Consider the following 121,896-nt stretch of genomic DNA (forward strand, 5'->3'; position numbering starts at 1 on the left):
GGTCATCGACCTGAAACGTTGGGCTGGATTTTAAGGAGACCGCGACATCGAGATCTGAGGCAGGGGGGCCTGAAGATGGCCCCGGATGAGGCCCGCCATGGACCTTGATGCTGGCAGGGCCTGGCCCAATCCTCCCAGTGGCGGCAGGGCACTGTGGCGCCCCCACCCCACCCCACGCCTTTTGGCAATAGGAGCGCAATCACCATATGCAAATAAAGTAACAATGGATTTTCACGTACCTACCATTCATCTTGATGTCCCGCTGCGACCTTAGGCCGGGCGGTCGGCACTCCTGCGCCTTAGGATCTCCGTCCGAGGAAACTGGTGCAACACTGGTGGGGATGGGGGAGGAGGTAAGTTTCTCAGTGAGGGGGGGGAGGGGATAGGGTTAGATTAACTTCATGGGTGTAGGGGATGGTAGGAAGGATTGAAGTTTAAAGTTTGTGCACTTTGTGGGGGGGTGGGGGGAAGGTCAGATGGTAAAGGTGAGTATTTTGGGGGAAGGGCAAATAATTAACTTAATTGCTATTGAGATGTGGGAGAGGGGCAAAAGAGATCTATTTATTTAATGACATTAAATTTTTCTTTAACTATTTAAATATGCCGGTAGAGCTAACAGCTCTTTAAAAATGGCGTCAGTGCCTGTTCCCAGGCAGCTGATGCCATTGCTGGGGAAGAACAGCCCGCCCCCTCCACGTGATGGGGGTGGGGGCAGCTGGCCCCAGCTATTTAAATGAGCTGCCGTGCTTGGAATTGCAGTGGCTCTTTGGCGGTTTTCTTTCACTTTCGCACGCCGCCAAAATCAGCGGCGGGCTTATAACATTCTCTTCATAGAAGCTGTCTGACCTGATGAGTATTTACAGTATTATCCCTTTTTAAATCAAACCAGTTCTGAAAGGGGAAAAATATGTGAGTCAAAGCAAGATAACTATTTTCATATCAATGATTCATCCTGTAACCTGTATCGGGGGGGCGCGATGGGGGCCGGAGGGGGTCATTACTAATAAAATCATCAGAACCTCTGCTTGGACAGTAAAGCTAAAGAACTGAAATTGATAAAAGGTCAGAAATTTCTGCCACTTTAACTCCAGTGCTGACTGAGAGATGGTAGCAAGATCCATGATTTCATGAATTCTGGGTCGAGTGCCGATCTGTTGTAGCACCCGACACATGCGCATTAAGGACAGTAGCAGGCGGGTGGACGGAGTGAAGGAGGTGAGTTTAGTTTAGTTTAGTTTAGAGATACAGCACTGAAACAGGCCCTTCGGCCCACCGAGTCTGTGCCGACCATCAACCACCCATTTATACTAATCCTACACTAATTCCATATTCCTACCACATCCCCACCTGTCCCTATATTTCCCTACCACCTACCTATACTAGGGGCAATTGCTACTGGCCAATTTACCTATCAACCTGCAAGTCTTTGGCATGTGGGAGGAAACCGGAGCACCCGGAGGAAACCCATGCAGACACAGGGAGAACTTGCAAACTCCACACAGGCAGTACCCAGAATTGAACCCAGGTCGCTGGAGCTGTGAGGCTGCGGTGCTAACCACTGCGCTGCCCTCACATGTCTGGACATGTGACCATGTTCAGGAAGGTTGCTTTCACTTTGGACCCTTTAAAAAGCCAGCGAGTTGGACAAAGAGCAGATATTTGAAATTTTGGTTTTGACCTGCCTGGAGCAGAGAGGGCGACCCAGAAAAAAAAAATGTTACCTCTCTCTGTAAAGGAACCCTGCATCACTTGAGAAGAAAACCCTGTATTTGGAAGGTGGCAGATTCCTATTATGGACGGGTCAGTCACAGTTACGAGCTGATCAGTCACAGCCTTTGGCTCAGCTAACTGAGGGAGAGGAGAATTTGGCAATAGTCACCGACTAACTGTGTGAGAGTCACAAGTTTCTCTTCTGTTCTGCAGCTTTGAGCAGGTAATCCTTGTATAGACAAGGATTTGCTTCTCTTCCTGATCTATCCTTGGGCCCTCTCCTATTTCTCATCTACATCCTTCCCTTTGCGAACATCATCCGAAAGCACAGTGTTAGTTTTCAGATGTATGCCAGTGACACTCAGCTCAACCTCACCACCAGCTCTCTGTCGATTCCTCCACTGTTGCTAGACTGCTTCTCCAACATCCAGTATTGGATGAGCAGAATTTTTCTCTAGTTAAACATTGGGAAGACTGCAGTTATTGTTCTCTGCCCAGCTCCAAACTCTGTTCCTTAGATAAAAGCAAAATACTGCAGATGCTGGAACAGCATCTCATTTACCGATTAGGCATGCTATAGCCCGCCGGACCGAACATTGAGTTCAATAATTTCAGAGCATCATGGGGCCCCCCTTTTTAGTTTGTTATTTTTTATTTTTCTTTGTTAATTTTATTTTAGTTTGTTTCATCATTTTTTCACCACTTTTTTCATGTTTGTGCTTTGCGCCAGGGCTGTTCATTTTTCTGTCAATCAACACCCTCTCTGTACGAATGCTTTATCTTTCAGCACACTATTAACATACTGTTTGCCTTTGCTCCATGACCTTCTGGTCAGTTATTCTCTGCGACCTTGTCCTATCAACACCTTCCCTTTTGTTATCTTTTGCCCAACCCCCACTTTATTTTCTTAAAATCTATTGCATTTCTAACCTTTGCCAGTTCTGATGAAAGGTCACTAACCTGAAATATTAATTCTGCTTCTCTCTCCACAGATGCTGAGTTTCAGAGTTTCAAAATGATGAAACAAACTAAAATAAAATAAACAAATAAAAAATAACTGAAACTAAAAAGGGGGGCCCCATGATGCTCTGAAATTATTGAACTCATTGTTCAGTCCAGCAGGCTATAGCGTGCCTAATCGGTAAATGAGATGCTGTTCCTCGAGCTTGAGTTGATGTTCACTGGAACACTGCAGCAATCCCAGGACAGAGATGTGAGCATGAGAGCAGGGGTGTGTGTTGAAATGGCAAGCAACCAGAAGCTCGGGGTCATGCTTTCGGACTGAGCAGAGGTGTTCTGTAAAGCGGTCACCCAATCTGCGTTTGGTCCCCCCAATATAGAGGAGACCACATTGTGATCAGCGAATACAGTATACTAGTATACAGTATACTAAATTGAAAGAAGTACAAGTAAATCGCTGCTTCACCCTCACCCTCAAATCCGGACAAATGTGAGGTAATGCATTTTGGAAGATCTAATACAGGTGGGAAGTATACAGTAAATGGCAGAACCCTTAGGAGTATTGACAGGCAGAGAGATCTGGGCGTACAGGTCCACAGGTCACTGAAAGTGGCAACGCAGGTGGATAAGGTAGTCAAGAAGGCACATGGCATGCTTGCCTTCATTGGTCAGGGCATAGAGTATAAAAATTAGCAAGTCATGCTGCAGCTGGACAGAACTTTAGTTAGGCCACACTTAGAATATTGCGTGTGAGTCTGATCGCCACACTACCAGAAGGACGTGGAGGCTTTGGAGAGGGTACAGAAGAGGTTTACCAGGATGTTGCCTGGTCTGGAGGGCATTAGCTATGAGGAGAGGTTGGATAAACTCGGACTGTTTTCACTGGAACGACAGAGGTGGAGGGGCGACATGATAGAGGTTTACAAAGTTATGAGTGGCATGGACAGAGTGGATAGTCAGAAGCTTTTTCCCAGGGTGGAAGAGTCAGTTACTAGGGGACATAGGTTTAAGGTGCGAGGGGCAAAGTTTAGAGGGGATGTACGAGGCATGTTCTTTACACAGAGGGTGGTGAGTGCCTGGAACTTGCTGCCGGGGGAGGTGGTGGAAGCAGGTACGATAGCGACGTTTCAGAGGCATCTTGACAAATACATGAATAGGATGGGAATAGAGGGATACGGTCCCCGGAAGTGCAGAAGGCTTTAGTTTAGACAGGCATCAAGATCGGCGCAGGCTTGGAGGGCCGAATGGCCTATTCCTATGCTGTACTGTTCTTTGTTCTTTGTTTGTTGTTCTTTGAGGGATATACTTGCATTGGAAGCAGTTCAGAGAAGGTTCACTTGGCTGATTCCTGGGATGAAGGAGTTGGCTTATGAAGAAAAGTTGAGCAGGTTGGGCCTATAAACATTGGAGTTTAGAATAATGAAAGGTGATCTTATTGAAACATAAAAGATTCTGAGGGGGCTTGACAGGGTAGATGTTGAGAGAATGTTCTCCCTCGAAGGGGAGTCTAGAACTATGGGGCTCAGTTTCAGAATAAGAGGTCTCTCATTTAACATGGAGATGAGGAGGAATTTCTTCACTCAGAGGGTCATTAATCTTTGGAATGCTCTGCCACAGAGAGCAGTGGAGGCTGGGTCATTGAATATATTCGAAGCTGAGTTAGACAGATTTTTGATCTACAAGGGAGTCAAGGGTTATCGGGGGCCAGCAGCAAAGTGGAGTTGTGGCCATGATCAGATCAGCCATGATCTTATTTATGGTGGAGCAGGCTCAAAGGGCTGAATGGCCTACTCCTGCTCTTATTTCTTATGTTCTTATCATGGACAGTGAGGATGGAAGACCTGCCAGTACTTCGCAGATTCGCTGCTGCCCCTCAATGATTATCCTTTTCATCGATGGCCCCCAGAGTACAGCATCTGTATTCATCTGAGCAGAACTTGGAGATGACTGCACTCTCCGACGTGAACACTCCACTGCTGTCCCTGCCACCACTGTCTGCTCTTGCTCACCAGGTGAAAACACAACTATCTGTCGAAGGGGTCCCATGAAAGTGCGAGTATCTGCACTGGTGTATAGTAATCAGAAGTCCTGCAACAGTCGATCCTCAGAAGGAATCATCTCCTCTGTGGATTCAATGGCCAGGAGCTCTACCAACTTTACACCTGATGACTCGAGGAGAGAGAAAAGGTATGAAATAATACTGGTAAGAAATAATAATACTAGATAAGAATGTTGCAACTTAACATTTTGAAAATGATGAAGATATTTCACTCATTGCTGAAATCAAGTCAACATGACTGACTGTTATATAACATGCAGTTTGCTGATATTTAATTCTGTTACCAGGCAGCTGCAAAGTCCCAGACTCTTTATCTCCAGGGATGTAGATATGCCACTGATCCTCATGGCCTCTTCCTCTGATGATGTCAGCTGCACTATCTGTGGGTGCCCAGCTCTGATTTCTGTGCTCGTTTCTCCTGCAACAGGGGAGTGACAGATTCATGAGTCTCTTTAGGGCACATGTTCACCCAATGGATGCAGTGCAGATGCATCACATTGCATAAAGGATTGGACTGAGTGGCAGAGTTGGATGGATAAGTGAAGAGGTGAGGAAATGCTATTCAAAAGCTGTTTTTCAAACTTAAATGGGTTTCAGGATTGAAGTAATGGAATACCCCTAACACAACTGACAAGGGTTATGGTGGTATAGTGATAATGTCACTGAATTAGCAATTCAATGTTAATAACCTGGGGACATAGGGTCAAATCCTGCTATAGCAGCTGGTAGAATTCAAATTCTATTCATTAATAAAAATCTGGAATTAAAAGTAATGGTGCCATGAAGCTATTGGCAATTGTTGTAAAAACCCATTTGGTTCACTAATGTCCCTTCGGGAAGGAAATCGGTTGTCTGGCCTGTGTGTGACTCCAGACCCAAAGCAATGTGGCTGACTCTTAACTTCTCTCAGAAATGGCCTTGCAAACCACTCAGATGTAATGGGCAACAAAGGCTGGCCTTGTTAGTGATGCCCACATCCCATAAAAGAATTTTTAATAAGCTTGTTAAAGTGTTTGCAGCCCTGAATCTATCTTGTACAATTGCTGTTTCTGTACAAAACCTCCCAACTCCTCCAAATTCCATCTTTGAATTGGTCCTTTAAATAGTTGAGTTCCAATCATGTCTTGCAGATGCATATCACATCATTGGAGATATGTAAACTGAAAGTAAAATGATAATTAGGTATTCATGTTAAAATTGCATATTCTGTTGCACCAAAACTCCTTTTACGTTTCATGCGGCTTTCACCGCTCTCCTCCCAACCCCAGCTCAAAACCCGCTTCTGGGTTATTATAGAAGCTGATGGATCTGCTGCATGATAGTTAAAATCTATCCTTTTGTGTCATCCTTTGTTCATTCATTTGGTGCTAAAAATATACTTGCTATGTTTTAATTTGTCATGGATGGAAATCTATTAGCATATTTAAGTATTTCCAACCAAGCTACTAAGCAATCCACACATGTCGAGTTCCAGGTTGCCTGATATGAAGCTAAAGATTTCCGGGCCTCGGGACCACTTTCGGGTCCTGATCCCATTTGTGGCAGCAGTGGGACTTCATGCGCAATCACATGGGAGCTGGCCAAGGTCAGTTCGGGTAGCAGGTCTTTACCTCGGGTTATGATTGACCAGGAGCTTAACTGAACCAGCCATATAAATACTGTGGCGACGTGAGCAGGTCAGAGGCTGGGAATTCTGTGGCGAGTAACTCAACTCCTGTCTCCCCAAATCATGTCCACCATCTACAAGGCACAAGTCAGGAGTGTGATGGACTACGCTCCTCTTGCCTGGATGACTTTACCTCCAACAACATTCAAGAAGCTCAACACCATCCAGGACAAAGTAGCCCATTTAATCAGCACCCCATCCATCACCTTAAACATTCACTTCCTTCACCACTGATGCACAGTGACAGCAGTGTGCACCCCCATCTACGAGATCCATTGCAGCAACTTGCTAAGCCTCCTTCGACAGCAGCTTCCAAACCCAGGACCTCTACCACCAAGAAGAACAAAGGCAGCAGACGCACAGGAACATCAATCCCTCCAAGTTCTCCTCCAAGCTACGCATTATCCTAACTTGGAACTATATCACCATCCCTTCACTGTCACTGGGTCAAAAATCTGGAACTCCCTTCCTAACAGCACCAGTCACTTTGGAATGTTGAAAGGGGAGAAGAGGGGAAGATGAGTTTAGTGGTGGCATCACACTGGAGGTGGCGGAATATAATCCATTGAATTTGGAGGCTGGTGGTGTAGAATGTGTACAAGGGGATCTTTATCATAGTTCTGGGAGGGAGGGGAAGGGATGAGAACAGAAGTGCATGAAATAGACCGGACACGGTTGAGGGCACTCTCAACCAATCTTTGCTTCCCCTCCCCTTACAAAATTCCAAAGAGAATGTTCCCTGTGCAATACCCTGGTCCACTCTTCAGTCACCTCCAACAATTCCCCTTTCCCACGGCACCTTTGCATGCAAGCGCAGGAGATGCATCACCTGCCCTTTTACCTCCTCCCTTCCCACCATCTGGGGCCACAAACATTCCTTCCAAGTGAAACAGCAATTTACTTGTACTTCTTTCAATTTAGTATACTGTATTCGCTGTGTTCGCAATGTGGTCTCCTCTACATTGGGGAGACTAAACTCAGACTTTGCAGAACATCTCCGTTTAGTCTGTAAGCATGACCTAGAGCTCCCTGTCACTTGTCATTTTAATTCTCCACCTTGCTCCCATTCTGACCTTTCTATCCTTGGCCTGCTATAGTGTTCTAGTAAAGCTCAACACAAGCTTGAGGAACAGCACCTCATCTTTTGACTGTGTACTTTACGGCCTTCCGGACTCAACATTGATTTTGTCATGGTCCTGTAGTTTTATTCAGAATAGGCAGTTTGCCTTTAAAGCTTGCAAGGGATCAGTATTGCTTTAGGAACCAGCAAATCTCAGGAGTGAGAGGAAGGTGCATTTTCGTTGCCTTAGAAACAGCCATTTGGAGATTGCGATTTAAAGAGCGCATTCTCGTTCCCATAGATACAACCACTGGGAGTGAGTCTCATTTGTTCCAATTCAATTTTAAACTGGCTATTAGTGGCAGACAGTTTGTTCGAACACAGAGACACGGGACACAGCTGTGATGACAGCAGCTGGAAAAAGAGCTCTCAACCATTTAAACTGAAGGAAGATGTTTATTATTATCTCTCAAAATTCTAAAAAAGGTCAAGCCAAAACAGAGATCTCTGGTCATTTAAATTGAAGAAAGGGAAGTTAGATTGAGACAATCTTTTATCCCTCAAAAACTCGAAAGTCAGATTGATTCAGTTGAAAGTGTTTGCAAGTCGTTAACTGTTGAAATTTGCTGGAGAAGGAAAGCAACATCCTGTGAGGACTTCGAGTGACATCCTATGAGGACTTCAAGCAACATTGGACTGTAAATTTGCAAGGACTCTAATTTTTTCTATTTTAAATGTCGTTTATATCTTCATAGTGTTTAAGAATTTAGTTCTTCTAGTTAAAGAGTTAATTTATTGATTTAAAGACACCTGCTTTGGTTAGCCTCATTCAGGGGATTAATAGCTGGTACAATGTGCTGGGTCTTTCTTTAATTTTGAAAGTTTTAAATGATATGTTAGCTGATCTGTGGAATTATGGGATTGAATTAACAGTGCATTGGCCCCACCACAATCAGAATCGTATATTTTGATTGGGGGGCTTTGACAGGAGCAGTCAGTCGTAACAATTTCAATAATTTTAGATCATAACCTCTGCCCCCTTTTTTTCCTTTTCTCATTTTTCTTGATGGTTTGTTTCCCCTCCCACCCCTCCTCTTGTTTCTTTCTTAATCCCTTTACTTTGTATCTGGATTGCTGCGCTACTGCCATCTATACCTAATCCACACACATCTTTTGTTTTTTTTAACGTGGCTTTGTACTATTAAACCTTTTGTCATTTAATATCTCCTGGCCTCCGCCCTATCTCAGACCTTCCCTTTTGTTCTTCTTCCGAACTTCCCCCTTTCACTTGGTCAAAATATATTACATTTCTAACCTTTGCCAGTTCTGATGAAAGGTCATTGACCTGAAACATTAACTCTGCTTTTCTCTCCACAGATGCTGCTTGACTTGCTGAATATTTCCAGCATTTTGTTTTTGATACAGTTAGTGCCATTCCTTGGTTTTTTTCCACACATTACTGCAATTACTTTTCCTTCAAGTTTTTATCCAATTCCCTTTGAAAAGCTGCTATTAAATCAATTTCCACCATCCGATCAGACATTATGAAATACCTGTCACCTATGACCAGTTGGAACACCATAAGCTGCAGATCCCCACACCTGTGCTTACAGCAGCACATATTCAAATAATTTCACAGCTCCAGGACACAATTAGCATTCTAAATTAAACTGCAGGAGAAGAACTGGAAACACAGGTTCAAACCTGAGATGGGTACTTTCAGATCACATATTAGAAAATTCACCTTCAAAAAAGGGTGGTTAACATTTGGATAAAACTTCCAGATAGTGTAATATGGGAAAAAGTCTTGAATTCATATCAGAAACAATTGGCTACTTCAATGGAGTGAGCATTAGGATCTCTCTGGATGGGTGAAATAAGATGTGTTGAATCTTTCTTTCTTTTTTCTTTTGGGCCTCCTTATCTCGAGAGACAATGGATACGCGCCTGGAGGTGGTCAGTGGTTTGTGAAGCAGCGCCTGGAGTGGCTATAAAGGCCAATTCTGGAGTGACAGGCTCTTCCACAGGTGCTGCAGAGAAATTTGTTTGTCGGGGCTGTTGCACAGTTGGCTCTCCCCTTGCGCCTCTGTCTTTTTTCCTGCCAACTACTAAGTCTCTTCGACTCGCCACAATTTAGCCCTGTCTTTATGGCTGCCCGCCAGCTCTGGCGAATGCTGGCAACTGACTCCCACGACTTGTGATCAATGTCACACGATTTCATGTCGCGTTTGCAGACGTCTTTATAGCGGAGACATGGACGGCCGGTGGGTCTGATACCAGTGGCGAGCTCGCTGTACAATGTGTCTTTGGGGATCCTGCCATCTTCCATGCGGCTCACATGGCCAAGCCATCTCAAGCGCCGCTGACTCAGTAGTGTGTATAAGCTGGGGGTGTTAGCCGCTTCAAGGACTTCTGTGTTGGAGATATAGTCCTGCCACCTGATGCCAAGTATTCTCCGAAGGCAGCGAAGATGGAATGAATTGAGACGTCGCTCTTGGCTGGCATACGTTGTCCAGGCCTCGCTGCCGTAGAGCAAGGTACTGAGGACACAGGCCTGATACACTCGGACTTTTGTGTTCCGTGTCAGTGCGCCATTTTCCCACACTCTCTTGGCCAGTCTGGACATAGCAGTGGAAGCCTTACCCATGCGCTTGTTGATTTCTGCATCTAGAGACAGGTTACTGGTGATAGTTGAGCCTAGGTAGGTGAACTCTTGAACCACTTCCAGAGCGTGGTCGCCAATATTGATGGATGGAGCATTTCTGACGTCCTGCCCCATGATGTTCGTTTTCTTGAGGCTGATGGTTAGGCCAAATTCATTGCAGGCAGACGCAAACCTGTCGATGAGACTCTGCAGACACTCTTCAGTGTGAGATGTTAAAGCAGCATCGTCAGCAAAGAGGAGTTCTCTGATGAGGACTTTCCGTACTTTGGACTTCGCTCTTAGACGGGCAAGGTTGAACAACCTGCCCCCTGATCTTGTGTGGAGGAAAATTCCTTCTTCAGAGGATTTGAACGCATGTGAAAGCAGCAGGGAGAAGAAAATCCCAAAAAGTGTGGGTGCGAGAACACAGCCCTGTTTCACACCACTCAGGATAGGAAAGGGCTCTGATGAGGAGCCACCATGTTGAATTGTGCCTTTCATATTGTCATGGAATGAGGTGATGATACTTAGTAGCTTTGGTGGACATCCGATCTTTTCTAGTAGTCTGAAGAGACCACGTCTGCTGACGAGGTCAAAGGCTTTGGTGAGATCAATGAAAGCAATGTCGAGGGGCATCTGTTGTTCACGGCATTTCTCCTGCATCTGACGAAGGGAGAACAGCATGTCAATGGTCGATCTCTCTGCACGAAAGCCACACTGTGCCTCAGGGTAGACGCGCTCGGCCAGCTTCTGGAGCCTGTTCAGAGCGACTCGAGCAAAGACTTTCCCCACTATGCTGAGCAGGGAGATTCCACGGTAGTTGTTGCAGTCACCGCGGTCACCTTTGTTTTTATAGAGGGTGATGATGTTGGCATCGCGCATGTCCTGGGGGTACTGCTCCCTCGTCCCAGCACAGGCATAGCAGTTCATGTAGTGCTGAGAGTATAGCAGACTTGGCACTCTTGATTAGTTCAGGAGTAATGCTGTCCTTCCCAGTGGCTTTTCCGCTGGCTAGGGAATCAATGGCATCACTGTGTTCCGATTTGGTTGGCTGTATGTCCAGCTCATCCATGACTGGTAGAGGCTGGGCTGCATTGAGGGCAGTCTCAGTGACAGCATTCTCCCTGGAGTACAGTTCTAGGTAGTGCTCAACCCAGCAGTCCATCTGTTTGCGTTGGTCAGTGATTATGTCCCCCGATTTAGATTTGAGGGGGGCGATCTTCTTGATGGTTGGCCCAAGAGCTCTCTTCATGCCATCATACATTCCTCTGATGTTTCCGGTATCTGAGGCCAGCTGAATATGACTGCATAGGTGTTGCCAGTAGTCGTTTGCGCAACGCCTGGCTGTTCTTTGTGCAGTACTTCTGGCTGCTTTAAGTGCTGCGGATGTTAAATCGCTGGGGGCTTTCTTGTAGTTCAACAGTGCAATGCGCTTAGCGGCTATGACAGGTTCCAGCTCTTCATTATGAGATTGAAACCAGTCTGCATTTCTCTTTGCACTTTTGCCGTCGGTGGTCAAAGCTGACTCACAGATGGCGTCTCTGATGTGGGCCCACTTGGTCTCAGCATCCCCTGTGGGAGTGTTTTGAAGGGCTGTTACAAGTGAATTTAGAAATTTTTGTAACAGCTGTGGGTGAGAAATTCTGCTCGTGTTGATGCGCGGGTGGCCCTTCTGCTTGGAATGATGCAACTTCTTTGGTCTGAGTCTAACCTTGCTGCACACCAGGGAGTGGTCGGTGTCGCAGTCCGCACTGTGGAAGCTGCGTGTGATTTGAACACTGTTTAAGGCGGCTCGCCTTGTGACAATGAGGTCTAGCTGGTGCCAACGACGTGATCTTGGGTGCCTCCATGAAACCTGGTGACAGGGTTTAGTGTGAAAGAACGAGTTGGTGATGCAGAGGTTATGATAGGTACACAACTCAAGCAGTCTCTGCCCGTTCTCATTCATCCTTCCAACGCCATAGCGCCCAAGGCAGGAGGGCCATGAGTCATGGTCGGCCCCAACCCTGAATAGTATTAGATAATTAGCATGCCGTGAAGGGCATTTGTTTTGTGTTTGAATTGGATTTTTTATCCACAGTATAAGTAGTATACAGATTAGAACCCTGCTACCCAACCCAAACCCGACGGGACCCAACGACATGTGTCGGGTTCGGGTCAGGTCAGGTTGGGTTGCACTTCTAGTCCGGCATTCGGGCTCGGGTCGGGTGGGGTCGGACATGCTCTATCACGGGTAAGTGGCTCCACTATTAATTTCATTTTTGCACGAGAAAGGTGGTTTTGTTACAGTTTTTTTAAGTTTGTGCAGATTAGCAACAAAGTGAAAAATGGGTCGGATCGGGCACAAGAAAAAATGGAAGGATTTGGGCTGGGTTGGGCTCAGGTCGCATGTGGTTCTGTCGGGCTCGGGTTGGGTTTTCTTTTTGCAAACCCGTGCAGATCTTTAATACAGATCATAACATACTTACACAGGTATTAAAATGCTATTCCAAAATGCTTGAAAACATATCGAGTAAATCAAAAATTTCTGCCATGTTGGAGAAGATCCCATATCCTGCAGAAAATGTCCTGCATGATATACAATATACCCACTTCTAAAATTGCCTCGACACCAACAACTTATATTTACATTGCACCTTTAACACAGATGTCCCGAAACACTTTACAAAAGGGAAAAGGTAGCTTATACAAAGAACAAAGAACAAAGAAAATTACAGCACAGGAACAGGACCTTCGGCCCTCCAAGCCTGCGCCGATTCGGATCCTCTATCTAAACCTGTCGCCTATTTTCTAAGGGTCTGTATCTCTTTGCTTCCTGCCCATTCATGTATCTGTCTAGATACATCTTAAAAGACGCTATCGTGCCCACGTCTACCACCTCCACTGGCAACTCGTTCCAGGCACCCACCACCCTCTGCGTAAAGAACTTTCCACGCATATCCCCCCTAAACTTTTCCCCTCTCACTTTGAACTCGTGACCCCTAGTAATTGAATCCCCCACTCTGGGAAAAAGCTTCTTGCTATCCACCCTGTCTATACCTCTCATGAGTTTGTACACCTCAATCAGGTCCCCCCTCAACCTCCGTCTTTCTAATGAAAATAATCCTAATCTACTCAACCTCTCTTCATAGCTAGCGCCCTCCATACCAGGCAACATCCTGGTGAACCTCCTCTGCACCCTCTCCAAAGCATCTACATCCTTTTGGTAATGTGGCGACCAGAACTGCACGCAGTATTCCAAATGTGGCCGAACCAAAGTCTTGTACAACTGTAACATGACCTGCCAACTCTTGTACTCAATACCCCGTCTGATGAAGGAAAGCATGCCGTATGCCTTCTTGACCACTCTATTGACCTGCGTTGCCACCTTCGGGGAACAATGGACCTGAACACCCAAATCTCTCTGTACGTCAATTTTCCCCAGGACATTTCCATTTATTATATCGTTCACTCTTGAATTGGATCTTCCAAAATGCATCACCTCGCATTTGCCTGGATTGAACTCCATCTGCCATTTCTCTGCCCAACTCTCCAATCTATCTATATTCTGCTGTATTCTCTGACAGTCCCCTTCACTATCTGCTACTCCACCAATCTTAGTGTCGTCTGCAAACTTGCTAATCAGACCACCTATACTTTCCTCCAAATCATTTATGTATATCACAAACAACAGTGGTCCCAGCACGTATCCCTGTGGAACACCACTGGTCACACATCTCCATTTTGAGAAACTCCCTTCCACTGCTACTCTCTGTCTCCTGTTGCCCAGCCAGTTCTTTATCCATCTAGCTCGTACACCCTGGACTTCACTTTCTCCATCAACCTACCATGGGGAACCTTATCAAACGTCTTACTGAAGTCCATGTATATGACATCTACAGCCCTTCCCTCATCAATCAACTTTGTCACTTCCTCAAAGAATTCTATTCAGTTGGTAAGACATGACCTTCCCTGCACAAAACCATGTTGCCTATCACTGATAAGCCCATTTTCTTCCAAATGGGAATAGATGCTATCCCTCAGTATCTTCTCCAGCAGCTTCCCTACCACTGACGTCAGGCTCACCGGTCTATAATTACCTGGATTATCCCTGCTACCCTTCTTAAACAAGGGGACAACATTAGCAATTCTCCAGTCCTCCGGGACCTCACCCATGTTTAAGGATGCTGCAAAGATATCTGTTAAGGCCCCAGCTATTTCCTCTCTTGCTTCCCTCAGTAACCTGGGATAGATCCCATCCGGACCTGGGGACGTGTCCACCTTAATGCCTTTTAAAATACCCAACACTTCCTCCCTCCTTATGCCGACTTGACCTCGAGTAATCAAACATCTATCCCTAACCTCAACATCCGTCATGTCCCTCTCCTCGGTGAATACCGATGCAAAGTACTCGTTTAGAATCTCACCCATTTTCTCTGACTCCACGCATAATTTTCCTCCTTTGTCCTTGAGTGGGCCAATCCTTTCTCTAGTTACCCTCTTGCTCCTTATATATGAATAAAAGGCTTTGGGGTTTTCCTTAACCCTGTTTGCTAAAGATATTTCATGACCCCTTTTAGCCCTCTTAATTCCTTGTTTCATATTGGTCCTACATTCCCGATATTCTTCCAAAGCTTCGTCTTTCTTCAGCCGCCTAGACCTTATGTATGCTTCCTTTTTCCTCTTAGCTAGTTTCACAATTTCACCTGTCATCCATGGTTCCCTAATCTTCCCATTTCTACCCCTCAGTTTCACAGGAACATGTCTCTCCTGCACGCTAATCAACCTCTCTTTAAAAGCCTCCCACATATCAAATGTGGATTTATCTTCAAACAGCTGCTCCCAATCTACATTCCCCAGCTCCTGCCGAATTTTGGTATAGTTGGCCTTCCCCCAATTTAGCACTCTTCCTTTAGGACCACTCTCGTCTTTGTCCATGAGTATTCTAAAACTTACGGAATTGTGATCACTATTCCCAAAGTAGTCCCCTACTGAAACTTCAACCACCTGGCCGGGCTCATTCCCCAACACCAGGTCCAGTATGGCCCCTTCCCGAGTTGGACTATTTACATACTGCTCTAGAAAACCCTCCTGGATGCTGCTTACAAATTCTGCTCCATCTAGACCTCTAACACTAAGTGAATCCCAGTCAATGTTGGGAAAATTAAAATCTACTCTGACTAGCACGTGGCACTGGTAGCAATCCTGAGATTACTACCTCTGAGGTCCTACTTTTTAACTTGGCTCCTAACTCCCTAAATTCTGCTTGTAGGACCTCATCCCGTTTTTTACCTATATCATTGATGCCTATGTGCACAACGACAACTGGCTGTTCACCCTCCCCCTTCAGAATGTTCTGCAGCCGATCTGAGACATCCCTGACCCGTGCACCTGGGAGGCAACATACCATTCGGGGGTCTCGTTTTCGACCACAGAACCGCCTATCTACTCCCCTTACAATCGAATCCCCTATGACTATAGCCCTTCCACTCTTTTTCCCGCCCTTCTGAACAACAGAGCGAGCCACGGTGCCATGAACCTGGCTACTGCTGCCTTCCCCTGGTGAGCCATCTCCCCCAACAGTATCCAAAACGGTATACCTGTTTTGGAGGGAGATGACCGCAGGGGACACCTGCGCTGCCTTCCTGCTCTTTCTCTGCCTTTTGGTCACCCATTTCCTTTCTCCCTCAGCAATTCTAATCTGCGGTGTGACCAATTCGCTAAACGTGCTATCCACGACCTCCTCAGCATCGCGGATGCTCCAAAGTGAGTCCATCCGCAGCTCCAGAGCCGTCATGCGGTCTAACAAGAGCTGCAGCTGGACACACTTCCAGCACGTGAAGGAGTCAGGGACATCAGCCGTGTCCCTGAGCTCCCACATTGAGCAAGAGGAGCATCACACGGGTCTGAGATCTCCTGCTCAAATATCAGCAACCCACATATTATACAACAATCAGTCATGTTGACTTGATTTCAGCAGTGAGTGAAATATCTTCATCATTTTCATAATGTTAAGTTGCAGCACTCTCATCTTGCCAGTATTATTTCATATCCTTTCTCTCCACTAGAGCAGTTGGTGGAGGTCGTGGACAATGAATCCTCAGAGGAACTGATTCCTTCTGAAGGTTGACTGCTGTGGGACTCATGCTTGCTATACACCAGTGCAGATACTCGCACTTCGGTGGGTCCACTTAGACAGATAGTTGGATTTTCACCTGGTGACTCACAGTTCACAAGTGAGCAAGAGCAGACAGTGGTGGCAGGGACAGCAAAGGAGTGTTCACGTCGCAGAGTGCAGTCATCTCCAAGCTCTGCTCAGCTGAACACAAATGCTGTACTCTGGGGGCCATCGATGAAAAGGATAATCATTGAGGGGCAGCAGCGAATCTGCGAAGTACTGGCAGGCCTTCCACCCTCACTGTCCATGATAAGAACATAAGAAATAAGAGCAGGAGTAGGCCATTCGTCTCCTTGAGCCTGCTCCACCAGTAAATAAGATCATGGCTGAGCTGATTGTAGTCTTAACTCCATATCCCTTGATTCTCTTGTCGATCAAAAATCTGTCTAAATCAGCCTTGAATAGATTCAGTGACCCAACCTCCACTGCTCTCTGGGGTAGAGAATTCCAAAGATTAAAGACCCTCTGAGAGAAGAAACTCCTGCTCATTTCTTTCTTAAATTGGAGGCCCCTTATTTTAAACTTTGCCCTCTAGTTCCAGATACCCCCACGAGGGAACATCCTCTCAGCAGCTACCCTGTCAAGCCCCCCTCAGATTCCTTTATGTTCCAATAAGATCACCTTTCATTCTTCTAAACTCCAATAAGTTCTTGGCCCAATCTGCTCAACCTTTCCTCATAAGACAACAGCTTCATCGCAGGAATCAGCCCAGTGAACCTTCCCTGAACTGCCTCCAATGCAAGTATATTTCTCCTTAAATAAGGAGACCAAAACTGTTCACAGTACAGAGGCTGTGAGGCAGAGGAGGGAGCTGCTCTTCCTGGAGGGTGGCAGGAGGAGGCCACCTTGTAGGGCAGCAGGGGCACCTCTTTGTTCAATGTTATCCCTCCGCCGCCTCTTACCTTCTCCTCCTCTCTTCCCCTCCTGCTGTCTCTTTCCGGGGCATCACTGTCCTCAAGGTCCACACCTGTCTGGAGGGCCATGTTACAGCAGACCACCACAATGACAAAGACCCTTGCAGGAGGTTACTGGAAGGTGCCACTTGACCAATCCAGGCACCGAAATCGCACTTTCAGAAGCCCGATGGCCTGCTGAGCTGATGGTATTGGTTGTTTCACCTCTGTACCTTTGTCTGGGCTCCCATCAATGACCATCTCTTCAAAGGTTTTCCTTGTTGTCTTGAATCCATGATGGAGTGAAGGACCGAGGCAGCCTGGACTTGGGGAGGATGAAGGAATCATGGTAGCTGCCAGGAAAGCAAGAGCACACATGGAAGAAGCTCTTGTTGTGGTCATGTTGGACGTTGAGGGAGTGGAAGCCCTTCCTGTTGATGGATCTCACTGGTTGGTCACTGGGTGCCTTGATGGCCACATGGGCACGTGATGATGCCCTGCAGCTGGGGGAATCCAGCGATGGAGGCTGAACCCAATGCCCTCTGTGCCTGTGCAGGGCCAGCTGTGTCAAAGTGGATGTAGTCCCCTGCCCTCCTGAAAGTTACATCCAGGACCTGCCTGATGGCCTGAGGGAGCTGCTGACTCTGAGATGCCACCTAGGTCCACAGCTAATCCCTCGAACAACCCAGTTGCATTGATGTTTAGGGTGACAGAGGCCTTGATGGCTGCAGGTAGGGGGCTGCCATGGGGACTACAAGGCCTCAGGTCATTGTGGATTAGAGCACACAGGACAGAGACAATCTGCCTGGATAGGCAATAGTTCTCTGTCATTTGCAGTAAGCTGACTCTTGCACTGTGCATCCGATGTCTTGGGTAGTGCCTTTCTCCCCTTGCAGCAGCCCTCCCTCCCACCTCCTCCCCGTGCTCCTTTGACCTCCCTGCTGTCCAGGAGGTTGCATCTGCTGAAAGGTCAGTGTAGCCAGTTCCCATCTGAACTCCCTCAGCTGGGTTTAATGCGTTCACCTGCCCCTGCCAACCCCAGCTGCCCAAGTGATGCCAGCAGCCTCATGTCCCTCTCCAGACTCCTGCCACTCACCACTGAGAAAAGCAAGTCTTTCAGCTGCAGCAATGGCTACTCTGTGGCTGAGCTTTTTTGGGCCTCTGCAGTATTGTAATAAGCCTTTCCCATAGCCCTCATGGCCCCCTTCTTTGTTCATAACTTGAACAGCCTGCTGTGTTCCCCACATGGCGTCCTCCATGATCCCAGACTTTGAAAACTAAAACCTGCTGCTGACTAGTCTGTTAATGAGCTGTTCAATGAGCTCAACTTGCAATTAATTGGAGGCATGCACCAAATCTATTCCCTCCCTCCTGGCATCCCTTTCAAAATGGCGTCGTACTTCAGAGGCGACAAGTCCCATTGCTGACCTCTGAGTACGCAATCTTCAAATTGTGCTTGCCTCCGTACCCACAATCAGCGAGCTTTAAAAATCTAGCCGCCTGTGTCCTCCTCACAACTTGCTTTCCCACCAAGCTTTGTGGCATCAGCACATTACTGAATGTCTTTTGGAAATCCAAGTATACCACATCTAAGCAAGAGGTGACATGAAAATGGGAACTCCACTCAAAGTAATCACACTTCTCACCCATTTCTCCCCGACCCCCTACTCAGTCAGTACCTAACGGGCTATCTCCTCTCCCAATGCAAGAATCTGCCCCTGCACAGGTGCAAGAGGAGTAGTCTTTGGTAGGACCATCATGGGCTCTAACACGCAGAGCTCATCGTTCAAGAGTTTCCCAGCAGTTACATCATGGATCTGAGCAGCCTGCCTCAGTTTTTTTTGAAGCTACAGGGGTGGCACCATGTTAGAGTTGTAGGAAAAGGAAGGGTGAAGCTTTGTAGTTCACGAGGGGTATGCACATGGGTGTTCAACAAAATGTTATGTTGTTAAGTTACCATTGTTTCACACTGCTGTGTTAGTTCTACTCTGCCGTTGGTGGGAAGAAATTACAAAGCATTTGAAAGTTAGGACAATTGCATTCAGGACATGTTTGCAATACTGGAATAAATTTAATGAGCTAAACAGAGTTGTTAAGGTCAGAATCCTCCTCTCATTCTCTGCTCACAGCTGCACCTCCATCTTCAGCTGCTTTATCAATGACCTTCCCTCCATCATAAGGTCAAAAATGGTGATGTTCGCTGATAATTGCACAATATTAGGTTCCATTTGCAACTCCTCAGACAACGAAGTAGTCCATATCTGCATGCAGCAAGACCTGGACAGCATTCAGCCTTGGGCTTAGAAGTGGCAAGTAATATTCATGCCACACAACTGCCAGGCAGTGACCATCTCCAACAAGATAGAGTCTAACCACCTTCCATGCAATGTTGGGCCCAGTAGAGAAAGAGATTTATGGCAGGTTAATTTCGATCAAGAGCCAATACAGCAACAGCACTTATGAATTTCCTAGATGAAGACAGATTACAACAAGGGTGAGAAACCATTGAAAGCCTGGATTTCACTGAATACCGCAGGAGAACCTCAAACGTGCTTTGTTGACTTGGCACCGCCTTTATAACCCAACATGAGGTGCTAAAGACCAGACCAGATGCCACTGCGGCCTGCCTCATAACCAACTCTAAGGTAAAGACTATCACTGAAAACAAATGCAGAGTCAAACAGTTACTTAATCTGCTGCTGCTGCAAAAAGCCACTTCACACAGCACCATTTTGGCAGCTTTCACGACTGCAGAGGTGGACACAGTGCTGACAACCATCAAATCTGGGAAAGAGATCAGGATTGATGGCATCTAACCAAAATTCCTCAAGAACCAGGGACCAAGTGGACAAATGTGGCTTGCCAACATCCATGACACGGATAGTCCCAGATATCTGATGCGATTCCAAAGTCATTGCCATCCTAAAGCCAGGAAATCCAGTCCACCAGCCCAAAAGTTACCATCCCATTGCACATCTATCTACTGTCTACAAGGTGGTCAAACTGCTTGTTCTTAACTTCACACTTGTCTGTGTTAAATTCCATTTGCCAATCCCTTGCCCACTTTCCCAGTTGATCTATATCCTGTTGTAACCTTAGACAACCTTCTTCACTGTCCACTATCCCAGCAATTTGGGTGTCATCTGCAAACTCATTAATCATGCCCCCTACATTCTCATCCAAGTCATTAATATATATGACAAACAACAGAGGGCCCAGCACTGATCCCTGCGGCACACCATTGGTCACCGGCCTCCAATCTGAAAAACAACCCTCCACTACCACCCTCTGCCTCCAATCACCAAGCCAATTTTGTATCCAATTTGCTAGCTGACACTGGATCCCATGTGTTCGAACTTTCTGGGCCAGCCTACCATGTGGGACCTTGTCAAAGGCCTTGCTAAAGTCCATGTAGACAACATCCATCGCCCTGCCCTCGTCAATCCTCTTGTTCACAGGCAAGGACACTGACATTTCCAAGAGAAAGCTATCAAGCACAATTCTTAACCACACTTCCCGAACTCTTCCAATTCCTATTTGGGAGTCTGATTTTTCTGTCTCGATCACTTACCTTCAATCACTTACTCTCATCCAGTTTTACACATCCCATTAATTACCATTCTATCTCATTCATGATCCCTGGAGGAACTTTACAGTCTAATGCAATATTCTCATAATATCGTTCGAACAAAAATTTTGCCTTCCCCAGTGGTGCCAGTTATTAACACATTTGTTTGCTTTTTCTTTATTTTAGATGAACTTCTTTGCTTTAAAAAGTTTGAAATCCTCCCAAACTCAAGTTGCAATGTTGTTGGACAGACAGGTATTGTCAATGTTCAATTTGTTTTTCCCAAAAGAAACCTTCTGGTTTTGTTTGATACGCAGGAATCATCCAGACTGCTTTTGCATCGGTGAAAAATTGATTAACCCCTTAAATTTCAGATAAATTTTCGCTTTGAGTGCTTGAAATAACCACTCGTATCAATTTATTTTATCTTATTCAAATCTCAGAAATAATTATGCCCAGGCTTGGTGTACTGCATTGCGAGGTGACTTCAATACGATTGCGAGGTGCCCTTTTCAAGCACTCTGTTTTGGAAGATAACAAATAACCTGAATGGGTTAAGGCCAAGTCTTTGAAAGGTAAAACCTTCAGTCCAAATTTGATGTCTGCAGATACATTCTTACATTCTTTAAAAAAGAACTGCTAGATCTCTTGTTGTGGCATCAGCACTCACATGGTCCTGGAAACCATGGTTACCTGTTTGAAAAAACACCAAGAATCCATTGTTGCTCTCTCCCAGAGTCCAATGGGTTAATTTGTCCAAACACACCTATCATTTTAGAAACTTAAAATTGAATCATGTCCAATATATAAATTTTCAGTTCCTGATATTTGCTACTTAATCTCATTTGGGAAAACAGTCAATAAGACATGTCCTTAATTTAAACTGCAAAAAATAAGCAAGTTTCTTTAAACACCAGTCCAACTAAAGTAAAGTGTTTGAGAAACTTCAAATTGGATTTCTGCCAGACATCTTCAAACCTTCAAGGCTGAAGCTTGTCTCGTACAAAACAACTTGAGTGCTTTCTCACAGCTGCAAAACTACATTTAAAAATAAAAATTAAATACTGCACCATTAATTGAAAATGTAATTCAGATTTTATATTTTTCCAATTCTGGATGCCCAATCTTAAATGGAAATAAACTGACTCACATTAGCACTTGCACACTTCCACGCAACTAAGAAATACTGTTTCAAAACTGAAACACATCTCAAGTTTCTCACAAAAGGGTTAAACCACTTTTAGTTCCGTGCAGAGAACAGTGAAGCTGTTCTTTTCTCTCACAGCAGATTTAACTTTTTTTGTGGGCCCTTTTGTTCACTTCTGAACATCCACAGAGAGCCTACCGAGAATGCACTCGTAATCCCCATCGCATTGTTCCACAATACCCAATATATTTCTTGGTCACTTCCGACACCAATTTGCAAGATAAAAACAAGAAATGCTGGAACCACACAGCAGATCTGTCAGCATCAGTGGAAAGAGAAGCAGAGTGAACGTTTCGGGTCAGTGACCCTTCTTCGGAACCGATTTGTAAGATTTAGGTTCGGGAGTACTAGATACCCAAAGAAGAGGGTCAAGCTCATCATGTGATTTTAAATTTTTTTTTAAGAAGCAACAGTTTAAATATAATTTATACTAAGAAGTAATAGTTTAAATATGATTTTGCATAAATAGGCACAAAAGACATATGGTCCGTAACAGATTGAACGGATTTCCGATCACAGATCATACAACAAGGCAGAATGGTGTTGGCAGTCTTTATGACCCCCTCGGGAATGTTATACTCCTCTCCCCCATCTTGTTTGCACCAGTGATGGTCTTGACTGCTAAGAACTGCTTTCTGTCCCTTTTTGGAGAGTGAAAAACAGCTTTCTGTGCGTCTGTTTCAAACTATGTCTATTGTTTCTGTAAGAATTCTATATTCCTCTGAGAAGTATCATTTATCAAAATGTCCCATTTCTTACAGTTCTCAAGGTGCAGCTGACTACAACACTATAATATCTGATCATTACTTACTCAGATTTATATTCTACTGTTTTGGTTATGTAGTTCAACATCCTATTGTCTTTGTTGATTGCTGCTCTGCATTGGTTGGACATATTTAACGTTGTGTCTACTATGAGTCCTTCCCAATGGGAATTCACTTGTTTGCAATGTTAATGGAGGAGGAGGAGAAGTGCAGATGGAGGAAAAGCGATTGAGGCTGGATACGAGCAAGATGTGCGTGACAAATTTTACTCCCCAAGAAAGTTTTCCATGTCAGACAAATTTCATGAAGACCTCAGTGAGACATACTGCAAATTCTAGCTTTCACCTAATTCACTCAACCTTGGTTTTGGCCCACCATGTATTGGAAGAAGACAGAGTTAGTGAGCTAAGAAGCCATAGTGCATTCCGGTTGTTTGTGAACGCATTTTAGAGGTTTTGCGTATTGATTGTCATGGTACCCAAGGAAGGAAAGGTAGAACTGTTGATGTGTTACCTTGCCTGCTGTTGTCAGATTACTCAACTTTTTCCAGCAATGATCTACAATTTAGAGTGAGGCGGCAAAAAGTGCCCCTGCCACCTTTCTCCAAATGGGCACCCAGTACTTTTTATCTGTAGGCGAACCTTATTAAAATTTTGTTCTTTTCTGCCTCCATCCACTACCCTTCTCCCCTCTGTGGCTGCCTCTGCCTATTTCTCCATTGGAAGATATGATCTAAAAGTGCCACAAAATCTCATGATTTGTAGATTACAACAACCTATCTGTTCAGTCCTTCAACCTCTTCAATCCTTGGTCAACCTGCTTGTGGCCAAACTGCTTGTTCTTAACTGGGTAAGACTGGTTTTAGAGGCCGCACACCTAAGTGAACAGGTGGGCTTCAGAGAAGGAAGGAGCTGCTCTGACCAGGTCCTTGCACTCACGACAAGACTCTCGCTTATTGGCTTCATGATGTCGTGGCAATAACAGAAATGTGGCTTATAAATGGTGAGGACTGAGTGCTTAATATACAAGGATATAAAATGTTCAGAAAAGATAGAGAAGGAGAAAAACGAGGTGGGGTGGCAATACTGATTAATGAAGGGATTGCAGCACTGGAAAGGGAGGATGTCCTTGAAGGGGCAAGGAAAGAATCCATTTGCTTAGAGTTGAGGAGCAAAAAGGGTATGATCATGTTACTAGGGGTATTCTATAGGCCCTCAAATAGTGAGAGAGAGAAAGAGGAGCAAATCTGCAGGGAAATCACAGATATGTACAAGAACTATAAAGTGGTGATATTGGGCAACTTTAGTTACCCAAATATCAATTGGGATAATTTTAGAGTAAAGGGTAAGGAGGGAGAGGAATTTATGAGATCTGTTCAAGGGAACTTCCTTGATTAGTATCTTCTCAGCCCAACTAGAAAAGAGGCATTGCTGGATATGGTGCTGGGAAATGAGGTGGGCAAGTGGATCAAATGTCTGTAGGGGACCACTTGCATAAGAATGATCATCATATCGTAGGTTTTAGAATGGTAATGCAGAAAAGCAAGGAACAAAATTAGGTAGAATGTCTATCTTGGCAGAGGACTAATTTCAACATGATGAGAAGAGATCTGGACAGGGTCGAAGAACAGGAAGTGCTGTATCAAAACAATGGGTTCTCTTTAAAGAAGAGATGCTTCAGGTACAGGCTAGGAACATTCCAAAAAGGGCAAAAGATAGGGGAACCCCGAACAGGGCTCCTTGGATGACGAGGGTGATAGAGATTATGATGAAACAATAAAGAGGGTGTATGATGCATTTCAGGTGAACTCATCAAGTGAAAACCAGGCCATATACAATAATTTGGGAGGGGATGTGAAGAGGAAAATAAGACTGTCAAAGAGTGAATGAGAATTAACAGGCAGTCAACATAAAAGGGAACCCAAAGTCTTCTACTGGCATGCAAATAGCAAGGGAGTATTAAGAGGTTGAGAGGTGGCCTATTAGGGACAAAGAGGGCAATATATGCTTAGAGGAGCAGGGCAAGGCTAATATACTTAATGAGTACTTTGTATCAGTGTTCACTAAGGAAATGGAAGCTGACAAAATGACAAATGGAAGCAGAGAGAGTAGAGGCAATAAATATGTTAAAAATTGAGATGGAGGAGGGACTGCAAAGGTTGGCTATGCTTAGGATAAATAGTTCACCTGGTCTAGGTGGCTTGCATCCCAGGTTACTAAAGGAAGTGGGGATGGCGATAACAGAAGGGCTTACCATAATCTCTCCATCTTTCCTGGATACAGGGAAGGTGCCAGATGATTGGAGAGTGGCAAATATGGCACCCTTATTCAAGAAAACAGAAACTTGACCTGATGGTATAAGCTACATTTTCCCTTTTGTAAAGTATTCTGGGACATCTGTGTTAAAGTTGCAATGTCAATGTAAGTTGCTGTGTCGATGCAATTTTAGATGTGGGTATATTGTACATCATGCAGAAGATTTATTTTCTGCAGGCATGGGATCTTCTCCAACATGGCAGAAAGTTTTGATTTTATTCTACGCGTTTTGAAGCATTTTGGACTAGCCTTTTAATATATGTATAAATATGTTACGACCAAGACAGGAGGAGTGCACTGTTTATTTTAGTTCCACTTCCCCACGGGTCACAGCATATATTTAGATTTTTTTCCGGCTTACCGAAAAGGTCAATCATAGACTTTATTTTTATCCCAGAATAAAACACACCAACCAGGTTTCTTTAATAAACAACAAAATTATCAGTTTATTATAAAACAAGTCTTAATCAGTAATGAAGTAAAGCATAAACATACAGATTGAAATATTAAAGTTTCCTTTTTATCTTAGCCCCTCATACTCACACATACACATACACTGGTTAACCAGAAAAAATAAAGGGATTTTTGTTTTAGAGCTCTATTACAGACAAAAAACTTGGGTTGAATGCTTGCTCATTCTTGAAGAAACAGCAGATGAGATACGTTGTGTTCCAAAACTGACATACAGTTTGGCCTCTGAGTACATGTAGACGGATCACCAACATCTTTTAGAACAGTTCTTTTCAGGCGGCATTAAGAATTAATTTAGCAGGCTTTTCTTCAAAGACAGGAGACGAAATGAGTTGACACAATGGACTTCTCAGCGTCTGTTAGAGAGGTGCTGGAAAGCTGAGCTGGGTTCTGGTCTTCTTTCCTTCCTTGAGAATTCTCTTATCTCTTTGGAAGTTCTCTTCCTTTTTATACATTTGAACCCTAACTCAAAATAATTCAAAAGTGAAACTGACAAAAGGTCAACCTTTTGACCACCATCAATCTTAACCTGTCACTCCTTTGTAAAAAAGTTCTCCAGGTGTCCAAAGTTCTCTGTAGTTTGTTGAGCTGGAAGTCAGTTGCTTTCTCGGAAAGGCTTGTTTTCCTCAGAAGACCTCTCAGTCCCCCTTTTTAAAAAACATTTCCAGGGATGTTTTTCAAAGTCAAGTGGCATTTACATGATCCCTTTGAACTCCAAAGTTTAATATTTCTTCAATCTTTCAAAAACGAATCCTCAAAAAGTATATTTAACAAAACACAGAGGCATTTTAAAAACACCTCCACTCTTGGAGGAATGAAACACCCTTTTTTAATGCATTTAATTGCAAAGTATGGAAAAAATAGATACATTTTTTAAAAACACACTTTCACACTCATTCATTCTTTTCTTGCAGCTAATACATTTCTGTTTTATGCCATCTTTGCACTTAACTCAAAGCAAAGTTAGCTTCTAGATAAAGCATCTGTAATCACATTATTTTGTTCCACAATGTGGATAATCTTTAAGTGATAGGGCTGTAATAGTAAACTCCATTGGAATAGTCTGGCATTCTGGTTTTTGAATTTTTCCACAAAGGCTAGGGGGTTATGATCAGAATATACCAGTGTCTCTCTGTACTCATGGTGGACATAGACTTCAATATGCTTAAGAGCTTGTATTAAGCCCAGGGTTTCCTTTTCCACAGTTGAATACCATTTTTAGTATCCCACTGGCCTTTTTATAACTGATTCTTCATCTTGTAACAGGACTGCACCGACCCCCAGGTCACTGGCATCAATCACTACCTTGAAGGGTTTAGTGAAATTTGGAGCAGACAACTCTGGTTCATTAGGAGAGGTGGTGGCATAGTGACATTGTCACTGGACTAGTAACCCAGAGACCCAGGGTATTTCTCTGGGGATATGGGTCCGAATCCCACCACAGCAGAAGGTTGGATTCAACCTGACACAAAGGAAGATGGTGTCGGAGGTCAGTTTTAGGGTGGCACAGTGGTGCAGTGGTTAGCACTGCAGCCTCACAGCTCCAGCAACCTGGGTTTGTTTCTGGGTACTGCCTGTGTTTGCAAGTTCTCCTTGTGACCCTGTGGGTTTCGGCCGGGTGCTCTGGTTTCCTCCCACAGCCAAAGACTTGAAGGTTGATAGGTAAATTCGCCATTGTAAATTGTCCCTAGTGTAGGTAGGTGGTAGGAGAATGGTGGGGATGTGGTAGGGAATATGGGATTAATGTAGGATTAGTATAAATGTGTGGTTGTTGGTCGGTATAGACTCGGTGGGCCGAAGGGCCTGTTTCAGTGCTCTATGACTCTCGTCAAAATGGTTTTCAGCTTCTCAAAATAGTCTTGATGCTCCCCTGACCACACTCTCTTGGTTTTCTTTTTCTGCAGTAAATCTGTCAGTGGCGCAGCTATGGTATTGAAATTCAGTCCAAACTTTCAGAAGGAACCTCATGATTTCTCATTAAGTCTTAGGGGTAGGGGTTCTTTGTGTATTGATTGCCATGGTACCCAAGGAAGGGAAGACAGAATTGCTGATGTGTTACCTTGCCTGCTGTTGTCAGATTATTCAACTTTTTCCAGCAATGATCAACAATTTAGAATGAGGTGGCAAACAGTGCCCCTGCCATTTCTCTCCAAATGGGCACCCAGTACTTTTTATCTGTAGGTTAGCCTTATTAAGATTTTGTGTTTTTCTTTTCTGCCTCCATCCACTGCCCTTCTCCCTTCTGTGGCTGCCTCTGCCCATTTCTCCATTTGAAGATATGATCTAAAAATGCCACAAAATCTCATGAATTGTATATTACAACTACCTATCTGCTCAGTCCTTCAACCTCTTCAATCCTTACCTGCTGCCACTGCAAATCTTCAGCCATTCCAGGCCTTTTAAAGGCTACAATAGACAATTTCCAACATCCCCCAGTGCAGTATTCTCATTTTACAGGGAAACCGTGCTAAGCCAACACCAATGCATATTGCAAAGCTGACTTTGCATTGCACAACAGGGTCAGCACCAATGGCTGGTGTCAGACATTATAGGGGTCATTTTGACTTTGTGCGATAGTAAATAACAGGTGATAGCAAAACGGTAGCCCATTTACATCTCTCTCAATTTTTATTTCCAAATGACTGAACCACAGTTGCTTCCAAGTGAAACATGTTAATTGAAGCATGCATCTGTTGTTTTGTGAAGTCCAATTCTTTTAAAGACACTTGATGTTTTGGCAATAAATCATAATTGTGTTCCACTGCTGAAAATATGAGGAGTGGCTGACAAATCTGGGCTAGTTCTTGAACTAATTATATTAATATAACACTCAACGCCTTGCATAAGATAGATACTATCAGGTTATTTCATTTAGTTTAATTCTAGCATGCACACATAAATTTAACTCAATATTAACTACTTCTTTTGGTGCACTGCCAAGAAGTGCTGGCTTGGGACCCGCAGATGGTCCTAACATTGGGTTCCGGACGCCCACAGGAAAATTCAGGTCGATGACTTTCCATTGAAACTGGTGAAAGTTGTCTGGAAAGTTGACCAAAAAAAATGGGCGCAGCGGTTATGTCCCTCCTTTTGTACTTGATTAAAACCCGCTACTCATCAACCTGCTTCCAGTTCTGAAGGAAGGTCATCGACTTGAAACATTGAGTGAAATCTTATCATCTTAGTCCCTATCAGAATGGGTCTGGAACCCGATTCTCTGATTGACATGCCCGCCATTGCTCTTTACCAGAAGAGAAGCCTTCTGGTGTCATCAGCCTCATCTCCCTTTCATTGTCTTGCTCCCTCTTGTGTCCCACACTCTTCAGTAGCACTCTCACTGCTGTCATAGTGAAGGCTTCTGGCCGCCGTCACATTGCGGATGCTGATTGGCCTTTTCTCCTCTTCCGCTCACCCACTGTCCATAATTGGACGGTGATCCTGCAAGCGGATTCTTAATTGGCCAGCTCCCATGAAATCACACCTGATGTCCCGCTGCTGCCACAAACGTGGTCTGGCCCCGAAAAGGGTCCTGATGCCCAAAAGCTTTCAGCCCCCTACCAGACTGCCTGGAATTCTACATGTATTGGTTGCTCAGTAGTTTGGTTAGGAAATACTTAACGTGATAATGGATTCCACATGGCAAATACATAGCAAGTATCTTTATCACCAAATAAAAGTTAAAATTGTGTCATCCTTTAGTCTATCAGGCAGCAGATCCATCAGCCGGTATAATAATTGAGAGGCGGGTTCTTAGCTGAGGTGGGGAGGAGAGTGGTAATAGGAGTTTTGGTGCACCAGAATGTCTAACTTCAATATGAATAACTAATTATCATTTTACTTTCAGGTTATGCATCTCCCATGCGAGTCAACAGGTGTGATATGCATCCACATGAAGTGATCTCAACACAACTATTTAAAGGGACAAAGATAGAATGGTCACTGATTGCACAGTATTCAGTTCCATTTGCAACTCCACAGATATTAAAGCCGTCCTTACCTGCATGCAGCAAGACCTGGACAAGATTCAGCCTTGAGCTGAAAAGTGGGAAGTAACATTCATGCCACACAATTGCTGGGCAATGACCATCTTAACAAGACACAGTCTAGCCACTTTCCATACCATACTAGTCCTAGGAGAGTGAGAGATTTCTGTCAGAATTTAATCTCACTCAAGAACCAATACAGCAACAGCACTCATGAATTTCCTAGCTGAGGGCAGATTATTGCAATGGCGAGAAACCACAGAAAACCTGGATTTCTCTTACTGCAGCAAGTGACCCTCAAATTTGCTTTGTTGGCTTGGCATCACCTTTATAGCCTGACATGAGGTGTCAAAGGCCAGACCAGATGCCACTGCGGCCTGCCTCATAACCAACTCCAAGGCAACGACTGCCACTGAAAATAAATGCAGAGTGAAACAATTACTCAACCTGCCTTTGCAAAAAACCACTTCACACAGCACCTTTTCAGCAGCTTTCACTACTGCAGCAGTGGACACAGTGCTGATAACCATCAAGTCAAGGAAAGCTGCCAGGATCTGTGGCTTCTACCCAAAATTCCTCAAGAACCAGGGATCAAGTGGACAGATGTCTAGCTACTGTCTACAGTTTGGTCGAATTGCTCGTCCTTAACTGGAAAAGACTGATGTTGGAGGCACTCTCCTAAGCAAGCAGGTGGGCGCCATGAAGACCCCCACCTGCCAAGAATTAGGCATATTAATTTCATCATATGAACATTAATTTTAAACTGTTGCTGGAGTGAAGAAATGACTTGTTTAAAAAGTGATCAGCAGACACTTGGCTTGAGGACATTTGCTTACTAAGAGACAGTGCTTGGAGAGATAAAAGAATTGCTCACTGATTCAGTTAACAGAGATTGGGCTGGGCAATGGTGATCCACATCTTGTCGGAGTAAGAATCAGCACTACAACCCCCCCCCCCCCCCCGCACCCCCACTGAGAGCTTTGGAATCCACAAAAGACGCAGGAGGATTTGTTGAAAAAAACGTAGTCGCATGACTAACCTGCTGGCCAACTTAGAGGTTTGAATTGTGCTCACAGGACAGTTTGAATTCAGACTGGAGATTGTAAATGAACTTGGAACAAGTCCGCCTCTCTCCTGGCTGGCTCTGTCTTGCTTTCTCACAAGCCTCCGGACCCACTGAAGACACGTAAACCTTAGGAGAGAAAAGACTCCTACATTGAAACAAGTTAAAGTGTGCACTGGGCCCCAAAGAAAAGCAAGACTTACCAGCAACCAAAGACTCAACGTCAAACTCAAAAGACTGTAACTACAAACTACTTTTCCCCTTTATTCTTTTTACTTTTTCTGTCTCTATCTGCGTGTGTATTTATCACGTACGCATGCTAGTGTGGTCGCGTCACATATTCGTAGTTGTTAACTGAATTAGAGTTCAAGATGAATAAACTTCCACCTTTCTTGTTTAAATCTAAGAAAACCTGTCTGATTTGATTTCTTTGCCTTGCAATTGGAAAGCAGTGAACAAGGATTCACTGAAGGAGAGCTGAAAACATGGTGTTTTTAAAAATTAAACCCTGTTAGTATTAAACCAGGCAAAGGCTGAGAGGGAACCTCTAGACCCCTTCTCACCAGGTCATAATATGGGCTTCAGAGATGGAAGAAACTGTACTGACCAGGTCCTTGCAGTCAGTACAAGACTGTCACCCCTTCGCCTCATTTCAGCAATATCGGCCAAAAAGTGAAAACCAACATGAACCTGGTCTGGAAACTTGATGGAATGTCATTGAGGAGTACAGGCGGAACATTTTGCGTTGCAATATTGGCCCTAGTCTACTCTGCTGCAGAATTCTAGTCTGCCTCATGGTCCTGCAGCCACCACACATAGATCGTGCACCTGCCAATCACATCAAAATCATTGTGCTCCATGAGATGGAAACAAATCATGTGTAACAGCAATCTTGTCATTCACAAAGACTTGCAATACCCACCAAAAAAAACTGTCTACACAATTCAAAACTCCCCAAGTTGGCCAGCAGGTTAGTCATGTGACCAACTGGTGTAATTACCTCTGTGCTTGTGAATTCTCTTGTCCTAGCAGACCCTGGAATGTCTCTTCTTGCACACGATACCTGGTGATCAAAGTCCACTTTAGGATCAGTGGATAAGGGAAGTACCCTCTCTTGTCCCTGTTGGCATGCAAGTGTCCTCCAGCCAAGTGTCTGACAGCCCTTGTAACAGGCCTTCTCTTCTTTCCAACAACAATTAGAAATTTAATGTCCATATGCAACATTTATATGCCTCATTCTTGGCAGTTGGGGGCCCAGCATGACACTGGGCATTCTGTGCCGAGCGAATCACCTCCTGACTCCCCAAAGCCTGCCCACCATCGACAAGGAATAAGTTAGGAGCATGATGGTTTGTTCCCCACTTGCCTAGATCAGTGCAGCTCCAACAACACTCAAGAGGCTCAACACCATCAGGACAAAGCAGCCACTTGACTGCCATCCCATCTACCACCTTCTCAAGGGCAATTAGGGACGATCATGTCAGCCCATGAATGAATGAAAATTTAGAAAAACCAGCCCAGGCAGTTTTGCGACAAGGAGATGGAACAATGAAGACAGGATATAAGCAACTTGGCATCTGTTGTTTTGTAAGAAATAGTTCATCACAATTACACTGGTCGTGATGTAATCAAACAGCAATGGGGGCAATATTTCATGCGAAGCAGTACTTCACTACGCGGGGAAAGAAAGCACGGTAGTATTGTTTATTTCTCTCTCTGTCTACTGTTTGAAGATTTTGCGTAGACATGGACTATATTGGGGTCTTCAATTACCCAAATATCAATTGGGATAATATTAGAGTAAAGGGTAAGGAGGGGGAGGAATTTCTGAAATACATTCGCGATAACTTCCTTGACCAGTGTGCTGTTGGTCGAACTTAGAAGGAGGCATTGCTGGATCTGGCGCTGGGGAGTGAGGTGAGCCACATGCAACATATGTCTGTGGGGAAGCACCTGGGTAAGAGTGATCATTGTATCATAAGGTTTAGATTTGTAATGAAGAAAAGCAAGGAACAGTCTAAAGGAGAACTTCTAAATTGGAAAAGGGCTAACTTCAATGGGATGAGAGGGGATCTAGCCAGGGTAAAATGGAACCAAGGATTGACATGAAAAACTGTAACTGAACAATGAGCAATCATTAAGAAGAAGATGTTTCAGGTACAAGTTAGGTACATTCCAACAAGAGCAGTAAGGACTGCTTGGAATGACGAGGGAGATCGAGAATATGATGAAAGAAATAAAAGAGAGTGTATGATTCATGTCAGATGAATTCTTCAAACGAGAGCCAAGCCAAATACAATAATTTGAGAGAAGTGAAGAGGAAAATAAGACTGGCAAGGAAAAAATATGAGAATAGAATGGCAGTTAAAATAAAAGGGAACCTAAAGATCTTCTACCGTCATGTAAATCGTAAGTACGTTTTAAGAGGCGGGTGGGGCCTATTAGGGACAGAGAGGGTGATATATGCTTAGAGGCACAGGGCAAGGCTCGAATACTTAATGAGTACTTTGTATCGGTGCTTACTAAGGAAGAGAATGCTGACAAAATATCGACAGAAGCGGAGATGACAGAGGGAATGGATGGGGTGAATATTGACAGGCATGATGTGCTGGAAAGTTTGGCTATACTTAGAGTGGATAAGGTCCTGGTCCAGATGGCTTGCATCCCAAGTTGCTTAAGGAAGTGGTAGTGGAGATAGCGGAAGGGTACACCATAATCTTCCAATCTTCTCTAGATATAGCAGAGGCGCCAGAGGATTGGACAGTACAAATGTGACACTCTTATTCAAGAACGTGTGTAAGGACATCCCTATTAACTACAGGCTAGTCAATCAGTGGTGGGTAAGGTTTTGAAAACAATAATCAGGGGGAAAAGTCAACAGGCACTTGGAGAGGTTTGAGTTAATTAAGGAGAAGTCAGCATGGATTTGTAAAAGGCAGATCACGTTTGATGAATTTAGTTGAATTTTTGGATGAAGTAACAGCGATGGTTGATGAAGGAAAGACAATGGATGTTGTCTACAGGGATTTTAAGAACGCATGTGACAATGAACCACATTAAAGCTAGTTAATAAAGTTTAGGCTTTTTTTTATTATTTCATGGGATGTGGGTGTTGATGGCAGACCAGCATTTGTTGCCCATCCCTCATTGCCCTTGAACTGAGTGGCTTGCTAGGCCATTTCAGAGGACAGCTAAGAGTTAACCACATTGCTGTGGGTCTGGAGTCACGTGTAGGCCAGACCAGACCAGGTAAGGACAGCAGATTTCCTTCCCTGCAGGGCATTAGTGAACCAGATGGGTTTTTCCAACAATCGATAATAGTTTCGTGACACCATTACTGAGACTCGCTTTCAATTCCAGATTTTTGTGATTCAATGGAATTTGAATTCCACCAGACGCCATTATCATTATGCCACCTTAAAAAAATGGTTGAAGGACAGAAAAAAGCAAGACAAGATAAATGGTTGTTTTTCAGACTGGAGGATGGTAGACAGTGGTTTTCCCCAAGGGTCAGTGCTAGGACCACTGCTTTTTTTTCTGACTACTTGGATATTGAAATATTGAGTAACATTTCAAAATTTGCAGATGATACCAAACTTGGAGGTGTGGCAGACAGTGAGGATGATACCAATCATCTGCAATAGGACATAGATAGGCTAGCAGAATGGGCATACAATTGGCAGATGGAATTTAATACAGAGAACTGTGAGGTGATACATTTTGGCAGAAAGGACAGGGAGAGTCAGTATAGACTAAATGGCACAGTTCTGAAGAGTGTGCAGGGACCTTGGGGTTCATGTGCATAGATCTTTGAAGGTGGCAGGATTTATTGAAAGAGTGGTTAGCAAAGCATATGCAATCTTCTGCTTCATAAGTAGAGGCAAAGAAGTTATTCTTTATGAAGCTCAGGTTCGGCCACAACTATAGTATTGCTTCCAGTTCTGGTCACCACGTTTTAGGGAGGATATGAGGATCTTTGAGTGATGCAGAGGAGATTTACTCGAATGGTTCCAGGGATGAGGGATTTTAGTTACAAGGTCAGGTTGGAGAAGCTGGGGTTGATCTCCTTGGAGCAAAGGATATTAAGGGGAGATTTGTTAGAGGTGTACAAGATTATGAAAGGTTTAGATAAGGTAGACAAAGAAAAGCTGTTCCCATTAGCTGGTGGTACAATGGCTAGGAGACACAGATTTGAGGCTTTGCACAAGAGATGCAAGGGGGAAGTGAGCAAGACTATTTTTATGCACCGACTGCTAATCACTTGGAACTCACTGCCCATGAGGGTGGTGAAGCAGAGACGATAAATGATTTCAAAAGGAAATTGGATGAGCACTTGAGGGAAATAGACTTGCAGGACTATGGAGATAGGGTGTGGGAATGAGACTGATTGGATTGCTCTTCAGAGAGCCAACATGGACTCGATGGGCCAAATACCCTCCTACTATGCTGTAATGACTTGGTGACTCAATGACTTGATCAAATACAATAAAAGGGTTTTTGTTGCCACCAAATTGCAGCCAGGAATTGAACATGTTACATTGGTCTCTTTAGTCTTTGTTACAGCCCACCTAAGAGAATGCACTTTGAAGATAAAAACCATGAAGAAGGCAGTGGGAAACCACCTCAGTATTCTTTCTAGTAGCGTACTGAAGAATATTATGTGTGAAACTTGGGTTAGGACCTACCCTAGGAGTAGGACCTGCTGGCCATACATGCTAATTATTTTTATGAAATTAATATAAAGATTAGACAACAGGTAGCAATTGAAGAATGACAGGTTGCTTTGAAGCCAGTTGATTACAAACCAAAACATTAAGTGCAGAGTCACCATTTGTTATTTTAGGCAATAATAATTGTGCCAAATTTTGTGACAGAATTAACGGTGAGGCTAACAGCACTGTGGAGATCGCCAGGAACTTCCAGCAACTAGACAATGTCATGGCTCAGTTGGTAGCCTCTGCCTCTGAGCCAGAAGATTGGGGGATCAAGTTCCCCTCCAGAGACTTGAGCACAAAACAAATCAAGGCTGACACTATAATGCAGCACTGAGAGAGTGCTCTCTTTCAGAACAGACATTAAACTGAGGTCCTGTCTCCCTTCTTCAGTGGGTGTGAAAGATCCTATGGCAGTTTTAAAGAAGAGCAGAGGTGTTAGTGCTTGTGGCCTGACCAATATTTATTACTCAATCAACATCACTGAAAAACACATTATCTGGCCATTATCATATTGTTGTTTGTGGGAGTTTGCTGTGTGCCAATTGGCTTACATGTTTCCTAGATTAGAACAGTGATTGCACTTCAGAAGTACTTCATTGACTGTAAAGTGCTTTGGCACATGCTGAAGTTGTCTTTATAGTATATTGTAACATAGTGGACATTGGGTTGTTACTGAGCAGTTTGTGTAAATAGACTGTGTGCATTATCACAGGAAGTGAAGCAATGTAATCTGTACAGAATCTCATGGAGAGTTGTAGATGAAATCTTTGTTGTTGGACATTTAGAATAAACTCCCATTATTTTAACCATCAGACTCTTAGATATTCTGTACTCAGCCTTGATAGTTAATCAGAATATTAAATGGTGGCAGCAGTAACCTAAAGAGAAGATGGTGAAATCTTTGCCTCTATCGGAGGATTTCAAAAAAGTCGCTTCACTGAACTAAGTTGAGGCATGGCTGAGATGGTTCTGGAGGTTTGCAAGGTATCGTGCTGCATTGGGTCCCATGCTGAAGCCAGTCAAAGAGCAGGTCAGTACGCTATTGTATGCAATCAGGGAGTTTGCAGATGACATCCAAATTACTCAAGGCATAGATGAAGAGAAGGCTACACACGACAAAGTTATTAAGGCATTCGAAACTTAATTTAATGCAAGAAAAAATGTCATCGTGGAGCACGCCAAATTTAATAAGCGTACCCAGCAGAAAAGGGAAAGCATTGATTCATTTATCAATGATTTATGTAAACTCGCAGAGAATTGTGAATGCGGCAGCTTATGGGGCGAGCTGATTAAAGACAATAGAGACGATAGTCAGAATATTAGACGAGACCCTCTCAGATCAGTTACAGCCGAGGAATGATCTCACATTAACGAAAGTGATTCACTTGAGCAGACAACCAGAAGTTAGAAAGGAACAGGGAGAATCCAATCTCAAGAGTAGCAGACTGCATTGAATTTTTTAAGAAAACGAAAGGTAAAAATGGTGGTAAAAGACAAGAAAGGCAGGAAGAGCATTTAGAGGTAGCAGCGACCAATTACAGTAGACGTGACCGAGAGAGGCACAAATGGAAAAACTGCCCAGCCGGAGAGGAGGAGTGTTTTTAATGCAGAAAGTTAGGACACTTTCAGTCAGTGTGTCACAGTAAAAAAAAAGCGCTAAATACAATTAAAGAGAAATCCCGAGAAAGCAAAAAAGTAAATGATGTCCATGAAATCCAAAGTGTGGAAATACTTTTTTTAACGTGAAATCCGGGAAACAAATGAGAGTTGCTGGATGGCAGATATTCTTGTGGAAGGAAACAAGACTAATTTTAAACTGGACACAGGAGCAGCAGTTTTGGTCCTTTCAGAGACAGAACCATGGATGAAAAAGAAAACTCTCAAACCAACAGGTAAAAAATTATATAGGCCTGGAGGCATCGAGTTGAAAGTAATGGAACAGTTAAAGACAACATTGAGTTACGGGGAAAATAAATTTCTGCACCTTATACGTAATTAAAAATCAAAGTTGTTCCCTCTTAAGTAGGAAGGCTTGCATAGACTCACAACTTATATATAGAGTGGAAGAGCTTGAATGTAAGGGAGACCAACCCAGAAATTTTAGAACCGAATTTCCAAAATTATTTAGAGGATTGGGGAAGTTAAAAACTTCCATACCATGTTACTCTAAGGAAGGAGGTAAAGCCAGTGTGTTTGTTTACACCTAGGAAAGCTCCTCATCCATTTCTAGAAAAAGTAAAAAAAAGAAATTGAGTTAATGACAAAACAAGGAGTCATTTCACCTGTAATAAAACCTACAGGATGGTTCTCAGGTATCGTTCCAGTGAAGAAACCTAACAATTCAATTAGAATGTGTGTTGACTTCACACAACTGAATAAGGTAATGGAAAGAAATACATCCAATGTCATCAGTAGATGAGAGTTTGGCAAAACTAGGGAGGAGCTCAATCTTTACCAAACTGGATGTAAAAAGTGGATTTTGGCAATTACCCTTAGATGAGGAATCTAAGATTCTAAAAACATTTATAAGACTGTTTGGAAGATTTTGTTTTAACAGATTACCATTTGGAATAACATCAGTGTCTGAGATCGTTCAAAGGACGATGTTAAGGATTCTGGAAGGATTGGATGGAATTATTTGCTATATGGATGATGTCCTAATCCATGAAGCCAATCAAACAGCACACAAAAAGATTGGGAGAAGCAGATCTCACGCTGAATGAAAAATGTATTTTTTCACAGCCAATGGTAAAGTTTCTTGGACATATAATACGTGGGTCCGGTATTAGAGCAGATCCACAAAAGACAAAATTGATGAGGGAATTCCCAGAGCCTAAAATTGTGACAGAGCATCAGACATTTGTGGGAATGGTGAATCAAGTCGGAAAATTTCTACCCAATTTAGCCATGATCAGAGAGCCATTACCACAGTTGTTGAAAAATGATAATATTTGGTGGTGGAAAGAAGCCCAGCAAGAATCATTCGAGAAAATCAAAAGAATGTTAATATCATCGGAGGAGTTAGCCCATGACAACCCAGAGCTATTGACCATCATAGCTGCGGATGCATCATCTACGGGATTGGGAGCAATCCTATTTCAAGTGCAGAGAGATGGGAGACACAAACCTGTATATTTTGCTTCTTGTTTGTTAACAGAAACCGAGCAGAGATACGCAGTCATAGAAAAGGAAGCTGTTGGATCTCAATTTTCCTGTTCTCATTGGTTACACCAAAAAGAGACGAAGTCCGACTGTAGCTTTAAGAAACTTTATTGCAGTACTTAATTGTTACATCTTCAGAAAACTTAACAATGAACTGAACTAAAACTAAAAGCAACACATACACTGAACTAACCTAAAACTAAAAGCACCACACACACTAAACTAACCCTGAACTAACCCCCTCCCCCCTGAACTGAACTGAACCTTCGCGCCAAATCAAGCCTTATTATAGTTATTCATACAAATTAGTAACACCTACTCTTTGTTCCCAATTGGTCTACAAACGTTTGCAGTTTCTTGGTGTTGGGGTCTGATTGGGGTACTGCCTTGTCATCCTCTCCTCAAGCATTTTCTTATTCCCCCATCTCTTCGGACCGTTAGGCTGAGCCACCCTCAGACAAGGGGCGTGGGTTTGCCTGGTCAGTATGTTTCTCACACTAACTGTTCCTCAGGAATGTGTCATGTCTGGGTGTTGCGATAAGAAGAGTGTTGTTGAAGTATAATGTCTCTTTCTGCTATTGCGCTGTACCAGCTGCAAGGCCAATGGTGAGATTCCTGTTAGTTTCTGCTTGTTAGTCTGTTTCTGCTGATAAGTTGCCTCTGCAGCCCTGAAGTTATGAAGTCATTTCTGATAAGCTGTCCCTCCCTGCAGCACTGAATAGGCTACTATTAATTTCTGATAAACTGTCTGCTGAAGCTCTAAAGTTATGAAGTCATTACTGATAAGCTGTCTCTGCAGCTCCGAAGCTAGCTTGTTAGCAATACATGATTGATTAACTATTTCATCTTAAATGTCCCCATAAAATTCTGTTCTTAAAAATTCTGTTCTCACAGAGGCTTTGGCAGCAACTTGGGCTTGTGAAAAATGTTCATATTACGTCCTAGGACTTCAATTCAAAATCGAATCAGATCATAAACCACTGGTGAGTCTATTAAACTCAAAGGAGCTTGCGAAATTACCTCCAAGATTAAAGAGATTTAGGTTAAAATTCATGAGATTTGATTGAAAACTGAATATGTTCCAGGAAAACAGCTGATGCTTTCTCAGATATTTCAACAGCAAGACCAGAGAAAGGAGATATTTTGCTTCTCGAAGAAGTAGAATATTTTGCTTTGATGACAACAGCAACTTTACCTACTACAGCTCAGAAACTGACTGAGATCAGCAATGCAGACGAAGTATGTACGAAAATCAGGGAATATTGCTTGAATGGATGGCCAGAGTACATGCCCTGTTCTAAAACAGTATTACAAATAGAGGGGTCATCTAAGCACAGTTGATGATTTCCTGATCTACGATGAACGATTAGTTATACCGAGAGTCTTGTGATTAAACATCTTGGAGAAATTGCACCATCTGGGTATTGCATAGTGTAGAGCCAGGGAAGGATGGTGGCCTTATATATTGAAAGAAATTGAAGAGATGATGTCGAGATACATCACATGTGCTATCAATCATCAGTAAACAAAAGAATCACTCGTATCATCTTCTTTTCCACCTAGACCATGGGAACATTGAGGAATGGATCTTCTTGAGCATAGAAATAGAATGTTCCTAATAGTAGTCCATTATTATTCAAGGTGGATTGAAGGTAAACAACTACAAGGTCAAACTTCAGCAGCTGTAATCACATCCTTGAGAAATTTTTGCTGCGCATGGATTTCCAGATATTGTAATATCTGACAATGGGCCGTAACTTGCAAATGAATGTTTCAGAGCATTTACAGAAGTACACAGCTTTGTCAATATCACTAGTTTGCTGAGGCACCCTCAGGCTAGTGGTGAAGCAGAGTGAGGTGTAAGGACTGTGAAAGCATTGCTGAAAAAGAATGAAGATCTTCAGCTAGCACTTCTAAGTTATCGATTGACACTACTTCAGAATGGTTTAGCCCCATACGAATTGTTAGTGAGAAGAAGATTGAAGACTCAACTCCCTACACTCATAAGTATACTCAAGCCACAAGTACGAGCAGAAGACTTGGAAAAAGTGAGGGAGAGGGAGGATAGAGAACGGTAGAATCAATCAGAAAATTATGACAGACGTCATAGAAGAAGAAACTTATCAGACATCCAATCGGGGGAATCAGTTTGGGTTCGAGACCAAAATCGATATGGAGTAGTGGTCGAGCAATTACCATATACATGATCATACATTGTACAAAATGACCAAGGGATGATAAGAAACAGAAGGTCATAGTGGTGATACCAAAGAAGCTGCAAATACAGGAGAATCAATCATCGCAAAGGTTTGATGAACCAGTGATGCCGCAATCAGCTATCAACCCAGAGGACAACCCGAATGAAGAACTTGAGTCATCCTACAGTTCAGCTCAAGAACTGCAGAGTCAGAAGGAAGAACTAGAAGACGCAAAACCTCAAACCTCTTTGAAAGAAAGAAGAACTCGTGATGGCAGACTTGTGAAAACGCCACGGCAATTATCAATCTGAAAAATGAAGTCAGAGACTAGGAGGGAAATGTATTTTAATGTAATATAGTGAACATTGGGCTGTTACTGGGAAGATTATGTAAATAGACTGTGTGCATCATCACAGAAAGTGGTGTAATGTAGTCTGTACAGAATCTCATGGAGAGTTGTAGATGAAACCTTAGATGCAAGACGTGTAGAATAAACTCCCATTATTTTAACCGTCAGACTCTCGTATTTTCTGTACTAAGCCTTGATAGTTTTTAGACTATTATAGTGATATGTGCGATATAAATGCAAGTCTTTCTTTTGCAATCAATCAGGAAGTTGCTGTCTGGGATGTGCCACTCCTTCAAACGTGCACTATAATGGCATCTCACCATCTGGCACCCCGTTGAAACTCATTGAATACACAAACATATGAATTAGGAACAGAAGTAGGCCATTCGGCCCCTCTAGCCTGCTCCGCCATTCAATAAGATTATGACTGATCTGTTTGTGTCTCGAATTCCACACTCCCATCTACCCCTGATAATCTCTGATTCCCTTGCCTAACAAGAATCTATCCAGCACCGCCTCCATCACCTTCTAAGGCAGAGAGTTCCAAAGTCGCACAACCCTCTGAGAGAAAAAAATTCTCTTCATCTCTGTCCTAAAAGGACGACCTCTAATTTTAAACAGTGCCCCCTAGTTCTGGACTCCCCCACAAAATGAAACATCCTTTCCACATCCACCTTGTCAAGAATGTTCAGGATCTTATATACTTCAATCAAGTCTCCCCTTACTCTTCTAAACTCCAGTGAAAACAAGCCCAATCTGCCCAACCTTTCCTCATAAGACAACCCGTTCATTCCAGGTATCAATCTAGTAAACCTCCTCTGAACCGTCTCCAACGCATTTACATCCTTCCTTAAATAAGGAGACCAAAACTGCCTGTCTCACCAATGCCCTGTATAACTGAAGCATAACACCCTTACTTTTATTATCAATTCCTCTCATAGTAAAGGATAGCATTCCATTCACCTTCTTTATTACTTGCTGTACCTGCATACTAAATTTTTGTGATTCATACACCAGAACACCTAGATCCCTCTGCACCTTGGAGTTCTGCAGTCATTCTCCATCTAAGTAATACTCTGCTTTTTTATTCCTCCTACCAAAGTGAACAACTTCATACTTTTCCACATTATACTCCACCTGCCAGATTTTTTCCTACTCACTCAACCTAAATATATCGGTCTGCAAGCTCTCTATGTCCTCTTCACAACATAGTTTCCTACCTATCTTTGTGTCATCTGCAAATTTAGCTACCATGCCATCACTCCCCTCATCTAAGTCATTGACATAAATTGTAAAAAGTTGAGGACCCAGCACAGACCCCTGCAGGACTCCACTCATCACATCCTTCCAATCAACATAGGACCCATTTATGCATATTCTCTGTTTCTGGTCCGCCAGCCAATCTTGTATCCATGCCAGTAGGTTACCCACTACACCATGAGCCCTTACTTTACACAATAACCTTTTATGTAGCACCTTGTCAAATGTCTTCTGGAAATCCAAGTACAGTATGTCAATGGGCTCCTCTTTATAGATGGCACATGTTACTTCTTCAAGGAACTCCAATAAGTTGGTTAAACACGATCTCCCTTTCACAAAGCCATGCTGACTATTCCCGATTACCTTGAGTTTTTCTAAGTGCACAGCTATAGCTCCTTAATGATCAATTCTAGCACCTTCCCCACAACAGACACCAAGCTAACTGGCCTATAGTTACCTGTTTTCTGCCTCCCCCCCCCCCCCCCCCTTCTTGAATAGAGGAGTTATATTTGCTATTTTCCAGTCTGATGGAACCTTTCCAGAATCTAGGGAATTTTAAAAAATTAACACCAACACATCTACTACCTCATTAGCCACCTCTTTTAAACCCTAGAATGAAGCCCATCAGGACCCGGGAACTTGTCGGCCTGCAGCTTCATCAGTTTGGTCAGTACTGCTTCTCTGGTGATTGTAATTTCTTTCACCGAGTTCCTTTCTTACTTCCACCTCCTGATTTACAGATATTACTGGAATGTTTTTGTATCCCCTATCGTAAAGACAGAAGCAAAATATATGTTTATTTCATCCGCCATTTCCTTATTATCTCCTATTAACTCCCCATTCTTACTCTCTTGAGAACCAACACTCACTTTACTTACTCTATTCCTTTTTAAATATCTATAGAAACTCTTGCTATCCATTTATACATTTCTAGCTAGCTTCCTCTCACACTCCAATTTCTTTCTCTTGATTAACCTTTCAGTCATTCTCTGCTGTTCTTTATATTCTGACCAATCCTCTGACCTGCCACTCATCTTTGCACAATTATATGCTTTTTTCTTAAGTTTGATGCTTTCCTTAACTTCTTTAGTTAACCACAGATGGTGGGTCCTCCCCTTAGAATTTTCCTTTATAGTAGGAATATACTTATCCTGAGTATTCTGTAATATCCCCTTGAATGTCTGCCACTGCTTTTCTATTGATATATCTCCTAGCCTAGTAACCCAGTTCACTTCAGCTAGCTCAGCTTTCATGCCCACACAGTTGCCCTTCTTTAAATTTAAAATACTAGTCTTCTCTCTTTGAAACTTGATGTAAAATTCAAGCATATTGTGGTCGCTGTTATCTAGAGGTGCCTTTACTGTGAGGTCATTTATTAATCCTGTCACATTACATATTACCAAGTCTAATATAACCTGCTCTCTGGTTGGTTCCAGAATGTGCTGCTCTAAGAAACTATCTCACAAGCAGTCTATGAACTCCTGATCCAGGCTACTATTGCCAGTCTAATTTTTCCAGTTTATATGTAGATACATGATTATTGATATTCCTTTATCACAAGCACCCAATATTTCTTCTTGTATACTTCATCCTACATTATGGTTATTGTTAGGAGGCCTGTAGACCACTCCCGCTCGTGACTTCTTTCCCCTACTATTCCTCATCTCCACCCAAACTGATTCTACATTCTGATCTCCTGAACCAAGGTCTTCTCTATCTATTGCACCAATGCCATCCTTGGTTAAGAGTGCTACCCCTCCACCTTTACCTAGCTTCCTATTCTTCTTGAATGTCATATACCCCTCCATATTTAGGACCCAATCCTTGTCATCCTGCAGCCATGTCTCCATAATGGTTATCAGATCTTACTTATTTACTTCAATGTGTGCTATCAGTGCGTCTATTTTGTTATGAATGTTACGTGCATTCAGATACAGAGCCTTTAGTTTTGCTTTTTTGTTTTCTTTGTACCACCTAGTCTTGACTGTTGGTGTGGCATTAGGTTTTTTCTCTTTGTCCCTTCTTGCCATTCTCTGACCTTCATTTCTCATATTACTATTCTGCTCTCCTGTCTTGACACTGCCCCTTGGTTTGCTACATCTACCCAGGCTTGATACCTCACCCCCCTCTTGTTTAGTTTAAAACCCTCTCTACTTCCCTAGTTATATGGTTTGCTAGAAAACTGGTCCCAGCATGGTTCAGGTGCAGACTGTCCCAAGAGTACAACCCCCCCCACTTTCCCCAGTACTGGTGCCAGTGCCCCACAAACCGAAACCCGCTTCTCCTACACCAGTCTTTGAGCCATGTATTCATTTCATTAATCTTCTGTGCCCTCTGCCAATTGGCACATGGCTCAGGTAATAATCCAGAGATTATTACCCTTGAGGTTCTGCTCTTCAGTTTGGTGCCTAGCTCCTCATTTGTCTAACTTTTTCCTCGTCCTACCTACGTCATTGGTACCTACATGGACCATGCCAACTGGATCTTCCCCCTCCTACTCCAAGTTCCTGTCCAGCCCTGAGCATATATCCTGAACCCTGGCACCGGGTAGGCAACACAGCCTTCAGGACTCATGCTATTGGCTGCACAGAACAGTGTCAATCCGCCTCACTCTAGTATCCTCTACTACCACTACATTCCTTTTTGCTCCCCCCACTTGAATGGCTTCCTGTACCACATTGCCTTGGCCAGTCTGCGCATCCACCTTGCAGACCTCACTTTCATCCACACAGGTTTGAGAGCACCTCAAACCTGTTCGACAGTTGCAAAGTCTAAGGCTCCTCCACTACTGTCCGCTCAGTCCTTTTACCTGCCTCACTCACGGTCACTTCCTCCTGTCCCTCACTGCTGACCAAAACAAATGACAACTATTCTAAGAGGTGTGACCGTCTTCTGGAACAAAATGTCCAGGTATTTTTCTCCCTCCCTTATGTTGCACAGTGTTTGCAGTTGGGCTTCCAGATCAATAATGCTGATCTGGAATTCCTCCAGCTGCTTACACTTTCTGCAGATGTGTTTGTCCTGGATCACCTTGGTATCCATAAGCTCCCACATACCACAGCTGCAACATAACACCTGTTCTGCCATTGTTACTTCTGCTATTAGTTAACTTACTTTAATTACTTACTTAATCACTTTCTTAATTAACTCTCACTGTTTCCCAATCTATTAAGCTTAACTAGTGTTACTAAATTAAACCTTACAATTCCTAAAATTACCTGAGTTTTAAAAGATAAATAATAAAACACTCACCAGCCAATCACCTACCTTAGAGTCAAAAAAGAAGACTTGCCAGCTGCTGGAAGCTAAAAAAGATAGGAAAAGGAGCCCCTCTTTCCCCCTCTGCACCGAATTCCCACATGCACCAAATTCCAGCTTCACTCTGGCAATGTCTCACTCAGGCAGATGTCTCTTCTGACTGCATCCCCTCAGAACAGCATAACGTTCCCGTACTCAGCTCATAGATATCAATTAAATTTACCAGAAGGAATTAGGGCTTCTCCACTCCAGTAAAAATACCCTTTTAATGGTATGATGAGTCTAAATGATTTAAGAATGGGGAACCCCTTGTGACAGTGGAAGAAGAGGAGGAGAGCCTTCAGGAAGGTGCACCATCAATCGATCTGACTCTCGCAAACGGATACTGGCACCATGAGGACTTTAGGGACTAGGTTAGAGGATGTATCTACAAGTAGTGACTCATGGGCAGAAGTACAAAGGAGCTGTGGCAAAGGAATAGGACCTCACAGTTCCAGATCATCAGAGGGCAAGGTTGCATACTAGTTCTGTTCCTGGGGCCTTAGGTGCTGACATTCAGCCTCCAGGCTACTGATGAAGGTTGACTGACATCTACCAAGTGCACTGGGCAGCCTGCCGTGAGCTTGCACAATGTGTCACAAAGCATGGTGGGGTCAGGTTCCAACTTCTCATAAGGCTTTGTTCTGTGGAAGTAAGTTAGAGTTAAGGTAGGATCAAATTATTTTGTGTGTGTGTGTGTGTGTTATATGCAAACTGTAACATTATAAAGGATATCAATATCTTGTGCATATTTGGTTACAAGCCAATTTTGAATATTATGGTCTAGAAACTCATCTGCCCTTATTTCTGGGCACGGCGCCCATGATTTGCAGTGTGCCCCATTCAGATCAAAGTGGTGTAGACACAAAATAGGTCTGCCCACCTCATCTGAATGATTTCATCACAGGAATCTGTTCCTCCAGTGCTGCTCTCCTCCTCGCAATGCCACCAGCAAGCTCTGCACACAGTAGGTCGCACCGGCAGCATTTTTTCCCATCGTGTGGTACCAGCAACCTACTTTTTCTTAAAGGCAGGCTGCCTTTTAAGGGCAAGTTGGAAAAAAATTGCCAAAATGGAAAATGAAAAATGAACACCAGGGCACACAGAAGGATGCAGTCAGACGGATGCGGCGCTGGTGGTATAACTGGTGAAGGTGGGCTGGTGAAGAGATGCCATGGGCCCTCAAGGGGGTCAGTTGACCCTCAAGGGCCAGTCTGGGAAGGGAGTGGGAGCACGTGGCCAGGAAGGTCAACTCCCAGAGACTGAGCACGAGGACCTGGCAGCGGTGCCATAAAAGGACTAATGACCTCATGCAGATAGAAGGTCAAGGTCAGTGAATGCATCTTCACTGACATCTGCTACACACCATCCCAACCTCTCACGTTGCTCAATGAACTACACTCCCAGCTCTCACCCAGCACCACTCCCTGGCACTCAGAACGCATGCCCAACTTCCTGATATTCCACCTTACCCTCACACACAAACTCTCTTGCAAGTAGGTTTGCCCCCTTTTATTTCCCATATAATGCAGTATAACTATTAATTTCTGGTTAAAATCCACCTTCTTTGATTTATAAGAAAATCTAGGCCAACAGCGAGGCAGGAGCCTTTTATAATGGTCAATTCCCTTAGTCACCTAACTGTGCTTCAAGATTATAATTCAATTTCTTGGGTTTCGTCAGTTTTGTCAAAATTTCAGTTGACTGTGGTTCAGTGTTGTCCGCATAAGATTGTCTTATCAATCAATATGCTGTGGTAGCTTATGTGATCGGTTGCAAAATAAGTTACCAATGTTTTACCAATTTTATCAATGTGTGATGAGGTTCATGACTTTTTAGGAGTGAATCCTTCTTAAAGAAGCTGTCTCTATTCTCTAAGACGAGGCAAGCCCTTCACCACAGAAGCATGTCGAGATATGAACTTCGATGAAGTTCATATAACTTCTATATAGCCTATGAACTTCTTTTAGAAAGATGAACCCTGCTTTTCATTTTTTAATCCCTAATTCATAGGTAAATAACTCTTTAACCTTATAATCCCATATTATGGCTGGAATTCTTCACAACCTCTCCTGATAATTATTGGTAAAAGATAACCTGTTGGTCATCTCTATGAGCAATATCTCTGCAATACTGAAACACAACAGGCCTAAACACTCAGGATTTTAATGGTTTGAACAGTGCTGGTTGACCACAGTTCCCAAGCAAGTCTAGAGGGCGTCATTCAGTTCTACTGATGCACACAAAGTTTCCCAACATATCATATGTCTATTGACCCAAGAACTAGTGGTCTTGAATGAGAACCCCGCTGGATATGAACCCAGTATTTAGAGATCACATTTTAGTGACCATATGCTGAGGAAGTCTGGGGTGGAATTATCTGAGTATCAGAGCATGAGGAGGCCCTGCTTTTCCAGACAGGCTGTCACAGATCAGCACAACCTTTTGCAGTGAGACCTACAGCCCACTACAGGCAGTGACAATAAAGGTCACCATCATCCTGGACTCCTTTGGCTCAGTTTCAGTCTTTGCGAGATGTGTCTAGAAAATGTCTCAAAATCCTTCATTAGTAAATTGTTTTACACATTTATGGACAGTAGAGTGACTGATGTGAGAAATGTCACTTGTTACAGCGTGGAGCAGAAGAACCTGAGGGAATATGTGCACAAATCATAGAAGGTAGAACGGCAGGGTTGAGAATGCAGTCAATAAGGCATACGGGATCCTGGACTTTACAAATAGAGGCATAGACTACAAAAGCAAGGAAATTATGAAGAACCTTTATAAAACACTGGTTTGGCCTCAACTGGAGTATTGTGTCCAATTCTGGGCACCACACTTTAGGAAGGATGTGAAGGCATTAAAGGGGGTGCAGAAATGATGTACGAGATGAGGAACTTCAGGTACGTGGATAGAGAGGCTGGGTCTTCTCCTCAGAGAAGAGATGATTAAGAGGAGATTTGAGAGGTGTTCAAAATCATGATGGGTCTGGACAGAGTAGATAGAGAGAAACCGTTCCCATTGACAGAAGGGACGAGAACCAGAGGACGCTGATTTAAGCATGAGTGGCATGAAGAAAACGTTTTTTTACGGTACAAGTGGTTAGAATCTGGAATGCACTGCCTGAGAGTATGGGGGAGGCAGATTCAATCGAGGTCTTCAAAAGAGAATTATAGATTTATCCAGAGAGAAAAGAGAGGGCTACAGGGAAAATGTAGGGAATGGGACTAGGTGAGTTGCCCTTGCAGAGAGCCGATATTGGCATGATGGGCCAATAGGCCTCCTTCTGTGCTGTAACCACTCTATGATTCTATAATTCTGTACTTCATTGGCTGAAAATTGCTTTGGGACATCCCGAAGTTTTGTTCACTGCTATATAGTAGGCGCAGGCAGGTAGTGCAGAAACCCCTGTGGCCATCCCCCTTTCAAATAGATATACCGCTTTGGATACTGTTGGGGGGGATGACCGCCCAGGGGAAAGCAGCAACAGCCAGGTTCATGGCACCAGAGAGAGCACTGCTGCACAGCAGGGGAAGAAAAGGGGTGAAAGAGCTATAGTGATAGGTGATTCTATTGTAAGGGGTGCAGATAGATGTTTCTGGGGCCACAAACAAGACTCCAGGATGTTATGTTGCTTCCCTGGTGCTAGGGTCAAGGATGTCTCGGAGCAGCTGCAGGACATTCTGAAAGGGGAGGGTGAGCAGCCAGAGGTCGGGGTCCATATTGGTACCAATGACATAGGCGGGAAGAGAGATGAAGTCCTGCAAAGTGAATATAGGGAGTTAGGCAGAAGGTTAAAAAGCAGGACTTCTAGGGTTGTAATCTCAGGATTACTCCCTGTACCATGTGCTAGTGAGGGTAGGAATAGAAGGATTAGGCAAACGTATGCGTGGATGAAGAGCTGATGTAGGCGGGAGGGCTTCAGCTACTTGGATCATTGGGATCTCTTCTGGTGCAGAGGTGACCTGTGCAAGAAGGATGGGTTGCACCTAAACTGGAGGGGGACCAATATCCTTGCCGAGTGCTTTGCTTGTACTACTCGGGAGGGTTTAAACTAATCTTGCGCGGGGTGGGACCCAAAGTAATAGTCTCTCAGATGAGATAGTTGAGGCAAATGTAGAGGGTAAAGCAAGCAAGTCCAGTAGGCAGGCCGGGCAGGACAGGGAGCGTGGAAGGTCTGGTAGGCTAAACTGCATTTACTTTAATGCAAGAAGACTTACAGGTAAGGCAGATGAACTCAGAGCATGGATCGATACATGGGATTGTGATATTATAGCTATTACGGAAACGTGGTTGAGGGATGGGCAGGACTGGCAGCTCAATGTTCCGGGGTACTGATCCTTCTGGCGTGACAGAGGTGAAGGTAACAGAGAGGAGGGGGAGTTGCACTATTGATTAGGAAGGACATCAAGGCAGTACTTAGAGAGGATATCCTGGGGGGAATGTCCAGCGAGGCCATATGGGTAGAACTTAGAAATAAGAAAGGGGTGATCACTTTGATGGGATTATACTATAGGCTCCCCAATAGTCAGAGGGAAGTGGAGGAACATATATGTAGGGAAATCACAGGTAGGTGTAGGAATTATAGGGTTGTAATAATAGGTGATTTTAACTTCCCTAATATTGACTGGGACTGCCTTAGTGCTAAGGGATCAGATGGGGAAGAATTTGTTAAGTGTATTCAGGATAGTTTTCTGAATCAGTATGTGGATGGCCTACTAGAGAAGGGGCTACACTCGACCTCCTCTTAGGAAACGAGGCTGGGCAGGTGGTTGATGTGTCAGTGGGGGAGCACTTTGGGACCGGTGACCATAACTTCAAGATAGTTATGGAAAAGGATAGGACTGATCCTCAAGTTGAAGTCCTAAATTGGGGGAAGGCTAATTTCGATGGCATCAGACAGGAACTCTCAAAAGTTGAATGGAAGAGGCTGTTTACAGGTAAAGGGACATCTGGCAAGTGGGAGGCTTTTAAAAGTGAGATAGGAAGAGTTCTGGGCTGGCATGTTCCTGTTAGATGGAAGGGCAAGGCTGGCAAGTTTAGGGAACTTTGGTTGATGCGGGATATTGAGGGTCCGGTCAGGACAAAGAAGGAGGCATATGTCAGGTATAGGCAGCTGGGATCAAGTGAGTCCCTTGGGGAGTATAGGGGATGTAGGACTACACTTAAGAAGGAAATTAGGAGGGTGAAAAGGGGCCATGAGATTTCTCTGGCTGGTAAGATAAAGGAGAATCCTAAAAGATTCTATAAGTATATTAAGAGTAAAAGGGTAGCTAGGGAGAGAGTAGGTCCCCTTAAGGATCAGTGGCAATCTATGTGTGGAGCCACGGGAAATGGGCGAGGTCTTAAATGAATATTTCTCGTCCGTATTTACCGTGGAGAAGGTCATGGAAGCTAGCGAGTTCAAGGGAGGGAACAGCGATATCCTGGAGCATATCAACATTACAAAAGAGGAGGTGTTGGAGGTTTTGAAGCCCATTAAGGTGGATAAATCCCCAGGGCCTAACTAGGTGTATCCTAGGATGCCATGGGAAGCAAGGGGGGAGATTGCTGGGGCCCTGGCAGAGATTTTTTTATCATTGTTAGCCACGGGTGAGGTACCGGAAGACTGGAGGATAGCTAATGTTGTGCCTTTATTTAAGAAGGGCAGCTGGGATAAGCCAGGGAACTACAGGCCAGTGAGCCTTACATCAGTGGTGGGAAAGTTATTGGAAAGGATTCTGAGAGACAGGATTTATATGCATCTGGAAAGGCATGGTCTGATTAGGGATTGTCAGCATGGCTTTGTGCGTGGGAAATCATATTTTATGAATTTGATTGAGTTTTTTGAGGAGCTAACCAAGAGGATTGACAAGGGCAGGGCAATGGACATTATCTACATGGTCTTTAGCAAGGCCTTTGACAAGGTCCCGCATGGTAGGCTGTTCCAGAAAGTTCGAACACATGGGATCCAGTGTCAGCTAGCAAATTGGATACAAAATTGGCTTGGAGATATGAGGCAGAGGGTGGTAGTGGAGGGTTGTTTTACAGATTGGAGGCCGGTGACCAGTGGTGTGCCGCAGGGATCGGTGCTGGGCCCTCTGTTGTCTGTCATATATATTAATGACTTGGATGTGAATGTAAGGGGCATGATTAGTAAGTTTGCAGATGACACCAAAATTGGTGATATAGTGGACAGTGAAGAAGGTTGTCTAAGGTTACAACAGGATATAGATCAACTGGGAAAGTGGGCAAGGGAGTGCCAAATGGAATTTAACACAGACAAGTGTGAAGTGATGCATTTTGGGAAGTTAAACCAGGGCAGGACATATAAAGTGAATGGCAGGGCCCTGTGGAGTGTTGTTGAGCAGAGAGACCTTGGGGTGCAAGTACATAGTTCCCTGAAAGTGGCAACACAGGTAGACAGGATGGTGAAGAAGGCATATGGCATGCTTGCCTTCATCAGCTGAGGCACTGAGTACAAGAGTTGGGACGTCATGTTACAGTTGTACATAACGTTGGTTAGGCCGCATTTGGAGTGCTGTGTGCATTTCTGGTCACCGCACTACAGGAAAGATCTGATTAAGCTAGAGAGGGTCCAGAAAAGATTCACAAGGATGTTGCATGGTTTGGAGGGCTTGAGTTATAAAGAGAGATTGGATAGGCTGGGTCTGTTTTCCCTGGAGCGAAGGAGGCTGAGAGGGGACATGATAGAGGTATATAAAATTATGTGAGGCATAGATAGGGTAGATAGCCAGAGTCTGTTTCCCATGGTAGGGGTGACTAAAACTCGAGGGCATAGATTTAAGGTGAGAGGGGGGAGGTTTAAAGGGGATCAAAGGGGTTAAATTTTCACACAAAGAATAGTGGGTATCTGGAATGAGCTGCCTGAGGAAGTGGTGGAGGCAAAAACAGTGGTGAATTTTAAGTGGTATCTGGACAGGTACTTGAATGAGCAAGGCATAGTGGGATATGGAATTCATGCAGGCAGGTGGGATTTGTATAGATAGGCATAATGGTCAGCATGGACACGGTGGGCCGAAGGGCCCGTTTCTATGCTGTACGACTCTATGACTCTATATAAATACAAGTTTTTCTTTTGCAGTTAATTTGGAAGTTGCTGTCTGGGATGTGCCACTTCTTCAAAACCTGCACTATAATGGCATCTCATCATCTTGCTCCCCATTGAATATCATTGAACAGCATGAAGCTCCTGTACTTAGCTCATACATATCAACTAAATTCACCAGAAGGAATTAGAGCTTCTCCACTCCAGTGTAAACACTCTTCTAATGGTGTGATAAGTCTGAATTATTTAAGAATGTGGAAGCTATAGGAAGATGCACCGCCAATCAATCTGACTCTCACAAGCACGGATACTGGCACCGCATGGACTTTAGGGGCTAGGTTAGGGGAGGTGTCTGCAAGTGGTGTGTCACTGGGCACAATTGCAAAGGAGCTGTGTCAAAGGAATAGGACCTCATGGGTGCCAGCTAACCAGAGATCGAGGCTGCAAATTCGTTCTGCTCCCTGGGCCTCAGGTGCTGACATTCAGCCTCCAGGCAATTGAAGGAGTTTGACTGACATCTACCAGAAAATGGTAGGTGCACCAGGCAGCCTGCCAGTGACCTTGCACAATGTGTAATACAGCATGGAGGAATCAGGCTCCAACTTGTCGTACAGCTTGGTTCTGAGAAAGTAAGGTAGAGGTAAGGTAGGATCAAATTATTGGGTGTGTGTTATATGCAAATTGTAATGTTAAAAAATTGGTCACAAGCCAATTTTAAATATTGTGAGCTAGAAACTCACCTGCCCTAATTTCTGGGCACGGTAGCCATGATTTGCAGCGTGCCCATTCAGATCAAGGTGAGTTAGACACAAATTGGTCTACGCACTTCATCTGAATGATTTCATCACAGGAATCTGTGTCCTCAGCGCTGCTCTCCTCCTCACAACACTGCCAGCTAGTTCTGCACATGGTAGGTTGTGCCAGCGACATTGTTTCCCAATCATGTGTTCCCAGCAGCCTGCTCTTTCTTGGAAAAAATTGCCTAAATGAAAAATCTGTAAAAAAACCCACCAGGGCACATAGACAGGTGTAGTCTGACAGATGCGGCACTGGTGGTTTAATGGTGCAGGCGGGCAGGTGATCAGACGCCACAGTCCTTCAAGGGACTGGCTGACCCTCAAGGACCACCCTTAGAAGGGAGTGGGAGCAGGCGGCCAGGAAGGACAACTCCTAGAGACTGGACCTGAGGACTAGGCAGCAGTGCCACAAAAGGTCTAATGACATTACAAGCACGGATACTGGCACCGCATGGACTTTAGGGGCTAGGTTAGGGGAGGTGTCTGCAAGTGGTGTGTCACTGGGCACAATTGCAAAGGAGCTGTGTCAAAGGAATAGGACCTCATGGGTGCCAGCTAACCAGAGATCGAGGCTGCAAATTCGTTCTGCTCCCTGGGCCTCAGGTGCTGACATTCAGCCTCCAGGCAATTGAAGGAGTTTGACTGACATCTACCAGAAAATGGTAGGTGCACCAGGCAGCCTGCCAGTGACCTTGCACAATGTGTAATACAGCATGGAGGAATCAGGCTCCAACTTGTCGTACGGCTTTGTTCTGAGAAAGTAAGGTAGAGGTAAGGTAGGATCAAATTATTGGGTGTGTGTTATATGCAAATTGTAATGTTAAAAAATTGGTCACAAGCCAATTTTAAATATTGTGAGCTAGAAACTCACCTGCCCTAACTTCTGGGCACGGTAGCCATGATTTGCAGCGTGCCCATTCAGATCAAGGTGAGTTAGACACAAATTGGTCTACGCACTTCATCTGAATGATTTCATCACAGGAATCTGTGTCCTCAGCGCTGCTCTCCTCCTCACAACACTGCCAGCTAGTTCTGCACATGGTAGGTTGTGCCAGCGACATTGTTTCCCAATCATGTGTTCCCAGCAGCCTGCTCTTTCTTGGAAAAAATTGCCTAAATGAAAAATCTGTAAAAAAAAACCCACCAGGGCACATAGACAGGTGTAGTCTGACAGATGCGGCACTGGTGGTTTAATGGTGCAGGCGGGCAGGTGAACAGACGCCACAGTCCTTCAAGGGACTGGCTGACCCTCAAGGACCACCCTTAGAAGGGAGTGGGAGCAGGCGGCCAGGAAGGACAACTCCCAGAGACTGGACCTGAGGACTAGGTAGCAGTGCCACAAAAGGTCTAATGACATTACGTAGATGGTCAAGGACAGTGAATGCATCCTCACATGGCATCTCCTTCCCACCATCCCAACCTTTCACATTGCTCAATGAACTACTCCCCCACCTCTCATGCAGCACCACTCAATGGCACTCAGAACTCATGCCCAACATCCAGATATCTCACCTTTACCCTCATGCACCTACCTATGCTGCCAGCCTCACACCCACCTTTTACTGCTTACACATACCTCCAGCTATTCAGCTATCACAGGCACATCACCCAAACATACTGCTACACAATCACTGCCATTTTGCCTTCTCTCTTGCAGGACAAGGTCACACACAACAGAAAGGAGCACAACAGAACTGACGGGGGACAATGATGCCTGCATTTCCTGAGCCATAAAGAGGTGATGACCCTCAGCACCATGGTGCCGGCTGTAAAGGGATGTCTAGCATCCAACACCACTGAGACCATTGTGGATGGCAGCATTTTGCTGCCTTATGTCCCTTTGCAACTCCCAACACCCTCATCCTGCTATGTGGCATGATGAGCAAGCTGTTGATGGTGTGACCATGGACGTCTTGATTTCCACCCCACCTCCATTCCCTCATCCTAATCTTCCCCTTCAGCGTTCCTGCTTACAGACACCCAAGAAGTGCTGCCTGCCCAGCACAGTTGCCCAAGGAGGAAGACAGAGAGTAACAGCACAGCAATGATGACGAGACCCCATCACGTGATCTAACACTTGCAGCCACCATCTCAGATACTGGCACTCCACGTACCTTGGAGATGAGCACAAAGTTGGGATCAGTATATGTTGAGCCATCTGGGCACAAGTGGCATGCAACTAGGCCAGGGTAAAGGACGCTTCGTTTGCCAGCTCACCGTATTGTGGTGCTACAGAGAACTCAGATGATGACCTTAATGGGACGGCACATAGGCAAGCGCTGAATGGGCATGCAAACCGATATGCTGGGTGCATTGGCTGGCCTGCCAGACAGCTTCCTGTCACTGTTGAGGAGCATGGAGCAGTCCATCTCCAAATTGGCAGAAGGCATGGCATGGAGCTTGCCTTCTCCCCGGCCTCTGCTCCATTTACTTGTTGTGCTGCAAACACAGAGGCCCTGTCGCTGCTGCCCCCATACTTTTAGCCACCTTTGTGAATACAGGTCATCTGTTCCTCTGTAATCTCTGTGAGGATGTGACAACATTCTCCAGAAAATAAACCAGTACACCTCCAAAAACCACTCCCAAATCCTTTCGGAGACTGTCCTGTGGAAGTAGTTCATTAAATTTTACTTACCTGCAATCAAGGTGTCTGGCCCTTTAAATAAGACTACTACTGGGCCCATCTTGCTTCCTCACTCTTCTTTTTTTTCAAAGAGTGAACAACGCAGCTGTTGCCAGGACCTGCGTTGTCCAATTTTAATAGCCTGGACTCATATTGGCTGTTTGGGCTGTGTGTCATCAGGATAGCGCTGTTTCTGTGTATCAATGATGGACGCCATGCAGGATGTACAGGTAATGGCCCACAGTGCATCCTGCCCCAGAAGAATGGAGATAAGTCTGTATAGTTCTGCTAGAAGTGGAGCTAAGTGATTCAATTTCACACCCCGTGTCTCATTCAAAGGTGACTGATACATTTCAAAGATTTTGACAGCAAGAAACAATTCTCCCCTGGTTTAAGTTTGAGGTCAGGGTGCATTTGACCTCACCCATAACTTGTCCCTTAACTTTTAACAGATTAGATACATACAACCTTTGTATAGGCTGCACTGCACTCAGAAAACTGTGGTGATCAATCGCTTTGTTCACAATAGTTCTTCCTGACATTTATCTTCTTTGTTGGTACGTTTCCTCACAATTGGCTAACATCACAGTGGGTAATTCTGTCTTATTTTATCTTTGCTTAGTAGTATGGACAGCACGTGATCACAGGCATGATTGTCCTCTTCAACCATTTCTTGGTTTGTCATTTGGGTGGTCACCTCTCCTGCTAATTATTGGGAGAAGATAACCTGCTACTCATCTCTATGAGCAATATTTCTGCTAATACTGACACACCACATTCCCAAACATTCAGGATTTTAATGCTTTGAACAGTGCAGGTTGACCACAGTTTGCAAACAAGTCCAAAGTGCATCATACAGTTCTGCTGACCCACAGAAGTTTATCAACATATGTCTATTGACCCAAGAACTCGTGGTCTTGACATGAGAACCCTGCTGGATATGAACTCAGTATTTAGAGACAAAATTCTAGTGTCCACTTGCTGAGGCAATCTGGGGTGGAATTGTTTGAGTATCACAGCATGAGGAGGCCCTGCTTTTTCAGACAGGCTGTCACAGATCTGCACAACCTTTTGCAGTGAGACCTACAGCCCATCAGGACTCCTTTGGCTCAGTTCCAGTCCTTTCAAGATGTGTCTAGAAAATGTCTCAAAATCCTTCATTAGTAAACTGTTTTACACATTTATGGACATCAGAGTGGCTGTTGTGAGAAATGTCATTTGTTACAGCCTGGAAGTATTGTGAACTGTGAGGAGGTTAGTGATAAACCTCAAGAGGACATAGACAGACTGGTGGAATGGGCAGACACATGGCAGATGAAATTTAGTGTGTGAAGTGATCTGTTTGGTAGGAAGAATGAGGAGAAACAATATAAAATAAAGGTGGTGCCGGAGCAGAAGATCCTGAGGGTATATGTGCACAAATTATTGAAGGTGGTAGGGCAGGTTGAGAATGCAGTCAATAAGGCATACGGTGATCCTACACTTTACAAATAGAGGAATAGAGTACAAAAGCAAGGAAGTTATGATGAACCTTTATAAAACACTGGTTTGGCCTCAACTGGAGTATTTATTATTTTTTATTTTTTTTTATTTAGAGATACAGCACTGAAACAGGCCCTTCGGCCCACCGAGTCTGTGCCGACCAACAACCACCCATTTATACTAATCCGACATTAATCCCATATTCTCTACCACATCCCCACGATTCTCCTACCACTTACCTACACTAGGGGCAATTTACAATGGCCAATTTACCTATCAAACTGCAAGTCTTTTGGAGGTGGGAGGAAACCGGAGCACCCGGAGGAAATCCACACAGAAACAGGGAGAACTTGCAAACTCCGCACAGGCTGTTGTGCAGTGTCCAATTCTGGGCACCACACTTTAGAAAGGATGTGACGGGGTGCAGAAAAGATTTATGAGAATGTTTCCAGGGTGAGGAACTTCAGTTGTATGGATAGAGAAGCTAGGGCTGTTCTCCTGAGAGAATAGAAGATTAAGAGGAGATTTTAAAGAGGTGTTCACAATCATGAATGGGTCTGGACACAGTAGATAGGGAGAAACTATTCTCACTGATGGAAGGGTCAAGAACCAGAGGGCGCTGATTTAAGGTGATTGACAAAAGAAGCAATGGCGACATGAGGAAAACGTTTTTTATGTAGCGAGTGGTTAGGATCTGGAATGCACTGCCTGAGAGTGTGGTGGAGGCAGGTTCAATTGAGGCCTTCAAAAGGGAATTGTAGAATTAACAGAAGGGACAAAAACTTGCAGGGACACAGGGAAAAGGCAGGGAGTGGGACTCATTGAGTTGCTCTTGCAGAGAGCCAGCATGGGCACAACTGGCTGAATGGCCTCCTTCGGTGCTGTAGCCACTCTATGAATCTGTACTTCATTGGCTGAAAAGTGCTTTGGTTGCGAGATTGTGAAAATGTTATATAACTGCAAGTCTTTTCTCTTCTTTCAAACTGTAGGCTTTCTTTGATTACATTTGTCAAATCTGTCATCGGATATTCATAAAGAAACGCAAAGTAATTTCAACCTTTCAACTGTCAATGCTAATCAAAATGAAGAATTCCAATATTCAAAGGGAGGGTGATTTCCCCATTGGGCACGCCCTCTCTTTCCTTCAATCATTAGCATAACATCGACTTTAAATTCTACCAGAACAAAGCAAGATTGTACTGATCAGCACAAACCTGATCCGCTGCAAAAGAACCGTCAAAGTAAGTAAACTGTCCTATTTAGAAGCAAGCTGGTAAGAAATTTTGTTGAATATTTTTGAAATGTAATTTTATTGTCATTGACAAAATCATTTTTGTTGCTTTTCCATTTCTGACTTTCTTTTCCATAGTTTGAGTAGCTGTACAATGCATGTATGTATACTGAAGCAAGGGGAAATGAATCCTTTTTGAATGCTTTCTTTTAACTCCTCTAGCATTGAATCAATAAAGTTTTCCACCTTTCGGTGTCTGTAAAGTTTTCGGGCAGATTTACTTTCTGCGACAGCCAGGTACAGTCTGCTCTAAAACATTGCTCCAAAGCTACCTGCTGGTCTCAGAGCATATGTTTCTGCTGCACATGGGCTGTATCTGAAACTGGATTACAGATTCTATACAAAGCTTTAAACTTTTCAATCAACCTTTTAACCAATCAACAATTTAACATAGACAGTAAAGACAGAACCTGGCTGTTCATCCAACCAGTCCATGTTGGTATTCATTCTCCACAGACGTAGCACTTCCAAAATATCCGCATGCAGGAATGAGATTGAACAGTTTAAACAGTTGGGTTCCGAAGAAGGGTCACTGACCCGAAACGTTAACTCTGCTTCTCTTTCCACAGATGCTGCCAGACCTGCTGAGTGGTTCCAGCATTTCTTGTTTTTATTTCAGATTTCCAGCATCTGCAGTATTTTGCTTTTATATTAGAACAGTTTAAATTGTTCACTTTTAGGGCCAGAGAAGTTGATTGGCATTGCATTAACAATTATCATGTTGTTAAAGGGGGACATAATCTCTTAATTACCAAATTTAATTTTCTGCATCCACAATATTTTACTTTTTATTTTTCTGTGTTGAATTTAGCAGGCAATTAATGTGTAAAGCCAACTAGGGATGCTAAGGGTGAGATGTTGTTTGCACAAACGAAATGGTGGAGCAGCGGACAATCAAATTCTGGAGATGCACAACTCATGGCGTATTTCTTAATCCCTTGAATTTGCTGGATAATTTGTGCATTGATAATGGCATGCATCGTTAACACGCTTTTTTTCACACTGTTATTTGTCCAGCAAAATCCAGCCCATGCATATGTTACTTGCTTTTCAGTCAAAAATATATTTTTTTTTCTGGAGGCTTTCTGAATGTTTTTTTGAAATCCTTTTTATGGGATGTGGGCATCACTGGCCAGGCCAGCATTTATTGAACATCCCTAATTGCCCAAGACAAGGTGGTGGTGAGCTGCCTTCTTGAACCACTGCAGTCCATGTGGGGTAGATAAACGCACAGTGTGGTTAGGAAGGGAGTTCCAGGATTTTGACCCAGCAGCAGCGAAGGAATAGCGATATAATTCCAAGTCAGGATGGTGTGTGGCTTGGAGGGGAACTTGCAGGTGGTGGTGTTCCCGTGCATCTGCTGCCCTTGTTCTTCGAGGGGGTAGAAGTCGTGGGTTGGGAAGGTGCTGCCTGAGTAGCCTTGGTGCATTGCTGCAGTGCATCTTGCAGATGGTACACACTGCTGCCACTGTGTGCCATTGGTGGAGGGAGTGAATGTTTGTGAATGGGGTGCCAATCAAGTGGGCTGCTTTGTCCTGGATGGTGTTGAGCTTCTTGAGTGTTGTTGGAGCTGCATCCATCCAGGCAAGTGAAGAATATTCCATCACACTTCTGACTTATGCTTTGTGGATGGTGGACAGGCTAGTGGGTTGATTGATACAAAACAACAGGGCGAATTTGAATCTTCGCTCCCCCCCGCCCCCCACAAACCACCCCCCCCCCCCCAACCGTATTGCGCATGAACAGTGTATGGGAGTCAGCCTACTATCCTGAGCTTAATCTGTTCCTGCCCAGACTTTGAATTTTGCCAGCTTTCAAGTTGCTTGAGGCTTCTGTTACTGACAGCCAAGGACCTGCTTGTAAGGTAAAGGTCATTGCCAGATATGTAACTGGTAGTGCAATATCATTTTTAATGGACCTTGATGGGGGTGGGGGTTTGTGCGGTGCAGAGGCAGGTGTTGGTTCATCTAGTGGCAAGTCCACCAGAGAAACTGATACTTAGATAACTAAGTGGCTGAAAAGGCGTCACAGTGGCACAGTGGTTAGCACCGCAGCCACACAGCTCCAGCAACCCGGGTTTGATTCTGGGTACTGCCTGTGCGGAGTTTGCAAGTTCTCCCTGTGACCGCGTGGGTTTCCGTCGGGTGCTCCGGTTTCCTCCCACAGCCAAAGACTTGCAGGGTGATAGATAAATTGGCCATTATAAATTGCCCCTAGTGTAGGCAGGTGGTAGGGGAATTGAGGGGATGTGGTAGGAATATGGGATTAATGTAGGATTAGTATAAATGGGTGGTTGATGGTCAGCACAGACTCGGTGGGACGAAGGGCCTGTTTCAGTGCTGTATCTCTAAATAAATAAAGATCAATTATTTTATTATTGGAAGCATTTCTTGGAGCCTAGGAGAAGCAGGAGCGCCTCCCAAGTGCTTGTCTCATACTTGGAACATAAGCAAGTTGTTATGATCTGGAATGCACTGTGGCCTCTGTTGGCTATTTGGTTACCTCACTCTGGCTTTCTCTGGTGAGTTTGCAGCTCATAAAAATAAATCTCTTCATCTCGCCTCTGATTCTTTTGCCAATTATCTTAAATCTGTATCCTCTGGTTACTGTCCCTCCTGCCAGTGGAAACAATTTCTCCCTCTGTACTCTATCAAAACCCTTCATAATTTTAACACTTCTATTAAATTTCCCCTTAATCTTCTCTGCTCTGAGGCTAACAATCATAGCTTCTCTCGTCTCTCCACATAACAGAAGTCCCTCATCACCACTGCCATTCTAACAAACCCAGGGATAGGCATCAACATGTTTCACCACGGATATTTAATAAAATTATTGACAGCCATAGACATGAGGGCAATTAATCTGTATATTAAGTGTATAGCCAAGCTAATGCCATCAAAACACAATCTGATTTAAAATGCATTTCTCCCTATTTAATGAGATACCCGGCATTGTTTTTGCTTGCACAAGTCGTCAATGTCTGTCCACACTCTTGATGTAGTGATGTGGAGAATCCAGATTGATGTTCATCTGTCCAGTTCACTCGCGCTCTCCCTCCCTCCCTCTCTCTGCCAATCCCTAACCCCTCTCTGCATCCATCTCTTACTCCTCTCTCTTTCTCTCCCCTTTGTGTCCACCTCTCTCCCCTCTCTCCTCCTCCTCTCTGTCCCCCTCTCTCTCCTCTCTCACCACACTCTCTCTCACCACTCTCTCACTCACCACTCTCTCTCCCCTCTCTCCTCCTCTCTCTCTTCCCCTCTCTCTCGTCCCTCGCTCTCTTCCCCTCCTTCCCGCATGCTCTCTCCCCCTCTCGCTCCTCCGCCCTCTCTCCCTCCCCTCTCTCTCCCTCTCTTTCCCTCCATCTCTCCCCCGTCTCCCTCTCTCTCCTCCTCTCTCTCCCTTTTCCCTCTCCTTCCATTTCTCTCCCTCCCACCCACCCCTCCCTCCTTCCCGGCCCCCTCTATCTCTGTCTGTGACCGTTACTGAGAGTGGAAACAGCAGTTTCTGAACTTCGGGTTTTCCGGCGGGCTTGAAAAAAAAATCAGAACCCACCCAGAAAACTATTTAGTTTAGTTTCCTCATTCACGCTACAAAATGTTTCACTTCATGCTTCTGTGTAATAAATCAAGAAGTGCAGTGGTCCTAGCACCAATCCCTGGGAGACACCACTACATACTTCCTGAAAAATAACCTTTCCCCACACTCTGCTTTCCATCCTTTAACCAATTTCGTGTTCATACTGCCCATTTAATCAAACTTTTAAATAAAGAACAAAGAACAGTACAGCACAGGAACAGGCCATTCGGCTCTCCAAGCCTGCGCCGATCTTGATGCCTGCCTAAACTAAAGCCTTCTGCACTTCCGGGGACCGTATCCCTCTATTCCTATCCTATTCATGTATTTGTCAAAATGCCTCTTAAACGTCGCTATTGTACCTGCTTCCACCACCTCCCCCGGCAGCAAGTTCCAGGCACTCACCACCCTCTGTGTAAAGAACTTGCCTCGCACATCCCCTCTAAACTTTGCCCCTCTCACCTTAAACCTATGTCCCCTAGTAACTGACTCTTCCACCCTGGGAAAAAGCTTCTGACTATCCACTCTGTCCATGCCGCTCATAACTTTGTAAACCTCTATCATGTCGCCCCTCCACCTCCGTCATTCCAGTGAAAACAATCCGAGTTTATCCAACCTCTCCTCATAGCTAATACCCTCCAGACCAGGCAACATCCTGGTAAACCTCTTCTGTACCCTCTCCAAAGCCTCCATGTCCTTCTGGTAGTGTGGCAACCAGAATTGCACGCAATATTCTAAGTGTGGCCTAACTAAAGTTCTGTACAGCTGCAGCATGACTTGCCAATTGTTATACTCTAAGCCCCGACCGATGAAGGCAAGCATGCCGTATGCCTTCTTGACTACCTTATCCACCTGCGTTGCCACTTTCAGTGACCTGTGGACCTGTATGCCCAGATCTCTCTGCCTGTCAATACTCCTAAGGGTTCTGCCATTTACTGTATACTTCCCACCTGCATTAGACCTTCCAAAATGCATTACCTCACATTTGTCCGGATTAAACTCCATCTGCCATTTCTCCATCCAAGTCTCCAACTGATCTATATCCTGCTGTATCCTCTGACAATCCTCAACACTATCTGCAACTCCAGCAACCTTTGTGTCGTCCGCAAACTTACTAATCAGACCAGCTACATTTTCCTCCAAATCATTTATATATACTCCAGCAGCAAAGGTCCCAGCACTGATCCCTGCAGAACACCACTAGTCACATCCCTCCATTCAGAAAAGCACCCTTCCACTGCTACCCTCTGTCTTCTATGGCTGAGCCAGTTCTGTATCCATCTTGCCAGCTCACCTCTGATCCCGTGTGACTTCACCTTTTGTACCAGTCTGCCATGAGGGACCTTGTCAAAGGCTTTACTGAAGTCCATATAGATAACATCCACTGCCCTTCCCTCATCAATCATCTTTGTCACTTCCTCAAAAAACTCAATCAAATTAGTGAGACATGACCTCCCCTTCACAAAACCATGCTGCCTCTCGCTAATAAGGTCGTTTGTTTCCAAATGGGAGTAAATCGTGTCCCGAAGAATCCTCTCTAATAATTTCCCTACCACTGACGTAAGGCTCACCGGCCTATAATTTCTTGGATTATCCTTGCTACCCTTCTTAAACAAAGGAACAACATTGGCTAGTCTCCAGTCCTCTGGGACCTCACCTGTAGCCAATGAGGATGCAAAGATTTCTGTCAAGGCCCCAGCAATTTCTTCCCTTGCCTCCCTCAGTATTCTGGGGTAGATCCCATCAGGCCCTGGGGATTTATCTACCTTACTGCTTTGCAAGACACCCAACACCTCCTCCTTTTTGATAATGAGATGACTGAGACTATCTACACTCCCTTCCCTAGGCTCACCATCCATCAAGTCCTTCTCTTTGGGAAATACTGATGCAAAGTACTCATTTAGCACCTCGCCCATTTCCTCTGGCTCCACACGTAGATTCCCTTCTCTGTCCTTGAGTGGGCCAACCCTTTCCCTAGTTACCCTCTTGCTCTTTATATATGTATTAAAAGCCTTGGGATTTTCCTTAATCCTGTTTGCCAATGACTTTTCATGCCCTCCTGACTCCTTGCTTAAATTCCTTCCTACTGTCTTTATATTCCTCAAGGGATTCATCTGTTCCTAGCCTTCCAGCCCTTACGAATGCTTCCTTTTTCTTTTTGACTAGGCTCACAATATCCCGCGTTATCCAAGGTTCCTGAAACTTGCTAAACTTATCCTTCTTCCTCACAGGAACATGCTAATCCTGGATTCTAATCAACTGACGTTTGAAAGACTCCCACATGTCAGATGTTGATTTACCCTCAAACAGCCGCCCCCAATCTACATTTTTCAGTTCCTGCCTAATATTGTTAAAATTAGCCTTCCCCCAATTTAGCACCTTCACCTGAGGACTACTCATCCTTATCCACAAGTACCTTAAAACTTACGGAAATATGGTCACTGTTCCCAAAATGCTCCCTTACTGAAACTTCGACCACCTGGCTGGGCTCATTTCCCAATAGCAGGTCCAGTACAGCCCCATCCCTAGTTGGACTATCTACATATTGTTTCAAGAAGCCCTCCTGGATGCTCCTTACAAATTCTGCCCCATCCAAGCCCCTAGCACTAAGTGAGTCCCAGTCAATATAGGGGAAGTTAAAATCATCCACCACTACAACCCTGTTACCTTTACATCTTTCCAAAATCTGTCTACATATCTGCTCCTCTGACTCCCGCTGGCTGTTGGGAGGCCTGTAGTAAACCTCCAACATCGTGACTGCACCCTTCCTATTCCTGAGCTCCACCCATATTGCCTCGCTGCACGACCCTTCCGAGGTGTCCTCCCGCAGTACAGCTGTGATATTCTCCTTAACAAGTAATGCAACTCCCCCACCCCTTTTACATCCCCCTCTATCCCGCCTGAAGCTTCTAAATCCTGGAACATTTAGCTGCCAATCCTGTCCTTCCCTCAACTTAGTCTCTGTAATAGCAACAACATCATAGTTCCAACAAATAGTTCCTCTTTATTGGTATCCTATCCATTTTCTCTCATTCTTCCTCCTTTATTGTGATAATATAACAGATTTGATTCCAAAAGTTATTAATTCCTCAACTATTCACTCTATCTGCGCCACTCCTTTTACTGTTCATTGTATCTTTGAGTAAATAATGCTCGCTTTGGAAAGTTCAGTCCAGCCTTTCCCACTTTAATCTGGCCAGTTTGTTTTATAGACTTCCGCAAGCAGCAAAAATCTGAGCTTCACTTCAGCTGGACTTCTGCCAATTCCCACCAGTCGCCTCACTTCGGCTACAGCAGAAATCAGGCAACAGGAACGCCAGCAGGCTGTAAAATCAGACATGCCACTGTCTCAGCTGAAAGGGATCGCTAACTTCAGACAACTGCACTCTGCAGAGGGTCCGCTCCAAATCTACCGCTCATCCTTCCCGGATGACGCTACGAAGGAAGATGTGAAATATTTGAAGGATGTACTGGGAATCCAATTGATCATCGACTTTCGCCATTCTTCTGAAAGTAGCTCTTTAGCAGGGAAGCCGCTCGATGCTGCTTACAAAAGCGTCACAGTCACGGAGGAAGAAATTGAAGACATGAAAAGCAAAGGAACCATCGGGCAGTTCCTGAGCAAGGATAGGCCATATGTGAGCTGTCACTTGGGGTTTACGTCCAGCAAGTATAATAATATAGTTCAGAACTTGTCGACAAGCGCTCAAAAGGCTGAATTAAGTCAGCTCAGTCCGCAAGAGCAACAGAAGTATGTGACAGTGAACATATTGAATCCCAGGGGCTTGACACAACAGTACATCGATTTATGTGAGACCTCACAGACCTACATCTGGACAAGTAAGCGATTAATCTTTTGTCAGGTTGAAGAAGTAAACATTTTTCTAAAAGCTATAGTGGTTAAACGAAGGATTCACCGCTTCTAAGTACATGCGCTTAGTGCTCCTTGCCCGTAATTTTACATCAATTAGCCGCACTTTCACAAGTCATTTCCAGTGCATCGCAGGTGCTGGAATATCCTTTAGCTCTTTGAAGCCTGCGGAAGGCAGCGCAACGTATTCACACCGAGTTTCCGCTCCCTAAATTGTGCTGCTGTTTCCCATTGGGTCTGGTTTGCTGCCTGGATTCCATGATGATAAAGAAAATGGAAAGAGCTTAAACGCACGATTTAATGCCTCAAGGATAACTCTTTTGTGCTTCCTTCTATTGCTCTGTTCCCTTCTTTAGCTCCCTCTGTCCGTTTTCCCAGTGCTTAACATTCTTCAGAAGTACTACAAAATCCCTGGTGGTATCTTCGCCCTTAACCGACTTATTACCTGTAGCACCTTTAACCCACCACCACCACCCCTCCCCCCCCCCCCCCCACCCCCGGCCACTCCGTACTCCCCTGTTTGATGGAAATTATACTCAGTCAACGTCAGTGCCGGAGTGAATCAATGAGTTTTCAGGAAGCATAAAAGGACAAATTACAACACAGAAACAAAACCTTTCAATCTCGTGCACTTATCTAGCTTGTCTTTTGGTAGAGAGCAGTTGTATTTTATGGCACAATAACTGAAAACAAAATGAAATTAGTAAAAGCCCTTGTGATTGAGGAATTATGTTTGATATTATTGTTCACAGTCTTCAAGTTGTTGAGTGATCCAAAAAACGTCCCTGCTTTGATACACTGCACGGCTGGGAAAGACCGGACTGGGATCGTGTCGGCTTTGATACAGACCTGTGTCGGTTTGCCAAGGGATAAGATTTTTGCGGACTACGAGGCCACCACAGTAAGCTGCATGTCATATTGACAAGCATAAGTTTCATATCTTACATACAGTTATGACTCTCACCTCCTTTGCCTGATGCTCCCAAATGCAACAACATCTGCTGATGCCCCTCTATTACTATTCAGCAGCAGATGTTCAAAACCTGAGAAAGATCTACCTTCACTTTTCTTCTGAATCAGCAACAAGAATTTGCATTTATATAGCCTCTATAACAGTAAAATATTAACAGTAAAATATTAAGGCCCTTCAAAAGAGAGTTATCACACAAAATTTGTCATCAAGCCACTTAAAGAGATATTAGGACAGCTGATCAAAAGCTCGGACACAGAAGTGGTTTTTAATATGCATTTTAAAGGAGAAGAGAGGGGCTGAGAGGCAGCAGGGCTTAGGGAGGGAATTTCAGAGTTTAGTGCCTAGGCTGCTGAAGTCAGGGCTGCCAAAGATGGAGCAATTAAATTCAGGGATGCACAAGGGTCTAGAGCTGGAGAAGTGCAGAGGTCTCAAGGGTTGCAGAGCTAGAGGAGTTTCCAGAATTAGAAAGAGGGGAGGTCATGGAGGAATTTGAAAACAAGGATGAGAAATTTAAAATTGAAGCATTGCTGGATGGGAAGCCAACGTAGATTAGTGAGCACAGGCATGATGTGTGAATGGCACAGTGTGATTCAGAGTATGGGCAGCAGTGCTGGCTCTGAGAAAGTACCTTTCATTTGCATGACATCTTCTTAGCAGATGCCACGTGTTTTTCTACAGCTACCCAGAGAACACTGAGAACTAAATGTTTACTAAACCTTTACCTAGGGAGATGATAATTGGAGGGTGAAGTTTCATATTTTAATGCAACTCAACAATATCCAACAAGGTACATGCTAACACTAAGAGGTAGAAATTCATTTTAGGTTGCAGCACAAGACGGGCAGTATTATATCATCCTTGCCCGATTTTAACAGGTAGTCAATGCGCATCTGCCCAAGATGAATTTCTATTCCTGTCTACACTTGTACTTGAGGAATTGGCAGTTAGGGAAAAAAGGTTAAAAGTGCCTTTTTGCCCATGTGCTCCAAATATATACTTGAATAAAATACGCTCCTATTCCTTTTGGCCACACAAACAGTTTAATGAAGAATTAAACTTAATTTGATGGTAGCGAGCATTAATCAGAAAACCTAAGCTGATCAGGCCAGACAATGGCTCTGTTCAGGACAGCCCAATTTTCCAGAGAGGTCCTAAACAGACATTGGGCTGCTTATTAGCATATGCAAAGGGATTAACTCCTGTTTCAAACGGCCTTCCCAGATACCTGAAAAAAGGCCAGTCTCAATTTTGATCAGATGTATTTCAGATGTCCTTGGTTGCAGGAACATTATTCTTCAAAATTGGGCCTTGTTGCACCTTAAAAATGGGCGCAAGGTCCAATTTCTCTTCCGATTTTTTTTAATCTGTCCATTTAAATAGCTCAATATTTTCTCACAATAAGTTCTGGTTATTTTTAAATTGCTACAAATACCTTTTACGGTCTATTTCATGATCTCATACTTACAGTGGGGAACTGTCCATATCAGCAGCACATTGTGGATCATAGAGTCATAGAGAGATACAGCACTGAAACAGGCCCTTCGGCCCACCAAGTCTGTGCCAACCAACAACCACCCATTTATACTGATCCTACATTAATCCCATATTCCCTACCACATCCCCACCATTCTCCTACCACCTACCTACACTGGAGGCAATTTACAATGGCCAATTTACCTATCAACCTGCAAGTCTTTGGCTGTGGGACAAAACCGGTGGAAACTCACGCGGTCACAGGGAGAACTTGCAAACTCTGCACAGGCAGTACCCAGAACTGAACCCAGGTCACTGGAGCTGTGAGGCTGTGGTGCTAACCACTGCGCCCCAAGTTCTTAGTGAGAATGGCTCCCACTAAGAATGTAGGATTGTGGAATTGGCTTTTTTATTAACCCTTTTGACCTGTGATGCAAAAGTTTGCAGCCTTTAAACGGTGAATTTGGAGAGGCAACAGTTTTGGCTGCATGAATTCAACATTTGAATCTAATGGTGCACCAGTTGATTGCACACCTGACCCATTTCATTTTATGTTTTGTCATCAGGAAGGCTTGAAGAAAATTTATGATGACATTTATGAAGATTATGTCAATAAAAAAGGAATGACTGAAGAGTTTCTATCAAGCACAAAAGAAACTATGGACAAATTATTGACACACATCGACAAAAAGTAAGTGCAAACTACAAGGAACTGCCGCATAGTTGGAAAATATTGGGGACATTGCTATCCACAGCCCTTCCAATGCATTGTTACCATAACCCTGATTGGGAGTGATTGGGAGTATAAAATTCAAGATGTAATGGTAAGCCTCAGTAAAACAACAGTTGGAGTATTATGCACAGTTTAGGAAGGATGTTGAGGCAATAGAGTACCAATCCACTAGAAAACAGGAATACAAAATAGGTTGAAAAATTGGGGCTGTTTTGTTTAGAACAGAGGAGATTCTGAGGTGAGATGATGGTTGTGTTTAAAATGATGAAGATCAGGGATGGAGTCGCTAAAAATTGGCTGAATTCTTATGCAGTGAGTTGTGCTGCTTTTATGCCAATAGAAATAGATCTAAGCCCAAAATGGACCAGATTTTCCAATTTGCTGCAATAGCAGCTGATCTTTCATGGACTGGGACTTCCAAACATCTATGGTCACGCTCCTGACTTCATTGATTTCCTAGGTTCAGCTTTGGGTGCATTCTGGGATTGTTTTATGCTATTGTCACATTGCATGCCTTAAGTGGTAGGGAGGGAAATTACTAATGCCTGAATCAGCATAATGATTGGGCAAAGTAGTCCATTAATCATTTAGCTCTCTAATAATGAGCCATACCATTCCTGGACATCAGGAATACATTGTATTGCTTGTGTCCAGCATTGCTAAGAGCAAATGCTGTGAAATATGCCATGTGACATATTCTCACCATTTCTGTCCAATTGCAATACATTCGTTCCTATCTAGCTGGACATATATGTCCAAAATGCCCAGCTGAGAATGCTGGGTGATGGGGAGTTGGAGGAATAGCTCCCAGCCTGATGCTCCAACCCTGCCTGTCCAATTTAAGCTGGGTTACTGATGTGGAAATTCAGCCCTATAGGACATTGAAGTTTGAGGTAATTGATAAAAGGCTCAGCCTTTAATGACTTTGTATCGGTTAAGAATAACAGAGAGTTACCATGTGACAGTAGCACCTAAAACACAAGTAAAACTGTCTGTTCCCAGTTTGGACACTTATTTATGATATGCAAATTGATTTTACTCATGTTTTACTTATTAGCTATGGATCTGTGCAAGGATACCTGACAGCAAATGGATTCAATCCTAACGACCAAGAGAAGATGAAGAAAAACATAACAATCAAATAACATCAACAGCAGTGCACCTAGTTGCAGTTAGCATGAGGAACATCAGTGATTGCTTCTCAATCCACAACCAGCATTCCACTGAATATTATGTTGGGACAGGAAATTATAGTTGGTATATTATGGTTGATTCAGATTATCATTTAACCAAAATATTCTCTTGGGTTCAAACACTACTGGAAGCTTTTTTTGCATCTTGCTTTAGTTGACTGGGGGGGGCGGGGGTACTTTATTAGGCAGATTAGGGGAATGTTTTCTACTGCACAGGTTATACCTGACCTAGGATATGTGACAGTGACAGAATCGAAAAAGTGTTGCATTCTGCAACATTGATGCTTAAATAGAGTCTGCAATCCAAAAATCCTAAGTGTGCACTCTAAAAATTCTGGTCTACACATTACTTAATGTCATTGCATATTGTGCAATAATACATAAAGTTTCTCCTATAAATCATTGAGGAAAATAATTAACAATGTGTCCAGAAGAGATCCATGTGAAACATCACTTATCAGTGCCTCACATCCAGGATGTTTCCTGTTCCCCTCACTTTCTATTTCTGTTGAGCTAGTTTTCAACCCAATTCATTAATCTGCTATTGATTTTGTTTTCTCTAAAAGCCTCATTTGTAGGACTTTGTCAAATATATTCATTCTGAAATAAAATTTTGCTTTTGCTTTTACTTGTGTTTTGAAGTTTGCTTTCACTCACTAATCATCTTTTATTCATTCACAGGATGTGGGCATCACTATTTATTGCCCATCCCTAATGGACCTTGAGACAGCTGTACGATTGAAGCATAACATCCTTACTTTTATTTTTAATTCCTCTCGTAATAAAGGATAGCATTCCATTGGCTTTCTTTATTACTTGCTGCACCTGCATACTAACGTTTTATGACTAATGCAGTAGAGCATATAGATCACTCTGCACCTTGGAATTCTGCAGTCATTCTCCGTTTAAGTAAAACTCTGATTTTTATTCTTCCTGCCAAAGTGAACAACTTCACATTTTCCCACATTAGTTTAGAGATACAGCACTGAAACAGGCCCTTCGGCCCACCGAGTCTGTGCCGACCATCAACCACCCATTTATACTAATCCTACACTAATTCCATATTCCTACCACATCCCCACCTGTCCCTATATTTCCCTACCACCTACCTATACTAGGGGCAATTGCTAATGGCCAATTTACCTATCAACCTGCAAGTCTTTGGCATGTGGGAGGAAACCGGAGCACCCGGAGGAAACCCACGCAGACACGGGGAGAACTTGCAAACTCCACACAGGCAGTACCCAGAATTGAACCCGGGTCGCTGGAGCTGTGAGGCTGCGGTGCTAACCACTGCGCCACTGTGCTGCCCAAAGATTTTTGCCCACTCACTCAACCTATTTATATGAGTCTGCAAGCTCCTTATGTCCTCTTCACAACATACTTTCCTGCCTATCTTTGTGTCATCTTCAAATTTAACTACCATAGCATCGCTCCCCTCATCTAAGTCATTGATATAAATTGTAAAAAGTTGAGCCCCAGCACAAACCCCAGCAGGACTCCACTCATCACATCCTTCCAATCAGCAAAGGGCCCATTTATGCATACTGTTTGTTTTCTGCGAGCCAGCCAATCTTCTATCCCTGCTAATATGTTACCCACTACACCATGAGCTCCTATGTTGCACAATAACCTTTTATGTGGCACCTTGTCAAATGCCCTTTGGAAATCCAAGTGCAGTACGTCAACGGGTTCCCCTTTATCCACAGTGCATGTTACTCCTTCAAAGAACTCCAATAAATTGATCAAACTTGATTTCCCTTTCACAAAACCATACTGACTATTCCCAATTACCTTGCGTTTTTCTAAGTGCACAGCTATAGCCTCCTTCATGATCGATTCTAACACCTTCCCCACAACATATGTCAAGCTAACTGGCCTATAGTTACCTGTTTTCTGTCTCCCCTCCCCCCTTCTTGAATAGAGGGTTTATATTTGCTACTTTTCAGTTTGATGGAACCTTTCGAGAATCTAACGAATTTTGAAAAATTAACACCAAAGCATCTGCTACCTTATTAGCCACCTGTTTTAAGACCCTAGGATGAAGTCTATCAGGACCCGGTGTTACGACCAAGATGGGAGCAATGCACTGTCAATTCAGTCCCATCACTCCACAGGTCACAGCATATTAATAATGTTTTCCCACCTAACCAGAAAAATAGCCAAATTAAACATTCTAGTAACCCCCAAAATAAAACAGACCAAACCAGGTATCTTTAGACAACAACAAATTATCTATTTATTAAAACTAAATCTTAAACACTACTAAGATAAACCTATGTCTAAAGATCTTATACCTTCTTATTTTAACCTAACTCCCCCATTCACACACATAAACTCAAAAATCAACTGTTAACCGGTTTTTAAAAATAATTATGTTTTTAAAAATTAGCTGTTTCTTAAGAATAAATAAGTAACTGGGCTATAAGTCTTTGTGGGTTACGTTCCTGATGGGTTAAGTATCCTAGTGTAAAAATAATCAAATGTCACTTGAAGTCTCCACGTGGATTTGATGAAATAGTCCTTCAATAGATAGGCATTCAAAGCACTTCGGCTGCAGCAGGCATCAAACAGTTTTTTAAACAAGGCGTGTAGCAATGGGTCTAAAAACCGACAGTCTCTCAGTTGAAACTTTACTGCGAATTCCAGAAAACACAATCAGTCAAGAGATTCAATCTTGAAGCAAAGACTTCTTGGTTTGAAAGTAAAGGAAAAGAGTTTTACTACCTCCAGCAATACGAATAGTCTCTTCAAAGGGTTACTCCTGGAGCTCATTGTAGAATTTCTACTGAGAGAAATAGATAGCTCTTTCCTTCAGTAAGCATGCTTCACTGGTGTCTCTCAATACTGGTTTTAGCTGGTTTTTACACAGTCAAATTGAAACATTATTCCATGTGACCTCCTCACTCTCCTGCTGTTGCCTAAGTTACAAATGCAGCTGGCACACAGTGCCTCCTAGTTTTTAAAGGCACACTATTTTTAAGCAGAGTCTTAAAGGCACACTGCTTTAATCTGAGGAAAAAATAAATACAGTTCCATGACCCTGGGGACTTGTTAGTCCACAGTTCCATCAGTTTGGTCAGTACTGCTTCCCTGGTGATTGTAATTTCACAATGTTCCTCTCTTCCTTCCACCTCTTGTTTGACAGATATTACGGAATGTTTTTTGCATCCTCTGCAGCGAAGGTAGAAGCAAAATATTTGTTCATTTCATCCGCTTTTCCCTTATTATCTAATATTAACTCCCCATTCTCACTCTCTAGAGGACCAACACTCACTTTACTTAATTTTTTCCTTTTTAAATACCCATAGAAACTCTTGCTATCCATTTTCACATTTCTAGCTAGCTTCCTCTCATACTCTAATTTCTTTCTCCTGATCAACCTTTTGGTCATTCTCCGCCGTTCTTTGTATTCTGACCAATCATCTGACCTGCCACTCATCTTTGTACAACTATATGCTTTTTCCTTAAGTTCGATGCTTTCCTTAACTTTTTTAGTTAACCACGGATGGTGGGTCCTGCCTTCAGAATTTATTTTAATAGTAGGAATATACTTATCCTGAGTATTCCGAAATATCGCCTTAAATGCCTGCCACTGCATTTCTATTGATCGAAACTAGAGGTGCCTTTAATCTGAGGTCATTCATTAATCCTGTCACATTACAGATTACGAAGTCTGATATAACCTGCTCTCTGGTTGGGTCCAGAACGTGCTGCTCTAAGAAACTATCTTGAAAGCATTCTATGAACTCCACACCCAGGTTGCTATTGCCAATCTGATTTTTACAGTTTATATGTGGATTAAAATCACTCATGATTATTGCCGTCCCTTTATCTTGTATACTTCGTCCTACATTATGGTTACTGTTAGGGGGCCTGTAGACCACTCCTACTTGTGACTTATTTTCCCTTACAATTCCTCATCTCCACCCAAACCGATTCTACATCCTGATCTCCTGAACCAAGGTCATCTCTAACTATTGTACCAATGCCATCCTTGATTAACAGTCCGATCCCTACATCTGTACCTAGCTTCCTATTCTTCTTGAATGTCATATACCCCTCAATATTCAGGACACAATCCTTGTCATTTTTAAAAATTCATTTATGGGATGTGGGCGATGCTGGCTCGGCCAGCATTTATTGCCCATCCCTAATTGCTCAAGAGAAGGTGGTGGTGAGCTGTCTTATTGAGCCGCTGCAGTCTATGTGGGGTAGGAAAGGGATTTCCAGGATTTTGACCCAGCGACAGTGAAGGAACGGTGATATTGTTCCATGTCAGGATGGGGTGTGCTTGGAGGGGAACTTGCAGGTGGTGGTGGTGCCATCCATTTGCTGCCCTTGTCCTTCTAGGTGATTGATGTTGTGGGTTTGGAAGGTGCTGTCTAAGGAGCCATGGCGTTTTGCTGCAGTGCATCTTGTAGATGCTGGGGACATCAAGAGGAGACTGAGATGGATCATCCACTCGGCACTTCTTGCTGAATATTGTTGCAAATGCTTCAGTGTTATGTTAGGACCAGGTGAGAAACGTATCTAGGGTTCCCTCTCAGCGTTCACCTGGTCTTACTGTAACAGGATTTTATTTTTAAACACATCATCTTTTGAACTCCCCCTTGGTGAATCCTTGTTCATTGCTTTCCAATTATAAGGCAAAGAAACCAGCACAAACAGCTTTTCTTAGGTTTAAAGAAAAAAGGTTGAAATTTATTAAACTTAAACTCCAATTCGGTTCGTGCCTATGTATACACGACGCACCACGTTAGCATGCATACACATGTAGACAGAGACAGAACAGAGCAGAGCAGAGCAGAAGAAATAAAGTGGAAAAGTTTGAGGCAATCTTGAAGACGGTTTTTGTTACAGATCTTTGAGCTCACTGTAGAGTCCTTGATTGTAGGTAGATCTTGCTTTTCATTGGGGCCCAGTATTCTTCTTAAACCTTGTTCACTGTAGGAGACTTTTCTCTCTTGAGGTTCATGTGTGTTCAGTGGATTTGGAGTTCTGTGAGAAAGAGATGGAAGCAGACTGGAGAGGCTGTGGCAAGCCAGCCAGGAGAGGTAATTTCAGTCCAAGAGAAAACAGACACTCTCAGTTCAAACAGTTTGTACCATTCAGAAAACCCCAAGTTGTCAAGCAAGTTAATCATGTGATGAGCGTGTCTGACCACGTCTTGGCTCTGTGGATTGTATCATCTTAGCAGGGTCTGGAATGCCCTTCCCTGCCTTCAATGTCTGGTGCTCAAAGTCCATTGTGGGTTAAATGCATAAGGGGAGTAACCTCTCTTGTCCCCATTGTTATGTAAATGTATTCCAGCCAACTGTCTGGCAGCGCTTGTAACAGGTCTCCTCTTCTTCCCAGCAACAATTTGAAATTTAATGTCCATGTGGCAAAATTAATATGCCTCATTCTTGGCAGGTGGGAGCCCAGCATGAAAACGCAGAGTGAATCGAATTGGCTGCAGACTGGCATATGTAATGATGGGGACTTCAGGAGGAGGCTGAAATAGATCATTCACTCGTCACTTCTGGCTGAAGGTTGTTCAAATGCTTCATCCTTATCTTTTGCACCGATGTGTTGGGCTCCCCATCATTGAGGATGGGGATATTTGTGGAGCCACCTACTCCAGTTAGTTGTTTAATTGTCCACTACCATTCACGACTGGATGTGGCACGACTGCAGAGTTTAGATCTGATCAGTTGATTATGGGATCACTTAGCTCTGTCTATCACATGCTGCTTACGTTGTTTGGCATACAATTAGTCCTGGGTTATAGCTTCACCAGGTTGACTCCTCATTTTGAGTTATGCCTGGTGCTGCTCCTGCACTTTTCATTGAACCAGTGTTGATCCCCGGCTTGATCGTAATGAGTGGGGGATATACCGGGCCATGAGGTTACAGATTGTGCTGCTGCTGATGGTCTACAGCGCCTCTTGGATGCCCAGTTTTGCATTGCTAGATCTGTTCAAAATCTATCCCATTTAGCACAGTGGTAGTGCCACACAACATGATGGAGGGCATCCTCAATGTGAAGACAGGGCTTCGTCTCCACAAGAACTATGTGGTGGTCACTCATATCAATACTGTCATGGGCAGATGCATCTGCAGCAGGCAGATTGGTGAGGACGAGGTCAATATATTTTTCTCTCTCATTGGTTCCCTCGCCACCTGCTGCAGACTGTCTTCACATGGTCTTATTGTAACAGGGTTTAATTGTTAAATGCACTGTGTTTTGAGCTTCCCCTTGTTGAATTTTTGTTCAGTTTTCCCATTGTTAGGCAAACCCCCCACCTGCCAAGACTGAGGCACACATGATTTCGCCACATGAACATTAAAACTTAAAATTGCAAGCCCCTGACTGGAAAGACACTTGCATAGTAACCGACAGTGTTGAAACAATGAGGACCCAGTCGTTGCTTCCCCAATACACAGACTAGTTTTGGTCACATGACTGACTAACCATTGAGGGTTTTGAACTTGAACTTCCAACAGAGGATTTGAACTGAGAAAGCTGTGTGCTCCCAGTTGGAATAGAGCTTCCTCTCCAGTCCTGCCTGCCTCCACTTCTTTCCCAAGGAACTGAATCTTGTGAAAACACATGAACCTCAAAGAGAGAAAAATCTCCTACGTGAACAAGGTTTAACAAGAAAATTAGGCCTCGATGAGCAGCAAGACTACCTGCAATCAAGAGAGTTGGAAGCACAGTAAACAAGAAACTCTTCTGATATTGCCTCAAACTCCTCTCTGCTATATGTTCCTCTCCATTTTTCTGTCCATATTTGAAAGTGTGTATTGTGCATTCATGCTAGCATGGGTGCATCGTATATCTGTAGGCATCAACCATATTATAGTTTAAGTTTAAAGTTTAATAAAACTTCATATTTCTTCTTTAAACCTCAGAAAAACTGTGTGATTGGTTTCTTTGCCTTATAATTGGAAAGCTGTGAACAAGGATTCACAAAGGGGGAGCTCAAAACAAAGTGTGTCTAAAATTAAAACCCTGTTACATTAAGACCAGCTGAAGATAGTAACAGATCCCTAGACACCCTTCTCACCTGGTTGTAACAGAAATTTGGGTGCTAGCATCCCGAGTTTTACCCACAGACGAACGAATGAAATTGGATGTGGGAAGCCAAATTTGTTCCCAATCAAAAAGAGCAAGATTTCAATACAGGTTTTCTTATGGTTGTTTGTGCTTGAATACTAACATGTCTGCAACTGAATCTAGTAGCTCTCCAAGCCAGGGTGAAATAACTTGGGATGAGTTAAAAGCATTGTTTATGGAGGAGTTGAGGAAAATGGCTGAACAGTGTGGGATCACTGTACATGACAAGGCTAGGAAGTCTGAACTCCTAAGGCTAGTGGCCAGCCATTTTTCCCTTGAATTTGAAGCCCCACGCTAGTATGCATACACGATATGCACGTGCAAATAGAGACAGAAAATAGAAGAAAAATAGTGGAGAGATTTGAGGCAATCTCTGAAGAGAGGTTTTAGACTGTGCTTTGCACTCGCTGTAGTCCTTGATTGTAGGTAGTCTTGCTTCTCGTTGAGGCCCAGTATTCTTCTTAAACCTGGTTCACTGTAAGAGACTTTTCTCACTTGGGGTTCCTATGTCTTCAATGGTTTCCGAAGCTGGTGAGAGTGAGATGAAAGCAGACAGGAGAGAGGTCTGTTCCCACCCAGGAGCAAACAGCTTTCTGATCAGTTCAAAGCTCTGTGGCCAGTTCAAATTCAAAAAAACAACAGGCAGTTAACCATGTGACTAAACAGGTCTGACCACTTCTTCTGTGCATCAGGGAAGCAAAGACTGGGTCACTTGTTCCAACACTGTCTGCTAGCATGCAAAAAAGCTCTTTCTGGTGATAGGCCCTCTTTTCTTCTCAGCACCAATTTTAAGTTTTAATGTTCATGTGGTGAAATATGCGTCTCATTCTTGGTAGGTGGGGGTGGCGGGGTGGTGGGGGGGGGTGGGGGGAGGGGTCTTGCCTGACAGCATTTAAACCACATTGCTGTGGGTCTGAAGTCACATGTAGGCCAGACCAGATAAGGACAGCAGATTTCCTTCCCTAAAGGACATTAGTGAACAAGATGGGTTTTTACAACAATTGGCAATGGTTTCATGGCTATCATTAGGCTAGCTTTTTAATTCCAGATTTTTATTAATTGATTTCACATTCCACTTTCTGGCATGGTGGGTGTGATCCCTTGTCCCCAGAACAATACCCTGGGTCTCTGGGTTACTAGTCCAGTGACAATACCACTACACCACCGCCTCCCTCTTCGGAAATACCAAATCCCCTAATCGGCAACACCCCTCCTTTTACCATCCTTTTACTATTAATGTGTCTGTAGAAAACTTTGGGAATCCCTTTTATGTTAGCTGCCAGTCTCTGTTCATACTCTCTCTGCGCTTTTCTTGTTTGCTTTTGCACTTCCCCTCTGAACCTTCTATATTCAGCCTGGTTCTCAATAGTATTCTCTACCTGGCATCTGTCATAAGCACATTTTTTCTTCTTTATCTTAATCTCTATCTCTTTTGATATTCAGGGCACTCTGGATTTGTTTGCCCGACCTTTCCCCTTCGAGGGAATATACCTTGACTTAGCTTCAACTATCTCTTCTTCAAAGGTAGCCCATTGTTCAGCTACCGCTTTTCCTATCAACCTTTTGTTCCAAATTATTCATCCCAGATCCGTTCTTAGCCTATTGAAGTTGGCTTTCCTCTAGTTAATTATTCTTATTCTGGATTGCTCTTTGTCCTTTTCCATAGTCGGCCTAAACTTTATGATAAAATGATCACTGTCCCCTAAATGTTCTCCTACTTATACTTGATCCACATGGCCCACCTCATTCCCAAGAACCAGGTCTAGCATTGCCTCCTTTCTTGTTGGACTAGAAACATACTGCTGCAGGAAATTTTCCTGAATGCTTTCTAGGAACTCTTGCACCTCACTGCCCTTTAAACTACTACTATCCCAGTCAATGTTTGGATAATTACAGTCCCCTGTTATAACAACCCAGAATTATTCAAAGTAATGTTTAAAAAAGGAGATTTTTTAATGCCCTTGTAATTTTTATCTCTGGTCACTTGCAACAGTGTCCTGAAGATTAATCTTGAATAGGTGACCATGGGTGGAATTTGGCCAGGTTTGTGGAGGCAGCTTTGGAGCCGGGGCAGGGTGGTGGTGGTGGAGGTTGGAAATCTAGAACGCAGCACATCGGGTCGACTCCCCAATGCGTTCCCACCTCCATGCACTTTTCCCAAATGCGGGACAATGGCTACCCCACCCGGCAGTGGCAGGCAGCAAACTAAGCTAATTGAAAGGGCAATTATCCCCTATTCTGGCACTGCAATGGGAATTTTATGAATGGCGCACCCGGACCCCATGTCCGAAATAAAAACAGAAACTGTTGGAAATATTCAGCAGATCAAGCAGCATCTGTGGAGAGAGAAACAGAGTTAATGTTTCGGGTCTGTGACCTTTCATCAGAACTGGCAAAGGTTAGAAAAGAATTTGGTTGTAAGCAAGTGAAGTTGGGGGGAATAGGACAAAAGGGAAGATGTGTGATAGGGCAGAGGGCAGGAGAGATTAAACCACAAAGCTGTCCTGAGACAAAGGCAAAAAGTGTGTTAATGCTTGTGGGAAAGACAAAGCATTAGTCCAGAGAGTGTTAACAACAGAATAATGAGCAGCTCTGTCTACATGAAAAACAGGCACATGATTAAAAAATAAAATTCAAAAAGAGTAAAAAACAATAAAGCCCAATCATCTTCTGAAATTATTGAACTCAATGTTCAGCCCACAAGGCTGTAGAGTGCCTAATCAAAAGATCAGGTGCTGTTCCTTGAGCTTGTGTTGATGTTCACTGGAACACTGAGGCAAGCCCAGGACAAAGATGTGGGCATGAGAGCGGGGAGCGGGTGTTGAAATGGCAAGTGACCAGAAGCCCGAGGTCATGCTTTGAGATTGAGCAGCAGTGTTCTGCAAAGCAGTTACCCAGCCTGCATTTGGTCTCCCCAATATAGAGGCGACCGCATTGTGAGCAGCAAATATAGTATACTAAATTGAAGGAAGTACAAGTAAATCACTGCTTCACCTGAAAGGAGTGTTTGGGGCCTTGGATATTGAGGAGAGAGGAGGTAAAAGGGCAGGTATTACACCTCCTGTGATCGCATGGGAAAGTGCCGTGGGAAGGGAACGAGGCATCAGGGTGATGGAGGAATGGGCCAGGCTGTTGCAGAGAGAACTTTATCATCAGAACGCTGACAGGGAAGGGGGAAGGGGAAATGTGCTTGGTGGTGGCATCATGCTGGAGGTGGCCCCACCAGCCTCCACATCCAAAGGATCACCCTCCGCCATTTCCGCCACCTCTAGCGTGATCCATTTGCCGCCCCTGTAACATTAAGCCAGTGGGCCTGCTACTGAAACGCACAGGCTGGGGACCCTTGAAATGGCCCCAATGCCTGTGGGAAAAACTCAGCCTCATTTCTAAACCAAATCCGGAGACACAACGGATCAGAGCACAGCAAAGTAGCCAGGACAGAAAATGTAAATTGCGTAGTGTAGCAAGTAAAAATAATTAGGAACCTATATTTAAGAGTTGCATATATACACTACAAATGTGCATATTAGTACTGTAGATGTGATGTCACATTATTGCAATGTATTCAGACACCTTTTATAGGCATCAGTTTTTCATAAGCACTGTCGATACGGCCTTATCTATGTTAGCTCAACTTTGCGGGGAAAAGGTAGCAGAAGTTAAACTATGTGGAGAGAGAAACATATTTCAGGTTTGTGACCTTTCATCAGAACGTCTGAGTATTTCCAGTATTTTCTGTTTTTATTTCAGATTTTCGGCATCTACAGTATTTTGCTTTTAACCCAGCATATGCTGCAAGAGCAGCTTTATGTTTCGTGTTCTTTTATAGATGCCCTGCCTCCACTTCAAATGGAAAATACTGACTGGCATATTGAAAATGATAGAGATGTTTCTTTTCCAGTTGGTTGCAAATTTGGAAAATCCTTTCAAAGCTGGTTATTAAAGCAGCAATCACACTTTTTTTGAGAATGTCGTTTTCACTTACATTGAATTTCTAATCTTGTGTTTGTTCCACATCATATGCCAGTCACAAGTCTCGTAGCTATGGCAACTGCAATAGTGGAGTACCATCAATGTTATCGCTAGCAATGTTCCAGATATTTCTCTCTAGTGCATTTATTACTATTTAGATATTTAGCAGACACCTTTATCCAAGGCAACGTACACTACATACTTCATGCTGTATCTCACTTATGCATTAGACACATCTCAAAATGAAAAATTAAAAGTTCAGGTATTCAGGGACTAGTTTCATCAACTGGGACTCTTCTGGGAGGCATTCTTTGCCTGAAGACACGGTACCTCATCCAGGGACTGTCCCCAGAAAACGGAGATGTATAGTCATCCTAATCTTTAATTCCTGGTTAATACTGCAGGGTTCATGACCCTATCAGCATCTTCCAACTGTAAAGCCTTTTGACATTCACTGTTTTATGCTCATATTTAAAGAACAAAGAACAAAGAAAATTACAGCACAGGAACAGGCCCTTCGGCCCTCCAAGCCTGCGCCGATCTAGATCCCCTATCTAAACATGTTGCCTATTTTCTAAGGGTCTGTATCTCTTTGCTTCCTGCCCATTCATGTATCTGTCTAGATACATCTTAAAAGACGCTATCGTGCCCGCGTCTACCACCTCTGCTGGCAACGCGTTCCAGGCACCCACCACCCTCTGCGTAAAGAACTTTCCACGCATAGCCCCCCTAAACTTTTCCCCTCTCACTTTGAACTCGTGACCTCTAGTAATTGAATCCCCCACTCTGGGAAAAAGCTTCTTGCTATCCACCCTGTCTATACCTCTCATGATTTTGAACACCTCAATCAGGTCCCCCCTCAACCTCCGTCTTTCTAATGAAAATAATCCTAATCTACTCAACCTCTCTTCATAGCTAGCGCCCTCCATACCAGGCAACATCCTGGTGAACCTCCTCTGCACCCTCTCCAAAGCATCTACATCCTTTTGGTAATGTGGCAACCAGAACTGCACGCAGTATTCCAAATGTGGCCCAACCAAAGTCTTATACAACTGTAACATGACCTGCCAACTCTTGTACTCAATACCCGGTCTGATGCAGGAAAGCATGCCGTATGCCTTCTTGACCACTCTATTGACCTGCGTTGCCACCTTCAGGGAACAATGGACCTGAACACTCAAATCTCTCTGTACATCAATTTTCCCCAGGACTTTTCCATTTATTGTATAGTTCACTCTTGAATTGGATCTTCCAAAATGCATCACCTCGCATTTGCCTGGATTGAACTCCATCTGCCATTTCTCTGCCCAACTCTCCAATCTATCTATATTCTGCTGTATTCTCTGACAGTCCCCTTCACTATCTGCTACTCCACCAATCTTAGTGTCGTCTGCAAATTTGCTAATCAGACCACCTATACTTTCCTCCAAATCATTTATGTATATCACAAACAACAGTGGTCCCAGCACGGATCTCTGTGGAACACCACTGGTCACACGTCTCCATTTTGAGAAACTCCCTTCCACTGCTACTCTCTGTCTCCTGTTGCCCAGCCAGTTCTTTATCCATCTAGCTAGTACACCCTGGACCCCATGCGTCTTCACTTGCTCCATCAACCTACCATGGGGAACCTTATCAAACGCCTTACTGAAGTCCATGTATATGACATCTACAGCCCTTCCCTCATCAATCAACTTTGTCACTTCCTCAAAGAATTCTATTAAGTTGGTAAGACATGACCTTCATAAGTGTTATTTTCATAAATGTTTTGTTTTCTTTAAACTAAAAGGTCAGTGTGCCTTTAAGACTGAGGAGAAACAAGGATCTTCTGTGCATTGAATGTTGACATTTGGTGTTTGAAGAGTACAGGCTGCAAAACCTGTATCCAAGCAACCAGCAACTTTTACAACGGTCTTATGACTCCTGTGAAGAAAACCGTTAGTTTCAGTTCTGCAGTGAAACAGAACAACTAGCAGTGGCTGAAGCTATGAGTTGCTGATAGATCAGAGAAAAAGGCTATTCTCTCTGAAAATAAGCTCTGCATTTCAAGGGGAAAAAGTGCTACATGTAAGGTGAGATTTTGACCTGCCTGGAGAGAGGAAGAGACCCAGAGAAAAGAGGAATTTCTACCCTCTGTGGTGAAACATTGCTTTGGAGAAGGGAAGCCTCTATTTTGGGTGTGGCAAGTTGCTGTTGCCTTCATTCAAGGATTCCTGCCTGAAGAGTGAGTTCTGCAATTGCTATGCTCAGTGGAAAAGGCTCCTTTGCTAAGAGTAAGCCCTGTTGACTTTTGTGTTTTTGGAAGTTCCTGAACTCACAACAAAGTTTCTACTGTTAGTCTGCTACTTTAAAATTTAAATAGCTGTATTGCTACAATCTGTTGCTAAAAGATCTGTGTAATGCCTGCAACAAATGAACTACCTTGAACGCCTACCCATCACAGACTGTTCATTAATTTCACCTGGAGAGACATTGAGTGGCATCTGACTATTCGACTCTGGGACACCTCATTGAATCAGAACTAACCCACCAGGAGTGTTATCCAGTTATTTTAGCATCCCTAAGAAACTATTAGAAACTCAATATAACCATTTTTCCCAGTTAACCGCTGGTGATTGAATGCATGTGTGTGCATGAGGGTTAGGAAGATTAAGGAGTTAGAAAAATCTTTTTCATACATATAGATTCATCTCATTATCATTTAAAGTTTTGTTTATTAATAAGTAGTTAACTTTGTTGTTTAAAGAAACCTGGTTTGGCGTGCTTTATTCTGAGGATGTGATTAATTTGGCTATTTTTCCAGTAGGTGGGAAACCTTACGAATATGCTGAGACCTATGGAGTAGTGGGACTGAATTAACAGTGCATTACTCACACTCAGTCAGAACAATATGTATTTAATGGCCCTTTGGATGCGGTAGTAGAAAGCTGCTGGCACCAATGGAACACGAACGGTCTTGATGAGGAATGAAATGGAAGCAAAGATGGGGAGGTATTATGGAATAAATGGTTCTGCATGTGTAACCTATTTTCCTAAGTTTGCCCACGATTAAGTCCTGTGCTCCAAACTATGGAGAACTAACCTTGAAACAATTTTTTACTTTGGTTTCCAGAAATAATTATTACACTAATACAGCAGCAAATGAAACTGGTTTTAACTATAGGACTGTCGAGTTAACAAAAGTCCAGACTGTCTGGATCTGAACCAAAACACATGTTGTTCAGTCCTTGTGTAGTTTGGAGTATCTGACAGACACCGCTGATGACATTGATAACATCTAATTGTGAAATCAAGTGTTACCACAGAATACTTATTCATTAGTTGGGAATTTCCTCCGGGCACATAATTGGGTGAGCATAAATGTCACTTCAATCAACAGAATTTTTATCTCAATGTAGATTGTATAAGAAAACTCCACACTGCAGTAGTTCGAGGAGATAACCCACCTTCTCATAGCAATTAATGGTTAACAATAGATGGGGCCTTGCCCACGTCCCTCACATCCCAAGAACAAATAAAACTTCCCAATTGGACCATTGCCACTTGACTGCATCTACTCCAAATGATCTCACTTTTCTTGGAAATGCAAAGTCAGCTCATTAAAATATTTTAGTGGCCCTTTCAGTGAATTGCATGTGATGTACCAGAAAGGTTTGTAAGGGTGACATTTACGGTCCAAGCAAAGAGCTGCTAGAAGTGGACTAGTTTTTGAGGAGGGAAAAGGCACATTCAAACTTTTGAGGCCAAAGCCGAGCTGGATGCTCCCAATGGAAGTTTAGAGCCAGAGGAGAAAATAAATCCAAATCTCTCCACTTCTCCACTTGCAGTGACTGATATGATCTTCAGGCAAGCCAGCCACATTATGAGGGAGTCAGGTTCATTTGCATTGGATTGATAATTCGCTATATTTAGAGCACTGGATGAAGAATTGGTCTCAAGTTCCTATGTCCAAGGATATGGGGCCCTGGTGCTCAAGCCATGTTAGTATCTTATTAACTACCAGTTCACTCACTAGGGCAAACTTCCCAGGTTTTTCCAATCCTTTTCAATTATATAAACTTTTTAGTCATAGTCATAGAGTTATGCAGCGCAGAAACAGGCCCATCAGCCCATCGTGTCCATGCCAGCCCTCAAGCACCTATTCTAATCCCATTTTACAGTACTTGGCTCTTAACTTTGTATGCTATGGCGTTTCAAGTGCTCATCTAAATACTTCTTAAATGTTGTGAGGGTTCCTGGCTCTACCACCTCTTCAGTCTGTGTGTTCCAGATTCCAACCACCGTCTTGGTGATAAAGATTTCCTCAAATCACCTCTAAACCTCCTGCCCCTTACCTTAAATCTAATGCCCCCTGGTTATTGACACCTCCGCTAAGGGAAAAAGTTTCTTCCAATCCACTCTGTCTATGCCTCTCATAATTTTGTATACCTCACATAACAGCCTGGGATACATCTCATCTGGGCCTTTATCCACTTTTAAGCCCGTTAAAACCACTCATACCTCCTCCCTTTCAATGCTAATTTTTTCAAGTATATCACAATCCCCCTACCTGATCTCTACACCTACATCGTCATTCTCCATAGTGAACACAGATGAAAAGTAATTATTTAAATCGGTGATTGATGATCGGCACAGACTCAGTGGGCCGAAGGGCCTGTTTCAGTGCTGTATCTCTAAACTAAACTAAACTAAAACCTCACCTATGTCCTCCGGCCCCACACACAGATTGCCATTTTGGTCCCTTATGGGCCCTACTCTTTTCCTGGTTATCCTCTTGCCTTTAATATACTAATAAAATGCCTCTGGATTTCCCTTTATCTTGCTCGTCAGTGTTTTTTCATGCCCCCTCTTTTCTCTCCTAATTACTTTTTTAAGTACCCCCTACACTTTCTATACTCCTCTGGTGCCTCTGCTGTTTTCAGCGCTCTGAATCTGCCATAAACCTCCTTTTTTTCCATTTCCATCTTTTATATCCCTTGACATACAGGGTTCCCTGGACTTGTTGGTCCTAGCCTTCACCTTAATGGGTACTTGTTGGCCCTGAACTCTCACTATTTCCTCATTGAATGAATCCCACTGGTCTGATGTAGACTTTCCTACAAGTAGCTGCTTCCAGTCCACTTTGGCCTGATCCTGTTTTATCATATTGAAATCGGCCTTCCCCCAATCAGTACATTTATTTCCGGTCTATCTTTGTCTATTTCCATAACTACTTTAAATCTTATAGAGTTATGGTCACTATCCATGAACTGCTCCCCCATGACACTTCTACCACTTGTCTGGCTTCATTCCCTCAGATTAGGTGCAGTATTGCCCCTTCTCTTGTAGCACTTTCTACATGCTGGCTCAAAAAGTTCTCCTAGATACACTTTAAGAATTCCGCCCCCTTCAAGCCTTTCGCACTAAGACCATCCCTGTTAATATTGGGGTATTTGAAATCCCCTTCAATTATTACCTTATTATTTTTACACATCTCTGCGATTTACCTACATATCTGCTCCCCTATCTCTCCCTGATTGTTTGGAGGCCTGTAGTACACTCCCAGCCAAGTGGTTTCCCCCTTTTGTTTTTATGTTCTACTCATATGGCCTCATTTGCGGAACCTTATAAGATATCATCCCTCCTTACTGCAGTAATTGACTCCTTGATCAATAGTGCAATGCCACCTTTTTCTTTTACAACCCCCCACCCTGCCTGAAGATTTTATACCCTGGAATATTGAGCTGTCAGTCCTGCCCTTCCCTCAACCATGTCTCTGTGATAGCAATAATATATTCCCATATGTTAATCAACGCCCTCAATTCATCTGCCTTAGTTGTAAGACTTCTTGTATTAAAATAGATGCAATCCAGTCTTGCATTATTCGCTTGTGCCTTAACAGCTCTATAGTTGCTCTGCCTTCCAGACTGACTTAGGTTCTCTTCTATATTTGGCTGTGCATCACCCCCTACTGTACCTCCACTCTCTATCCCATCCCCCTGCCAAATTAGTTTACCACACCACACCCCCACCCCAACAGCAGTTGCAAACCTCCCTGCAAGGATGTAGGTACCGTTCCGGTTTAGATGCAACCTGTCCGACTCGTACAGGTCCCACCTTCACCAGAAACAGACCCAGTGATCCAGGAAACTAAAGCCCTCCCTCCTGCACCAGCTCTTCAGCTACGCATTCATCTGATCTATCCTCCTATTCCTATACTTACTAGCACGTGGCGCCAGGAGTAATCCAGAGATTGCAACCTTTGAGGTCCTGCTTTTTAATCTGCTACCTAGCTCCCTAAATTCTTGTTGCAAGACCTCATCCTCTTTCTACCTATGTCATTAGTACCAATGTGAACCACAATCTCTGACTATTCACCCTCCCCCTTCAGAATGTCCTGCAGCCGCTCCGTGACATCCTTGACCCGAGCACCAGGGAGGCAACATACCATTCTGGAATCACGTTTACGGCCACAGGCCTTTCTGTACCCTTTATGATAGAATCCCCTATCACTCTAGCTCTCCCACTCTTTTTCTTCCCCTCCTGTGCAGCTGAGTCACCCGCGGTGCCACAGATTTGGCTCTTGCTGCATTCCCCTGAGAAGCTATTTCCCCCAACAGTATCCAAAGTGGAAAATCTGTTAGAGAGGGAGATGGACCCAGGACACTCCTGCACTACCTGCCTAGTTCTTCTACTCTGCCTGGTGGTCACCCATTCCCTTTCTGTCTGAGCAGTCTTTACCTACGGTGTGACCATCTCCCTGTACATGCTATCCATGATGATCTTAGCCTCGCGGATGCTCCACAGTGTCCCCAGCCCCTGCTCCAGATCCGAAATGCAGATTTCAAGTAGCTGCAACTAGAGACACTTCCTGCACATGTTTGCCCTGGACACTGGAAGTGTCCCTGACTTCTCACATTGCACAGGAGGAGCACTCCATGCTTCCAAGCTGCCCTGCCATGACTTACCCTTAATTTACTCCCTTAAATTACTCAAAAATTAGAGATTATTTACACTAGGGACCGTAATTCCCTAAAAAACACTACTTGCTATATAAAAACTGTAGACCTTATCCTTTTCTTTAAGTTACTAACCCACTTTACTTACTTCAGTCACTTACCAGATACTCACCAAACAGGTAGCTTCTTCCCAAACCAATCACCTACCTGTTTGTCTGTGATGCTTGATGCTAGGTTTGATGTAAATAAAATTAAAAGCTTACCTGTATACTCACCCCAGTGGCTCTCTGTTTCCCTGCGCTCTCTATTGATTGTGACATCAATCTGATGTCACTTTTCAATTTTTCCTTGCTCTGCTCCTCCCACCATGCTCCTCTCTCTTGCTCTGTCTCCAGTCTCTAACTCTGTGCTTTTGGCACGCTTTTTAAACCTCTGCTCCCGTTGTGCTCCTCTCTCTCTGTCTCCAGTCTTTGACTCTGGGCTTTTGGCCTGCTTTTTAAACGTCTGCTCCCGCTGTGCTCTTCTCTCGCTCGCTCTGTCTCCAATGTTGGAAGATTGCTGTAGGTGCACTAAATCAAAGAGGCTCTGTCTCTCCGGAAGTCTGTGCTCATACTGGGTATAAAAGTGTTGGAATAAAAGATCACCAAACTGCAGACCAAACAAAATTATCAGTGTGAGATCCATGTTGTAAGGCAAATACAGGCATGTATAATCTCTCTTTTCCTCCTCGCACAGTTAAGTGAATTAAGTGAGTAATTACTGAAGATGGTTACCAACCACATAGCTTATCACCACAACATATGCTTCTGAACAGTAAGAAGTAGATCTGGGTGTTGTAGCTGATTAAATTTTATCTCTAAAATCTACAATGAAACTAGCTGCTCTCTGCCTGTTGTAATGGTCCAGAGCAGAATGAGCTAGAGCAGTGTTAAGCCAGACTACAGCACAAAACTGCTCATTGCTCAGCACAAACTCATTCTGAATTAATAATTTCTCTCAGAAAGGTGAATGGTGTAGGAAATGGAAATGATATAATAGGATGTGTTCTACTGGGGTTGGCATTGAGTCACATTGTTGGGCAAAGTTGATAATGCTTTATCCTTCAATTAAGCAATACCATGTCTGACCTGGGAAAGTCTTTGATGTTGACGAAATACAACATTTTCCTACGGTATTACACATCAAAATATTTTCACAAGAGAATGCTGGAAAAGCAGAAAGACCTTAGGGATAGTGAACAGTTGACACTCTTTAAAGAAATTGGTTATCTAAGTCTTTTTGCTCATGCCTGAACAACAATGTAGCCGAATAAACAGCAATCAGGTACATTATGCAGTCAGATGATGCTTGACAGTGTGCAACAACGGTGAACAAATCACTTTGAAAGAACTATCTTCCAAACAAGTTCTGTTGGTGTCATCACCTGTTGGGTACTTTACACCAAATACATTTTCTGCAGTTCAGACAACAGAGAGGCAAAATGAGGGTGAAAACATAAGATTGCATTACAATTTAGCCTCAGGCCATCCAAAGTTTGTTCCATTCCGAAGATACACCAAGAGGCACAAAAGGCAAGATTTATTGACAATCTGAGTCCGGCAGTTTCAAGTAGTGTATTTTTACATATAAGCAGTGACGGTCTTCACACAAGTTACTGCTTATCTGACCTCTTGTAAACTCAGGTATGTTCAGGGTTCATCGTTTCTAACAGTAACTTTACTAGTTGCAGCTTCCCAGCTATGATCATAGCTCTGGAGAGTTTTAAAATCTTCGGCATATGGTTTTGACAAATTGAGCGCAGTTCCTGTCTGACTCTCTCCATTCGATACTTTGCCTCAGCCTTCTCCACCCATACTTCCACCTCATGAATAACCATTTCTTCATTGCTTTTTCCCTGGATGAAGAGTGACAGTAGCGACTCAATGAGGCAGCGGAAGCACTCAGAGTACTGGGATCCTACATCATCGAGTTCAATTGCCTGCTTGAAACACTCAACTGCATTGTGTTCCTCACCTTTGACCTGTAAACATTTCCCTCTCAGGAGCTGGATCTCAGGCAGGGTGTCTCCCAAGTCATATTCCATGGCTTTGGCAAAGAAAACTAAAGCACTGTTTAGTGCACTTTCATCCACCAACTGGAGTTCCTGCACGGCATCAACACCCATGTAGTAACAGACCTGCAGGCAATACAGAATTAGGTTACTATTTCACAGGGGAAAATGAAATTAATGGATGTGTGGGAGTGCATTACAAGACTGCAATCAAATCTACACATCCAGAGATCATAATCCACAAGAGCTTCAACAGTTTGTTAGTCGTCAATTCAATGTACAGTGAATATCCCTGTTGACTATGCATTAAATATATCAACATATTGAGCTGCAGGATGGTCAACAGTGGCCCCCTACAAAGCCATTTTCTATCATTACTTTATTGTTCCTCAACATCATAGACATAAGCACTAAGTTTAACCAAAGCCAAGGGGTGGGAACAGGATGGGTTCAGGTTGGACACATTTTTTTATAGCCCGCTGGATTTTACACTCCTTTGATTTCAAAATGGATGCCCGACCTAAACTCGTCCCATTCTTGCTGGACTGATTAGATTAAAATCAGGGCTAGAGAGTCAATTACTGGTTGAAAGCATACCTTACCTGATCTGATTTGTGGCTGTCTACAGTTATGACCTCAGTTGAGACTGTTAACTTTAAAACAAGTAATATGAACTGCCCAGGCTGATTACATGAAACAGTTTCACGTTTTAAGACTTTTACTCTAAATAACTAAACTAAAAATCAATATTAAATGAACAGTACTTAGTAGGTAGCTAATACACTAAATTGCGGAGAAAAGTATTTCCCATTAATTTATTAACACACTCTTATTTACACACACAATTTATTAACAGTGCCTCTGCCACTGTGGGAGGTCGCCAGGTAATATGCCCCCCCTGCACTAAGTGCCCACCCTCCCAACCCCCTAGCCGGGGCCTGCCGGTCCGGTCCCGGTGACCCTGCCTCAAGCACTGGGCCTGGGTTCAAGGCCTCACAGTACCAGCAGTGGCCACTGCTCCCGGTGGCAGTGGTGATACTACTGAGCTGCCAGTCCTCTGATCCCCAGCAGGCACTTAAGCTCCTGAGCGTTGGTAGATCACGCTGGGGAGGCTCCAAAAGGCCGAAGCGGAGTTCCCTCGCCTTTTCAGCCTGGCGCTAGGAGCCCTGCCAGCATGACCCATGGTGTGTCAGTGATGGACAAAATGAAAGATTGTGGTGAATGGGGTGCCAGTCAAATGGGTGCTTTGAGCGTCTCGAGTGTTGATGGAAATGCACTCATCCAGGCAAGTGTGCAGCATTCCATCACACTCCTGACCTGTGGCTGTAGATGGTGGACAGGCTTTAAGGAGACAGGAGGTGAGTTACTCACTGCAGAATTCCCAACCTCTGACTTGTTCTTGTAGCCACATTCTTGATGTGGCTGGCCCAGTTAAGTTTCTGGTCAATGGTGCCCCACAGGATGTTGATGATGGAGGATTCAGCGATGGAATTGCCGTTGAAAGTCAAGGGGAGGTGGTTAGACTTTCTCTTGTTGGGGATGGTCATTGTTTGGCACTTGTATGGAGTGAATGTTAACATAGAAAATTAGAAACATAGAAAATTTATGGCACAGAAGGCGATCATTCTGTGCCAGCTGAAAAAGCTATCCAGCATAATCTCACTTTCTAGCTTTTGGTCCAATGCCCTGTAGGTTACAGAACTTCAACTGCATATCCAAACACTTTTGAAACGCCATGCAGGCCCCCACTTGCCAAGCATGAGGAATATTAATTTTGCCACATGGACATTAAATTTCAAACTGTTGTTGAAGTGAAGAAAAGACTTGCTTTAAAAAAAAATTGCCAGATCTTGGCTGCAAAGATATTTGCATATGAACAGACAGTGCTGGAAAGGACAAAGGACCATTCCCTGACACATTCAACCCACAATAGACGTTTGTGGGGGAGCTCGCCTTCCAGGGTGACTGCTAAGATGGCCAAATACACAAACAGACATGGTCAAACCAGTTAGTCACATGACTAACCCAGTCTGGCAACCTGGGTTTTTCTGAATTGTACAAACAGTTTGAACTCAGAGTGTCTGTTTGCTCCTGGACTGAGAAGATCTCCCCTGTCTGCTCCCATCTCTTTCTCACAAGCCTCTGAATCCACTGAAGACACATGAACCCCAAGAGAGAAAAGTCTCCTAAAGTGAACAAGGTTTACGAAGAATACTGGGCCCCAACGAAAAGCAAGATCTACCTACAATCAAGGACTCAACAGTAAGCTTGAAGAACCATAACAAAAACTCTTCAAATATTGCCTCAAACTTTTCCACTTTATTTTTCTTCTGCTCTTTTCTGTCGCTATTTGCAGGTGTGTATCGCATATGCATGCTAGCATGGGTGCGCCATGTATCCATAGGCATCAACCAAATTAGAGTTTAAGTTCAAGTTTAATAAATTTCAACTTTTCTTCTTTAAACCTAAGAAAACCTGTTTGTGCTGGTTTCTTTGCCTTATAATTGGAAAGCGGTGAACAAGGATTCACCAAGGGGGATATAAAAAGAGTGTGTTGAAAAATAAAACCTGTTACAGTAAGACCAGATGAAGGCTAAGAGGGACCCTTAGACACCTTTCTTACCTGGTCGTAACAGAAAATTGGGTGCTAGGGTCCGGAATTGACCCACAGACAAACAAGAGAAATTGGGAGTGAGGAGCAAATTTGTTCCCAATCAAGCAAGAGTAAGATTTCAAAACAGGTTTTCTTGTGGTTGTGTGTGCTTGAATAACTACATGTCATGGACATGTTAGTAGCTCCCCAAGCCAGGGTGAAGTAACTTGGGATAAGTTAAAAGCACTGTCTTTGGAGGAGTTGAAGAAAATGGCTGAGCAGTGTGGGATCACTGTACTTGGCAAGGCTAGAAAGTCTGAACTCCTAAGGCTAGTGGCCAACCATTTTTCTCTTGAATCTGAAGAAGCAGAAACAGGTTTGGAAGCAGACTCCGACAGGGTATTGTTAGCAAAGATACAATTGGAACAAAGGAAACTTGAATTAGAAGACAGGGAAAGAGAGAGAGACAGGAGAGGGAGAAAGAGAGAGACTTCCAGAAGGAACATGAAGAGAAAGAAAGAAAGAGAGGAGAGAGAGAGAGAGAGAAAGACATAAGAAGGAATGAGAGACGAGAGAAAGAATATTCCGGAAGGAATGCAAAGAAAGAGAGCTGAAGCGGCTTGAGTTACCTAGGGGGGCAACAGAGTAACCCCAGTGAAAGCATGGCCAATATGAAGGAGCATAATTCAGGGCTGGGTACAAAATTGCTAAAACTAGCTCAACTAATTCCAAAATTCAATTAGGAAGATGTAGAAGAATTTTCTGTGTCCTTTGAGAAACTGGCAAGGCAGCTAAAATGGCCAGCTGATACCTGGCCTCTTTTATTACAAAGCAAGTTAACTGGAAAAGCCCATGAGGTTTATTCCCTGTTGCCAGATGAGAGTTCATCAAATTATGAACTGGACAAAAAATGTTATCCTCCGGGCATATGAATTAGTACCCGAAGCCTATCGCCAAAAGTTTAGAACCCTTAAGAAGCAAGCTAATCAAATTTATCTGGAATTTGAAAGAAGTAAGCAGCTGGCTTTTGACCAGTGGCTGAGGGCTCTTCAAGTATAGCTCAGTTATGAGAATCTCAGAGAAGTAATTCTGTTAGAGGAATTTAAACACTTTCTCCCACTCTCCATAAAGACCCATGTAGAGGAGCAGCGAGTCTAGAGAGCCCGGCAAGCGGCCGTTCCAGCTGATGAGATTGTTTTCACTTATAAGTCGGTTTCCCAGGGAGAACCTTTCCTAGCCACCCTCACAAATCCAAAAGGGACAAAGGGTGGGAAGGTGATAGGAGCCCAAGCAGTCCTGGGAGGAAAGGAAAGCAGGAGACACAGACGGCCCTCCACTGGCCAAAAAGGAAGGTGCTGTGAGCAAGAGTGAGACCCAGAGACCTGTGTGCTTCTGTAATAAAACAAGGCATTTAAAAGCTGGCTGCTGGAAACTAAAGGGAAACCCTATAGGATTAATCAGGGCACATCCACTCAGTGAAGACAGGACAATGATGGAAAGCACAGCAGAATAAGCTGTGGCTTTAACTGCAGTAAGAGTGAGACCCAGGAAGCTTACAGTTGCAAGTGCAGGAAAATTTAATAGGATTCCTGAGGTTTTGTGTCTGAAGGGAAAGTAACCCCATACCCCTCGAGTGGGGCAAGCTAGCCCATAGTAATTCTCAGGGACACAGGGGTCACTAGATCCCTTTTACTGGGAAAAGGCCTGACCATTTCCCCGGAGAGTGCAGTGAACACCAGAATGGTGGCGAATGGTATTGGAGGGCGGTGTATGCCTGTATCTGTATACTGGGTGCACCTAGAGTGCAATCTAGTTTCGGGGCCGATGACCGTAGGGATTAAAGAACAAAGAACAGTACAGCACAGGAATAGGCCATTCGGCCCTCCAAGCCTGCGCCGGTCTTGATGCCTGCCTAAACTAAAACCTTCTGCACTTCCGGGGAACGTATCCCTCTATTCCCATCCTATTCATGTATTTGTCAAGATGCCTCTTAAATGTTGCTATCGTACCTGCTTCCACCACCTCCCCTGGCAGCAAGTTCCAGGCACTCACCACCCTCTGTGTAAAGAACTTGCCTCGCACATCCCCTCTAAACTTTGCCCCTTGCACCTTAAACCTATGTCCCCTAGATTGTCCCTAGTTTGCCTGTGGATGGGGTTCACCTGCTCTAGGTAATATCTGGTGGGGTGAAGGTGGTAGTCCCCCACAGTAGTGAAAAAAAAGATTGCAGGAGGTCAGAGAGACAAGGCAGTGGCAGGAGACAGACCCCTGCAGTTTCCCTGAATGTGTAGTGACCTTGATCAAACCAGCTCCCCCAAAGGAGACTGCATTGGCACTGCAGGCAGGTGACCAGGTCTGTCTGTCCGAGACTTTCTTTGGAAAGTTAGGAGACCCAGGGAATTAATTAAATGGATTTTCCCTAGGTGTGGCTCAGTGAGCCAGCCCAGTATTGCAAGAGTTAGCACAGGCTGCCCAGTCTGAAATTGAAGCAGAGGGAGTCCCTGACTGCTTCTATTTAAAGAATGAAGTACTGATGAAGAAATGGAGCTCTCCTCACAGACCTGAGGTCAAGGAGTGGACAGTAGTTCACCAGTTAGTTGTGCCACAGAGGTGCCAGAGAGAAATATTAAAAAGGGCCCACGAGACTACAGAGGCTGTACATGCCGGTCTACGAAAGTCAAAAGCCCGCACAAGACAGCAGTTTGACTGGCCAAAACTCTACAAGGATGTGGTGGAGTCCTGCAGGAGTTGCCACATGTGCCAGGTTGAAGGGAAACATGCACCTACAGTGAAACCTTTTCCCTAAGCCCTGTACCAGTGTTAGGAAGACCCTCTAGCAGAGGGCTGGTGAACTGTAAGGGACCCCCACTGAGAACAAAAGGGGACCAGCAGGCACAAGGCTGGCAAAAGTTTAGAAAAGGAAGGGGAAAAAGTAACCAAGAGGGCAGGTTAAAGGAAGTCTGGGAGGAATCCCAGATGAAAAGCCTTACTGTTCAGTCAGCCAACCCCTAAAAATGTGAAAGGTTAGACCCCACATCCTCCTACGTAAATGCAAACACTAGAAGCACCTCACCAGAGTTGCTAATAGCATTACAGGAACCTGCAGAGACAAAGAAAGACCTCTAGGGGGCAGAGGAACCATGAGGATGATGCCTCACCAAGTCAAAGTGCCACAGGGGAATGCAGTAGAGTCTGCACAAATACCTGCAGGCAGGAATGTCCGAGAGGACATAGGGGAGATTAGCAAAGAATCCTCCCCCACAGTCAGAAAAAAAAGAACCACCATCCCCTGAAGTCAAAAGCCTTTGCATGACTCAGCAAAGCACTGAAAGAGAGTTCAGGATAGACCCCCCCACCCCACTCCTGACTGTCCTGAAAAATAAAATTCCAACTCAGAGCTAATTAACCATATCAAAGACCCTAGGCAGTCATGGAAATGGGCAGACTGAAGAAAAACTTCCCCAAAGAACCAGATGTTTTACTGGGATGCCAAAAAGGGGGCAATTAAAGCAGCACTGGCACCAAGACAGGCTATAACAAGTTTTAGGTTTTATGAATGAATGGGAATGAATGAGAGAAATGTATGTTTTTTTTCTGTATCATATTTTCTCTCGACCCTTTTAATGAAATGTGCTTTTCTCAACTCACATTTCATTCTGCTGGGTGTGGAGGGGTCATGCAGGCCCCCACCTGCCAAGAATGAGGCACATTGGTTTCGTCATATGAACATTGATTTTGAACTGTTGCTGGAGTGAGGAAATGACTTGTTGAACAGATCAGCCGTGGCTGGAAAAAATATTTGCATACTAACAGATGGCGCTTGTGTAGACAAAGGACTATTCCCTGACACATTCAACCCACAATGGATGTTGATCACCAGACAGTGAGGGGGTGGGGCAGCGCATTCCAGGGCCTGCTGGAGTGATGCAATCCACAGGGGACAGGACTGGTTAGACCAGCTGGTCACATGACTAACTGGCTGTTCCAGGGTTTTTTGAACTAGCTACAGAGAGTTTGAGGAAAAAGACTATTTGCTTCTGGACTGAGAAGATCTCTCCTGTCTGCTCTGGAGCAGTGGCAAATGGAATTTAATCCTGAGAAATGTGAGGTGATGCATTTTAGGAGGACTAACAAGGCAAGGGAATAGACAATGGATGGTAGGACCCTAGGAAGTACAGAAGGTCAGAGGGATCTTGGTGTACTCGTCCATAGATCATTGAAGGCAGCAGCACAGGTAGATAAGGTGGTTAGGAAGGCATATGGGATACTTGCCTTTATCAGCCGAGGCTCTGAATGTAAGAGCAGCAAAGGTTATGATGGAGCTGTATAAAACGCTAGTTAGGTCACAGCTGGAGTACTGTGTGCAGTTCTGGGCACCACACTATAGGAAGGATGTGATTTCACTGGAGAGATTGGAGAGGAGATTCACCAGGATGGAGCATTTCAGCTATGAAGAGAGACTCAAAAGGCTAGGGTTGTTTTCCTTAGAGCAGAGAAGGCTGAGGGGGGACATGATTGAGGTATACAAAATTATGAGGGGGCATTGATAGGGGAGATAGGAAGAAACTTTTTCCCTTAGTGGAGGGGTCAATAACCAGGGGGCATAGATTTAAGGTAAGGGGCAGGAGGTTTAGAGGGGATTTGAGGAAAACATTTTTCACCCAGAGGGTGGTTGGAATCTGGAACGTACTGCCTGAAGGGGTGGTAGAGGCAGGAACCCAAGTATTTAGATCAGCACTTGAAACTTGGCTATGGGCCAAGTGTTGGAAAATGGGATTAGAATAGTTAGGTGCTTGATGGCCAGCACGGACATGATGGGCCAAAGGGCCTGTTTCTGTGCTGTATAACTCTATGACTTTATGCTCCCATCTCTTTCTCACAAGCCTCTGAATCCACTGAAGACACACGAACCCCAAGAGAAAAAGGTCTCCTATAGTGAACAAGGTTTAAGAAGATTATTGGGCCCCAATGAAAAGCAAGATCTACTATAATCTAGGACTCTACAGTGAGTTTAAAGAACCGTAACAAAAACTCCAGATATTGCCTCAAATTTTTCCACTTTATTTTTCTTCTGCTCTTTTCTGTCTCTATTTGCATGTGTGTATCGCATATGCATGCTAGTGTGGGCATGTCGTGTATCTGTAGGCGTTAACCGAATTTGAGTTTAAGTTCAAGTTTAATAAATTTCTTCTTTTCTTCTTTAAACCTAAGACAACCTGTTTGTGCTGGTTTCTTTGTCTTATAATTGGAAAGCGGTGAACAAGGATTCACCAAGGGGGAGCTAAAAATACAGTGTGTTTAAAATTAAACTCTGTTACGGTAAGGCCAGGTGAAGACCCCAGACACCTTTCTCACCTGGTCGTAACAACTCCTTAACCACCTTATCTGCCTGTCCTGCTACCTTCAGGGATCTGTGGACATGCACTCTAAAGTCCCTCTGTTCCTCTAGTATCCTGGCCATTTATTGTGTATTCCCTTGCCTTGTTTTCCCTCCCCAGATGCATTATCTCACAGTTCTCCAGGTGGAATTCCATTTGCCACTTTTCAGCCCATGGGACCAGTCCATTGATAATTTCCTGTAGTCTGCAGCTTTCTTCTTCACGATCAACTACACAACCAATCTTTAAATCATCTGCAAACTTCTTAATTAGGCCCCTGACATTTAAGTCTAAATCATTGACAAATAGCACAGAAAGCAAGGAAAGTAGTATGGAGATAAAAGCAAAATATTGCAGATGCTGGAAATCTGAAATAAAAACAAGAAATACTGGAAATACTCAGCAGAGATACGAGAGGAACAGAGGGACTTTAGAGTGCATGTCCACAGGTCCCTGAAGTTAGCAGGACAGGCAGATAAGGTGGTTAAGGGCCCTTCTTGAAGGGTCACTGACCTGAAACGTTAACTCTGCTTCTCTCTCCACAGATGCTGCCAGACCTGCTGAGTATCTCCAGCATTTCTTGTCTTTATTAAACTAGTATGGAGCCCTGGGGAATCCTGCTGGAAACAGCCTTCCAGTTACAAAAACATCCATTGACCATTATCTTTTGCTTCCTGAGCCCATTTTGCAAACAACCTGCCCTTGGATCCCATGGGTTCTTACCTTTCTGGCCAGTCTGTCATGTGGTGCCATCAAAAGCCTTGCTAAAATCCATGTAGACCACATCAAGCTCACTACCCACATTAACCCTCCTTGTTATCTCGTCAAAAAATTCAATCAAGTTAGTTGGACACAACCTTCCCTTAACAAATAAGAAACAGAAAGTGCTGGAAACACTCAGCAGGTCAGGCAGCATCTGTGGAGCGATGATGGCGTAGCCTCCATTATTTAGAGTTATAGAGTCGTACAGCATAGAATCAGGACCTTCGGCCCACCACCCCCATTCCAACCATACTGCCTATCTATACTAATCCCACCTGCCTGCATTAATTCCATATCCCTCTATGCCTTGCTCATTCAAGTACCTGTCCAGATGCCTCTTAAATGTTGATACTGTTCCTGCCTCCACCACCTCCTCTGGCAGCTCATTCCAGATACCCACTATTCTTTGTGTGAAAATTTACCCCTTTGATCCCCTTTAAACCTCCTCCCTCTCACCTTAATTCTATGCCCTCTAGTTTTAGTCACCCTACCATGGGAAACAGACTCTGGCTATCTACCCTATCAATGCCTCTCAAAATTTTATATACCTCTATCATGTCCCCTCTCGGCCTCCTTCACTCCAGGGAAAACAGATCCAGCCTATCCAATCTCTCTTTATAACTCAAGCTCTCCAAACCAGGCAACATCCTTGTGAATCTTTTTTGCACCCTCTCTAGCTTAATCACATCTTTCCTGTAGTGCGGCAACCAGATCTGCACACAGTACTCCAAATGCGGCCTAACCAACGTTATGTACAACTGTAACATGAAGTCCCAATTCTTGTACTCAATGCCGCGGCCGATGAAGGCAAGCATGCCATATGCCTTCTTCACCACCCTGTCTACCTGTGTTGCCACTTTCAGGGAACTATGTACTTGCACCCCAAGGTTTCTCTACTCAACAACACTCCCCAGGGCCCTGTCATTCACTGTATATGTCCTGCCCTGGTTTAACTTCCCAAAATGCATCTCTTCGCACTTGTCTGTGTTAAATTCCATCTGTCAATCCCTTGCCCACTTTCCCAGTTGATCTATATCCTGTTGTAACCTTAAACAACCTTCTTCACTGTCCACTATAACCACCAATTTTGGTGTTGTCTGCAAACTTACTAATCATGCCCCTTACATTCACATCCAAGTCATTAATATATATGACAAACCTTGCTTCTTACCTTGCTTCTCTTAGCAGCCTGGGATATTGTCCCACCTGAAAATCCTGTAACCAGGAATGTTGAGCTGCTATTTTTGTCCTTCTTTGTCATGTTTCAGTAAGAGCCATGATATAATTCCAAGTATCTGTCTGTGCCCTCAGCTCATTTGCCTTATTCACTAGACACCTTGTATTGAGTATTTATCATGAATCACTGAACAACTCCTTTGTTATCTATTTTCTAGCCTTTGTTTTCTCTGTCTTGCATATTCGCTGACTAATTTCCTGTCTTCCAGTTCCAGCGTTGCTTCTCTCCATTCTGAGAATACACTCAGGCTCCCATCTACCTGCCAAGCCAGTTGAAACACTCCCCAACAATACCAGTGAACCTCTTCACCATGATATTGGTCCTGGCACTTTTGAGGTGCAACCAATCCAGCTTGTACAGGTCCCATCTCCCCAATGCCCCAGGAATCTAAAGCCCTCCCTCCTGCACCATCGATCCAGCCACAAATTCATCTGCACTATTCCCCTATTTCTGTACTCACTAGCATGTGGCACTGGGAGTAATCCAGAGATTACTACCGTTGAGGTCCTACTTTTTCATTTCTTTCCTGGCTCCTTAAATTCTGCCTGCAGGACCTCATCGCTTTTTCTACCTATGTCATTGATATCAATATAGACCACGACCTCTGGCTGTTCACCCTTCCCCCTCAGAATGTTCTGCAGTTGCTCAGTGACATCCTTGACACTGACAGCAGGGAGGCAACATACCAATCTGAAGTCACATCTGTAGCTGCAGAAACCCCTGTTTGTTCCATTAACGATAGAATCCACTATTACTATTGCTATTCTGACAATCCTCCTCGACCCCTGCACAACTGAGCTCCCCAAGGTGCCGTGGCCTTGACTGTGGCTATACTTCTTGAGGAACTATCACCCTCACTGAGTACTGATTAGAGAGAAAGATCCGCTCAAGGGACTCCGACACTACCATTTGCTTTACGTCACCCCCAGCCTGAATATTGTCCAGGTCTTTCTGCATGCAGACAGACTGCTTCATTAACTGAGGAGTTGCGAATGGAACTGAACATTGTGCAATCAGCAGCAAACATCCCCACTTTTGACCTTACAATGGAGGTCATTGATGAAGCAGCTGAAGAGGTTTGCGCCTAGGGAACTACCCTGAGGAACTCCTGCAGTGATGTCCTGGGACTGAGATGATTGACCTCCAACAACCACAAACATCTTCCTTTGTGCTAGGTATGATTCCAACCAGTGGAAATTTTTCCCCCTGATTCCCATTGACTTCAATTTTACTAGGGCTCCTTGATGCCGTACTCGGTCAAATGCTGCCTTGATGTCAAGGGCAGTTACTCTCACCTCACCTCTGGAATTCAGCTCTTTTGTCCACATTTGCACCAAGGCTGTAATGAGGTCAAGAGCAGAGTGGTCCTGGCAGAACCTAAACTGAGCATTGATGAGCAGATTATTACTGAGCATGTGCCGCTTGATAGCTATTTCGATGACACCTTTCATCACTTTGCTGATGATTGAGACTAGACTGAATGGGTGGTCATTGGCCGGATTGGATTTGTCCTGCTTTTAGTGGACAGGACATACCTCGGCAATTTTCCACAGTGTCAGGTAGTGTTGTAGCTGTACTGGAACAGCTAGGCTAGAGGAAAGGCTAGTTCTAGAGCACAAGTCTTCAGCACTACAGCTGGGATGTGTCAGGGCCCACAGCTTTTTCAGAACTGGCTCATGATTGGCATCTATGATGCTGGGGACCTCAAGAGGAGGCCGAGATGGATCATCCACTCGACACTTCTGGCTGAAAATGGTTGCAAACACTTCAGCCATGTCTTTTGCATACACGCTGGACTAGAGGCCTGCTACCCGACCCGAACCCGATGGGACCCAATGACATGTGTCGGGTTCGGGTCGGGTCAGGCCCATCTTCAGGGTCTGGCTTTTAAGATCGGGTTGGATCAAGCCAAGTCCAGGTCCAGTCGGGCCAGACACACATGGTAAGTGCTCTGCTGGTAAGTATTGAAATTTAAAAAAAAAACTTAACCTGAGCTGGGAGTCCGTGACAAAACTGAGTCTGCGCAGTGAGCGAGTGACGTCGCTATGACGTCATCACGCATGCGCTGCAACTTCTTGCAGGTTCGGTGTCAGGAAGGCAAGTAAACGGATGTTGGGTCGGGTCAAGTCGGGGTGGGTTAGGATGGGGCCCGGGGCTAAATCGGATGGATTCGGGCTGGGTAGGGCTCGGGTCCGCTGTGGTTCGGTTGGGTTCGGTCAGTTTCCTTTTTCCCGACCTAAGCAGGCCTCTATGCTGGACTCCCCCATCATTGAGGATGAAGTTTTTTTGAGCCTCCTCTGCCGGTTAGTTGTTTAATTGTCCATCACCATTCATGACTGGATATGCCAGCACTACAGTGCTTTGAACTGATCAGTTAGTTGTGGGATCGATTGGCTTTGTCTATAGTGTTATGACCAGGTGAGAAAGGTGTCTAGGGGTCCCTCTCAGCCTTCACCTGGTCTTAACGTAATAGGGTTTAATTTTAAACAGACCATGTTTTTAGCTCCCCCTTGGTGAATCCTTGTTCACCGCTTTCCAATTATAAGGCAAATAAACCAGCACAAACAGGTTTTCTTAGGCTTAAAGAAAAAAAGTTGATAATTCAGTTGATGCCTACGCATACACGACACGCCCACACTAGCATGCATACGTGATACACACGTGCAAATAGAGACAGAAAAGAGCAGAAGAAAAATAAAGTGGAAAAGTTTGAGGCAATATCTGAACAGTTTTTGTTGCGGTTCTTCAAGCTCACTGTAGAGTCATTGCTTTTCGTTGGGGCCCAGTATTCTTCTTAAACCTTGTGGACTGTAGGAGACTCTTCTCTCTTGGGGTTCATGTGTCTTCAGTGGATTCAGAGGCTTGTGAGAAAGAGATGGGAGCAGACAGGAGAGAGATCTTCTCAGTCCAGGAGCAAACAGACTTTGTGTTCAAATTGTTTGTCCAATTCAGAAAAACCCAGGTTGCCAAGCAGGTTAGTCATGTGACTAACTGGTCTGACCATGTCTTGGATTGCATCACCTTAGCAGTCTCTGGAATGCTCCCCTTACACACAATACCTGGTGATCAAGGCCCATTGTGGGTTCAATGTGTCATGGAATGGTTCTTTGTCATTCCAATCACCATCTGTTAATACACAAATGTCTTTTCCAGCCACGGCTGAACTGTTTAACAAGTCCTTTCTTCACTCCAGTAACAGTTTAAAATCAATGTTCATGACAAAATTAATGTGCCTCATTCTTGGCAGGTGGGGACCTAGCATGACAATAGCATGCTGTTTCCGCTGTTTAGCAAACATCTAGTCCCGTGTCATTATTTGCCACATTATTTTTAGTTTTGCATGGTGCTGCTCCTGGCATGCTCTTCTGCACTCCCCGTTGAACCAGGGTTGGTCCCCTGGCTTGATGGTAATGGTAGAGTGAGGGATATGCCGGGCTATGAGGTTACAGATTGTGGTGGAATACAACTCTGCTGTTGTAGATGGGTGCCCTCATGGATGCCCAGTTTTGAGCGGCCAGATCTTTTGTGAATCTATCCCATTTAGCACAGTGGTAGTGCCAAACAACATGATGGAAGGTATCCTCAGTGTGAAGATGGGACTTAATCTCCATAAGGACAATATTGTGGTCACTCCTAACAATGCTGTCTGGGACAGATGCATCTGCAACAGGTAGATTGGTGAGGATGAGGTCAAGTTTTTCCCTCATAATGGTTTTCTCACCACCTGCCGCAGGCCCAGTCTGGCAGCTATGTACTTCAGGACTCAGCCCACTCAGCCAGTAGAGCTGCTACCGAGCCACTCTTGATGATGGACGTCGAAGTCCCCCATCCAGAGTACGTTCTGTGCCCTTGCTACCGTCAGTGCTTCTTCCAAGTGATGTTCAACATGGAGAAGTACCAAATCGTCAGCTGAAGGAGGGTGCTAGATGGTAATCAGCAGGAGGTTTCCTTGCCCATGTTTTACCTGATGCCATGAGACTTCATGGGGTCCAGAGCCAATGTTGAGAACTCCCAAGGCCCCTCCCTCCCAACTGTACACCACTGTGCCGTCACCTCTGGTGGGTCTATCCTGCCAGTGGGACAGGACATACCCAGGAATGATGATGGAAGAGCCTGGGACAATCGCTGAAAGGTATGATTCTGTTATTATAACTACAGGCTGGATTTTCCCTCCGAGGATGGTAAACAGGAGTCGGGACTATTTCTGGGTTTCAAACTAGTCTCTGGGGGGAAACAGTCACTCGTTGCCATTTTCACAAAGGTCTCCCTTTAACTGTCATGGAGACAGGTTCCCTGTCCAATTAATGACGCTTGAAGTAGGGGGGCCAATCAGAGACCTTCCAGCTTGAGAGGAGCAGCGGACTGCTGTAAAGATAAGCAACTGAGATGGCGCTTCAACATTGGAGGTGCCCTCTCACCAACTTTTTTCAAACTTGAAATAAAAAACAGATTCAGCAGCCAGGCCACCAGTGTGAGGGCAGCATCCCTCTATAGGGCAGCCTTTGGCTGCATCCTCTTCCAGGCAGGCAGGGGGTGCCTGTAGGCCTGCCTGAAGCGCTGGTCCCCTCACCCAGCCTGCTGTTGGATACCCGTCGTGTCGGGAAACCAGAGGCCGACTGCAAAAGCCCTACCCCTGAACCCACCTCGGCAAAAATGGCTGGCGCCAGGAACGAGGTTGGGAATCTGGCATACTGGCCGGTGCTGGTATTTCTGGGCCTTGTCCACCTCTGTTCCTGACCTCGGCAGGACTCGAAAATTCAGCCCTATGTCAGGCTGTTGCTGGACTCGTCTGTGGGAGAGATCTCCCCATTTTGGCACATCCCCAGATGTTAATGAGGAGGATTTTGCAGGTTCAACTGTGCTGGGTGCGCCATTGTTGTGTCCAGTGCCTAGGTCGATGCCGGGTGGTCTGTTCGGTTTATTATTATTAGACTTCTTCATGGAAGTTTAATCCAACTGAATGACTTGCTAGGTCATTTGAGAGGGCAGTTGAGGGTCAACCACATTGCTATGGGTCTGGAATCACATCTAGGCCAGACTGGGTAAGGACGGGAGATTTCCATCCTCATCAAACCAGACGTATTTTTGTAACAATCCAGTAGTTTCATGGTCACTATTACTGATACTAGCATTTTATTCCACATTTATTTCACGAACTGAATTTAAATTCCCCAGCTGCCATGTTGGGATTTGAACTCATGTCTCCAGATCAATACTCAAGTTCTCTGGAATACTATTCCCTATTTCAGATTCTAGTATCTGCAGTATTTTGTTTTTATTTTAACATAACCACCATGCTACGTGACTGAAACTCAGTCACTCAGTACTCACCTGTCCCATATCCAGGTATGTTTTTAGGCAGGGACACACAGACAGTATTAAACCCAAATCGGCTTTTGCTTTATTTAGTAGCTGTCTGTCTGGAACTCCACTCTGACCCATCTTGACACGCTCAAGGTCTCGAATGTACAGTTTTATATAAATCTGGGGGAAGGAACATAGAATCATAGAATAGTTAAAGTACAGAAGGAGGCCATTCGGTCCATCATGTCTGTGCTGGTTCTCTGCAAGAGCAACCCACCTAGTCCAACTCCCTTGCTTTTTCCCCATAGACCTGCAAATTTTTTCTCTTCAGGTGATTTGTTAGTTCTCTTTTGAAGGTCTCAATTGAATCTGCCTCTACCATACTCTCAGGCAGTGCATTCCAGATAAAAGTCTCAATTGTGTGATGCATTAAGAGTACTGTCCTTTCACTTTTGAGATTTAAGTCTTCCGTGCTCTGTAAACATCAACTCTTCCAAACTCCTGCTGCCCTTATCCTATCTGGCACCAAGTCCTGCTCACCCATCACTCTTGTCCTTGCTGATCTACATTGGCTTCTAGTTCCCCAACACCTCCAATTTAAAACCCTCATCTTTAAACCTTTTCATGGGGTTTCACTCCCTCTCTCCAACCTCCTCTAGTCCTATAAACAACGGCCCCCACCCCACTCTTCCCAAGCCTTTGTTCCTGACCTTGGCTTCTTGTGTATCCCTACCTCCTGTTGCCCCACCATCAGCATCCATGCCTTCAGTCGCCTCTGCCTCCCTCCAGGCCATTCCACCTCTCCACCTCCCTCTTGTTCCTTAGGACCTTAAAACACACCTTTGTCACCAAGTGTTTGGTCACCCCTTCTAATATCTCCTCCCGTGCTTTGGTCTCCATTTTTCACTGACTACACTTTTGTGGATATTTTTCTGCTTGAAAGGAACTCTATGAATGCAAATTGTTGTTGTAAAATCCAGCCTAGACTGAAAATCCCCTCTCACTGTTGCCTATAAATGTGCTCTGAACCAAGGTAGCTTCATCCGGGGGCTGTATTTCCTTCGGTTTGCTAATTTTAGCAGAAGACACCACAAAGTCGACTGCAGTTTTGTTAAAAATAATAGAATGGAGAAAAAAAATCTGTCCTAGTTCTTAGTGGATGTAGGTACCATCCAGCCTCTCCTGACAGCATGATCAAGGCTAGCATCTTGTCATTCAGGGCATAAATCTACATCCTACTATTCCCTGACACAGTCCATCACATTACCGCATGTCAGAGCCACCTTCAATAGCACTAACTTTCATTTGTAATCAATAGTAGAAGAAAAGGCCTTTGTGGTCATAAAATTCTAGTTCCCCTCTCAAGGCCAATGCAGACAGCAAAGCCTATTGCTTTCACTTCTGCTGTTCAGCTGTACCTCCAGGCAGACGCAGCCTACCCTGCCCACAGACAGACACACATCTACAACCCCCCACAACCCGACATGCATACTTGTGCACATACACAAACAGCTTTCACAATGTTAATGGTGACAACTAACGTCGGGGGTAATATACCTTTGCCCTAGTGCAGTAAGCTTGCCAGTTTGTTCCCGGGTCTGGAAGAATATTCAAGGCCATGTTGCAGATACCAATTGCCATGTCTTGTTTTCCAAGGAAGTGAAAAACTTTGGCAAGCCGATTCAGGATGAAGGGATCCATTTTTGCCGTTTCAATAGCCTGGAAAATGAATAGGAACATAGAAGCGGGAGTAGGCCATTCAGCCCATCAAGCCTACCCCACCATTCAATACAATCACAGCTGATTATCTACTTCAATGCCGTTTTCCCCACACTATGCTCATATCCCTTTATGGCATTGGTATGTAGAAATCAGTCAATTTCTGCTTTAAACATACTCAATGACTGAGCTTCCACAGCCCTCTGGGCTAGAGAATTCCAAAGATTCACAACCCTCTGAGTAAAGAAATTTCTCCTCATCGCTGTCCTAAGTGGCTTCCCCCTTATTTTGAAATTGTGTCCCCTGGTTCAGAGAAAAGAAAATTGAATTTGCACATTTTTAGAATTATTAAATAGCTACTTTCCAAAGGTTCTAACCTGAAGATAATGGAAAGTCAGATCTCAGGTTTCCAGAGACAGCAGAAGAGAAGAAAAAGAAATAAGAACTGCATTTATAGAGTCATAGAGTTATATAGCACAGAAACAGGCCCATCAGCCCATCATGGCCGTGCCGGCCATCAAGCACATATCTATTCTAATCCCATTTCCAGCACTTGGCCCGTAGCCTTGTATCCTATGGTGTTTCAAGTGCTCATCTAAATACTTCTTAAATGTTGTAAGGGTTCTTGCCTCTACCACCGCTTCAGGCAGTGTGTTCCAGATTCCAGCCACCCTCTGGATGAAAAGATTTTTCCTCAAATCCCCTCTAAACTTCCTGCCCCTTACCGTAAATCTATGCCCCCTGGTTATTGACACCTCTGCTAAGGGAAAAAGTTTCTTCCTAACTACCCCACCTCATAATTTTGTATACCTCAATCAGGTCCCCCCTCAGCCTTCTCTGCTCTGAGGAAAACGACCCTAGCCTATCCAGTCTCTCTTCATAGCTGAAATGCTCCAGCCCAGGCAACAATATATAGCGACTTTCATGACCACCAGATGTCTCAAAGCTTTACAGCCAATGAAGTATTTTTGAAGTGTCATCGTTGTTGTAATGTAGGAAACGCAGTGGCCAAATTGCACACAACAAACTCCCACAGACAGCAATGTGATAACGAACAGATAATTTGTTCATGCGATGTTGATTGAGGGATAAATATTGGCAGGATACTGGGGATAACACCCCTGCTCTTCTTTGAAATAGTGCCAGGGGATCTTTTACAACACCTCCAACAGTGCTATACTCCCTCCATACTCCATTGGAGTGTCAGCCTGGATTTTCGTGTTCAAGCTCCAGAATGGGACTTGCACCCACAACCTCTGACTCAGAGTGCTACCAACTGAGCCATGGCTGACACCTTAAGTGATGCAGTTTATAAATCAAAAATAATATATCTATATTATGTTAAGTTAGCTACATATGTCATAAAGTCCTTATTTTTGCATCAACTCTCTGTCATTCCTCTGGGTGGCATTGCAACAGGATTTTCCCATTCCAAAGCTTCCTGTCACATGAGGATGCCTGTAGGTGCATATTACTACCACTAGATGGTGTTCCATAAACCCCAGAGGTTGCAGAACTCCATACTTGCACCATCAACACTCCAAGGCAAATTTGACCTTGTCTTGAATTTCTGTGGGCAACATCATGGAAAGAAAGAGGAAAGCCATGGAAGTTATACATGATCAAAAAAGCTTACATGTTCAAAACTGTCTATGATTTGTCACACTGCTTCTCCAGCATTCAGTACTGGATGAGCAGAAATTTCCTCCAACTAAATATTGGGAAGAGCAAAGCCATTGTCTTTGGTCCCTGACACAAATTCCTTTCCCTACTCTATCAATTCCATCCCTCTCCCTGGCAACAATCTGAGACTGAACCAGGCAATTCGCAACCTTGGTGTGGTATTTACGAGATGAGCTTTTGACCATCACCATGTCTTCTCCATCACCAAGATCGTCTACTTCACCTCCATAACATTGCCCAACTCCCTGCCCCTGCCTCACCTCAACTGCTCGTGAAACCCTCATCCACACTTTTATCATCTCTAGACTTTACTATTCCAATGCTCTCCTGGCTAGTCTCCCATCTCCCATTTTCAAATAAAGAGGAACAATATAAACAAATTGAGAAGAATTAAAACTTTTAGAAATTGAGCTAGCAAATGGCAGATGCAATTCAGTATGGTTGTCCTAAATAATTAATAATATGAAACAAGGATCCAAAAAAGGGATAAAAACAGAAAATGCTGGAAATAGTCAGCAAGTCAGACACCATCTGTGCAGAGAGAAACAGAATTAACATTTAAAATCAATGAGCCTTCATCAGAACTGGGAAAAGTTAGAAATGTAATAGATTTTAAGCAAGTGAAAAGGGGGAGTGTGGAAAAAGAACAAAAGGGAAGATGTGTGATAGGGTGGAACACAGGAGAATATAAATGATAAAAGATATGGTGGTGCAAAGCCAAAGGAAGTGGTAATACAACAAGTAAATTAACAAAAGATGTGTCTAGAGGAAGTGTGAATGGCAGAATGATGAACAGTTGCTGTCTGAAAGCAAAAATAAAAGAGAAAAACGAGAGTAAAACCGAAAGTGGCAAAGAAAAAGGAAACAAAATGGGAGCAAAGGTTACAGTTTTAAATTGTTGAACTCAATGTTGAGTCCGGAAGGCTGTAAAGTGCCTGATCAAAAGATGGGGTGCAGTTTCTCAGGCTTATGTTGAGCCAAAAAGGGAATAGGGAAGATTTTCTTCTGTGCATCTTGGGCAGGTAAGGCGAAAAACTTGGGTGAGGAAGCATTCCACCAGCTCTTTGTCCATTTACTGGCCCATATCGATCTTGTGGCTTCTGCTAGACACCAGAAGCCCCCAGACAAAGAGGGCAGATGTAGCTAAATAAAGTAGTAACAATAGGATGACATTCTATGTCACATTTTCCTTCATTGTTACCATAGCAATGCCGTATATAAGAAATGCCTACATAAAAGAGGCTGTCAACATTGCTAGATCTGTTAAAGATTAAATGGCCCTACCCCTGGCTATTACCAACTAATGAGACCTCACCTGTCCATAAGAGTCAAGTGGATCAGTCCCAGAATAGCCACAATCATGAACTGCCATTGGAGTATCAGGGAAAGATTCCGTCCGCTCCAGCATCATCCCCAAATAACACCAGGCAAGAGCTAGGAAACAGCAAACAAAATGAACATACAGTTAATGCCAAGTAGCTGCTTATCATAGTTCTAGTGGAAAACAGTTCTCCAGCTTTACAGATGTTGCTACACAGTCCACAGTTATTCATATTACAAATAGTTATACATAAGTTATATTTTTCAGTTCTCTTATGCATATCATGGTACATAAATGCAATTACATATTGGTCCAAACTTTGCTGTCAAAATAATGACAAGGCTAATAGCATCACCATTATTTATGCACAAATGCTACAGCAACTTCAGGCATGAAAAGATGTAAGATTAAACATGGAAATCCGAAGGTTGCTGTCCTTGATACGTCTCCATTAACTTCCTGAAAACAGCATCTCAGAGTCCAGCTCAGCACTCAAATATACTGAACGTCATGGAGTTGCTGTATTTGCACGCTAGATACAAACTAAACTCACTACAGGTTAGCCCTTGTCTATTCTCATCCAAGTACTGTAAATATTAATTACTGCCAATCAACCTCTCTGGTGCTGAAAATGAACTAATACAAGTGTGGGGTCTCATTCCTTCAGGTTTTAATTATTGAAGATTTTAAAAATATAAATTTTACCCCAGTCTCTCTTTTCTCTCTCGCTTAATCCAATCTTTCTTTCCTATTCTTTATTTCTCTTTCTGTACTTGATTTGACATTGAATTCACCCACCTTTAGTATGTACTTCCTTCTCAGTTCTGGTGCTGTGAATTTCACTAAAGAGATTCACAACTGCTTGCTCTGCCCACTCAGGTCCCAGATGCCCAGTTTCCCTCATTGTGACATTATCAGCATGCACTTTCGACTTGGCGCACAAAAAGTTCTAATGGCAGACGCTATTAGATGCCCTGTCACTGCAAATTTATTAATGGCTTAGATGATGGGATAGAAAGTCACATTTGCAAATTTGTTGATGACACAAAGTAAGCAGCGTAGATGGAAGCATAAAATTACAAAGAGATATTGACAGGTTAAGTGAATGGGCAAAACTATGGCAAATGAACATCAACATAGGCAAACGTGAGGCCTTCCACTTTGGACCTAAAAAGGATAGAACCAGATACTTTTGAAAATGGTGAACTGCTAGCAACAGTGGAGATCCAAAGCAATGTCCTCTCTAAGCTGTGCAGGCACACTGCAACCTGAAAATCCCCATGCAGGCCACGCACATGTTGGCCCTTTAAATTACTGCGCATGTATGGCCATGCAAACAAAGTTTAAAGGGGCCTTGGTCTTAAAGAAACCGCTTGTGCACTCGAAAACAAAACTGCAATGAATATTGGGCCAAAGAGACTCGGGGGGCTCCATAGATCATCAAAATGGCATGAACATGTACAGAAAATAATCAAAAAGGCTAATGGACTGCTGGCTGTAATCTAGAGGACTAGAATACAAGGGGTAGAAGGCATGCTTCAGTTCTACAAAGCCCTGGTTAGACCACACCTGGAGCAGTGAGCAGTTCTGGGCAACACACCTTTGGAAGGATATACTGGCCTTGAGGAGGGAGCAGACCATAGATTTACTAGAATGATACCTGGACTCCAAGGGTTAAATTATGAGGGAAGATTACACAAATCTGGGTTGCATTCCCTGGAATTTAGAAGGGTAAGGGGTGGCTTGATTGAGGTTTTCAAGACATTCAAGAGAACAGACAGGGTAGATGGAAAGAATCTATTTCTGTTGGTTGGAGAGTTTAGGACTGGGGGCATAGCCTAAAAATTAAACACTTTCAGGAGTGTAATTAGGAAACACTTGTACATTAAATGAGTGGTAGAAGTTTGGAACGCTCTTCAGCAAGCAGCAATTTATGCTAGGTCAATTGTTAACTTTAAAACAGGGATTGATAAATTTTTGCTAACTAAAGGTATTAAGAAATATGGAACAAAGGCAGGTATATGGAGTTAGACTGCAGATCAACCATGACCTCACTGAATGGCGGAACAGGCTCGAGGGGCTCCTGTCCCTATAGTTCTATAATGGCTCATTATAAATGCTCATACAATATGCAGATTATGAATCTATTTGGAGAGGCTAATTTACATTAGCAATTTGGACTACGGAATCAAAAACACAATTTCTAAATTTGCGGATGACACCAATTTGGTGGGGGGTGGTGATGGAATATCAATACTGAGGAAAACTGCAATGACTTACAGGAGGATGTTATTAAACTTGCAGAATGGGCAAATAACGTTCACTACGGATAAATGAGGTAGTACATTTTGGTAGGAAGAATAGGAAGGTCACATATAATTTGGAAGGTGCAAGTCTGGTGGGGTATAAGAACAAAGGAATCTCGGAGTACAAATACTCTTATCATTAAAAGTTGTGCCATAGGTTAGCAAGGCCATAAAAAAAAGTGAACTATGCCCAAGGCTTTATTTCTAGAGGGATAGAGTTGAAAACTAAACATGTATTGAGCTTTGGTTAGACCACACTTAGAGTACTGCATGCAGTTCTTGTTGCCATATTATAGAAAGGATATAGAGGCACTAGAGAGGTTGCAGAGAAGATGATACCAAAATGTGTGGATTGACAGGCTGGGTCTCTTTTTTCTAGAAAAAGGCTGAGGAGTGACCTAATAGAGCTCTTTAAAATTATGAAAGGTTTTGACTGAGTGGATACAGAGAGAATGTTTCCACTTGTGGGGAACAGGATAACTAGAGGCCATCAACGTAAGATAATCACCAAGAAATCCAATAGGGAATTCAGAAGAAAATACCCAGAGTGGTGAGAATGTAGAACTTGCTATCACAGGGAGTGGCTGAAGCGAATAGTATATATGTACTTCAGGGTAACTCGACAAGCATATGAGGGAGAAGGGAATAGTGGGTTATAATAGATTTAAATGAGGAAAGATGGGAGGAGGTGCGAGTGAAGCATAATTGCTGGCATGGACTGGTTGGGCCAAATGGCCTTTTTCTGTGCTGTTTATCCTAAGTAATCCTATGTAATAAACAGAATATAGTTTGATCCATAAGCTGCTTATTTAAACAGCAACTATGTACATCTGTAACCCTAACACTAACCAACTCCCGGACTTGCCCAGAACATCATCAACTGATAACCTTAGCCCCATTTTTAACCCAGGGCATGAATCAGGTGAGCAAGAGCCTTAGGTGATGGCTAACCGACCTGATCTCAGCAGTGTGAGGCGTGGGCAATTTTAATTCTCAGGCATCAACTGCATGTCCTCCCAAAACTGTGGCAATTGGCAGTCAAATGGGAACAGGGCAGCAGGAGACCATCACCAGTGACCAAAGGGACAGCCTGCGACACTCAGATAAATCAGGGGCAGAGAATTTTTAGGGGAAAATGAGTGTGAGCCAGGTGAGTAAATCTGCGGAGAGATTTTAACTATGCTTGCCCGATTTCTGCTGAGTGCATATAGTTAAAATAAGCCCTTCTGTTTTTACATTAGAACATAGGTTAATTAAGGAAAGTTTAAGCTGAAGTGCTGTAACACAAACTATTTTATTATAACACAGTTTTTATAACTTTTAATCTTGGGTTTTAAATTAATTATAATTAAGCTGGAATAAGTCTCCAAGACTGTAGAGGCCAAGTGTTTAACTAATTTAACTCCTGTTTCTGGACTACTGTGCATGTTGATCTATTGGATGACCTCCACCCTTGACAGTAGTTTCTGCAGCCCTCACCACCTAGCCCCCCAATGCCCCTGCCCCTCCGCACCAACCAAGGAGGCTAGAGTCTCTAATGGTATGGGAGACCTCTATTCTTGCTCTTGAAATCACTAAAAATCATATTCCACCAGCGTTCTATCTCCTGGTCTAATCAGCTATAGATTTGACAGATGAACAGGATGAGATGTAGCAATGACACAGAAAAATACAAGCTAACAAATAACATTTAATGAGCTTCACAATACCAATGTTTTGTGCTGTTTTCTCACAGAAGCAGTAACATAGAAAAGAAAACCCTGTATGGTGTACATTGTGAGGTTGATCTGGCCTTCCATTTATATTTCTGACAATTAAAGACAGAGGTTCACCACCTCTTAGGCTACCTCTATATTGAGCACTGTCAGACTTGAGAACCTCCCGCAGCAATACCAATGATCTGTTGAAAGACACTAGGCGCTTAGAAGCAGTGGGATCCTTGTTCATTAACATTCCATCCAATCTACCAGAGGAAAAGGAAGAAGAGGAAGTTAACACTTTTGATCTTGGATTAAATAAAACAACGATCATCTCACAAGAAAACTAGCCCAGGCTCCACCAGGAACAGACAGCAGTGGGAATAAAGAGATACCAGGGCAAGGAGAAAATATCTTAGGTTTTACTTGCTCAAAATTTTTACAATCATTTTAGAAACAGTAAAGTGATGAGTATGGACATATAAACCGTATCATGTCCTGTTGCTTTAAATTACTGTATAAGCATTGCTTATGTAGTAACTCAAACTTTTAAAACCAAACAGCCTGCAAGAAAAACTCAACTAGGCCAATTTGAACAATCCAACATGCCAGTTACTGCTATATACTCATGAAATTCACCGTAATGTAGTGAACAGCAGCAGCAGCTACTCGCCTTTAAAAACTCTAACATATTAAAAAAAGTTCCTAGGAACTTTAGAAATAGGACATGGATGCCCAACCAGGAATAGAACAATTAAATTGGGTGGCTGAAAGTTTAGTTGAAGTATTTAGATTTTGAGAAAGTTTTTCAAGGAGAGCCAGAGAAATTCAGAGAGTTCTAGAAATTGAGACTGAGGCAGTTGAAGGTTCTGCTACCAATGGTGAAGCAAAGGAAAGGGAGGATGCACAGAAGGCTGGAGTCACAGTAACAACCGTTCAGGAGAGATCATAGGACCGGAGGAATTTGTGGAGACAGGGTAGGGTTAGGCTATAGAGGAGATGAGGACAAGGATTTTAAATGTAATTCTTTGGGGGACAGAGTGTGACCAATTTAAGTTAATAAGAATTTGGGTAATGAGTGAGCAGGGTTTAATGTTGCTAAGTTGCTGCTTATGGACAATCAAGTGAACAAAGGGAGAGTCCTGCCCTGACTGCTGACCTTTACCCAACCATCTGACATGTCAGCCAGTCCAGTGCAGTACAGTATAGACAGTTACAATTTACTTATTACATAGTATTTACAATACATAAACAGGCCATTCAGCCCAACAGGTCCATGTTGATGGTTATACACCACATGAGCCTCCCCCTACCTTACTTCATCTCACTGTATCAAAATATTATTCTATTCCTTTCTCCTTCAGCTGTGCCTGAGTGACACAGCTACATGCTCACAGGTCTCTTAGGAAAGCGAGAAACCTGTAGAAATCCATTGAGCTGTGTAATAATACTGTGGTTCTCTTCAGGTGAGATATTTTTGTCACTCATGCTGACTAATCTAGGGCAGCTATTATAACAGGTTCTCTCACCTAATAAACACGGTAGCCATTGTAAAATACCAACTTCTTTTTTCTTCTGAAGTTACCTGCAATATTAAAAATACAAACATTGAAACTTACAGCACAGAAAGAGGCCATTCAATCCATCCTGCCTGTGCCAGCTCTTTGAAGGAGCTATCCAATTAGTCCCACTTCACTGCTCTTTCCCCATAGCCCTCCAAATCATTCCAATTCAAATCATAGAGTTTACAGCACAGAAACAGGCCCTTCAGCCCATCGTGTCTGTGCCGGCCATCAAGCACCTAACTATTCTAGTCCCATTTTCCATCACTTGGCCCGTAGCTTTGTATGCTATGGCGTTTCAAGTGCTCATCTAAATACTTCTTAAATGTTATGAGGGTTCCTGCTTCTACCCAAGTATATACCCAATTCCCTTTTGAAAGTTTCCGACTCACCTTCAGATCTGAAGAACCACCCACTGTTTTAAATATGCACATTTATTTCATGATTATTGAACATTGTTCTGAATCAAACAGATCATGAAGGAAATCCACACAGGTCTGGCAGCATCTGTGGAGAGAGAAACAGAGTTAATGTTTCAGGTCGATGACCCTTGGGCAGATGCTGCCAGATCTGCTGGGTATTTTGGGCATTTTCTGTTTTTATTTCAGATTTCCTATATTTTGCTTTTGATGCCAACACAAATATGGTGGGGGGTAGACTTTCCTCTTTTACACTTGGCACTGCACCTTTGCTTCTAATGTCCACACCAGTAAGGACATGACCTGCAAAGATCTCCTCTGAGGACCACATCTGCCTCACCTCATTCTTGCCATAAAGCAGGGCTTTGTCGTAGAGTCTGATGGCTGTGTTCAGCTTCTTGGCGTGCTCCTCTTTGCTCTGTAGCCCCACGTCGAAGACGGTGGCGTAGGCATGTTCAGCCAGGCACCTGGCAGCGCGGAGCGGACGCAGGGACTCAGCCTCGCCCTCCTCCCCCTGCTTCAGCCCCATCAGCTGGGACAGCCGCTCCAAGCACTCGGCCGCCTGCCTCTCCTTCTGCAGCCGGTCGTACACGTAGCCCAGGTTGGCCCGGGCGTTGAGGTTGCCCGGCTCCTCCTGGCAGACGCTGGAGAAGATCTCCTCGGCCGCCTGATACTCATCCAGGTAAAAGGCGAAGACCCCCAGCAGGTTGCGCACAGCGAAGCGCTGAGGGCCGCTCTCCGCCTCCAGCTGTAGACTGTCCCGCTTGAGCTTCACGTCTCTCCGCCGCAGCCTCTCGGGTTGCACAGGCTCGAAGTTTAAATTCAATTCCAGGTGGAAGTGCCCGGGGATAAAATCCATCTCCTGAATGATCTACTCGATGTAGCGATATGAGTCTTCCCCCATCTTCGATTAAAGAAGAAAATCTCTAATTTAAAAAAAAATCATATTTATAAAAAAAACCATCTCTTGTGTGACTCCTTTCACTTCTGTCCTGTCGAGTGTGGGAGGGGTTGGACATGGGTGCGACTGCAAACAATGAAACGCATCCCACTTATGCAATCATAGAATGGTTACAACACCGAAGGAGGCCATTCGGCCCGTCGGACCTGTGCCAGCTCTCTGCAAGAGCAATTCAGCTAGTCCCACTACCCCGCCTTTTCCCAGTCGCCCTGCAATTGTTTTCTCTCTTCAAGTAATTATCCAATACTCTTTTAAGGGGTCTATTGACTCTACCTCGACCACACTCTCAGGCAGTGCAATCCAGATCCAAACCTTTCACTGCGTAAAAAAGTTTTTTTCTCATGTCAGCTTTCGCTCTTTTGCCATTCACCACAAATCAGTATCCTCTGGTTCTTGATCCTTCTGCCAATGAGAACAGTTTGTTCCGATCTACTCTGTCCAGACCCCACATGATTTTGAACACCTCTAACAAATCTCATCTTAACCTTCTCTAAGGAGAACAGCCCCAGCTTCTCTAATCTATCCTTGTAACTGGTGTCCCTCACTCTGAAAGCATTACTGCAAATCAGTACTTCACCTTCTCATATGGCTTCACATCCTTCCTAAAGTGTGGTGCCCATAATTGGACACTGTACTCCAGATGAGGCCAAACTAGTGCTTTATATAGATCCACCATAACCTCCTTGCTTTTCTACTTTATGCCTCTGTTTATAAAGTCCAGGATCCTGTATGACTTATTAACCACTTTCTCAACCTATCCTGCCACCTTCAACAATTTGTGCACATATAACCATAGGTCCTTCTGCTCTCCCTTTAGAATTGTATCCTTATGTTATATTGCCTCTCCTTGTTCTTCCTTCCAAAATGCATCACATGATGGTTCTCTGAATTAAATTTCTTCAGCCATGTGTCCACCCATTCCACCAGCTTGTCTTCTTCTTTGGCCTCCTTATCTCGAGAGACAATGGGTAAGTGCCTGGAGGTGGTCAGTGGTGCGTGGAGCAGCGCCTGGAGTGGCTATAAAGGCCAATTCTAGAGTGACAGGCTCTTCCACAGGTGCTGCAGAAAAATTTGTTTGTCGGGGCTGTTACACAGTTGGCTCTCTCCTTGTGCCTCTGTCTTTTTTCCTGCCAACTGCTAAGTTTCTTCGATTTGCTACACATTAGCTCCGCCTTGATGGCTGCCCGCCAGCTCTGGCAAACGCTGGCAACTGACTCCCACGACTTGTGATCAATGTCGCAGGACTACATGTCGCGTTTGCAGACGTCTTTAAAGCGGAGACATGGACGGCCGGTGGGTCTGATACCAGTGGCGAGCTCGCTGTACAATGTGTCTTTGGGGATCCTGCCATCTTCCATGCGGCTCACATGACCAAGCCAAGTCTATGTCCTCTTGAAGTCCATCTCTATCCTTCTCACAGTTCACAATACTTAAAAGTTTTGTGTCATCCGCAAAGTCTGAAATTGTGCCCTGCACACCCAAGTCTGGGTCATGAATATAGCTCAAGAAAAGCAGTGGTCCTAGTACTGATCCCGGGGGAACGCCACTATAAACCTTCCTCCAGTCCAAAGAACAACAGTTGATTTCCTGTCAATCAACCAACTTCATATACATGCTGCCACTGTCCCTTTTATTCCATGGGCTTTAACTTTAGCTGACAAGCCTGGTATTCTGGTACTTTATCAAGTGTCTTTTGAACATCTATGTACACCACATCAACTGCATCACCCTCATCATTTGTTGGCAATTTACTTTGTAGCTTTAGTAAAAATAAGGCACAACACTGTAGATGCTGGAAATCTGGAATAATAACAGAAAATGCTGGAAATAATCAGTAGGTCTGGCAGCAACTGTGGCAAGAGAAACAGCGTTAATGTTTCAGGTTCATGACCTTTGGTCAGAACTGGAAAAATTTAAGAGATGTAACAGGTTTTAAGCATGTGCAGCCAAATCTTGTCATCCAAGAAAACTTAAAACTATTGTTCTTTTCTCAGATGTGGCACACCTTCAGTAACCTAAAGAGATCGCTGCGTTTTGATGCCTTGGCAACTGCTTCGGTATGATCCACAGTCACATAACAAGAGATTTTGTTACTGGCCATATCGCCAATATGCATTGACAGATTCAAATTCTCCACATGGCTCATGTTAATCACTTCCTTTTGTTTAATTACCTTCTAGGTTTGACCTAAAGAAGATGCAAATCAACACCTCTCTTCTACTGGGATCGGTTGAAGATGAAGCAGCATTCTCCCTGCTGATGATGGGTGAGGTCACTGGGGCACTCTCTTACTGCATGCACCTTGTTTGAACAGCCACAGTGAATACAAAAATCAGAGCCTAGCCACAAAGCTTATCAGAAGCAGGGATAGACTGGCTGGCATCAGAGGTGCTAGCTACGTATGTCCTTCTGCTACATCTGTCTGTCACCACACATTAACAACTAAATCCCATGCTGGGCCTTGGTTCTAATAGATGCATAGAGAGGGTTCTGTGAGAATAGAGCGGTTCTACACAATCACAGCCATGGTTGTTAGAGCCAATCATTGTTGTCAACCATCTGTTCATGGAAATGGTATTTTCTTAGGGTAGGGGAGGGACGCTTGTGATAGGATTGGTCTTCACTTATTGGCCTGAACAAAATAGGGAATCTAATAATGCTACGATCTGACCTGGAAATGAGTGGCACTGAGACACAGGGAAACGGTGGCATGGTGGTAATGTCTGAACTAGTAATCTTGGGGCTATAGGTTCAAATCCCATGGCAACTGGTGGAATTTAAATTCAATTAATTAATAAAAATCTGGAATTGAAAACTAGTCTTGAGTAATGGTGCCATGAAACTATCATCACTTGTCGCAAAAACACATCTTGTTCACTAATGTCCTTTAGGGAAGGAAATCTGCTGTCCTTACCCAGTCAGGCCTACATGTGACTCCAGACCCACAGCAATGTGATTGACTCTTAAAATGACCCCCTGAATTCCCTGAAACCCCCTACATTTCTCACCTTGATGAACACAAAGCTTTACCCTACCAAAAGATATTAAGTAAAACAACAGAACACTTGTTACATACTGCAATTGGAAGTAAAATAAGTCCACAGGTTCCTACATAAGTGCACAAATGTCTTCACCCACAATGGAGGAGCAGCGATGAGTGGGAAGCTTTTTCAACACATTAGGTGCGCACTCACAGAAAAAATAATGTTGGGAAAGGTCTCTCCACTTCAAGATATGGGGTAAGATATAATTATCAACTCATTGGGTCAAATCTTTCCAGTCCAGTGGAGGTAGGACTGGGAGCAAAATGAGAAAAATGTGTTCCCACTCCTGAACAATCTTGCTGAAGGCGAGATCAAACAGCAGTGGTGGATAGACAATTAAGTGCCCACCTGGGGGCAAATTAATGAAGCCGCTGGGATCTTACCAACACTGGAATGGCCCCCTGCTGAAGCGGCCGCCCATCCGGGAAACCTCCCCACAAGGATGGCCTGACATGTGACCATTCTTTATTTTTAACTTTGATGAACTGTTCAGACAACGTCTCCATTTTGAGGGACCCTCGCACTCCCCTATCTGTATCAGCAGCACCCACCTCTCCCAGTGAGGTCGCCAGCCGCCCACAGCTTCAGGTCCTCTGATTGGACCTTCAACCCTGGGAACCCGCCTGCTGTCCTTAATTAGATGGTGAAAGCAATGGCGGCCTGTTAATTGGCCACCTCCTGTCAGATTGCGCCACAGGATACACCTCTGACCCATGTGGGGTCGGGCCTTGGAAATGATCCCAGCCCTTGAAATTTATCAAAGGGCATAAGATTGCACCCATTATAATCTGCATCATGGCATCCTCCAGTTTATACCCCTTACCAGACAAGGTCCATACAACAATGTTCCTTTTCACTCAAGGAATCTGTTATCAGAACTGTTCAACCTTAATTATGTATTATATGTAAACCAAGTGCTTAAAATCTACATAAGAAATAGCAGCTGGAGTAGACCATAAAGCCCCATGAGCCTGCTTCACCATTCCATATGATCATGGCTGATCCTCGGCCTCAACTCCATTTTCCTGCACGCTCACCACATCCCTTGATTCCCTGAGTAACCAGAAATCTGTCTGTCTCAGCCTTAAATATATTCAACAATGGAGCATCCACAATCCTCTGGGGCAGAGAATTTCAAAGATTCACAACCCTTTCAGCAAAGAAATTTCTCTTCACCTCAGTCCTAAATCATCAGCCTTTTATTCTGAGACTGTGCCCCCGTATTCTAGATTCCCCAGCCAGGTGAAACAACCTCTCGGTGTCTACCCTATCCAGCCCCTTCAGAATCTT

The 121,896-nt window shown here is 43.9% G+C and overlaps 2 protein-coding genes across 2 annotated transcripts; one reads left to right on the top strand and one right to left on the bottom strand.

Moving 5' to 3' along the window:
* Positions 1–58,611: 58,611 nt before the first annotated feature.
* LOC137372505 (tyrosine-protein phosphatase-like) lies at positions 58,612–71,186 on the top strand. The gene is made up of 5 exons (XM_068036378.1): positions 58,612–58,692; positions 65,528–66,155; positions 66,939–67,087; positions 69,199–69,323; positions 70,423–71,186. Exons 2-5 carry the CDS (start codon positions 65,654–65,656, stop codon positions 70,508–70,510), a joined length of 864 nt encoding a protein of 287 aa, XP_067892479.1. The 5' UTR covers positions 58,612–58,692; positions 65,528–65,653; the 3' UTR covers positions 70,511–71,186.
* An 18,147-nt stretch (positions 71,187–89,333) lies between these two features.
* On the bottom strand, positions 89,334–117,504 carry ttc22 (tetratricopeptide repeat domain 22). The gene is made up of 7 exons (XM_068036379.1): positions 116,942–117,504; positions 116,150–116,205; positions 114,771–114,886; positions 110,612–110,730; positions 107,452–107,613; positions 105,922–106,074; positions 89,334–90,746 (listed from the first exon to the last, which is right to left on the bottom strand). Exons 1-7 carry the CDS (start codon positions 117,458–117,460, stop codon positions 90,249–90,251), a joined length of 1,623 nt encoding a protein of 540 aa, XP_067892480.1. The 5' UTR covers positions 117,461–117,504; the 3' UTR covers positions 89,334–90,248.
* Between the last annotated feature and the right edge of the window lie 4,392 nt (positions 117,505–121,896).

This window comes from Heterodontus francisci, chromosome 8 (genome assembly GCF_036365525.1).
Source record: "Heterodontus francisci isolate sHetFra1 chromosome 8, sHetFra1.hap1, whole genome shotgun sequence".
In the NCBI taxonomy this organism is placed as follows: Eukaryota; Metazoa; Chordata; class Chondrichthyes; order Heterodontiformes; family Heterodontidae; genus Heterodontus; species Heterodontus francisci.

Coding starts and splice junctions, on each gene's coding strand:
- LOC137372505 (XM_068036378.1), top strand. CDS start 65,654: ATGCCACTGTCTCAGCTGAAAGGGATCGCTAACTTCAGACAACTGCAC. Junction 66,156..66,938: donor ACAGACCTACATCTGGACAA/GTAAGCGATTAA, acceptor TATTGTTCACAG/TCTTCAAGTTGTTGAGTGAT. Junction 67,088..69,198: donor CGGACTACGAGGCCACCACA/GTAAGCTGCATG, acceptor TTTTGTCATCAG/GAAGGCTTGAAGAAAATTTA.
- ttc22 (XM_068036379.1), bottom strand. CDS start 117,460: ATGGATTTTATCCCCGGGCACTTCCACCTGGAATTGAATTTAAACTTC. Junction 114,887..116,149: donor ATGGCTACCGTGTTTATTAG/GTGAGAGAACCT, acceptor TTCCTCTGGTAG/ATTGGATGGAATGTTAATGA. Junction 107,614..110,611: donor CACTTGACTCTTATGGACAG/GTGAGGTCTCAT, acceptor TTCATTTTCCAG/GCTATTGAAACGGCAAAAAT.